Below are 144,179 nucleotides of genomic sequence, written 5' to 3'. Positions count from 1 at the left end.
GAGGGCCTTGGGACAATGAGGGGGAGGGAGTTCTAAGTGGGGGCGCATACGGTCCGGGTTGGGGCCCAGGATTCCGTTTTCCACGACATAGCCGAGGATGACTAGTCTGGATGTGCGGAAAACGCATTTCTCCTTCTTGTACTTGAGATTCAGTTTCTGTGCCGTCTGGAGAAAACGGTGGAGGTTGCCATCGTGGTCCTGCTGGTCATAGCCGCAGATGGTGACATTGTCCAAGTACGGAACCGTGGCCCGCATCCTGTACTGGTCCACCATTTGGTCCATTGCTCGTTGGAACACCGAGACCCCATTGGTGACGCCGAAAGGGACCCGGAGGAAATGGAAGGGGTGGCCATCGGCCTCGAATGCCATGTAGTGGCGGTCCTCCAGGCGGATTGGGAGCTGGTGGTATGCAGACTTCAGATCCACCGTGGAAAAGAGCCGATACTGGGCGATCTGATTTACCATACCTGCAATCCTGGGGAGGGGATACTCTTCGAGGAGCGTAAATCTATTTATAGTCTGACTGTAGTCGACAACCATACGGAATTTTTCCCCGGTCTTAACGACCACCACCTGAGCTCTCCAGGGACTATTGCTGGCCTCTATAACCCCCTCACTGAGTAGCCTTCGGACCTCTGCTCTGACAAATACCCTATCCTACAGGCTATACCGCCTGCTACGAGTGGCTACGGGTTTACCGTCCTTAGTGAGATTGGCAAAGAGAGGAGGGGGGGGGGGGGGACTTCGCAGCGTAGCGAGGCTGCAGATCGTGAGTGGGGGCAGGGGCCCTCCGAAGCTGAGGGTGAGGTTCTTGAGGTTGCGTTGGAAGTCTAGGCCTAATAAGAGTGGCGCGCAGAGTTCGGGAAAAACGTAGCGCCTCGGATTGTGAGTGCCACGGCGTTGCGCCCCTGGATCTGGACCGAGTGGGAGCCTGAAGCGAGCGCGATAGTTTTCTGCGCGGGGAAAACGGGGAGCGAACAGCGTCTTACCAGGTCTGGATTTATGTAGCTCTCTGTGCTCCCGGAGTCGAAGAGGCATGGCGTTTTGTACCCGTTGATATGGACCTCAGCCATCGAGTTTCGTAGATTCTTTGGTCGTGATTGGTCCAGGGTGACCGCGCTGAGTTGCGGGTAGTCGGCGGCTCGATCAGCTGTGCTGGAGTGGCCCCGTGATGACTGCCCTCTGAGTTCATAGTTTAGTTCGAATTCCTCCGCTGAGTTGTCCGAGCGCGGAGATGCCGATCGGGCCCGTGGATCGCACGTGGCGGGCGGCGAGGAGGATGGCGTTGAAGATGGCGGCCGCCATGAGTCGCACGTGGCCGGCCGCGTGGTGGAGTTTTTTCCAAGATGGCGGCCCCCATGGATCGCACGTGGCTGGAGGGGGCGGAGTCGGGGCATAGGCCGCAGCGTTTCGGGCCCCGCGGTGCGGCGAGTGAGGGGAGCGGTTACTGCGAGTCGCTGGGGAGTTGGAAGCTGTGGCCCTTTTAACGAGGCACACTCTTGCGTAATGCCCTTTTTGCCCACAGCTGCTGCAGGTCGCGTTGTGGGCCGGGCAGTGCTACCGCAGGTGCTGATTCTGGCCGCAGAAATGGCAGGCTGGAGCAGCATTGTGGCTGGCTGGGGCAGCATGGTGGCTGGGCGGCCGCGTAGCACAGGCCTGGGGAAGTCGCTGGTCGGGGGCCCATGATTGGGTCGCGGGGTCCGTGGGGAATGAGTTAAGGCTGCGGAAGGAGACCTCCATCGTGGTCGCAGCTTCCACAGTTGTTTCTAAGCCCTGGGCCTTTTCCAGCAGTCGTTGGCGCACATAGTTAGACCTGAGGGCCGCTACAAAACATCGCGTACCGCCAATTCCCTGTGTTCAGCCGCGGTACCCGCTTGGTAATTACAGTCATTGGACAAATTGTTAAGTTCTCTTAGGAATTCGGCGAGTGATTCCGTAGGCCGCTGACGGCGAGTCGTGAACACATGGCGAGCGTAAACTTCATTAATGGGCCTTACATACTTTTTTCGAGAACTTTCGAGAAGTTTAGTTGCGTCGTGATTCTGTGGCTCACCCTCGCGTGCAGTAGACTTAGCTTCTGATCCTCTGTAGGTTCGGCTGTGCTCGCTTCGGCCAGGTAGGCCTTGAAGCACCGGATCCAGTGGGAGAAGATTTCTTTAGCCTCTGCATCCTGCAGGTTGAGTTCCAGGCGTCCAGGCTTGAGGGCCGATTCCATAATCGATCTTTACTGTTCTTAAGTCGATTAAATTGATGGAACCATCAATTCACCAGACACGTGTTTCCGATGTGAATCTTGGCTTTAATCGACTTATTTCAGAGCCAGCCTATTACCTGTCGATGAACTCGTAGTGACCCAGCCTGACTCTGGACACGGGTACTTATATAGCTGCACTAGGGGGAGGAGTTGTGGGTGGAACCAAGGGTGGAGCCCAGTACAAGTTCCTAAGTGCTCCCAGCGCTACTCCCCCTAGTGGTAGGACAGCACTACTGCGTTTACAACAACAGTGTGAATCAACATATATATTAACATATATTACATTCACCACAGTCGGGTAGGAAGAAAAGTCTTCTCACAGTTTAAACTGACAAAATCAAGACCATATTTTTACAAAAAAGTTGGTTGAATGTTCATTTTTGCACCTGGGTGTTTAAATTTGAAACCGGCTTTAGTTTCATCTTACTTCAAAAATAAGGCCATATTTAACATTACATTTTTCAATATGTGTTGGCTCTGGCTTTCATAGAACATAGAACATAGAACACTACAGCGCAGTATGGGCCCTTCGGCCCTCGATGTTGTGCCGACCTGTGAAACCATCTGAAGCCTATCTGACCTACACTATTCCATTTTCATCCATATGTCTATCCAGTGACCACTTAAATGCCCTTAAAGTTGGCGAGTCTACTACTGTTGCAGGCAGGGCGTTCCACACCCCTACTACTCTCTGAGTAAAGAAACTGCCTCTGACATCTGTCCTATATCTATCACCCCTCAATTTAAAGCTATGTCCCCTCGTGTTGGTCATCACCATCCGAGGAAAAAGACTCTCACTGTCCACCCTATCTAACCCTCTGACTATCTTATATGTCTCTATTAAGTCACCTCTCAGCCTTCTCCTCTCTAACGAAAACAACCTCAATTCCCTGAGCCTTTCCTCGTAAGACCTTCCCTCCATACCAGGCAACATCCTAGTAAATCTCCTCTGAACCCTTTCCAAAGCTTCCACATCCTTCCTATAATGTGGTGACCAGAACTGCACGCAGTACTCCAGGTGCGGCCGCACCAGAGTTATGTACAGCTGCAGCATGACCTTGTGGTTCCGAAACTCAATCCCCCTGCTTATAAAGGCTAGCACACCATATGCCTTCTTAACAGCCCTATTAACCTGGGTGGCAACTTTCAGGGATTTATGTACCTGGATGCCGAGATTTCTCTGTTCATCTACACTACCAAGAATCTTGCCATTAGCCCAGTACTCTGCATTCCTGTTACTCCTTCCAAAGTGAACTACCTGACACTTTTCCGCATTAAACTCCATCTGCCACCTCTCAGCCCAGCTCTGCAGCTTATCTATGTCCCTCTGTATCCTATAACATCCTTCAGCACTATCCACAACTCCACCGACCTTCGTGTCATCTGCAAATTTACTAACCCATCCTTCTACACCCTCTTCCAAGTCATTTATAAAAATGACAAACAGCAGTGGCCCCAAAACAGATCCTTGCGGTACACCACTAGTAACTGAACTCCAGGATGAACATTTGCCATCAACCACCACCCTCTGTCTTCTTTCAACTAGCCAATTACTGATCCAAACCGCTAAGTCACCTTCAATTCCATACTTCCTTATTTTCTGCAAAGGTTCCGTGGGGAACCTTATCAAACGCCTTACTGAAATCCATATATACCACATCAACAGCTTTACCCTGATCCACCTGTTTGGTCACCTTCTCAAAAAACTCAATAAGGTTTGTGAGGCATGACCTACCCTTCACAAAACCGTGTTGAGTATCGCTAATCAACTTGTTCTTTTCAAGGTGATTATAAACCCTCTCTCTTATAACCTTTTCCAACATTTTACCCACAACCGAAGAAAGGCTCACAGGTCTATAATTACCAGGGTTGTCTCTACTCCCCTTCTTGAACAAGGGGACAACATTTGCTATCCTCCAGTCTTCCGGCACTATTCCTGTCGACAAAGACGACATAAAGATCAAGGACAAAGGCTCTGCAATCTCCTCCCTGGCTTCCCAGAGAATCCTAGGATAAATCCCATCTGGCCCAGGGGACTTATCTATTTTGACATTTTCCAAAATTGATAACACCTCCTCCTTTTGAACCTCAATTCCATCTAGCCTGGTCGACTGAACCTGAGTATTCTCCTAGACAACATTGTCTTTCTCCAGTGTAAACACTGACGAAAAATATCCATTTAATGCTTCCCCTATCTCCTCTGATTCCACACACAACTTTCCACTACTATCCTTGATTGGCCCTAATCTTACTCTAGTCATTCTTTTGTTCCTGATATACCTATAGAAAGCCTTAGGGTTTTCCTTGATCCTATCCGCCAACGACTTTTCGTGTCCTCTCCTCGCTCTTCTTAACTCTCCCTTTAGGTCCTTCCTGGCTAACTTGTAACTCTCAAGTGCCCTAACTGAGCCTTCATGTCTCATCCTAACATAAGCCTTCTTCCTCTTGACAAGTGCTTCAACTTCCTTAGTAAACCACGGTTCCCTTGCTCGACAACTTCCTCCCTGCCTGACAGGTACATACTTATCAAGGACACGCAGTAGCTGTTCCTTGAAAAAGCTCCACATTTCGATTGTACCCATCCCCTGCAGTTTCCTTCCCCATCCTATACATCCTAAATCTTGCCGAATAGCATCATAATTGCCTTTCCCCCAGCTATAATTCTTGCCTTGCGGTATATACCTATCCCTGCCCATTGCTAAAGTAAACATAACCGAGTTGTGATCACTATCACCAAAGTGCTCACCTACATCTAAATCTAACACCTGGCCGGGTTCATTACCCAGTACCAAATCCAATGTGGCCTCGCCCCTTGTTGGCCTGTCTACATACTGTGTCAGAAAACCCTCCTGCACACACTGCACAAAAACTGACCCATCTATAGTACTCGAACTATAGTATTTCCAGTCAATATTTGGAAAGTTAAAGTCCCCCATAACAACTACCCTGTTACTCTCGCTCCTGTCAAGAATCATCTTTGCAACCCTTTCCTCTACATCTCTGGAACTATTCGGAGGTCTATAGACAACTCCCAACAGGGTGACCTCTCCTCTACTGTTCCTAACCTTGGCCCATACTGCCTCAGTAGACGAGTCCTCAAGCATCCTTTCTACCGCCGTAATACTTTCCTTGATTAATAATGCCACACCCCCCCCCCCCCCCTCTTTTACCATCTTCTCTGTTCTTACAGAAACATCTAAATCCTGGAACCTGCAACAACCATTCCTGTCCCTGCTCTACCCATGTCTCCGAAATCGCCACAACATCGAGATCCCAGATACCAACCCATGCTGCAAGCTCACCCACCTTATTCCGGATGCTCCTGGCGTTGAAGTAGACACACTTCAAACCAGCGTCCTGCTTGCCGGTGCCCTCTTTCGAACTTTTAACCCTATCCCTGACCTCACTACTCTCAACATCCTGTACACTGGGACTACAATTTAGGTTCCCATCCCCCTGCTGAATTAGTTTAAACCCCCCCGAAGAGCACTAGCAAATCTCCCCCCCAGGATATTGGTACCCCTCTGGTTCAGGTGAAGACCATCCTGTTTGTAGAGGTCCCACCTACCCCAGAATGAGCCCCAATTATCCAGGAAACCAAAACCCTCCCTCCTGCACCATCCCTGTAGCCACGTGTTCAACTCCTCTCTCTCCTTATTTCTCACTTCGCTAGCACGTGGCACGGGTAACAACCCAGAGATAACAACTCTGTTTGTTCCAGCTCTCAGCTTCCACCCTAGCTCCCTGAATTTCTGTCTCAAATTCCCATCTCTCTTCCTACCTTTGTCGTTGGTACCTATGTGGACCACGACTTGGGGCTGCTCCCCCTCCCCCTTAAGGATCCCAAAAACACGATCAGAGACATCACGAACCCTGGCACCTGGGAGGCAACACACCAACCGTGAGTCTCTTTCGTTCCCACAGAACATAGTCTGTTCCTCTAACTATGGAGTCCCCAATGACAAGTGCTCTGTTCCTCTTCTCCCTTCCCTTCTGAGCAACAGGGACAGACTCTGTGCCAGAGACCTGTGCCCTATTGCTTACCCCTGGTAAGTCGACCCCCGCAACAGTATCCAAAACGGTATACTTGTTATAGAGGGGAACGACCACAGGGGATCCCTGCACTGCCTGCCGGTTCCCTCTCCCTCCCCTGACGGTAACCCATCTACCTTCTTCTTTTACCTGAGGTGTAACTACCTCCCTATAACTCCTCTCAATAACCTCCTCCGCCTCCCGAATGATCCGAAGTTCATCCAGCTCCAGCTCCAGGTCCCTAACGCGGCTCTCGAGGAGCTGGAGTTGGGTGCACTTCCCGCAGATGTAGTCAGAAGGGACACTAGAGGTGACCCTTTCCTCCCACATTCTGCAGGAGGAACATTCAACTGCCCTAGCCTCCATTCCCACTGAACTAACTTCCCAACTACTGAAAAATAAAAATACAAAACTTGTTAGTTTAGCAATCCAACGGACAGAACTTTTTTTTTTTGGTTAGAGGAGGAGGATGGGTGGGAGACACTACGTAAGTAGTGTTTCGGGTAAAGCTGTCACTCGAGAACAGCCCCTTCACAAACCACCTTCAACTTACGCTGACCGCACTGCACGTATGCAAATCTCCCCGGAACAGCCAATCAGAAGCTCTGCTCTGCTGCCCTCTGCTGGATGTTCTCCTTCCGTCGAACTCCTCGGGTCACTGATGCAGGTGCACCTTCAACTTACGCTGACCTCACTGCACGTATGCAAATCTCCCCGGAACAGCCAATCAGAAGCTCTGCTCTGCTGCCCTCTGCTGGATCTCCTGGCTTTTGGCATCGCTACCACATTCTGTCAAAGGCATGTGGCTTGTTCTAAAAATTCTTTTACAGTAACTGCTTATTTCTCACACACTTTGCCCATTCTATTGGAATTTCATTTTAATTCCTTTAATTTATAAAGACAAGTACAATTCTGTGCAAGAAGTTACAAAATTTGTATGGTTTATGAAAGGGAAATCGTGTTTGACAAATTAATTAGAATTCTCTAAGGATGTAACAATCAGGTTGGATGAAAGAGGAATGAATTGATGCAGTGTGTTTGGATTTCCAAAAAGACATTGGGCGGGATTCTCAAATGTTCGACGCCGAAATCAGCACCACCTTCACGATGCTCCGCCCCCTCCAAATCGGCGTACTCGAGGAGTACACCGCAAGCCATATCGACGGCTTCCGGACGTTATCTGAGGCCCACGCCCCAATGCTCCACCCCCGACCTGGCCGGGTTCCCGAAGGCGTGGGTCTCTCATGCAATTTTTTTCGGGAACTGCAGACTCAGTCCAGCGCTGCCACAGTCGGGGGAGAGCCATTCCACAGCGGGGGGGGGGGGGGGGGGGGGGGGGGACTTTGGCAGGGGCTGGGGGCACTGGTGGGATTGGTGCGAGGATGGCGAGCCTGGCCATGGGGGACATTATTTGGCAGGCTGGGTCCGCCCATGGCCGGCGCCATGTTGCATGGCGCGGCTGGTGCAGGCCGTCGCCATGCGCAGGCGTGGCCACAGACCCGCCAATCCTCTAGCTGTATCCAATGCCTTCTGCTGTTTCTTGATGTCACATGGCGTGAATCAAATTGACTGAAGGCTGGCATCTGTGATTCTGGTGATCTTAGGAGAAGGTTGAGATGGTTGAGATGGATCATCCACTCAGCACATCTGGCTGAAGATGGTTGCAAGTGCTTCAGCCATGTATGTTGCATTGATGTGCTGGGCACCTCCCTCGTTGAGGATAGGGATCTTTGTGGCACCTGCTCCTCTAGTTCAGACTGCAGACTATAGATCTGATCCATTAACTGTTTGATCACTTAGCTCTGTATATGTATGCTGCTTCCACGGTTTGGCATGCAAGCAGTTCTGTGTTGCTTCACCAGGTTGAAGGTATCCTGGTGTTGCCCCTGACATGCCCTCCTGCACTGTACATTGATACATAGTTGATCACCTGGCTTGATGGTAATGTGAGAGTGGGGGAATATGCCAGGCCATGAGATTAGAGATTGTGGCCGAGTACAATTCTGCTGCTGCTGATGGCCGACCTTGCCTTGTGGTTGCTGAGTTTTGAGTTACCAAATCTGTTCAAAATCTATCCCATTTAGCAATGGTGATTGTGCCACACAACAGAATAGATGGTATACTCAATGTGAAGATGGGACTTCACCTTATGTAGTTACATTGTGTACCTTGTGTTGCCCTATTATGTATTTTCTTTTATTTCCTTTTCTTTTCATGTACTTAATGATCTGTTGAGCTGCTCGCAGAAAAATACTTTTCACTGTACCTTGGTACATGTGACAATAAACAAATCCAATTCAATCCATCTCCACAAGGACTGTGCAGTTGCCACTCCTACCATGACCAATACTGTCATGGACAGATGCATCTACAGGAGGTAGATTGGCGAGGACGAGGCCAAGTAAACATTTTTCCTTTTGTTGGGTCTCTCACGCCCTCTGAGGACCCAGTCTAGTAGCTCTGTACATTTGGACTTGGCCAGCTGAGTTAGTAGTGGTGGTATCGAGCCAGGCTTTGTGTTGGACATCGGAGTCCCCTCCAAAATATATTCTATGCCCTTGCCACTCTCAGTGCCTCCTCGAAGTGTTTAACACCACTAGTCATACTACCAGTCTCCTATCCACTCGCACGGGACACCCCCCCCCCCCCCTCCACGTCCTCATTCCCCACACACGCCCCCCCCCCCCCTCCCCCCGGTTCCTTTCTCAGCAAGGGGTGAATGTGGTAGTATGACTAGGGTATTACGGTACCTGGGAGTGTGAGCTGCCATTGGTGCAGAGGGCACTGATTCATCAACTGAGATAACTAGCAGGAGGTTTCCTTGCCCCTGTTTGACCTGATGCCATGATACTTCATGGGTTGAGTTAATTGGGGACAATATACTACCATGGATGGAGGATTGGCTAATTAATGGGAAACAAGGAGTCAGGGTTATAGCAGAGGTTGGAAATTCTGTGGTGAGTAACTCACCTCCTGACTCCCAGGACAATTTCCTCACGACTGTATACTGTGTCACCACCTCTGGTGGGTCTGGTCTCTCCTGTCAGTTGGCAGGACATACCCAGGGATGGTGATGTCTGAGACATTACCTGTAAGTTATGATTCCGTAATTGTGATTATGTAAGGGAGCTGCTTGATGAATACGTGGGACAGCTGTCCCAATTGTGGCACAAGTCCCCAGATGTTATTGAGGTGAACTTTGCATGATGAACTTCACTGGATGTGCTGTAGTTTCTGGTGCCTAAGTTGATACTTGGTGGTCCATCCAATTTCATTCCTTAGACTTTATAGCAGTTCGATACAACTGAGTGGCTTGCTAGGCCATTTCAGAGTGCATTTAAGTCAATCACAATCAGAATCACAGCATAATACAGCACAGAAGAGGCATTTTGGCCCATTGCTTCTATAGCGACACATGAAAAACACCTGACCTGCCTACCCAATCTCATTTGCCAGCACTTGGCACATAGCCTTCAATGTTATAATATGCCAAGTGCTCATCTCGGTACTTATTTCGGGTCTGCACTAACATGTAGACCAGATCAGGTCTGTAGATTTCCTTCTAGAATCATAGAATCCCTTCAGTGCAGAAGGAGGCCATTTGGCCCATCGAGCCTGCACCGGCACTTGGAAAGAGCACCCTACTTAAGCTCACGCCTCCACCCTATCCCCATAGCCCATTAACCCCACCTAACCTTTTGGATACTGAGGGACAATTTATCATGGGTAATCCACCTAACATCTTTGGACTGTGGGAGAAAACCGAAGCACCCAGAGGAAACCCACGCAGATAGGGGGAGAAAGTGCTAACTCCACAAAGGCAGTTACCTGAGGCGGGAATTGAACCTGGGTCTATGGAGCAGTGAGGCAGCTGTGCTAACCACTGTGCCGCCCCAAAAGGAACCAGATGGGCTTTGACGACCATGTTTGCATGGTTGCCATTGGACTAGTATTTAATTCCACTTTTATTAAGTGAATTTAAATTCCACCTGCTGATGTGGTGAGATTTGAACCCATATCTCCAGAGCAGTAGGCGGGACCTCTGCATTACTAGTCCAGTAACATTATCATTACAATACCGGTTCCTCCCAAAGTAAGGATCAAACAAGGGTCTCCCATTTAAATCAGATACAAGGAAGACTTTCTTCACTCAAAGATCTTTGAAATGCACTAGCCCAGAGTGCAGTGGAGGATGCAGGGGTAGTTGAATATATTAACGACTGAGTTGGGACAGATTCGTGATCAACAAAGGAGTCCAATGTTAGGGGGACAGGCAGGGAAGTGGAGTTAAGGCTACAGCCAGATAGATCTGCCATGATCTTATTCAATGGTGGAGCCAGCTTGGTGTAAATTCAGCACAGAGCATACTTTTCCTGTCAATAAACACTCCTTCCTTATAGCATTTGGTCTTTCAAATCTGTTGAAAATTAATTATGTTGACATTTCTTCACAATTTTTTTGTTGAATGTCAGGAATTGACATATTGGCCCCCCTAGCATGTTCCCCCGTGGGGGAGGGGGGGGGGGGGGGGCAGAAAGCCATTGAAATCTCGTTCACAATAATGGGACAAGAGGATGCCGCTGGCGTGAGGAACTGGAAAATTCTGTCCACTGTTTATATTTGAAGATCTTTGTTTTTTCTCTCCACAGAAGGAATGAGTGGTGCTACACAAGCAAAGGCTGATACTAGTCAAAAGAGGAAACACTCGAAAGAAACGTTGAACACAGATTCTTCAGATTTGAGAAAATGAATACTGAGAACACATAGAACTGCATAAAAAACCCTCTGACAATATGGCTCATTCCATTACTGAAGGAATATAAAGAACTATGTAACTGTCAAAATACTGTGTATTGGATGGATTGAAGTTATCTGCATCAATTAACATTGTTGGTTTATTGTTATTGGTATATTGATAGTAACTCATTATTAGAGATGAGGTAGCTGATAATTGGTATCTGGAGAACATTTATGCAAAAACTTAAATTTTATTAAATTTCCATAGGATAACTTTAAATACCTACAGTTTATCCACTCGCTGCCCATTTGATCTCTTGACATATTACAAACAGATTATTGCTATGTGGTTGCAAGAAGTGGGCCAAAGAAGCTTCCAAATGTCATCAATATGGCATTAAAACATCAGCAATATATTGGCTGAATATAATATACTTCACTGTGATTTAGGCCCTTGTGTTGAAAAATATTTGACAATTGGGCCAGATTTTACTTACAATTATGAAAGAATGACTTCAGTTGTTCATTACATTTGCACTTGTCCACAGATTTTCTTTAACAAACATTGACCTGCTGTGGTTTGAAAGCCTTTTTGGTGCCACCCCCTAAGCAAGGGATCTGCACCTATGTGAACAGGGCAAGCAACAGTGCATGTCCATAACCAATTAAATTGAAGAATTGTTACTGAAACGTTAGAGTCTGACCAAAACAGTATAAGTTAGAATAATTCATTAAATACCAAGTCATGATAAAAAACCTCAAAAGAAAAGAACAAAAATCTTATTTATTTGTTGATATCTTCAACAATAATTATAATCTAAAGATGTGAAGCTCCACACTTGCAAATTACTTTTCAATAGTCAGCGTTGGAGAGGTTTTTTGGCAACCACTAAAATTTATTCCGTTAAAAACGCGTTATACCTGAATGGACAAGTCCCCCTAATCTTTTCTAATGCATTTGGTGGATGTCTTGTGTGTAAGTGAAGCAACTTCACACTGCTCCTGTGTTTTAATACTGAGTCTCGCAGCAAGATACTGGCATTTCAAAGCTGGAGAAGCAGAGCAACTCGGGCAGCAACTATCTGATTTCTGTGTTTATCTGTGCCATGTGCAGTCAATGGATGTTGCTGCCTGATTTAGGCTGAAATCCTCACTGCTATTCCTACAGCAATATGTGAAACATTAAAACTCTACTGAGGTATATGTAACATAAAGTAAGTGGAAAGCAATATTTAAAGGCAAGACGATTTAGTTGCACACAAAACATTTGTGTTATGGATGCTAAATAGATGGCACACTCAACTTTGTATAGCTCTATGAAAATCAATAAACTGAATTTTTAATCAAAGGCTTTCCTCTACTATTTTTTAAAAAATAAATTAGAGTACCCAATTCATTTTTTTCCAATTAAGGGGCAATTTAGCGTGACCAATCCACCTACCCTGCACATCTTTTGGGTTTTGGGGGCGAAACCCACGCAAACACGGGGAGAATGTGGAAACTCCACATGGACAGTGACCCAGAGCTGGGATCGAACCTGGGACCTCGGCACCACCATGCTGCCCTTCCTCTACTCTTAGTGACGCAAATGGTGTTTAATATTTCAGTGAAACTAAATGTATTCTATTGCACTATAATAACAATTTGTCTACTCAATGTAAGTCCACTCTTGAACAAAGTAACATGGGATACCAAAGCTGGTCAATGATCATTTATTCTTCACACAAAAATCACATTTCAAATGTTAAAGTGTGGCGGATTGGATTGGATTGTTTATTGTCATGTGCACCGAGGTGACAAGTATTGTTCTGCGAGCAGCTCAGACAGATCATTCTGTACATTCTGTACATGAAAAGAAAATACATAATAGGGCAAACATAAAATACACAATGTAAATACATAGACACAGGCATTGGTGTAGTACTACTCAGTCAAGAAGATGTGGGACGAGATCGTATCAGTCTATAAGAGATTGTTTAGGAGTCAATTAACAGCGGGGAATAAGTTGTTTTTGAATCTGTTCGTGCGTGTTCTCAGACTTTTGTATCTCCTGCCCAATGGAAGAAGTTGAAAGAGTGAATAAGCTGGGTGGGAGGGGTCTTTGATTATGCTGCCCGCTTTCCCAAGGCAGCGGGAGGTGTCGACAGAGTCAGTGGATGGGAGGCGGGTTCGTGTGATGGACTGAGCGGTGTACATGACTCTCTGTAGTTTCTTACAGTTTTAGGCCGAGCAGTTGCAGTACCAGGCTGTGATGCTGCCACATAGGATGCTTTCTATGGTGTATCTGTATATCTCCGCATGTTTCACTACATTAAGGATACTGTCGAAACAAGTGGTTACTGTACAAGGATTGTTAGATGAATGAGTCGGATGTGCAAGACACTTAAACAAGGGGTCTGACTACCTCCTAAGGTCCTCAGCCCATCAATGACATGAAACAAACTATGGATAGAATTTCCACTTTACGTGGAAAACAATAGTACTCTCAATCTCTATTGCTTACAAAGACACACGTGCAGAATCTCATTCCTGGGTGGTCGAACCACTGAAAATATTTGGGTGACTTTCCATGATGACCAACGCACACTTTCTAGCTGCATCAGCAATTTCCTTGAGAGCTGTGGACAGGTAACCCGGGAAGTAGTGAGGAGGATGCCTGGTGTGGAGGTGGGCTGGGTGAAGGCCTGTCTCTGGGTTCTGGCACTGTGTCCAACATTTTAAGAACATGAAACATCCATTCAGCCTCTCCCTCACCCCGCTACACATATCCCAGGCCCATCTTTCCCTGTTCCTGAACCTCTAACCCCCTCATACCCTTCATGTCAACCTATACCTCTGTATCCCATGACCTCTTCATAGCCCCTATGCCTCTAAGTGTCTATTTCAAATTTCACTATATTGAAAAAAAAAGTCCATTCATGAAAATCCATTTACATTCTTTCAATTACATAAAGCCTTATAACAACAAACATTAATTTTGTGTGCACAATCCCTTAATAAAACAACCATTGGAATTCATAATCCCACTTCAAAAAGTCTATAACCTCTGTCAATCAAAATGTGAAATGGCAGGCACCATACTGAGAGAATGAATCAATCATGCAGTATTAACCAATAATGGAAGCCCTCAGATTTCTGTCAACAGAATGAAATAGCAAGCATTTTTATTTAAACACTACAGATATTTTTCTCCAAAGAATTAAAGGGCGGGATTTTAAATTCTTTGCTCACTTGATAGCGCCCTTTGTCAGATGCTTTTGACAATTCCTCTTAACACTTTTGACATGTCGTCTTGACACTTTTAACAGGTCAAGTCCTATCGACATGTCCTATTGACAGTTTTAGACAGGTCTGTTGACAGTACCAATAAGCTTAATGGTTAATAAGTTTGTACACTTTTTAAGCACACCCATGCCTGCTTTGAACAATTCCAAAGGGTGCCTGACTTCCCCAAAAGGGCAGGTTACCTCCCCCAAAATGGAACCTGACTTTCCTCAAAGGTGTTCTAGTACCAGATCGAAAGGGGTATCTTACCTTTCCAAAGAGGTACGGTACCCTGGCTAGCCAAAGACATGCTGTTATGAGCCCAGTTGATGTTAATACTGGACAAGTCAGATCCCAGGGTGTGAAACCTGACTTTTTAGATCCTAACTTTGTTTTAATTTTAGAAACTGTGGAGGGAAGTTACTGACAAATTCACAGGAGTTCCTAATGAATTTCTTAACATAAAGAATGAAACATTTATTGAACAAGGAAAAATTAACTATTTCACACCACTTATAAAGGTTGGAATATTTCAGTATAAACACAATAAAATGATTCAAACTCACTCTGTTCTTTTTTCTCAGCAATACCCTTACGGACACGGAAATCCAGTGACCATTTGCCACGAGCTTAACTTCAAGGCTCCTTGCTTGGGCTTGCCCAGTTGCAAATGATTTTCTTCTAGTGGATTTCTGAGCATTCACGAGTTGCTTTTCCCCCAACCGGTATCTCTCCTTCAGGTACCCAACACTGCATTCTATACTCACTATTAATTCAACCACAGAGCAAACAGGAATTTCCTAAACTCTGTCACCAAGAAGCTTTGCAGGATTTCTTGCTCGAGAGCATAGAAGTCCTGTCTTCACTCCCTGGCGTAGACACTCTGAACTTCTTTTCTGTCTTTCCCTGTGTCTCTGTCACTGGACCTTTGCCACTCGGTGACAGCACAGTTTTTTTTACTTTGTGCTTTTTCCACAAAATCACTTAAATTATTGACCTCTTTTTAACCACACAGTGGAAATATTATTTTAATGTCCTGCATTCAAGTTACTGTTGTAAACTGTAAAAGAGGTTATTCAGCAGCTTTTGTTTATACAATGCAGAGGTCCTGTATGCTTATTGGCATTTAATACATCTGTTTTGGCGGCACGGTAGCACAGTGGTTAGCACTGTTGTTCCACAGCTCCAGGGGCCCGGGTTCGATACCCGGGTTGGATCACTGTCTGTGTGTTGTCTGCACGTTCTCTCCGTGTCTGCGTGGGTTCCCTCCGGGTGCTCCAGTTTCCTCCCACAAATCCTGAAAGACGTGCTTGTAAGGTGAATTAGACATTCTGAATTCTCCCTCAGTGTACCCGAACAGGGGCCGTAGTGTGGCGACTAGGGGATTTTCACAGTAACTTCATTGCAATGTTAATGCAAACCTACTTGTGACACTAATAAAGATTATTGTTAGTACAGAGCGCTTCATGTCTGTGCACACATTAATATCAGCCCTTTGCTGGTCTGAAGGCTTTACTATAAATTCATTGGCTCTTTTTAATCCCCATTGCCTTGGAGACCTACCAATCATGCAAGCGCTATGTAGTATGTGCTGAACATTGTGTTCTAATCTGCTACAGAAATAGAGGTCAATCTTTCATTCACTATTAGTAGGTTAATTTATTACAAATCTGAGTGCTAAAGCAAGTATCAATATCCTAAAATTTCATTTCTTAGTGCAAGAAAACAAATAGTTTCTACTACTATGTTAATGGGTTTCACCTCGGCAATCTTAATGAATAGAAATTTCAGTATAGGTATCCTTAAACTGAAAGGCCAAATCCAGCTACATAAATTACACTAATGTTTCATTATAAAGGGGCTTTTCACAGTAACTTAATTGCAGTGTTAATGTAAGCCTACCTGTGACAATAAAAAGATGACCATAAAGCTATATAATAATAATAATTATCCTGTGCATATAAATGTCATTGAAAGTGCAATTTAACAAACTGAAAAATCATTCATGTACAGTATTAATGATAAAAAGGATAAAACATAAGAACATAAGAAATAGGAGCAGCAGGCAGCCATTTGGCCCTCAAAGTCTGCTTTGCCATTCAACAAGATCATGGCTGACCTTCTACCTCAATTCTACCTTCCTGCATTTTTTCCATAACCCTTAGTATCCAAAAGTCTTGAATGTACCCAACAACTGAGCATCCACAGTTATCCGGGATTCTAAGATTCATAATCCTAGGGTGAGGAAAATTCTCCCATCTCAGACCTAAATGACCAATGCCTTATGGTGATTCTCTGCTTTCAATTCCCCAGTCAGGGAGAACATTTTCTCAGCATCTACCCTGTTAAGCTCATTCATATTATGAAAAGTTTCAAGTAGATCACCTCTCTTTTCTTAAATTCCAGGAAATAAAGGTGTAGCTTACTCAGTATCTCCTCATAGGACAATTCCTTCAGCTCAGGAACCAATCTAATGAGCCTTTGTTACACTCTCTAGTTGGGGCAAGTTTGTCCTGTGATAAGGAGAGCAACGCTTCATAAAACAGGCAGAATTTTTGCCCGTTAAGAATAATGAAGGAGCAAGACCATTTCCAAGTCCCAATCCCACAATTGCCAGCAATATGTCCCCATCAGTATCTTGATAGAATCCATAGAATCCCTACAGTGCAGGAGGAAATCCACGCAGGCACAGAGAGAATGTGCAAACGCCACACAGATAGTCACCCAAGACAGGAATCGCCTGGGAGTCTGCTGTTCAATTAAAGATGATGGGCAGTTTCCTGAGGTTGCAGCTCAAATCAGAAGCCCTAGTGGCAGGGCTGAGGTGGGTGCTGCCATGGCAGGATGGAGACTGCCTGGGCTCGTCCATCTTAATGCGCCCCCCGAGAGGTTTACATTAAAAAAAAACTGTGACCACAGCTTCCATGACCAGCATTCGCAGCTGTAATCTGCTGATTAATACTGCTACAGTGGCTCAATGACCGTTCCGTGTGGATAATTCGAGTCATTCTCAAAGTTATTTGTGTCGGTGTCCTTTTTGGTATCTGATGTTTCATTGAGCGTTTCTTCTTGAGGATTGTGAGAATGATCGAATGTTGCATTGATCTTGGTGCCATCAGTCATTTGTGGTTGATGTGATTCTGCTTTGATTCCTTGGTGCTCCTCTTCTAGAGTCATTTCTGGTTCACTTAAATCATCATTGATTTCTTGGTGCTCCTCTTTTGGAGTCATTTCAGGTTCATTTGAATCATCTTTAGTTTCTTGGTGCTCCTCTTCTGGAGTCAAAATCTTCAAGATTTAATTTTCTTGTGGGTAGTTTAGAGTAGATGAGGTTTTAATTGATGTGGTCTCACTGGACTCAAGAGTAGTTTCACTTTGATTGTTGAGTGCTTCTGTACAGATGAGCTGAGATCTGTCAGTCTCGTTGTAATCTTGCACATCTTGTATGTCGATCGGGATCACATTGTCTACCCACTGAATGTGAGAATAGTGACAATCAGTGTGTTCTTTTTGGTTAAATGAGCTGGGTAGACTTTCATAGTCTTCTTCTGGTGGCTCAAATAAGCTGGCTAGACTTTCATAGTCTTTTTGTTGTTCACATGAGCTTGGAAGACTTTCATAGTCTGCTGCTGGTTGCTCAGATAAGGTGGATAGACCTTCATAGTCTTCTTTGTGCACGGTTGTCGCTCTGGAGTCTTTAATTGCTTCCATTCTGGAGTCTGTCAACGAGCTCTCTGTGGAGGCTCACGTCACGCTCTCTGTGGAGTTTTTCATCGCTCTCTGTGTCGAGTCGTGCGGTGTTCTCTCTTTGGAGTCGATCTGTGCTCTCTCAATGGAGGTGTTCTGTGCTCTCTGTGTGGCGTTGTTTTCTTCTTGGCTGATTGACAGTTTGCTGTCATCCAATGTTTTAATGATCTGCCATTACATCATGGTATTGGATTCATCTACCATAAGTAGATTCGTATTGAGCTTTTCAACCATGTTGCTGATGTTATGATCATTATATCCAAAGAACTCAGCCATGTCTGACTAGTATTCTTCAATGTACAAATCATCTATTTTTGTTTCACATTCGTTATTGTGCTCTTCATGTTCAATGAACAAATCACCTTTGGTTTCATATTTGTTATTGTGCTCTTCATGTTCAATGAACAAATCATCTTTGGTTTCGGATTTGCCATTGTGCTCTTCACTTTGGGTTGTGCAAACTGCTTGTTCCAGGGTGCTGATGAGGTTATTTTCAACTGCTGGTAGAAGCTCAGGCATTGTTCTGTCTTTCAAGGTAAAAAGAATTGTGTTTTGCAGCTTTAAAAAACTTTTTTTCAATTTTCGGACATTTCCCCTTTAAGTGGGCATGATCCGGGTCCTCGAACATCATGATACTCGTGACATCATGCGTAGGACTCGATTGTGCATGCTCAATCTGAGTTTCCTTTCCTGTGCGCTCTTTTCGCAACTGCGTATGCGCGGCTTCTCGTGCATGCGCAGAAGACTTTCGCCGGTTTGTGTCTTTTAGGGTAGTGCACATGTGCGGACTGGCCAGACTGCACATGCAGAAGGTGGCTGCCATTCAGAACTTCCATCATTTTCTGTTTAAACGCTGCCTCTGCCTCGTGGTGAGTAGTCACACCATTTTTACGGATTTTGTTTTCTAGATAATGATTCTGTGTTTGTAGAGACTCAAAATATTGATTTTGATTTTGTTCATAAGCAAGGCATTTTTGTACAGTGATTTCTAGAGTTAGATACTTATTTTGTGAAAGTTCTTCCCTTAAATTTTTATCAGATAGTCCAGAAATCAATTGATCCATTATCATAGTGTCTCTGAAATCAGCATAATTACAACCTTGTGCTATTAACTTGAGATCTATAATAAAATCAGTGGCGGGCTCTCCATTTCTCTGGCATCTATGACAAAAGTTAAATGTTTCCAGCATCTCACCAGACTGACATTTACGGTGTTCATCAAATTTTTTGAGTTTTGCTTCTAATTTGTTGTTGTCTTCACCTTCTAAGTAATTAAAGCAGTTATAGATTTCTCTAGCTTCATGCCCTCCTGGTGAGAGTAGTAGTGCTATTTTCGTTGTGTCAGAGGCCGTGCTCAAATCATTAGCTGCGATACATATTTGGAACATCTGTTCAAACATTTTCAAGTTATAACTTAAATTACCGGTTGTTTCCATCTGCCATGGAGCTCCAATGAGTTCTATCGAATCAGTTAGTCGTCGAGGATCCATATGCTGCGAAGTCTTCCGCAGTCGAATATCCAGTGTCAATTTTCTTCTCTTTTTGTCTAACCTAATCTATTTCCTTTAAAGCCAACACGCCTGGTACCATCTTTTATTACACTCCTGTATTATCTTTTATTACACTTCTCTTGTGTCTTGATATACTACGGATTGTAATATGTGTTATTCAAACCTCGGTTACTGATGAGGTCTTCTAAATCTTGATGAAGAAGACTCAAACTCGTCCAGTAGTAACAAAAGGTTTATTGAGTAACTATAACAATAATTGCATGAGTTCTTTACTTTAACATTGATACTAGTGATAAGGTTAACAAGATCTAACTACAGTAACTATACGTAACTCCACTAACCATCTGAACTAATCTGATACTCCTGTCCTGGTCATAGTACACCCAAAAGAGAGAGAGAGAGACACAATGTGGTTGCTTTTTATACCCCTGTTGGTCTGGCCCTCTAGTGATCATGCGCTGCTACTGATTACACATTAACTCCTTATGTACATGCACATAGAGCGATCACTACAGCAGTCTCCCACTTTCAGGCAACCTCTGGACTTTGGTGTCAGTGGGCGTCCTGTCTGCTGCAGCAGAGACCCCAGCAACACCTACACTGAGCCCACACATAGGCAGTTAATTATTTAATTTGGCTAATTGCCACTGCTGGGTATGTATCCACTGCTGGTGATGACCTCCCTTTGGCAAGAATGCCCAGAGGCGCGAACATGTCAGGCTGCTGACATGATGTCCAGATATGTTAGTTTCCTTTCTGTCTTACCCCAACCTCAAACCTGCCTCCATCAGGCCGGGAAGATTCTTCCCAGTACTCCAGATGTGGCTTCGCCAATACCCTTCATAATTTAGTAATTATTTAGTAATTATTCAATATTTTTTCCCTTTAATCAACTTTTTGGTGTTTTCAAAAGCTTCCAATCCTCAGCCTTACTATTAGTTGTTACTTCTTGCCCCTTCTTTTGATCCAGTACTATCTTTGAATTCTATAATAAGTAATAATTGTTATAATAAACAAATGGATTTTTCTTGCTGAGTTTTTGTTTCTCAATGGAATGTATTTCTGTTGACTATTTGTTTCTTTAATTTTTTTTCTGCTGTTTATTTACTGCTATACCATTAAGTCTATTTTCCCAATCAAATATAGCTAGCTCTCCCTTCATATCTATGTAATTGGCTTTAAATGTAAGATTCTTCTTTGTGATTGGAGTATGTCATTTTCAAAATTGTGTAATTCATTGTATTATGATCACTATTAGCTAGTGAATCCTTTACAACGGCATTGCTAATTAGCCCTGCCTGATTGCACAATGCTACATTGAAAGTAGTTTTATCCCCATTTGGTTCCACAACATATTGCCCAGGAACTCATGAAAGAATTCTATGAAATCATCTTCTTGACCACCTTTGCTAATTTGATTGGTCCAGTCCCTATGAAGATAAAAGTCCACCACAAATATTACATTGCCTTCATTACAAACTCCAATAATTTCTTGCTCAATGATTAATGTGCTTAATAAGATGCTTATAGCACAGTGGTTAGCACTGCTGATTCACAGAACCAGGGTCTGAAGTTCAATTCCCGCTTGGCTCACTGTCTGTGCGGAGTCTGCACGTTCTCCCCATATCTGCGTGGGTTTCCTCCGGGTGCTCCGGTTTCCTCCCACAAGTCCCGAAAGACGTACTGTTAGGTAATTTGGACATTCTGAATTCTCCCTCTTTGCACTCGAACAGGCACCGGAATGTGGCTACTCGGGGCTTTACACAGTAATTTCACTGCAGTGTTAATGTAAGCCTACTTGTGACAATAAAGATTGTTAAACAAAAATTCCCAACTTTTATGCTTTGTTCGTAAGATTAATCAAATTTAAAAAATGAAAGAAACTGCAAATTAAGTTAAATTCTAGTAATGAAACTAAATCTCAGATTGACAATAATTGCTATTACTTAATATACATTTCTACTTGCCCCAATTCCCAATATTTACACTCTACTTGCAACATATTGTTTTTCCGACCTCTTTGTATTAACCACTGTCAATGCATGAAGGCCTGAGTTGTCATTCTGTGCATGAAGGGACCTTTGTTGAAAAATGGCTCGAATGGTCCATTCCAATTCTAATTAGCTCATTTGCACAATAGAAAATGCAGTTTCAGAAGATTGTGAGGTGTATTAGCTGCACAGTACACTGCAAACATGGTTCCTGCAATAAAGTTACGTATTTAACATTTTCCTTACAGACTTTGAAAGCTGTATTTTTTTTAAAAATAATTTTTATTAAGATTTTCAAAAACATATCGAAAACATAAAATAACAGCAAGAAAACCGTAGTAACAACAAAAAAAAGAAAAAACACAATAACCCCCAAATTAAACCCCCTCCCAGTTACAAAAAGAAGAAATAGATAAGCACCCGGCATATTCAATAAACACAAATACACATTTATCCCTTCCCCTGCAACAAACCCCACCCCTCTTCTTCCCCCCCCCCCCCCCCCCCCCCCCCCCGCCCCCTGGGTTGCTGCTACTGCCGGCCCATTTTCCTACCGTTCTGCCAGGAAGTCAAGGAAAGGCTGCCACTGCCTAAAGAACCCCTGTACTGATCCCCTCAGGGCAAATTTCACCTTCTCCAATTTGATGAACACCGCCATATCATTGATCCAGGACTCCACACTTGGGGGCCTCGCATCCTTCCATTGAAGCAAAATCCTCCGCCGGGCTACTAGGGACGCAAAGGCCAGAACACCGGCCTCATTCGCCTCCTGCACTCCCGGCTCCACTGCAACCCCAAAAATTGCGAGTCCCCAGCCTGGCTTGACCCTGGATCCTACCACCCTTGACACCGTCCTTGCTACCCCCTTCCAGAACTCCCCCAGTGCTGGGCATGCCCAAAACATATGGGTGTGGTTCGCTGGGCTCCCCGAGCACCTAGCATACCTGTCTTCGCCCCCGAAAAACCTACTCATCCTCGTCCCAGTCATGTGGGCCCTATGCAGCACCTTGAACTGTATGAGGCTAAGCCTCACACAGGAAGAGTAGGAATTCACTCTTTCCAGGGCATCCGCCCACGTCCCGTCCTCAATCTCCTCAACCAGCTCCTTTTCCCATTTACCCTTCAACTCCCCCACTGAGGCCTCATCCACCTCCTGCATGACGTGGTACACGTCCGATATCCTCCCCCCAACCAACCCACACCCCCAAGAGCACCCTGTCCCGTACCCCACGTGGGGGCAGCAGAGGGAACCCCTCCACCTGCCGACTGGCAAATGCCCTAACCTGCATGTACCTAAACATGTTCCCCGGGGGGAGCCCAAACTTCCCCTCTAACTCACCCAGGCTCGCAAAACTCCTATCCACAAACAGGTCCCTCAACCTCCTAATACCTACCCTATGCCAGCCAAGAAACCCACCATCGATGCTCCCTGGAATAAACCGGTGGTTCCCCCGTATCGGGGACTCCATTGAGCCCCCCTCCTCCCCCCTATGCCACCTGCATTGCCCCCAAATTTTATGGGTAGCCGCCACCACCGGGCTCGTGGTATACCTCATTGGAGGGAGCGGCAACGGCGCCATTACCAGCGCCTCCAGGCTCGTGTCCACACAGGACGCCATCTCCATCCTCTTCCATGCTGCCCCTTCCCCGTCCATTACCCACTTACGCACCATCGCTGCTTTTGCAGCCCAATAGTACCCACAGAGGATGGGCAACGCCATCGCCCCCCCCCCCCCCCCCCCCCCAATCCCTGCCCCGCTCCAAAAACACGCTTCTCACCCTCGGAGTCCCATGCGCCCATACAAATCCCGTAATACTCCTGTTGACCCTCCTAAAGAAGGCCTTCAGGATAAGGATGGGGAGGCACTGGAACAGGAACAAAAACCTCGGGAGCACCGTCATCTTGATGGACTGCACCCTGCCCGCCAGCGACAACATGTCCCATCTTTTAAACTCCTCCTCCATTTGCTCCACCAGCCTAGTGAGGTTCAGTTTGTGAAGGCCCCCCCCAGCTCCTAGCCACCTGGACTCCCAGGTACCGAAAGCGCCTCCCTGCCCTTTTCAGTGGGAGCCTACCAATCCCCTCCTCTTGATCCCCCGGGTGCACGACGAACAGCTCAGGTTGAGCTTGTACCCAGAAAAGCCCCCAAACTCCCTAAGGATCTTCATCACCTCCGGCATTCCCCCCACTGGGTCTGCCACATATAGCAACAAGTCATCTGCATATAATGACACTCGGTGCTCCTCCCCACCCTGCACCAGACCCCTCCAATTCCGCGACTCCCTCAACGCCATGGCCAGGGGCTCAATTGCCAACGCAAAGAGCAAGGGGGACAGGGGACACCCCTGTCTCGTCCCCCGGTACAACCGAAAGTACTCCGATCTCCTCGTATTCGTGGCTACACTCGCCATCGGGGCCTCATATAACAGCCTCACCCAACTGACAAACCCCTTCCCGAACCCAAACCTTTCCAGCACCTCCCACAAGTAGCCCCACTCAACCCTATCAAAGGCCTTCTCCGCGTCTAATGCTACCACTATCTCCGCCTCCCCTTCTACCGCCGGCATCATGATAACATTCAGAAGCCTACTTATATTGGTGTTCAGCTGCCTTCCCTTCACAAACCCCGTCTGGTCCTCATGAATGACCCACGGCACACAGTCCTCTATCCTTGTGGCCAAGATCTTCGCCAACAGCTTGGCATCCACATTTAATAACGAGATCGGCCTATATGATCCACACTGCAAGGGGTCCTTGTCCTGTTTATTTTGCCTCCCCAATCCATCACTCCACCAATCTCCCTGGCCACGTCACGCCTACAAAGCTGATGCGCCAGCATCCTACTCGCCTTCTCCCCATGTTCGTACACCGCTCCCTGTGCCTTCCTCCACTGAGCTTCTGCCTTTCGGTGGTCAGCAAGTCGAATATGGCCTGAAGGTTACGTCGCTCCCTCAACAGTCCCTCCTCCGGAGCCTCCGCGTATCTCCTGTCCACCCTCACCATCTCCCCCACCAACCTCTCCCTCTCTCTTTGCTCTCCTCTCTCTCTATGGGCTCGGATGGAAATCAACTCCCCTCTTACCACCACCTTCAATGCTTCCCAAACCATCCCCACCCGGACCTCCCCATTATCATTGGCCTCTAAGTACCTCTTGATACACCCCGAACCCGCCCGCCCACCTTCTCATCCGCCAGCAGTCCCACCTCCAGGCGCCAGAGCGGGCGCTGGTCCCTCTCCTCCCCCAGCCCAAGGTCTACCCAGTGCGGGGCGTGGTCCAAAATAACTATGGCTGAATACTCGGCATCCTCCACCCTCGAAATCAGCCCCCTGCTCAGGACAAAAATATCGATCCGGGAATAGGCTTTATGCACGTGGGAAAAAAATGAATACTCCCTGGCTCTCGGCCTCGCGAACCTCCACGGATCCACCCCTCCCATCTGGTCCATAAACCCCCTCAACACCTTAGTCGCGGCGGGCCTCCTGCCCGTCCTGGACATGGATCGATCCAATGGGGGATCCAGCACTGTGTTAAAGTCCCCCCCCAGTATCAAGCCCCCCGTCTCTAGATCCGGAATGCGGCCCAACATGCGCCGCATAAAACCCGCATCATCCCAATTTGGGGCATAGACATTCACCAGCACCACCCGCTCCCCTTGCAACTTGCCGCTCACCATCACATACCTCCCTCCACTGACAGCCACCACCTTTGACACCTCAAATGACACCCTTTTTCCCACCAGAATCGCCACCCCCCGATTTTTTGCATCCAGCCCCGAATGAAACACCTGGCCTACCCAGCCCTTCCTCAGTCTAACCTGGTCCGCCACCTTCAGGTGCGTCTCCTGGAGCATAGCCACGTCCGCCTTCAGCCCCTTCAGGTGCGTAAACACCCGGGCCCGTTTGATCGGCCCATTCAGCCCCCTCACATTCCAAGTTATCAGCCGGATCAGAGGGCTCCCTGCCCTCCTCCCTTGCCGACTAGCCATAACCCATCCCCTGCCCGCCCCAGGCCAGCGCCCCTCGCTCGACCCGTTACCCACTGCGGCAAACCCCCACCCCGGCCCCCCCCTGCAGACTCCAGCTCCTTCCTGGCCATTTCAGCAGCAACCCGGTACCCCCACCATCCCCCCCTCCGCCTCCCCCAGGCTAGGACTCCTCCCAGCCGCATTACTCCCTCCGTAGCACTCCTGTGATCCAGCTAACTTCTGCTGACCCCGGCAGCTCCCGCCACACCTCCGACCCCTCCCAACATGGGGCTACTCCTCCTCCCCCAGATCCATCAGCAGACCCTCCTCCTCCCCCTCACGCTCTTGCGCGGTAAAAAAGCCCGCGCTTCTCAGCTCCGACGCCGCCCCCATCCACCCTCAGCGCGGGGAACAGAAGAAAAGCCCGCGCTTTTCCTCTGCCCGACCCCGCCCCCGCAAAAAAAAGACAGCACCCCACCCACCCTAGAAACAACACACAACCAGCTTAAAACAGCATGAAACAGCATAAAATAGAGACCCTTCCCACCAAAGGTTAACACAGTTATTTACAAACCCCCGACCCTCAGTCAGAGTCCAACTTCTCGGCCCGCACAAAGGCCCATGCCTCCTCCGGGGACTCAAAATAAAAGTGCCGGTCCCTGTAGGTGACCCACAGACGTGCCGGCTGTAACATGCCAAACTTCACACTCTTTCTGTGGAGCACCGCCTTCGTCCAGTTGTACCCGGCCCTTCGCTTGGCCACCTCCGCACTCCAGTCCTGGTAGATCCGCACTACCGTGTTCTCCCACTTGCTGCTCCGCTCCTTCTTGGCCCACCTAAGCACCAGCTCTCGGTCAACGAACCGGTGGAACCGCACCAGCACCGCCCGTGGCGGCTCATTCGGTTTGGGCCTCCTGGCCAGTATTCTGTGGGCCCCCTCCAGCTCCAGGGGCCCTTGGAAGGACCCAGCTCCCATCAGCGAGTTCAACAAAACGACCACATAGGCCCCCAGGTCTGACCCTTCCTGCCCCTCCGTGAGGCCCAGGATCCGCAAATTTTTCCGCCTCGACCGGTTCTCCATCTCCTCGAACCGCTCCTGCCACTTCTTGTGGAGCGCCTCGTGCATCTCCACCTTTACCGCGAGGGCCGCGACCTCATCCTCTCTTTCAGAGGCTTGTTGTCGGAGCTCCCGGATCTCCACCCCCTGGGCTGTCTGCGCCGCCAGCAGCTTGTCCGTATTCCCCTTCAGCGAGTCCAGCAGCTCCACTTTGAGCTCCTGAAAACAGCGCTGGAGAGTCTCCTGCTGCACCTGCGCCACTGCCTCCATTCTTCGAGGCCTCCGCCGGCCACCATCTTGACTTTCTTCCCCCACTTTTTCTTCGGCGCTGCCACCGCTATTCTGCTGGCCCCGCTCCTGGTCAAGACCATAGACCACTGGGGATCCGCTGCAGACACCTTCCCACGTCAGGAACCGTCGAGCAAGTACCGCTGGGGGCCCTTAAAAGATGCCAAAAGTCCGTTCCTGGCGGGAGCTGCCGAACGTGCGGCTTAGCTCCGCATAGCCACAACCGGAAGTCTTTGAAAGCTGTATTAAGGGATTGATGCTTTGTACGAAAGCTCATTATTTCGTTACAATGCTAAATCAAGACAGTGTCTTTTATTAAAGCTTCCATGGTACAGGAAAAGCTGAAGTAGGAACGTTCTCCCAGTTTCATGGCCATTGCTTATCCTTCAATCAAAACCATTAAACACAGATTATGCGGTCATTATCGGATTGTTTTTTTTGGAACCTTGCTATACACAAATTGTTTGCTGCATTTCCTACATTAAAAACGTGGTTAGACTTCAAAGCTATTTAATTGGCTGTAAAGTGCTTTGGACATCCCATGGTGGTGTATAAATAGAAATCTATTTTGAGCACAATTCAACCGCTGCGTTGTAACTGATACGGACCTGGGTGCAGCGTGTAAATAGCGGTAAAGGCCAAAATACAGATTTACAGCGGGCGTGAATCAGTTTTCAATTCACTCAGCCCGTTCCCAATAGCAAATTCTGGATCTTGCACAAAAATGGCGACAACATCATGAACCCTTATTTACATTCATTTTAATCTCATTAGAGAGATTCAAGTTGAATGCAGTGACCTCCAGGGAATTATTTGACTCCCCAGCGAGAAATCACGTGGGTGTTGTTTAGTACCCCTTTTTAAAAACCTAAAGCTGGTGCGATGGCTTCCAAGGGGAAGTGACGAGGTGAGTAGCCATTTCCATTTTTCAGCATGCAGCTCACAGGCACAAGAGCTGCCGCCCCAGAGGTCATGGTTGATGACTCTGGTGCGGAGGCCTGAGACCGAGGCGGAGACCTGAGGCCCACGTTGCCACCTGTGCTGTCGTTGAGCTGTGGACTGTTGAAAAGCGGTTTTGATGCCTGGATTTCTCTGATGGTGCACTGCACTACACCCCCTAGAGGGTCTCCCACTTTGTGGTTGTCTGCTGTGCCCTCCACACTAGGCATAACAGCAGGTGAGATCTCGGAGGAGGTACATGTGGTCTTGTCTGAGGAGGACAATGAGGAACTGGAGGATGGAGGATAGGCGGTGACAAGGGTCTGACATGCCTGGAGGACCAGGGAGGCAGTCATCATTTCCAGATTCTCAGTTGGTGACTGCTCTCTCCTCGGCCAACCCCAAGATCTCCAGGTCCCATTTCTCAAAGTGGGCGAGGACTTCGATCTCTGGCATTCTGCGCCCCTCGCCCCCCATCTTGGCAGTTTTCTAGCTTATTATAGGCTTCACCCGAGGTAACAAAGAGAGGGCACTGTAAACCGCACACTAAATGGGTCAGGTGAGCCTATAGCAGGTGGTGTGGCGGACATGAGGGCGTTGTGCTGGTGGGTGCCGGGGTCTCTGCGGTAGGGCACAATATCATATGTGGGGAGGGTGAGAGGTGTCAGCCAGTGATTTGTTTGGGGGGGGGGGGGTGTGGTTTGGCAATTTGAGGGGTGGCAGGCAGAACGTATGCCGAAAGAGTTGGTAGCACGCTGGAGGTTGTTGGTCTTCTCCCGACATTGAATGGCAGTCCTTCTCGTTATGCTGTCCGCACCGACAGCCACTGCCACCCAGGTGGTAATGCTGACCCTGCTGTTGGTCCTCTGCCCCCCTCTGAGGAACAGGGTAGTCCGGCTCTCATTCACAGCGTCGAGAAGCCTTGTGAGGTCAGCATTGCCAAAGCGAGGAACAGGTCCGCTGCCATGCTTGTGTGTTGACTGGGGGTGAGTGGTTAGAGAATGTTAAGAGAATGTTTAAAAGCGGCCTCCTCTTGTTCACGGTGAGAAGCTGAGGTGCCAGTCCGGTGAATGTAACGGCGAGACAGCCAGTAACAGTTAGAATCTCGTGGGGACTCATTTGTGGCACGGAGTGCTGTTGAATACAGGCCATGATCATGCCAACGTGCCATTGAGAAACACCCCACTAAACGGCACCCAAAATTACATTTTTCCCCGTTAAATTGCGCCCTTTGTCTAACATCCTTGCCTCTATTTCAATATTTCATTCGCCTTTTTATAAAACAATGTTAGATTCAAATGACTTTGCGCTTCCAATTCTATTAATATGGACTTTTTTCCCAACGTAAATGAGAAAGTTATACAATTTGTATGAGCAATAAAATGCTGGCCTCCGAGTGATGCCTACACACTATGAAAGGATAAAAATTAGGATTCAAGTAATATTCATTTGCACTTCTCCCCCATTTTAAATGGAAATGAAAAAAAAAAAATCGCTTATTGTCACGAGTAGGCTTCAATGAAGTTACTGTGAAAAGCCCCTAGTTGCCCGGGGAGGCTGGTACGGGAATCGAACCGTGCTGCTGGCCTGCTTGGTCTGCTTTAAAAGCCAGCAATTTAGCCGAGTGAGCTAAACCAGCCCCTAATGCATTTATTCAAAAGAGGAACTACAGGGCAGCATAGTGATGTAGTGGTTAGCACTGCTGCCTCACGGTGCCGAGGTCTCAGGTTCAATCCCGGCTCTGCATCACTGTCCGTGTGGAGTTTGCACATTCTCCCCGTGTTTGCATGGGTTTCGCCCCCACAATGCAAAGATGTGCAGGATAGGTGGATTGGCCACGCGAAATTGCCCCTTAATTGGAAAAAATGAATTAGGTCCTCTAAATTTATTTTAAATAAAAAAGATTAACTACATAAATTGTGCTCACAAATGGTACTTCATATTTAAATGAGTTGATTCTCACTTTCTCCCAAACACATTTACAAAATTATTTTACATGCTAAAGTTTTCTCTTTCCTCTTTTGAGTACTCCAGTAACAATAGGTAAATAAATAACGCTGTATTAGTTTTTAAAAAAAGATTTATTTCATTATCTTAAGTCGTCATTTGCTCAATTCCACTTTATAAGTCATCTTTACACGTAAATGAAGTTTCTAAAATCAGATGGTCTGCAGTAAAAATTCTAATAAGTTCTTTTTAAAGAAAGGAGAGTCATTTATGGGACTGTTAGTTATGCTCTGTGGAGACATTGCTAAGGTCTAACTAAGCAGTATAGAGATGGCGCTTGGAACTCAAGATTAGTTTGAAACAGAGTTTTGAAAAAGCCTCTAATTTGTAATATTTTTGTACATTTTACAAATGACCACATATAAAAAATTGCTTCAGTACTTGTGAATTCTGTATATGTACAATAGCTGCATTTTTTATCGGAGTTATAAAAAGGCATGTGCAACACTTGCTTTCACATATTCAAAGGAGGACATCAATTTAGAATTGTTCCCATTCTTAAGTTTTGGAAAGATACTCAAGTATTTTTGCCAATATTTAACTTTCAGTGATATAAACTGGCAGCATGATTGGAGTAGCTGCGTAAATTGTTGGTAGCGCTTTGCACAAACAGATAACAGCTGCACAAAATGCTTCATTTATAATCCTTCCAAGAGATGGAGACGATGATAACTGTATTTTTTGTCTCTACATCAAATGATGTACAACTCATTGTCATGCGATCTCTTGAGAAAGGATAATAACACTGCTGTAATGTTCCCAACTGAACCTTCAGACTTTGCAGTCAAAAATTACTCCAGAATGTTTACCAAAATGTAGAGGATAGAATTAGCACCTGGTGGGAGAGGGGCAAGCTGAAATTAGCTGGTGGTATAGTATAAATGGCATGCAGTAATGTATATAAGACATATAACACATTGTAAATGCTCCAATAGATTACCTGTATAACTGCAGCAATAGGAAAAAAAATACAATTTGTTTTTCTGACTGAACATAAATATATTGAACACACTTAATACAATTTTAAGTCCCCAATTATTTAGAAGGTGAAAAATCCAGATCAAGGATATAACAAAACCAGTGTGTTGTGCGGAGGGTCTGCTTTTGGTTTTCCATTTCTGAAAATTGGAAGTCTTCACTTCTCATGAACAATAAACTAATCATTCTGTAGTCCTAAATTGTAAATGGAACACCAATCAACCATAACCAATCATGATCATCAACCCATTTGCAGTCATCCTCCAGTGATAGAAATTAATTCTCAAAAGTCCCAGTGGGCCCTTTGCCAGCACAGGTCATGTTTCCCACCTTCTCTCTTCCCCATCGTACTCCACAAGGCATTGACTCAGCAAACAATTTCTCTTCACGCAAATAAGATTAGTGTGATGATACAGTGCTCTTATGTTGAGCTCATTGATGTGAAATCCACAGTGCACAAGCTGGTATTCCATATTCAGGAATTTGTCTCCAGTTCTGGGTGTGTTATTGGAGCTAACCAATGTAACTGAATGAATCACCTGCATTAAAATCCTTTATTGCTATGGCTTAGTAATCCTTTGGAATATTTGTAACTGAGGTACCAGGCTTCAACATTGCTTCATGTCGAGCATATAAATTATGGGATAATGTCCCATGCATCTTAAATGATTCTCTTAAATCATTATCTAAATAACTGAGGACATTGTGGTTAAATTGGGTTTACATTCTTGATTGCAAAGAACTTGAAAATCATTTGAAGATAGAAGGAAAGTTAGATAATTCTTTACTTTTCATAAATTCAGTGTCCATCTAGGCAATAGTCTCAAATTGATCAGTCTCATAATTTCTATTTTCAGTCTGTAATTGGATACGTCAAGCAGTCATATCTGAATGGGTGATTTGCCAGGAGCCACTTAACACACAGTGCTCTGTACCATCCCATAAGCATCGTATAATGTGGATAGAAGTTCTTCTTTTTCTTTATCAGGGAGAAAGCAGGAGCTAGCTGCATTAAGATTCTGTAAGTTAGCACAAAAAATAGTCAAGTTACTTTAATTCAAATATTTTTCTAAAATATATGACATTTCTTGGAGAGCAACTTAAATTTGGATTTCTCCTTTACTTCAGGATAAATTTTGTAATCAAAATTGCTAGGGACTCCTTCTACACTGCAGGGATTCCATGACTCCATCAACAATTTCAAAAACCAGCCAAGTCCTTACAAATGAGCCAAACCTGTGATCGGTAGGAATTGGAATGTCAGGTGTACAGTTTCATCTGGCCCCAGGCATAAACCTTCCAGGCACTGTTTTGAAAAACCCAGTAGTATTGTGCCTTTTGATTCCAGACAGCAATAGCCCTTTCTTCAGGCCAGCACTTGCTTAGTGGCAAATGGAAATTGAAGCAGCAGGTGAAGGAGGGATTGTCACACAACAGAGGTGTGCTGGAAAAGGGTGGGAGTGGTTAAAGGGAACTAAGATTTGGGACTGATGGAGTAGACAGATTGGAAATGGGATGGGGGCTGGGGGAAGGGGAAAGAGAGCTGGAGTTGGGGAGAAAGGGCTTTGTGTGACAATGAGAAACAATCAAATATGAGTCAGCCTGTTTGGGAACCTTCAAGTTGCGTGATAAGAACATAAGAACATAAGAACTAGGAGCATGAGTAGGCCATCTGGCCCCTCGAGCCTGCTCCGCCATTCAATTAGATCATGGCTGATCTTTTGTGGACTCAGCTCCACTTTCCGGCCCGAACGCCATAACCCTTAATCCCTTTATTCTTCAAAAAACTATCTATCTTTACCTTAAAAACATGTAATGAAGGAGCCTCAACTGCTTCACTGGGCAAGGAATTCCATAGATTCACAACCCTTTGGGTGAAGAAGTTCCTCCTAAACTCAGTCCTAAATCTACTTCCCCTTATTTTGAGGCTATGCCCCCTAGTTCTGCTGTCACCCGCCAGTGGAAACAACCTGCCCGCATCTATCCTATCTATTCCCTTCATAATTTTAAATGTTTCTATAAGATCCCCCCTCATCCTTCTAAATTCCAACGAGTACAGTCCCAGTCTACTCAACCTCTCCTCATAATCCAACCCCTTCAGCTCTGGGATTAACCTAGTGAATCTCCTCTGCACACCCTCCAGTGCCAGTACGTCCTTTCTCAAGTAAGGAGACCAAAACTGCACACAATACTCCAGGTGTGGCCGCACTAACACCTTATACAATTGCAGCATAACCTCCCTAGTCTTAAACTTCATCCCTCTAGCAATGAAGGACAAAATTCCATTTGCCTTCTTAATCACCTGTTGCACTTGTAAACCAACCTTCTGTGACTCATGCACTAGCACACCCAAGTCTCTCTGAACAGCGGCATGCTTTAATATTTTATCGTTTAAATAATAATCCCGTTTGCTGTTATTCCTACCAAAATGGATAACCTCACATTTGTCAACATTGTATTCCATCTGCCAGACCCGAGCCCATTCACTTAACCTATCCAAATCCCTCTGCAGACTTCCAGTATCCTCTGCACTTTTCGCTTTACCACTCATCTTAGTGTCATCTGCAAACTTGGACACATTGCCCTTGGTCCCCAACTCCAAATCATCAATGTAAATTGTGAACAATTGTGGGCCCAACACGGATCCCTGAGGGACACCACTAGCTACTGATTGCCAACCAGAGAAACACCCATTTATCCCAACTCTTTGCTTTCTATTAATTAACCAATCCTCTATCCATGCTACTACTTTACCCTTAATGCCATGCATCTTTATCTTATGCAGCAACCTTTTGTGTGGCACCTTGTCAAAGGCTTTCTGGAAATCCAGATATACCACATCCATCGGCTCCCCGTTATCTACTGCACTGGTAATGTCCTCAAAAAATTCCACTAAATTAGTTAGGCATGACTTGCCTTTAACGAACCCATGCTGCGTCTGCCCAATGGGACAATTTCTATCCAAATGCCTCGCAATTTCTTCCTTGATGATAGATTCCAGCATCTTCCCTATTACCGAAGTTAAACTCACTGGCCTATAATTTCCTGCTTTCTGCCTACCTCCTTTTTTAAACAGTGGCGTCACGTTTGCTAATTTCCAATCCACCGGGACCACCCCAGAGTCTAGTGAATTTCGGTAAATTATCACTAGTGCATCTGCAATTTCCATAGCCATCTCTTTTAGCACTCTGGGATGCATTCCATCAGGGCCAGGAGACTTGTCTACCTTTAGCCCCATTAGCTTGCCCATCACTCCCTCCTTAGTGATAACAATCCTCTCAAGGTCCTCACCTGTCATAGCCTCATTTCTATCAGTCGCTGGCATGTTATTTGTGTCTTCCACTGTGAAGACCGACCCAAAAAACCTGTTCAGTTCCTCAGCCATTTCCTCATTTCCCATTATTAAAACTCCCTTCTCATCCTCTAAAGGACCAATATTTACCTTAGCCACTCTTTTTTGTCTTATATATTTGTAAAAACTTTTACTGTCTGTTTTTATATTCTGAGCAAGTTTACTCTCATACTCTATCTTACTCTTCTTTATAGCTTTTTTAGTAGCTTTCTGTTGCCCCCTAAAGATTTCCCAGTCCTCTAATCTCCCAGCACTCTTTGCCACTTTATATGCTTTTTCCTTCAATGATGTGCAGCTTAGAAGGAACACTGCTTAAAGACACTCACGGCTCAAAGTTGCCTGCCCCGACTATGCACCACAAGCTTCAAGATGCACAAAGGTCATGTATGGGCCAGGAGTGACAAAGAGTTGAGCTGTGATGCTGGGGGGGAGCATTCCTATTTTATCCACCATGCTCACAGAAGGGAAGAAATTTCTAAAAAACTTTCCCAATCATTTCTCAGTGGCTTCCACTGGTTCCTCTGTGGGTCACTATTGAGGTTGCTACAGAAGTGGAAAAGCTATTGAAAACATGGCTAGCTTGTGACCCAACCAGCTATTCACACATTTTGCAAAAAGGATGCTGAAATAGGCACAAGTTTGAATCAATTCAATGCTGACATCAGGCAGCTGTCAATTATGGCTGAAAACAAGGAGAATAAAATTAGTGTGTCAGCCATGATGGTGAATGTAAATCAGATAAAGGATCCCAGAAATCAGTATACATTGTGCCCAGTTTATGGGCAAACATGTACCAATTTCCATCTGTTTGCCAAAATAACTTTGGCTGAATTTGGCCCGTACCAAGTGCCAGGATTTTGGATCAGAATCTCAACGTCAATAGAGCTCTACACCTCTAATCTAAATACTACACTGTTAGTAGTGTCCTCTCCATATTGTTTCACAACTATAAAAGGCACAGGGTTAACCCCTGTCTCAGAGGTAAGCATAAAACAACCAATTAATATAATGCTAAGCCTATTACAACAGTAATTATATTTAAAATGGTAATCCTTACTTTCCAGCAAATCCCAACCTGTGTAAACACTGTAAAATTGGCCAAATATGCATTACACATTTTTAAAAAAACATATTTTTGGATTCAGAACTAGAAAATAGGTTACAGGATATTTAAATTTATGGGCTAGAATTTCAATATCAACCTACCACTTTTATGAAATCATCTTCTGTGAAACCCATGTATTTTGATGCAACATAATAATCTTTATTCAGAGTGGATTTGAATATCAATGGATCATCACTATTCAGAGAATAGTTTGCTTCATCTTCTCTAAATCTGTGAATATATAAATGTCAGGAGGATCAAAGACTTAACACTCATGGGCAGCCATGTGTGGCACCTTTGTAATTGTACTGTAAAGACAACACAATTATGTTCCAACACTGTGACTTTGACCTGTAAACATCATCAGTCCTCTTCTAGTTTTTATATAACCACAACCACGTTGAAATGATTAATCATTTGTCACATTTCTTTAATCATAAATAATAAGAGCAGGAACAGGCCACCCACTCATTGGGCCTGTTCCTGCTCCAACTCCACCATTCGATATGTGGCCTCAAACACCACTTTCCTGCCTGTCGCCCATAACTCCCTATAGATCACAATTCTGCCAAACTCAGCCTTGAATATATTCAATGGCCCAGCCTCCAACGGAAGGAGGTGGGGTGGGAACCTGCCTTTAGTGGCACAGTTGTTTGGAGCAGGCTCCCAACCTGGCCTTTCAACCACTGGTTCGGTGTTATCCTGCTCTGATTGTTAGTCGTGAGGTGTTGGGGTTGGCCGAACTGATCGAGTCATTCGCCTGACCGGGGCCGGTTGTTGACTGCCTAGGGGCTAGTGGGATAGCATGGTGGAAGTAATGGCGTCCCGTGCTTTGATTGTTGGAACCCTGGAGAAATTCTGAAGAGTGCTCGTTGATCCAGACTCTGCCTCATCATGATTTTGACCTTCTTCGTGCAACAGTGAAAACATCCTGACTCTGTCTTATCCTTGATTTTGACCTTCTTCGTGCACCAGTGAAGTCTTTATCCTGAAGATTGCCTTGCATTTCTGCATCTCTGTTGTTATCCTGGACTTGACTCCTTGTTGATCATGTTATTGTCTGTTTTGATGTTGTCAATTTTTTCCATTCAGCGAAGTCAGTAATGTGTGTCCGATAGCCTGTACCATTGATTATCCTGATTCAAGAAGTTCATATCATGTCAAGCTGGGATTTGTGTACAGTTTTTATTCTTTATCCTAAATGTATTTGGGTCTTATATTGTCTGATAATCCTTGTGGGGGGGGGTTGCCTTTTGTTGTCCTCACTGCCCCTTGCTCGTTTAGAAGGAAGTGAAGCCGGAGTGGGACGAGGGGCGGAGGGTTGGAGTTGGCAGTTTGTCCTCGCTGTGACTGAGGTAGGTCACCCCTGTTAGATTTAGAGTTTCAGAGGTTTTTTTTTGCCTCTTTTAATTCTGATTCAGAGCATCCGTGCTTCTTTCTTTTTAGACTCGGGCAGACTGCATGTTACCCAAAAGAGGACAGATATATTTGACTTCCTTTGGGTCGGGTCAGTCTTTTCTCCTGATAGGGGTCTTCCTCTCTGGCTATTGGAGCTTTACGGAGGATGAGGGTAGCCCTGAGTATCCATTATGGGCTGATAGTTCCATGATCCAACTGGGTGTCTGCTAGAGGGTCTTCTCCCTTCTGGATGGGTGTGATGTTGGTTCTGGTGCTGGCTTGGCCTGTTGAGGTGGTTGTAGGCCCCTCACTTCTGCTGACTCCCTCACTTTGTTCTTGGTTTTGTCCCAGCTACTTGCGGTAATGTTAAATTGACGGGTCCCGGTGCTATGGCCAAATGAGTGGGCCTTTTTGATTAGTGGTCATGGGGCTGGTTTAGCACACGGGGATAAATCACTGGCTTTTAAAGCAGACCAAGGCAGGCCAGCAGCACGGTTCAATTCCCGTACCAGCCTCCCCGAACAGGCGCCGGAATGTGGCGACTAGGGGCTTTTCACAGTAACTTCATTGAAGCCTACTTGTGACAATAAGCAATTTTCATTTCATTTCATTCATGTGCTTGTTCTACTGCTCGCGCCCCCCCCCCCCCCCCCGCACCCCCGGCCCCTCCTCCCCCCCTGGTGGTTCTTCCTTTAGATCTGGGACCTGGTGGGTGGGTTTGCTAACTTGTGCCTTTGCTTGCTTCCATACTCTTTTCTTAAGAGTCGTGTGGGTTTGAGGTCTGAGCCTGATGTTTCCATGTGGTACCCAATCCTCTCCTTGTAGTCTTGTAGCCGTGTGAGGTTGTCTGCTCAGTCCTGAGCCTGGAAGGGAGTTTGACAGTGTCCTGGGTGTCAGTGTAATTCCCCCTTAGATCTGGATATTTTTTTATTCCTGTGGTTTTTTTTCAAAGCCACAGTTGTGATCTAACTCTGTGTTGCTGACTGTATCTTTTTTTAAAAATAAATTTAAAGCATCCAATTCTTTTTTTTTTCCAATTTAAGGTGGCCAATCCACCCAGCCTGCACATCTTTGGGTTGTGGGGGTGAGACCCTGGCAAACACGGGGAAAATGTTCAAACTTCACACGGACAGTGACCTTGGGCCGGGATCGAACCCGGGTCCTCAATGCTGTGAGGCAGCAGTGCTAACCACTGCGCTACCGTGGCGCCTGCATCCTGACTTGGTGCAGACGGATCTTGTATCCGTGGAGAACATGTTCCCACTCAACCGGTCTGATTTATTCCTATGTTTGCAATGACCTCTGTTATGTGCTGTGCCGATTTTGCCTGCATACCTGTGGCTTTTTTCCCTCTTTCTCTTTGGTTTTGATGTGATAATCATATAAACTTCAAAAACCCCAAAAATCCATTTTGAAAAAATATTGGGAGCAGCAGCAATTTATTGAAGGAGCAACTACTTCTCACGTGCACAGACAGTGCTTTCCTTTTTGGGAAGACTTTAACCAGAAGTCGAGCAAATGACATGTCTTACCTTATGCTTGGATGCTTAGTTAAATCTGGGTCACAGGCTCCAGTGAGATAGCTAGACCAGGGGCACACCTGAAAAAAAACAATGACTTCAACTAAACCCCTTCACAACTTTAGCAGGCAGAAATGGAAGTTCCATTGACAATCATGTAAAATACCATGATCTTTAGAATGGAAACTAATTAATTAATTCTATTAAAATAGTTAGAGTGAAAATCAAATGGTAAATATAATCGCCAGGATCTGCCTACCTCAAAATGTATATTTTGTTTTAACAACCGCTTGTAGAGACAAGGATCTTCAATTGTGTGATACCCATGTCCAATTCGTTCAGCCTTCAAAACATCTACTGCCTAACAATAAACAAATGTCAGATAATCGTTTAAGTTGGTGGAAGCCAGCAGGAGAAACTTATGAACTGCAGTTTTTAGTCAATATTACAAACCGGGAAAAGTGTGTTCTTCCAGCAGCACGTTTTACAAAGAATGTAGACATGTGCCCAATAGACTCGAATGAGCCAATCACATTTTCGTTTTCAGTAATTTTAAATGCCCCACCACAAATTCCAACCTCCATGTTGCCTTCCTTCAGAAAATAATTTCTTTAGATGTAAACTCTATTGTTGCCCTCAAAGCCACGTTTTCTTCAGTTCACAATTAATGTTTTAACCCAAGATGTAATGGGCAAGGCTGGAGCTGGAAGCCGGAGACGCTTTGGCTGATTTTGTGCATAATTTACAAACTTGGCCCATTCAACATTTTTGCTTGTTGCTCATAAAAAACCATCCGTATCCCTCCAAGAAGGATCCACAATTCACTCTGAGCCAGGCACCCAATTTACAGGAAAGGTGATCAACATAGAGAACATAGAACATACAGTGCCATTTGGCCCATCAAGTCTGCACTGACCCACTTCCACCCATCCCTGTAACCCAATAACCCCACCCAACCTTTTTTTTGATCACTAAGGGCAATTTATCATGGCCAATCCACCCAACCTGCACTTCTTTGGACTGTGGGAGGAAACCGGAGCACACAGAGGAAACTCATGCAGACACGGGGAGAACATGCAGACTCTGCACAGTGACCCAACGGGGAATTGAACCTGGGACCCTGGCGCTGTGAAGCCACAGTGCTATTCACTTGTGCTACTGTGCTGACCCTAATCAAATGTTGATCAACTTCTGCGATTGAAAGCTCTATGTAAAGATTGTAAAGCAGCTGAATTTGGTAAGATGTTGCAGCCTCCCAGGGAAGGAAGGCTTTGGTGACCTGTCAAAAGGCGGCAGTGTAGCACAGTGGTTCGATTCCTGGCTTGGGTCCCTGTCTGTGCAGAGTCGGCACGTTCTCCCTGAATCTGCTTGGGTTTCCTCCGGGTGCTATAGTTTCCTCCCACAAGTCCCGAAAGACATGCTTGTTAGGTGAATTGGACATTCTGAACTCTCCCTCAGGTGGACCGAACAGGTGCCAGAGTGTGGCGATTAGGGGCTTTTTACAGGAGCTTCATTGCAGTGTTAATGTAAGCTTACTTGTAACAATAAGTATCATTTAAAAAAATTAATGTTGCAACAGCTTTGGGGGCTGCAGTCACAGGATCTCAGGGAGATGGAACAGAAGCTTTAGAGAGAGAGAAAGCTCTGCACAATGCCCTCTGCAAAATTGGAGCCAAAATCCTCCATGCATCTGCCTATCTGGTGTTGCGATTGCAACAGCATAGCTTGCCAAATAATAAGGAGGGCAAAGTACTGAGAGTCTTGGTCTTTACATTCATCAGCATTCTCCTGTATGCTACCACGTTCTCTGAATTTTCTGTTTTTTGTTCGCAGATATGGTTGCAGAATCACCGCATGGTTCTTCATCCATCGTGCTCTTCATTTTCAAAAGGAATTGATCACCGATTATTTCATCTCCTTTGCTATCTGCTTCCTTTACATTGAAGGCACACTGTGGCCTTTAAAAGGATGTTGATTAATTAGCTATTTGCTTGGTATCATTTCACAGTCATTGCTGCCCTCATCCCAAGTAGCGGATGCCATGCTATTATGTATATTTTTCTTCAAGACAGGCACACTGGGAAATATTTGTACTTAAAGTGGATGAAAATGTTTTTACTGCAAAAGACTGTAACAAGTTACTTTTAGGAAAGTCCAATTCACTTTCCTCTTCCAATTTGTTGTTTTCTTTCTGAGCTTTCGAAGAATTTCTTGCCCTTTGTTCAAGATCAGTTAGTGGCAGGTGTATTCGGTAGCAGTTGTTTATTATTTCTTGATAATCAGAATCCAAATCGGATTCAGAACTCATCTATTAGATTTGGACTCCTCTTTCTCAGAATCACCTTCAGACTTAAGAGTTGGGCAGCACGGTAGCACATGTGGCTTCACAGCACCAGGGTCCCAGGTTCGATTCCCTGCTGGGTCACTGTGCGGAGTCTGCACGTTCGTCCAGTGTCTGCGTGTGTTTCCTCCGGGTGCTCCGGTTTCCTCCCGCAGTCCAAAGACGTGCAGGTTAGGTGGATGGGCCATGCTAAATTGCCCTTAGTGACCAAAAAGGTTAGGAGAGGTTAAGTGGGTCAGTGCAGACTCGATGGGCTGAAAGGCCTCCTTCTGCACTGTATGTTCTCAAGAAATTGTTTTTCTATTAGATTTTATCTTTGACAAAAATCAGCGTGGAATCATTCTCATGGAGGTTATTTCATAAGTATTAGCAGAGTCTGATTCAGTACCATTGTAATTTGATGTGTGTTTAACGCCTTTCATCATTTCTTTCTTTGAGTCATTTATTGCCCAATGAGTTTTCCGAATTTCCACATGTCCCACCATTGGTATCTCATGCCTTATCCGCAGTACTTCCTTCAGAATCTCTGTAATAATGGGTGAAGCTAAAACCTTCACTCCTGTCAAATAATTCCCCAAAAGTCCGCCTGTATCTCCTTAACCACTCAGACCACAATTGGACCTGACACTAATCATACTCCAATTGTACTTATATAATGGAACTAGGATATAATCTCCACTATCCTCTTCACTAATATCTTAGCTTTCATTGAACTGTCTGGAGGGAATACCAAATTTTTCTCCAGTACGAGAACATATTCCCTTAACATAGTTATGGGTTTGGTTACCTCAGTTGAGGAAAACGGGGTAATCTTCCAGACAAAAACCCTGCACATCTCTCATCTACCACATTCATCAGATCGACTCCCACAGCCTTGTTTACCTCAGATCTCCGAAGTTAAGTTAGAGCTACAGTCTGTCCTGTAGTATTTTCCACTTGGTCCTCTTTTCAGAATCCTCTTATGTACTCCAACAGGTCCCATGTGCCTTCCTTGCTGAATGGACAAGTCCCACCTTATTACAATGGTCAGACCTCGGCTTTCGAGTCTCACCTACACCCTCAGCACCTTCCCTTCCTGGTTTGAGGAGATCCCGGAGCATTCCCAATTATCCATTCCTTATCTTGGCTACCTGGCTTCCTTCCACTCTCCCACTTCCTATTCTATTCAAAATTATGGGTGTTATGGAACAAAGGTTTAAATTTTTGGATCAGCTCATAATCGTCAGTCATAATTGCTGCTTGTCCAGCAGTCTTCACCATGCATTATCACAGAGAGTAGGGAATTCTTAAATTCTTCCACGAGAATAATGTCTCTGAGCCTCATAGGTAGTTTCAACTCCCAACAACCTTTTTGAATTCTGCACACATCTGTCCCTCTGTCTTCATAAATTCAGAAACGTTTGCCTATGTACCTCGGGAACCAATTCAACCCGAATAACGTTTTTTACCTCAACATAATTCTTAAACACACTCTCGAGACAGGGAAACATAAACATCCTGTGCCCGCCCCATCAATTTACTTTGCACGGGTAATATCCACTTTTCTTTTGGCCACTCCATTTGGGTTACTACTTTCTCAAATGCCCTAAAAAAAAAGTATTCTACTTCCGTTAGGAGTGCCTGTATAAATTTAAACATATCGTCACTGGGTTCTGTTTTCGGTTTAAGCACTCCTCTAGCTCCTGGCAGCTGCCTTTTATTTTCCAGTGCCTCAAGCTGGAACCCTGAAAAAGGGTCACAATTAATTTTTAATTGTCAATCTAACTAGAGATTTTACCCTTCTATGCACAGAAACATTAAATTAAACCCACTTAAAAATTTTGTCTTATTTCTAATGTTTCCCAATACAAATAGAAAGCCCTTAGAACTAAATTTGGAGTTCACATCAGAAACCCTGGGCGGGATTCTCCGACCCCCTCTGCCGGCGCGGCGCCGTGGCAGTGGTCCCCCCCCCGGCAATTCTCCGGCCGCGTTGGGCCGAGTGGCCGCCCATTTTTTTGCCATTCTCGCTGGTGTAAATTAGAGTAGGTCCTTATCGGCGGGACCTGGCGGCGCAGGCAGCCTCCGGGGGAGGCCCTTAGGCGCTGGTTGGCATGGTGCCAAGCCCCTTCCCCGCCGGCCAGCAGGGCGCAAACATCTCCGGGGTGGGCCTAGCCTCTGAAGGTGCGGAGGATTCGTGCGGATGGGCTGATTTAGCTCACTGGGCTAAATCGCTGGCTTTTAAAGCAGACCAAGCAGGCCAGCAGCACGGTTCGATTCCCGTATCAGCCTCCCCGGACAGGCGCCGGAATGTGGCGACTAGGGGCTTTTCACAGTAACTTCATTGAAGCCTACTCGTGACAATAAGCGATTTTCATTCCGCACCTTTGGGGCAGCCCGACTCCGGAGTGGTTCACGCCCAGAGACAATAGCCAGAATTCTCTGGCCATTCACTGGCAGCAGGCTTCTCTGGTCCCACTGGCAGCACACCCCTGCCCGCCGGTTTCAATGGGAATTCTCATTAATAGTGGCAGCGACAGAGAATCCTGCTGCCAGCGAACGGCAGGCTGCCTCCCGCTGCTGAGAAACATGTGGCTGGGAGGCTACAGAGAATCGGCCAATATAAAATAAAATGTTACAATTCAAAACGGGGTGCAGGAATGGAGGAGTAGGTTCGCAAATCAAATCAATGAAGATGACAGAATAGGATGAGAGAGTGATTAATAAAGCATACAGCATCTTGGCCTTTAGAAATATAGCCATAGGGTAAAAATGCAAGGAGGTATGATAATGCTGTATAAAATAGTGCTTCGTCCTAAAGTGGTTTACTGCATCCAGACCTGACTGCCCCACTTTAGGAAGGATGAGAAGGCATGAGAGAGTTCCTCATCCCTGGAATCAATTACGTAGATACATTGGAGATGCTGGAACGTCTTTCCCTTAAGGAGGGAAGGTTGAGAGAAGATTTTATAAAGGTATTCAAAATCATGAGGGGGCTGGTGCAGTGTCAAAAGTGAAAATTTGTTCCCACGATAGAAGGATCGAGAACTAAAAGGCAAAGATTTAAGGCAAATGATCAAAAGAAGCAATGGCGACATGAGGAAATTGTTTTCCATGCAGCAAATGGCTTCGATGTGGAATGCACTGCCCAGTAGTATGGTTGAGGCAGTTTCAATTATGGTATTCAAAAGGAAATGGGTTATCTGAAGAGGGGAGAACATGCAGGATTTCAGGGAAAAGGTGAGGGAGAGGCAGCGGCTGAATTACTCTTGTAGAAAGCCAGCTGAGATACAACAGGGCAAATGGTCTTGTGTGTTGTAACCATTTTGTGATATCTCAGAGAACAATTAAGACCACGGCTTGATGTGCATCGGGATTCAAAAGTCATCACTGCTGTCAAGATATTAGCAAACAAATCAGATAGAAATAAGGACATAGCCTGGCTCACCTCTTTGACCACTGAAGGAGGTCCAACTTCTCCCGCATGTACTGTTCGATGGATGCCACTATTAAAAGCCTCCTGGCAAAGTAACAAAAAGAAATATTGACATCTGTAAAAACCCAGAACAGAACCAATCCTTCTTTTGATGGAAGTTTGCACTCACTTGCTAAAAGTATCATTGCTGCAGTTCTGAGAACTTGCATTCACATAATACCTCAGACATCCAAAATTGCATGTTCCCCCCCCCCCCCCCCCCCAAGAAGTATGGTCATCATGAAGATGTGAGGAAATAGGAAAAAACAAGTTCTATATCACAAGGCCGCACAATCAGGAAAATGCTCAGATAATCTGTTTTTAGTGGTGCTCGTTGAGGGACAATTATTATTCAGGAAACTTGAGAATTCCTCTGCCCTTCTTCCAATGCACCATTGGCCCGTGAAAGCAAATGTATCATCAATTTAATATTTCATCCGGAAGATGATTCATTCAACACTGTCTTGGTACTGCAATGAAGAGTCAGCCTAATCATGCTATCAAATCTATGGAATTGGACTTCAATCCAGATACTTACACTTCAGAGTGACACCATTGACTCACGTTTAACACCTCATTCGCAACAAGGATTGTTTTGACACCTATCGAGGTCAGTTTCATTCCAACTCAGATTGATGGGATTAAAGTCTGTTTGCTCCACCTTTAGATAATATACCAGTAAAATGAATTTGGGCTATCTTAATTTAGATTGTAGTTTCCCTGCTGTTAATTTAGCATGAAACATGGTGGTTTCCCTGAGATAAGAAGGGTGACAGGATTAATCACAGGATTCTTTCGAGGCTGGAGTTGAAATTAATTGTGATAGCAGAGTAGAAATTTTGTCATGCAGGTAACTAGTCCTATCTATATCAAACTTTAAAACTGCTCAATGCAGACTCGGTGAACTAAAAAAAGAAATCATATACCATGCAACAGTATGCTCGAAGCAGCCATAGGATCCATAAGCTTAAGGTTTTCAATAGTTGCAGACACCATAACCTCATGCAGCTGAGACTCTATTTGCATCTTAAACATGGTTTGTACCATACGTCAATTAAAGCTATATCAGTGAGAATGGAGGAAATTCATGGTCATTGTATTAACAGGAGGTCTTGTGGCGCAGTGGGTAGCTTCTCTGCCACAGAGCCAGAAGCTCTGGGTTCAAGTTCCGCTCCAGGACTTGCTGGCCAAGGAAGGTGCGTTCATAACAGGTCGAGTATCAAATCCTTCAAATGCACGCCAAAGGCAGGTGGTGAGAGCAGGAGGGATTCCTGTGATGGAAAATAAATTGTAGCCTCTACCATTACTGCCCATAGCTCCAGGTTACAACATGCAAGTAAAAGTGTCGGACTTCTTGCAGGGGCCAGTCGACTGGATGACTGTGTGGATCAGATCAGTGCCAGCAGCACAGCTTCCAGCTGGGGTGATTTGGGGTCCTGTCCCCTTGCTTTACCTGCAGAGGTTTTGACGCTGTGGGTTGGAGGTGCTTTTGTGTCAGAGAGCAGGAGAAGTGTTAAAGAGTCTATTTATAGAGACAATGGCTGGATACTTCGAGCCCAGTTGGAGCAAGGGTGGGGCTGGAGAATACAGCAGGCCATTTCAAAGTCTGTTGTCTTTGGCAGGACCGGCTGGAGGGGTTGGAGAATTCTTGACTACTTTGAGTTCCCACAGCCTTTTCTGCTGTGCCAGCTAATTTAGACTAGCTACAAAATCAGTGGTACTTCACACAAGTAAAATAATCACAAGCTCAAAAAAAAAATCTCAATAAAGGAGAAACAAAAAATTGAAGGAAAATACTTGTATGTTCCTGCTGTACAGCATGAATGACGAATTTGCATTATTGTCACGCGCAACATTATTTTTCAGTAAAGTTTTAGGTACACATGGATGTTTTACTTATTTTATGCACATTATTTCAGCTAGTTTGTTTGTCCTTCATACACCATTGACCATGATATCAATGATAATTGATTGAGCCAGGTTTCACGTGCAAAGTGCTGAAAGATGACAAGTCAGTCCTGTTTGAACTGGAAAGGACCTGTTGCATGCTGCAAAAACTGCTTAGGCTGGTAAAACTTAAACTTCCTGTTGGCCAAGGTAACTGTTTCATCATAGGTGGCGGCGGCGGTGCCTTTTCGGATGCGATTGTGCCATGTACTGCGATTCTGCGTGAGGTTCTCCAGTGTCTTAGGGTGATGTGTTCAACGGGACATTCTGGGAGTCACTGAGGGCTATTAGTTAACACCAGAAATCACATCTTGAACAACTCCCCAACTATGAATTCAAAGTGACAGCTGATACTCTCCAGGCTAGACCGCCCGGTAGCCTGTGGTAGAATCCAATGGTGAATCGCTATCAATGGGATAGCTGCAACAAGCAAACAGACAGATGAAAAACAACAAGTCTGCGGGTCCAGTGGTATTCCAAATGTGGTCTTCAAAGCTGGTGGATGTTTGCTCACATCAAGTCTTCCTGCAATAATTCCATGGATTTGGTAGGAAAAATTAATTCCATCCCAAATTCAGGAATTCAATTGAAGCAGATAAATCATCCTGCGGTATTAAGGTATTTTCCTCTTATCAATAGTGGAGAAATTCCTGACACACAGGGTGCAATTCGCCAAAAGTGGTCTCTGGTGGGAAACACGGTGCGATTCCCGTCGGGTGGTTCGGTACAATCCAGATTGCAATCCACCTACACTTAGAAAACGTTTTGGAGGGTGGGGTGAACTGCGCCCCGAATGAGGTGTGCGGGTCCTGAAGACGCCACAGGACCAACTCCTCAGAGATCGGGATGCCTTTTATAAAGGACTCTCGGTCACAGACTGACACTCTGGTCCCACCCCACTCCAATCCCCCTTCGCGCCGGCAAAGACCCACCCCCGCAAATCCGTCTGTACCAGCAGTCCCTCAGGGGAGTGACACCCTGCTATGGGTCACAAAATGCACCCCCATTCTTGCATGCCCTGCGCCATAGCAGTGCCAACCTGGCAGTGGGGGCTACACTGGCCTCCGAGCCCCCCCTCCCCCCTCCATGCCCTGACCACTTTATCTGAGCACAGTAAGAAGTCTTACAACACCAGGTTAAAGTCCAACAGGTTTGTTTCAAACACGAGCTTTCGGAGCACGGCTCCTTCTTCAGGTGAAGAAGGAGCCGTGCTCCGAAAGCTCGTGTTTGAAACAAACCTGTTGGACTTTAACCTGGTGTTGTAAGACTTCTTACTGTGCTCACCCCAGTCCAACGCCGGCATCTCCACATCATCACTTTATCTGAGCCCTCTTCAGCAAGGTGAATACGTTAGATGCTAGGCATATCAGTCAGGGAGGGAACCTCCATGTCAGGAATGTTATCTTGCCAACTAATCTCAAGTAGTCTCAACCAGCACATCATGTGAAAGTGGTGTAGCTTGTGTGCTAACTGGCCACATCTCACAAAATGAAAGAGAACATGTGAAGGACAAACACGCTGTGAACCGTCACTTTTGTTGAGACTAATCCCACTTTGCACTCGATAGTTTTTCATAGCTTGCCAAAACAGCCCTTAGCTATTCAGCTGTTGACATGATCATCAATGATGTAGAGGAGTGCTGCCGAGGTAGGTAAATTTGTAAAATGCTTCAAGCCTTTGATTATTGACTTTAATAATTGGCTTCACATAATGCTTTTGTGGGGCAGTTGATACTTGACTTCAGTCTTTTTGGTACTACGGCAAATCCTAAATGATCACGTACAGATAAGTAGCATTCATGTTCTACTGCATTTCTTGTTCTGAACATGCATTTACAGTGATCAGCAAAGGGAGAACCAAGAACCATAGATTCAGGCACTTGGATTTTTGCTTGCAATCACCTCAAACTGAAGGTATTACTGTCTCCAGTATCTGACATAGATTCCACTTTCGTTAACACAATTTTTCAGAAAGCATGGCAGAGCCATCATGCTGAACAGGGTAGGAGCCAACATACAACCCCTTTTAACTCTACTTATGAATGGGAAGGAATCAAAAGACTTTCCACTATCCAGCAAATGCTGTTCTGGAATTTCGTTACAATAATAAATCAATTTCCAGCACTGCCAAATATTGCCACACTCATCAGACCCTCATGACCAACTGTGTGTAGGCTTCAGTCAGATCCACAAAATGTTGAGTACAAATTGCAGTTATGTTTGTGGCACTTCAGGAGGACGGATGCTCTTGCCTTTGCCTCCCTGATCGCTCGCTGTAGAATCCTGTTTGGCTGGCGGTCAGCTGCACCACCCAAAGCTGCAGACTGGCTGTCCAATCTCTCAGAATGTCTTCAAGTGGAGAAAATCAATTTTGCCATCCGAGGGTCAGACGACAGCTTCCACAGAAAGTGGGAGCCATTCACCCAATTGTTCCGGGACCTGTTTGTGGCCAACGAACAAGCAGGAGAATAGCCAGGTAGCCAAGAATCAGGGGAAAGTAGCCAAAGCTTAAAGGTACATTTCTTAAGCACCCATTTCTTAAAGGTACTCTCACATGTCACACTGGACTAGCAATTCAGAGGCCCAGGCTAATTCTCTGGGGAAAAGAATTCAAATCCCACCCTCGCAGCTGGTGGAATTCAATTAATAAATCTGGAATTGAAAACTAGACTCAGTAATGTGACCGTGAAACTACCATTGATTGTCATGAAAACACACCTAGTTCACTAATGCCCTTTAGGGAAGGAAATCTGCCCTCTTTACTTAGTCTGGCCTACATGTGAATCCAGACCCACAGCAATATAATTGACCCTTAAGTGCCCCGTGAAATTATGGTAAGCAACTCAATTCAAGATGGGAAACAAATACCGGCCTCGTCAGCAATACCCACACCCCATAAGAGAATCAATGGAGGACGACCCAAGGCGTTACACACTTGTGGCCAGTGAAAATCGCAAGAATAGGAAACTGCAGGTCAGCAGCAAACTCGTCGCCCTACCCAGAGCCTCCACTTAGAACAACCTGATGACAAGGATTGTATGCAATTGAATTGCTATGTTGCGCCACAAGTTTCCCCCCACCATGATTACCATCCAGGTGAACGCCTACCTATCAGAGATGGAGTTGGACACGAGGGCCGCAGTTTCGATAATCAGGAGGCAGACTTGAGAGAGAACCAGGACTGAATTTCAACAGTTGAGGTTGTGGGATACTGAGGAAGGATAGCGACCTATCTGGGGGAACTCAGCCATTGCGGGAACAGTGATGACCATGGTAAGCTATGAACAGCAGTTTGTTAGGCATCCATTAATTATAACGAAGGGCTGCGGACCGAGACTGATAGGCCGGGACTGGCCAGGATGGGCACCGGAGGACTTCGCGAAGTATTGCAGAAATGCCCAGAAATTTTCTAAGAAGCCCTGGGATCACCAAGCACAGTACTAGATGAGACTTCCAGGTGAACCAATGATTTACCTGTCCTTTCTATTCAGTACACTGTCTTCATTACACCACACAGAACAAACACAGATTGGGTGATGGTTTTGCAGACACCTCGGTTCAGTGAGCTGGCATGACACGGAACTTCTGGTCACCTGACACATTAACTCTCCATTTCACTCCCACTCTGACCTTGTTGTCCTTATTTTTTCTTTCCAATTAAGGGGCAATTTAGCATGGCCAATTCACCATCTTTAGATTGAGGGGGTGAGACCCACGCAGACACGGGGAGAATGTGCAAACTCCACGCGGGCAGTGACCCAGGGCCGGCACCGAACTTGGGTCCTCAGCGCCGTGAGTGACCTAGTTGTCCTTGGCCTCCAGTAGTATTGAAATGCAGCTCAAGAGAGCTTGAAGGAACAGCACCTAATTTTTCGATTCGACGCTTTTGAACTTCTGGATTAAATATTTAACAGTTGAACATGATCAGAGCATACGTCTGCTCCCATTTTGCAAACAACAGCTTTTGTTAATTGTTTTGAATGTCATTTACACTTCTCTAACCCACATGTTTTTGGTTTACTTTTTTAAATTAATTTTTACAGGAAGTGGGGATCTCTGGCGAGGTCAACATTTGTTGCCCATCCCCAATTGCCCTTAATAATTGCAGTCCTTCTACAGTCCATGTGGTGTAGGTGATATCCCGTCAATTACCACGAGACGAGAATGGTGAAACAATCGAGGCTTTATTGCACAAGATGTTGTGCCTCCTGCAGCTGGAACCAGAATGGGAGCAGCGCAGGAGAGCATACACTTTCATACGCCATAAGACCATAAGACCATAAGACATAGGAGTGGAAGTAAGGCCATTCGGCCCATCGAGTCCACTCCACCATTCAATCATGGTTGATTTCAACTCCATTTACCCGCTCTCTCCCCATAGCCCTTAATTCCTCGAGAAATCAAGAATTTATCAATTTCTGTCTTAAAGACACTCAATGTCCCGGCCTCCACCGCCCTCTGTGGCAATGAATTCCACAGACCTACCACTCTCTGGCTGAAGAAATTTCTCCTCATCTCTGTTCTAAAGTGACTCCCTTTTATTCTAAGGCTGTGCCCCCGCGTCCTAGTCTCCCCTGCTAATGGAAACAACTTCCCTACGTCCATCCTATCCAAGCCATTCATTATCTTGTACGTTTCTATTAGATCTCCCCTCAACCTCCTAAACTCCAATGAATATAATCCCACGATCCTCAGACGTTCATCGTATGTTAGGCCTACCATTCCTGGGATCATCCGTGTGAATCGCCGCTGGACCCGCTCCAGACACCGCCTGCTGGGAGGAGCCAGCAGGCTGGGATTTACTGTGGTACCTGTAATACAGTGGCAGTACCGTAATACATGCAATGTGTTACCAGTGGTGTTTACCACAGTAGGTACACCCATAGTTCCAGGGAGAGAGTTCCAGGGTTTTGATCCTTCGACAGTGAAGGAACGGCGATATATTTCCAAGTCAAGATGGTGAATTACTTGGAGAAGATCTTCCAAGTGGTAGTATTCCCATGTATCTGCTGTCCTTGTCCTATATGGTAGTGGTCGTGGGTTTGGGTTTGGAAGGTGATTCCCAAGGAGCCTTGGTGAGTTTCTGCAGTGCATCTTGTAGATGGTACACAATGCTGCGTTGGTGGTGAAGAGAGTATGTTTGTGGAAGAGGTGCCAATTAAACGGGCTGTTTTTTCCTGGATAGTTTTGAGCTTCTCGAGTGTTGTTGAGGGAAGTGCGCTGTATTCTATCACATTCCTGACTTGTGCCTTGTAGGTGGTGGGCACGTTTTGGGGAGTCAGATGGCAAGTCACATGCTGCAGGTTCCTAACCTCTGACCTGTTCTTGCAGCTGCAGTATTTATATGGCTGATCTGATTCAATTTGTGGTCAATGGTAACGCCCCAAGAATGTTGATAGTGGAGGATCCAGTAATGGTAATGCCATTGAATGTCAAGGGGTGATGGTTTCATTCTCTCTCATTGGAGATGGCCATTGCCTGGCACTTGTGTGGCACAAATGCTACGTGCCTCATGTCAGCCCAAGCACATGGACTGCTTCAGTGTCTCACGAGTCACAAACGTTGTTGAACATCAGCGAAAATATCCACATCTGACCTTATGATGGAAGGAAGATCATTTATGAAGTAGCTGAAGATAGTTGTGCCGAGGACACTATGCTGAGAAACTCCTGTGGTGGTGTCCTGGGACTGAGATGACTGACCTCCAATAATCACAACCATCTTCCATTGTGCAAGGTAGGACTCCAACCAGTGTTGGGTTTCCCCACCGATTTCCATTGATTCCAGTTTTGCTAGGGCTCCTTGCTGCCATATTCGATCGAATGCTACGTTGACATCAAAGACAGTTACTCTCACCTTACCTCTGGGTACAGCTCTTTTGTCCATGTTTAATAATAATAATAATAATCTTTATTGTCCCAAGTAGGCTTACATTAACACCGCAATTAAGTTACTGTGAAAATGGGTGTGCTTAGGACTGGAGCACAAGTCCTCAGTACTATTGCCGGAACATTGTCAGGGCCCATAACCTTGCAGTAACCAGTGCCTTTAGCTGTTTCTTGATATCACGTGGAGTGAATCGAATTGGCTGAAGACTGGCACCTGTCCTGCTGGGGACATCCAGAAGAGACCGAGATGCATCTTTCACTTGACACTTCTGGCTGAAGATTGTGAATGCCTCAGCCTTGTCTTTTGCACAGATATGCCAGACTCCTTCATCATTGAGAATGGGAATATTTGTGGAGCCTCCTCCTCTCGTGAATTGTTTAATGTTTACCACCATTCACAACTGGATGTGGCAGGACTGCAGAGCTTAGATCTGATCCTTTGGTTGTGGGATCACTTAGCTCTGTCTATCACTTGCTGCTTATGTTATTTGGCACTCTAGTCCTGTGCTGTAGCTTACCAGGTTGACACCACATTTTTCGGTGTGTCTGGTGCTGCTCCTGGCATGCTCTCCTGCACTCTTCATTGAACCAGGGTTAATCCCCTGGTTTGATGGTAATGGTATAGTGGGGAATATGCCAGATAATGTGCTTACAGATTGTGGTCGAGTACAATTCTGCTGCGGCTGATGTCCCACAGTGCCGCATGGATACCCAGTCCTGACTTGCAAAATGTGTTCCGAATCTATCCCAGTCAGCACGACGGTAGCGCTGCACAACACGATCGACCGTATCCTCAATGTGAAGACAGAACTTTGTCTCCACAAGGAGGTTGCTCCTATTGATACTGTCATGGACAGATGCACCTGTGGCAGGCAGGTTGGTGAGGATGAGGTCACGTATGTTTTTCCCTCTTGTTGGTTCCCCCATCACCAGCTGCAGTCCCACTCAAGCAGCTATGTACTTTAGGACCTGGCCAGTTCGGTCTGTGGTGGTACAACCAAGACACTCTTGGTGATCGATATTGGAATCCTCCACGCAGAGCACATTTGGTGCCCTTGCCTCCCTTAGTGTTTCCTCCAAGTGGTGTTGAACATGGAGGAGTACTGATTCATCAGCTGAGGGTGGATGGTATGTGGTTATCAGCTGGAGGTTTCCTTGCCCATGTTTGAGCTGAAGCCTTGAGCCTTCATAGGGCCCAGAGTTAAATGTCGAGGACTCCCAGGGCAACTCCCACCCGACTGTATACCACTGTGCTGCCACCTCAGCTGGATCTGTCCTGCTGGTGAGACAGGACATACCCAGAAATGGTGATACTGGTGTCTGGGATGCTATCTGTGAATGACTGTCAGGCTGTTTGACTACTCTTGTGAGACAGCTCTCCCAATTTTGGCTCAAGCCCCCAGATGTTAGCAAGGATGACTCTGCAGGGACGACAGGGCTGGGTTTGCCCTTGTCTTTTCCAGTGCCTAGGTTGCCAGTGACAATACCACTGTTCCATTGCCTCCCCTTACTTCTGCCATTATCATCTTCTTTAGCTTACGCGATCATCCCTATTATCATTTCATCTTTCCTATCCTCAAACCCTGTCACAGGTTGGAAACTGTAACTCAGGGGATGCAGCAAAGATCAGTGCTGAGCCTCAACCAATTGATGGATACAGAACTGGCTAGGTCATAGAAGGCAGAGTAGCAATGGAAGGGTGCTTTTCTGATTGGAGGGCTGCGACTAGTGATGTTCCGCAGGGATCAGTGCTGGAACCTTTGCTGTTTGTAGTATATTTGGAGGAAAATGTAAGTGGTAAGTTTTCAGACACTACAAAGGTTGGTGGAATTGCGGATAGCGATGAGGACCGTCAGAGGATACAGCAGGATTTAGATCGTTTGGAGACTTGGAGATGGCAGATGGAGTTTAATCCGGACAAATGTGAGGTAATGCATTTTGGAAGGTCGAATGCATGTAAGGAATATACAGTGAATGGTAGAACCCTCAAGAGTATCGACAGTCAGAGAGATCTAGGTGTACAGGTCCACAGGTCACTGAAAGAGGCAACACAGGTGGAGAAGGTAGTCAAGAAGGCATACGGCATGCTTGCCTTCATTGGCCAGGGCATTGAGTATAAAAATTGGCAAGTCATGTTGCAGCTGTATAGAACCTTAGTTAGGCCACACTTGGAGTATAGTGTTCAATTCTGGTCGCCATACTACCAGAAGGATGTGGAGGCCTTAGAGAGGGTGCAGAAGAGATTTACCAGGATGTTGCTTGGTATGGAGGGCATTAGCTATGAGGAGAGGTTGAATAAACTCGGTTTGTTCTCACTGGAATGATGGAGGTTGAGGGGCGACCTGATAGAGGTCTACAAAATTATGAGGGGCATAGACAGAGTGGATAGTCAGGCTTTTTCCCAGGGTAGAGGGGTCAATTACTAGGGAGCATAGGTTTAAAGTGCGAGGGGCAAAATTTAGAGGAGATGTACGAGGCAAGTTGTTTTTGCACAGAAGTGCCTGGAACTCGCTGCCGGAAGAGGTGGTGGAAGCAGGGACGATAGTGACGTTTAAGGGGCATCTTGACAAATACATGAATAGGATGGGAATAGAGGGATACGGACCCGGAAGTGCAGAAGACTTTAGTTTAGACGGGCAGCATGGCCGGCACAGGCTTGGAGGGCCGAAGGGCCTGTTCCTGTGCTGTACTTGCCTTTGTTCTCTTTGTGCTTAGTATTCACTATTAATGATGTGAATGAAGGTAACCAAATTTGCTGATCATGGAAAGCTAGGTGGGAAAGCAAGTTGTGAGGGGGACACAAACATTTCTGCAATGGAATATAATGAAATTAAATGGAAATATAGATAGGTTAAGGGGGGTGAGCAAAAACTTGGCAAATGAAGTGTAAAAGTAAGAAAATGTGAGGTTATCCACCTTGACATGAACAATAGATAAGTCAAATAGTATTTCTATAGAGAGACACCGCAGAATGCTGTGGTACAGAGGAGATTGGTGTGCCCTCGTATCAGTATCAGAAAAATAAACCACATAGGCACAGGAAAAAATTCAGAATGCAAATTGCAGGAGCGGATGGGGTACAAAAACAGAGAAGCCAAACTACAATTGCACAAGGCGGGACAACACACACTACTGCATAGAATTTTGGTCTCCTTACGTGAGGAGTTATACTTCCATTTGGGGTAATTCAAAGAAGATTGACTCGGTTGATTCCTGGGGCGAAAAGATTGTCTTATGACAAAAGCTTGAGCCAAAACTCACTGGAGTTATGGTGATATTATTGAAGCACACAAGTTTCTGAGGGGGCTTGACAGGGTTGATGTTGAAATGATGTTTCACCTCATGGGGAACACAGTTAGGGGGAAACAGTTGAATAGCCAGCTTGACCATTGAAGACAGAAACTCTCTTCTCTCAGAAGGTCACGATTCTCCAGAATTCTCTACCACGTAGAGCTGTGGAGGCCGAGACATTGAATATATTCAAGACTGTGATAGCTTCTTGAACTATAGGGACTTTCAGGGTTACCAGGAAAAAACATGAAAAGTGAAGTTGAGGCTACGAGAGGGATTTCCTGGCCTCTCCGTGGTGTGTTTCCTGGCGATGGAGACGGTTTGTCATTGGCCGCTGGCAGGATCTTCTGGTTCCATGTCCACGCCGTTTGGCATAGCTTGCCCTTCCCACCGCTGGGAGTTGCCTTCGGCGGGACAGGACGATCCCGCCAGCGGGAAAGGCCAGAAATTCCCACCTTATGACTGTATTGAATGACAGAGCAGAGTTAAGGGACCGTATGGCCTATTTTTCATACTCCTATATCAAGTGTCCTAATGCAGTGGGAGATCTGGGAATATCCGCTCCCACCTCAACTGCATTGTTGCTCTGGTCCTGTACCTATTACAGCTCTAGGTCTTTTACAACCATTAAGAAATCTCAGCAATACTTATTGGAGGTAGAGAGCTGACATTGTAGCCATCCCTATTTCCAACAGTCTACCATTGCTACTCCAAACTGCAACTGTTGTTGGACATTTAAAAGTGCTTCTGCAAAGTTTCCCACACCACGAACATGCATGATTCATGTCCACGCATGAGCTGGGTGATGAGTAATATTTACGCACTATTCAAATATCCAATAGCAGGACAGACCCAGTAATAGGACATGGCAGACTGAACTTGCATGTTAGACTATTCAATGTGAAGAAGTGATGGCATGCACTAATACTTGCGCGAGCTCCATTTCAGGCATGCCTTTCAACCAACAGTTCAACGCATCTTCTGAAGCTCAGTTGCTAGAGGTCTGGCTAAAGGGGTGGCTAGTTATGGTGTTCTGGTCCAGAGAACTACATGTGGTTTATTTAGTCTCATGAAACCGGGGACAAAAAAAAATCAAGGATCATCAGGGAAAGAGAAGGGCATTGGGACTAAGTGGATTGCTTTTTGAAAGAGCCAACACAGACTTGATGGACTGAATGCTCTCCTTCTGCGCTTTCCATTGTGGATAGCACAAATGCTTCACAGCTCCAGGGTCCCAGGTTCGATTCCGGCTTGGGTCACTGTCTGTGCGGAGTCTGCACATCCGCCCCGTGTGTGCGTGGGTTTCCTCCGGGTGCTCCGGTTTCCTCCCACAGTCCAAAGATGTGCAGGTTAGTTGGATTGGCAATGATAAATTGCCCTTAGTGTCCAAAATTGCCCTTAGTGTTGGGTGGGGTTACTGGGTTATGGGGATAGGGTGGAGGTGTAGACCTTGGGTAGGGTGCTCTTTCCAAGAGCTGGTGCCGACTCGATGGGCCGAATGGCCTCCTTCTGCACTGTAAATTCTATGATAAGACATGATGTGTCCAATGCACTCAGTCCTTGATATTTCAGAATGGACAGAATTGACTCGGTCTTGGCATTTTTTAATGTTGGACATTGCAGGAAGAGACTGCCGAGAATAATCCACTTGGCTGTAGACCAGGGGTGGGCAAACTACGGCCCGCCAAAGGAATTTCTGCGGCCCTCCAAGTCATTAAAAAAAAAAAAAAAAAATTTAAAAAAAAAATTTTTTTTTTTTTTTTTAATAATTTTTTTTTAAGGTTAATGGGGGGCTGTTGGGTTACTTACTAGTATAGGGTGGATAGGTTGACTTGAGTAGGATGATCATTGCTCGGCACAACGTCGAGGGCCAAGGGCCTGTTCTGTGCTGTACTGTTCTATGTTCTATATAAGGCGCCCAGAATCATAACCGGGTGAAGTAATTATTTTACTTAATATACTATGCGGCCCTTTGTGAATTGTGAATTTCTGAATGTGGCCCTTGCACGGAAAAGTTTGCCCACCCCTGCTGTAGACATTTGCAAACAAAGTTCCAGGCGGCACACAAATCAATCCATAGAATTCCCAGTGCAGGAGGCAGCCATTCGGCCCATCGAGTCTGCACCAACCCTCCAAAAGAGCACTTTACCTAGGCTTGCTCCCCGCCCTATCCGCGTAACCCCACCTAACCTGCGACTGAGGGAAGAAACCGGAGGAAACCCACGCAGACACAGGGAGAAACAGCCACTTTAAGTTATGGCACATGCACTGCCGACACACGTAATAAATCACCCCCTCACTCCAACAATATAAATTAGAGGGAACGTTGCTTGCAAATACTTCAAAACTTGTCTCTTTTCTTCACAGTTGCACACTATGTTCTCCCATGTCTAAGAATGGGTGTGTTTATAGGAACAGGAGTAGATCATTTAGCCTCTACTCTGCATCCTAACTCCATACAAGATTCTTCCATATCCGCTAATATCTTTGTTCTACAGAAATACATCAATGCCAGATTTAAAATGACCCAACATCAGCTACTGTTCGTGAAAGGCAGTTCCAAACTGCGATTCCAAACTGCTACCATACATTGTACATGGAAGCACATTCTAAATTCACTGTAAATAGCAAGCTTCGAATTTTGAAACTTGGTCCCCTAGTCCTGGACCTCACAGCCAGTAGGAATAGATATTCTCTATCTACCCTACCCCAGGTCACTTAAATATCTTGAAAATTTTGATTAAATCACCCCTTAATCTTCTAAATTTCATGAAATGCAACCCTATTTTGAGGGTTAATTTACTTGAAGGAAATACAAACGAAGTCCAGGTATCCTTTAGGTAATCTACTCTGCAATCTCTGCAAGTCCAGTATATTTTTCCTCAGGTGTGGGCACCCAGACATGAACTCAGTACTTGAGTTATAGCCTAGCAGTGCTTTTTATAATTGCAACATGTTTCCGAACTCTTTGTATTCTAGTCGTCTCGATATAAAGATCATTATTCTGTTTGGCTTTTTAGGGGCTTTTTTTTGTACCTGTTCATGACATTTCAATGATGCATAAATGTAGATCCCAAAATCTCTTTGGACCTCTGCTGCTTCTATAGCCCAGGCTCCTTTGAACAGCACCTGCCAAACCTGCAACCTCTACCACCTAGAACGATAAAGGCACCAGATACATGGGAACACCGCCACCTTCAACCTCCCCTCCAAGCCACACACGATCCTAACTTGCAAATATATCAGTATTCCTTCACTGTTGCTAGGTCAAAACCATGGAACTTTCTCCCTCACAGCGTTGTGGACGTACCTACACCACATGGATGGCAATGGTTCACCATTACATTAGAATTAGAACAGTACAGCACAGAACAGGCCCTTCGGCCCTCGATGTTGTGCCGAGCAAATTCTCAAAGGCAATTGGGGATGGGCCACAAAAGTCTCGTCTAGACAGCAACATCCACATCCCATGATGATCCCACAATATGATCTACCTTTTCTCGGTCCAAGTTGGATGATTTAACACTTCCCTATTTTGAAATCCATTTGCCACCATTTTCCCAGTCACTTAATCAATGTCTCTTCACAGTTTTATGCCTCCATCTTACTTACATCACCCTTCTTTGTATCATTGGCAACTTGTAGGGTAGCACGGTGGTTAGCACTGCTGCCTCACAGCGCCGAGGTCCCATGTTCGATCCCGGCTCTGGGTCACTGTCTGTGTGGGGGAGTTTGCACATTCTCCCCATGTCTGCGTGGGTTTCCCCCCACAACCGTAAGATGAGCAGGATAGGAGTTTGGTCACACTAAATCGCCCCTTAATTAGAAAAATAATAATTGGATACTCTAAATTTATGAAAAAAAATCATTGACAACTTGTGTATGTGGCTCTCTAAACCATCATCTATGTCATTAATAAATAGCGAACAGCTAAGACCTCACACATTTCTCTAGGATGGCATTATTCATATCTTGCCAATTATTCCTATTCTGTCTCATGGCACTCAGACAATCTAACAAGGTCAATTATTTGCCTGAAGTTCAGGAACTTCAATTTTAGTTATGTTTTTATGAGGGACTTTATCAAGTGCCTTTTGGAATCCATATAAATAACATTGTATCAAATGCCTTTTGGAATCCATATAAATAACATTCCCCAACACAATACTTTAGTCACCTCTTCATAAAAAAATTCAATCAGGGATTATCCATCCTTCACACTGGCATCAGGAAAACAACATACCATTTGGGACTCTCAATCCTGGTAACAAAGGGTGCAATCCATCCCCCCTACACATTACACTTCCTCTGTTCCTCACTTTGAACAGCCTCCAGTAAAGGTGGCACAGTGGCACAGCGACTAGCACTGCTGCCTCATAGCGACAGGGACCCAGGTTCAGTTCTTGCCTTGGGTGACTGTCAGTGTTCAGTTTGCACATTCTCCTCATGTCTGCCTGGGTTTCCGCTGGTCACTCCAGGTACTCTTATTGCTTCCCAGAGTCCAAAGTTGTGCATTTTGGGTAGATTGGCCATGCTAAATTACCCCTTAGTATCCAAAGATGTGCAGGGTAGATGGGTTTGCAGGGATGGGGTTCTCTTTCGGAGAGTCAGTGCAGACTCGATGGCAGAATGGCCTCCTTCTTTACTGTAAGGATTCTATGGATTCCTGCTCCAACATGCTACGGTTAATTTACGGAATCCCTTCCACCTGTTAATTAACCAATTGTCCACAATTCCTTAGTAAATATGGCCAAGCTAGAGATTATTTATGATCTGTTGTATGCATTCATAACTTTATAACAATAGGTAGCTCTATGTTCTATGTAGCTTCACTAGGATGGAGGTTCCTATTAAGATATGCATAGTGCTGCTCCTGGCATGCCATTCTACAATTTCCAAAGAGCCAGTATTAATTTCTAGGGTTGATAGCGATGCAGGAGATGATGGAATCTTAGAAACCTACAACCCGACCCTCCGAAAGAGCACCCTACCTAGGCTCACTCTCCCGCCCTATCCCCACAACTCGGTAAACTAACCTACACATTTTTGGGCACTAAGTGGCAATTTAGCATGGCCAATCTACCTAACCTACACGTCTTTGGACTGTGAGGAAACAGGAGCACCCGGAGGAAACCCACGCAGACACAGGGAGAACTTCACACACAGTCACCCAAGGTTGGAATCGAACCCAGGTCCCCCACGCTGTGAGGCAACAGTGCAAAACAGTGTCATCATACCTGCCGGACCAAGAGGTACCAGATTGTGGTGATATAATTCTGCGGCAGTTGATAGTCCGTAAAATCTTTTTTTTTTTAAATTGAGAGTTCCCAATTATTATTTTCCAATCAAAGGGCAATTTAGCATGGCCAACCCACCTAACCTGCACATCTTTGGATTGTGGGTGTGATACCCATGCAGGACTGGGAGAATGTGCAAACTCCACATGGACAGTGACTCAGGGCCGGGTTTCGAACGCGGGTCCTCAGCGCCTTGGGCAACAATGCTAACCACTGTACAACTATGCTGCCCGTTAGTCCATAAAATCTGATAAATGCTCAAGTCATGCTACAGCATGGTAAGGCCGCACTTGGAATATTGCGCACAATTATGGTTGCCACACTACCAGACAGATGTGGAGGCTTTGGAGAGGGTGCAGGGGAGGTTTACCAAGATGTTGCCTGGTCTGGAGGGTGTTAGCTATGCGGAGAGGCTGAATAGACTTGGACTGTCTTCATTAGAACGATGGAGGTTGAAGGGTGACCTGAGACGTCTGCAAGATTATGAGGTGCATGGATTGAGTGGATGGGCAGGCACTCTTTCCCAGGGTGGAAGGGTCAGTCACCAGGGGGCATAGGTGTAAGATCCGTGGGGCAAAGTTCAGAGGAGACTTGCAAGGCAGGTTTTTGTTTTTTTTTTTTACAGAGAGGGTGAGTGTCTGAAACGTGTTGCCAGGGGAGTTTGTGGAAGCATACATTAACGGCGTTCAAAAGGCATCTCAACAGATACATGGATAGGATGGGTATAGAGGGATATGGCACAAAGAAATGCTGAGGGTATTGGCCAAGGGTAATAGCATGACTAGTATAGGCTTGGAGGGCTGAAGGTCCTGTTCCTGTGCTGTATTGTTCTTTGTATTCTACAAAGCACAGTAAATGAAGAGCATCGTCATTTTGCGTTGAGAACTGTATGGTGATTAAGTTTACAATTCATGTGTCAGGTAGTCCGTGACCATAGGTGAGCAAGACAACAAGTAGGCTACTAATTGTGTTTGTTCTTTCACCTTCACCCATAGACCAATTTTGGCAGTAGAGGACATTGAAGGCTTTATCCAATGTGCTTTTTAGGCTCTTACTTTGGTCGTGCTTCCTCCAGCATGGAGAAGTTCTAATTTATCAGTGAGGGAGGAAGAGATAGCATGGGGTGTTGGGAAGGTGGCACAGCAAAGCCGTTCCATTTTGTGCGTCAGCACCCAGCATTTGATGAGGAGAGCTTTGCAAAGTTAATTGCATTGGCATTTCCCAAGCCTGGTCATGATCATTGATTGGTCATTACCTCTTCAGAAGGCTGGTGTTACGTGTCATAAAATCCAGTGGACATATCATGTAATTAGTGAATTAGTTTGACAATTCAGTTAGATCGTGATTGTCCAGATCTGTTTAATTTCATTTCACAACTTGCTATGTTGATGGAACCTGTAATCTTCTGATTTGTTTGTTTTTTTAAAAATTCATTCACGGAATGCAGGCGTCACTGGCCTTATTGTCCATCTCTAACTGCCTTCCAATTTACAGGGCATTTTTAAGTGTCAATTACATTGCTGTGTGTCTGGAGTGGCAGATTTCCTTCCCGAAAGAAGACGAGTGAACCAGATGGGGTTTTATGATAATCGACAATGGTTTCATGATCACCATGAATTTTAATTCCAGATTTTTATTGAATTCAAATTTCATCATATTCTATGGCAGGATTTGAACCCAGGTCCCCAGATCTTTCCCTGGGTCTCTAGATTACAAGTCCAGTGACGATACCACTATGCTACCACCTTAAAGTACCATAACCATAAAGATTACCACATATTAAAAACTTCACTAGGCCTATGAATAGAATTATTTTAAGCTCTCTCTGCACTGTTTATATGAGTGAATAATTGTAATACCTGCCGCTGATGTGATGACACTGCCATTTGTTGCTTATGGAATCTGTGCGGCTGTTATATTTTAGGGGCCTTTATGGAATTACACTCTTGAGCCTTGGCCCTTTTTCAGAACTAATTGTATAGTATTTTGGAATTGGGGCCCTAAACACTTGTTGTGAGTTTCGCTAAACTGGGACAGGTTTTTAAAAAAAGATTATTTTGGGTTTTCTTCTTCATCCAAGGTCACACTAAGTGCTTGCAAAGGCTCTGTTCCAAAAATAAAGAGCTCTGGCCTTCTACCACCACAAGAAAGTTGGATGTTTGGAATAAACATGTATCCGGTGTATTTATGCTTGAATCAAAGCAACTACCAGGAAATAAACTTTGCAGCATAGTTTGATGACTTGACGGCAACCTGCTCAAGTATGGGTGGGTGTAGTCTGCAGGGAAGGTATACAAAGGAGTTGGTGATTTGTCAAATGCATCCTCAAGGAATTTAATGACCCACTGACCACACAATTGTCAATAAGGTATGCGGAGGATCAGCACAAAATCTCTGCTATAAACCTATGACTCTAAACAAGTCAGACTGGTTTAGCACACTGGGCTAAATAGCTGGCTTTTAAAGCAGACTAAGGCAGGCCAGCTGCACGTTTCAACTCCCGTACCAGCCTCCCCGAACGGGCGCCGGAATGTGGCAACTAGGGGCTTTTCACAATAACTTCATTTGAAGCCTACTTGTGACAATATGCAATTTCAATTCATTCACTTCTATCTATCAAACACTCAGTAAATTAGGTCATCTGTTTTCAAGTTTAAAATTCCAACAATCCTTTTCATGCAATCTTAAATACAAAATTATCTATCTTGGTCATGTATCTGCACTTAATTCTTCTTGTCCAATATTCAATTTCCCCTGCACACAGGAGTGACTGGTCAACAAATGATCCATCATCTTAATCACAGCTGCATTGCTGACTGGAAGTACAGATGACATGTTGTTGATGAACATCATTCATTAGCCTGCTTTCATAAAGTATCATAAATAAATCTGTCACCCATGGCATTGTAATTTGGAGTTTTGAGCACAGTTTAAACCTTTGATGCCAAGATGCAATAGTATTTAACCTGCTCTATCCTTTTAAGGTTGATGCGAAGGTATTACTGTGGAGCATATACCAGGATCAGTTTGAGTTTGATTGCTGAAGAAAGTCACTGTTGATTAGATGCGGCTTGCAAATCCTTGGCTTCTGTCATTGGGGAGATGCCAGATTATGTTGTTCAGAAAAAGCAGCATGTAAAGGCTGGCTTGCTTCCTTTTTTAATATCGGCTTTGGGAGTGTGGAGGTCATACACTTTTTGACATTTATAAACAGATGTACTGTTCGCGTTACTAGATGATTGAGAACACACATAGCCTATATTCACACTTCACTACAACAAATTTAAACTCAAAACGTCTATGTATTGTGTTCTTGTTTCTTCAAAATAATGAGTCATTCATTGAAGGGGTGTTTAAAAAAAGAACATTTGTGCAAGACAGGAACCAAATATTAAAGCTCACGATTATTTAGTGAAATATATTGGCTTACTGTCCAAAGAATGGGGCATTTCGTCATCTGTACAGTTGCTATTTTCTGGGTTTTAAATACAAACCTGAATGAGAGAGAACAGTAGAGGGACCTGAATGAGGGACCAGAATGAGGGAATGAGGGAGAACAATAGAGGGACTTGGATTAATTAACGTTTTCTTTTTTACTTATTTTGATTTCTTTATTCATGACATTTTTGAGGGTTGGTTTGTGATCTGTGATGTACAAAATTATGCTTCTATGCGTCACGACAATATTTCTTCTAACTAATGAGCAAAATTACTTCTTGAGCAGTAAAATATTGGCAGCATTAGATATTCAAAAGGATCTGAAAGCATGATCTTTAAATCATACTTATTATGACCGACACCATTTGAGCAGTCAATCAAATGCACAACACAACAAGTCAGACGGGGAACACAGCCAATGAAGTAATCAAGTCTCCCAAACGCGGGAGGATATTCTGTCCGCAAAACATAACTTAAGCTTAAACTGATGCAGCTCTAATACAAGCATGTACCCAAAGTATGGTTTACAAACCCAAAACTTTCTCAAGGGTTCTCCCAATTGGCCAGCTAGATGTTCAGCAGAAACCTTGTTTATGTGGTGCACCTAGGGTTTCCACTTGTGATCCAGTGACCAGGAGAACGCAAGGATGCTACAGCGAAAGGATCCTCTACAGGAGTGTATACTGAATGCACTCTAATGATGATGTGCAGCAGGGGATGCACAGATGCATTCTGCAACAATCACTACCTCATGTAATCTTCATGTTTCCAGAAGGCAAAAATGGAATCCATCTTATTTTTGAATTTTGCTTCAATCCAGCATTCCCCACTCAGTTAATTCATCATGTTGAGGAGAAACACCTACCTCATAGGCCTTGCGATGGCCCGACTTGTTGCCACAGTTTAAAGACTCATCACCTGCCAAGTCCATGCCAACAACACCTTCATTGTGATATTTCTTACACAGGCGCACAACTTCAGCAGACCATTCTGAAAATATATCAATACTTTATATTTCCATGATTGCATTCTTCAAAGAGGTAGCATCATATCTCAATATTACTTTCAATAACTTACCTCATTGATTTAATTAGCAGCACTCTTCATCTTTCCTTGTATCAACAACTATTTATATTTATGGAGTACTTATAATGTAACAAAATACCCAAGCCGCTTCACAGGAGTATTATAAAACAAAATTTGACTTGGAGCCATAGAGGGATATTGAGGCAGATGACAAAAACCAGCTAAAGGAAAAGATGCAGCCTCTCGAAAAAAAGGAAAGAGTGTTACAGAGATGAATAGATTTGACAGACAGCTAAAGGCATAGCCACCAGCGGCACAGTTATTAAAATCAAGGATTCTGAATAGACTAGAATTAGAAGAGCACAGATATCTCAAGAGAGTTGGAGAAGATAACAGAAGTAGATGGGGTTAGGGTCATGGAGAGATTGGAAAACAAGAATGAGAATTTCTTTACTGGGAGCCAATGCAGGTCAGGAAGCAGAGGGCTGATGAGTGAATGGGACAATGCGAGTTGAGACATGGGCAGAGTTTTGGGTGACCTCAGTCTTCAGAGAATAGAATATGGAGTCTTGACCAGGAGTTCAATGGAACTTTCAAGACATCCTGGAGGATTCCAGTAGCAGATGAGCCAGCTCCGGACTGTGGCAGGCAACATTACAAAGTTGGGAATAGTTGTTCCTGTCTTAAGACTAAACAGAAACGTGTTTAGCTCATATCTGCTACAGAAAAACAGCAACTTCCAGCCATAGTACGCAGTAAGGGATTGGCAAGCTATTGGCAAGAGTGGAACAATTCAGAAGACAATTGATCTGCATTGGCTCCCAGTAAAGAAATTCTCATTCTTGTTTTTTGGTGGAAACTCAGCAAAGTAAAGGAGCTAAAAACAGCAACACAAGTGCAAAAGGGTAATATGAAAAATTAGTAAGGGATATCAAAGTTAACAGCAAAGGTTTTGTAAACATATTATGAATCGTAAGGGGAATATGGGTCCATTAAAGACAAATGCAGGCAGGCTTATAAATGGATAATAGGGCAGCCCGATGGCGCAGTGGGTTAGCCCTGCTTCCTCACGGCGCCGAGGTCCCAGGTTCGATCCCGGCTCTGGGTCACTGTCCGTATGGAGTTTGCACATTCTCCACGTGTTTGTGTGGGTTTTGCCCCCACAACCCAAAGATGTGCAGGGTAGGTGGATTGGCCACGCTAAAGTGCCACTAAATTGGAAAAAAATAATTAGGTACTCTAAATTTAAAAATAACTAAATAAATGGATAATAAAGAAATGACAGACTTGAAAAATAACTGAAGGACGTTATATCCATTTCACATGCAGGAAGAGTGCCTGTCAAGTTACAGTCCTGTTAGATTATCAACTGTTGGCAAGTTCTGTTATCTGTCAGAAACAGATAGAGTGCTTGAACATTTATACAAGTATCAACTAAAGTATAGGTAAGCAGTGGGAATGCTTCGAAGGAGCATTTGGTATGAGACAAAAAGGCAAAGACTCCACTTGTACACTTAAGCAACTGCAACCAACAGATGAGGTAAGACCAGGATCCTTCACTTTCCATTGCTAGACCTCATGCAAAGTATTTTTTACAATATAAAATCAGCTACTTTAGTTAGGCAGGACATGCACATCATAAATCCATGCTGATTTACTGAAATAAAAGACAGAAATTGCTGGATAAATTTACCAGGTCTGGCAGCATCTGTGGAGAGACACCGTGGAGACCTTAAAAAAAATCTGTAATCCCATTAGTCTCTCCATGAATGCTTTTATTACTTCTATTAAATCCAGTATGTTTCTCTCCTTGAATTTTTAAAAGTTACCTCGTACAGTTAGTACTTTGTACTCTTCCTGCATGAGAAATAGATATAAAGTGCTCCAAGTTATTTGTCAAGCCTGTCATTTATTTTAAAGTTAAAAAATTCTGAAGAGGGGTCATAAGGACTCGAAAGATTAACGCTGTTTCTCTCTCCACAAGATGCTGGCCGACCTGTTGAGTTTATCCACCGTTTATTGCTTTTATTTCAGTTAGTCCGCATGGGGTTAAGACATGCAGGTCGTGGAGGACTAATGTAGATGACTTATTTTTGGTTGTAAGAAAAGCTCTGCATGGGATCAAGCAACATTGGAAAAAGTCGGGTATCTGGTGGCTGGCATAATCTGGGAGAATTTTGGGGCCATGGAATATGCACAAAACAAACCCAAGGCCTTCCAGTATTGGGAATGTGGTCTTTTGTTTTGGTAGTACGAGAAGGAATCCAACATCCAGCAGCAATAGGATAACTGGGCAGAAAAATCAGTGCCTCGCTCTTTGCCAGTGGGGCTGTCCCTCTGTTCTCCTCTCAGGGTTCCCTCACTATCTGCTACTGATCTCATCCTCTTAACTCACCACTTGTATCTTGACCATATACCCTGAAACACCAGCATCAAATGCCAACTGAGCTGGTTGGCAGCCAGTTGAAGGAAGGAAAACAAGTGCAGGCCAGGATCCAATAGTAGCAGCAGGTTGATGAGGGAAATTAAAATCACATGGAGCAACAATCCTTTCTTCTACCTCCAGATCCTAACCTTCTAACCCTTTCCCTCAAGCTGAACTTGGAAATGGGCTTTTAAGGACTGACCTAATCTTAGATCAATTCCACTTTCCTGCCTATCCCATTCCCTCTAGACTCCTATATAATTCTGTATAATTCAGTCTTCAATGGCCTGGCCTACACTACTCACCGGGTAGAAAATTCCAAAGGTTAACGATCCTCCAATAAGAGAAATTACTCAATTTCCATCTTAAACGGAAGACCTCTTGTTCTCAAACTCTGCCCCAGTTCTCGATTCCCTCACGAGGGGCAACACCCTCTCAGTATCTGTGCTGTCAAGCCCTTTCAGAAGCTTATATGTTTCATTGAGTTCACTTCTCATTCTTCGAAGCTCCAGCTGGTAGAGGTTCAACCTATTCTACGGTTCTTCAGAGTAATCTCCTTATCCCAGGAATACAATGTAATTCGCAGCAAGGCAAGCCAGCACAAAGCTCAGAAGGTAATCACAAGACAGACTGAGGAGATTCCAGGTGGATTAAGGTCGCTATAACATTGATCGGAGGGAAGCAAATGCAAAACATACTATAGGCATAACAAAGCTAGATGAAAGTTACACTCCAGTCAATCCAGGATAAGCCTAATCAAGGAGTCAATGAGGTAGCATCATTGTGTTTGCAGATCAGCTACTAGGACAGAATCACAGCTCGGTACGATAAGTAGAAAACTGAATAATGACAGAGAAACGTGACAGATAATTGTCAGGTGGTTCAGGCACCAAAGTCTGACAATTGCTGAAAATACTCCAAGTTAGAAATAAAATTATAAATAGTTGGGACAGATGAAAATATATTTATACCAGCAACGATATATTACCTGGCATATGACGCATGCAGCAAAGAATGGATCTCGCCTTGATCTTAAAATCCTTTTCTCCTTCTTCGAAACCCTGGTTGATGAGATGAACTACTTCATCTGGAGTCAGGTCCCCTCTGATTACAAACATTAACACACAAAACAAGTCAGACTCTAGATAACTAGTTGTCACAGCAAATAAGAGATAGGTTAATCAAATGCATTTTGTATACATTTATAGAGTCAAGCTTGGATAAAATGTCAAAACTTTATATTGAGACTAGTTCAGTTCAGAAGTGTTACACTCTACATATTATCATAAAGTACTGAAGATTCAGAAAAAACAACAAGAATCCCTACAGTGCAGAAGGAAGCCATTCTGCCAATCGATTCTGCACCAAACCTCCAAAAGACCCTGCCCAATACCCAGGCAACCAAAGACTCAGGCCCTGAACAAAAAAAGGTTTCCTACTGAATCTACCATATGCCATGACAACATTATTCTGGTTTTCGGTAGGGTGGCAGATTGAGTGTTCTTCAGAGAGGGAGGATGGATACTATTACAAAAACAGGTTCAAAAATTCCTCTCAAACTGCAAGGCTAACCGTGTTCATTGCTATTGAGGTGCAAACACCACATCAGTCTCGGCCGAGAGCAGATGGGCAAAGAAATTAAGAGATTGCTTTTCATATTTGCCCATCCACTTTTAGCTTTTTGAAAAAGGAATCTCACTAATTTGGTACTCTCACTGAGTGATGCAAAGTTCCTGTTCTCGTATGACAGATACAAAGTAAGCTCACAGGAATTACCTGAAAGGTTACTGACTGCCCATGTGGCACTGAAAATTAAACATTAAAATATGATGTCTCATTCCTGTAATGTTTATTGTTGTTGGGAGATCTTTAAAAAAAAAACACTTTCTGTTCTCTCCATCTAATCTTGCTTTCTCTTTCGATGTTTGTTTGGGCATTGACTTAATCATTCTACCTTCCACTGCCTTATTCAGACCTTGTGCTGTTTGTTTCACAATCTGATTGGTTGAGGTTGAGGAGATACCCAATTGCTTGCTCTGTTTACTGAGGTTCAAGGTTCAAGGTAGGGGATTTCCACCTCAAACTTCCAGTAACTCATCCCAAACCCCTTGGAGATTAAACAGGCAACGGTCAAATATGACTGACGATAGGTGCTGTACACTGATCGGTTTCAGGGATTTTTGTGTCATTTAAATATAGAAAAATGTCCCAAGGTACTTCAGAGGTGCTTGTATGAACTAATTGTGTTACGATCCCAGTTGATGTCATAACTGGACAGGATGATCCCAGAATGGAATCCTGGCTCAAAAGACTGGAATTTATACTACTTTTTAAAAATAAAACGTGGAGGAACAGTCACAGGACCATGAATGAGCTTTGACAACGAGGAAAATGTTTTTTATTAAAGATAAAAAAATTGGATTATAATACAACCTTTAGCTTAACAAATACACAGATTTAAAGAATAACATGGATTGCAAAATACATCTCAAACCACAATGAGTCTCATTAACACAAAAAGTCCCTTTCAAGTGCACTGTGCTGAAAAAGACATTCTGCTCTGAACTCAAGTTAGTCTCTGTGGTTTTCTCTTAGAATCCGCCCAGAGTGTTACCACGTAAGAGTTTCCAAACTCCACTCCTAAAAACACACTTTGAAATCTCCTCTCATGACTGCATTCCAAAATCCAGGCCAGGTTTTCCAAATGATACTTTAAAACAAAGCTTCCGCTCCACTTTTAACACAGAATCCAGTCCAAGATTTTACCCCAACCTCGCAAGTTTTCTTTGGCTTGATTGCTATGCAAACTGCTCACAATTACTTTAACTCAATTCCCAGGCTCTATTAAAATATGATGTGGAGATGCCGGCGTTGGACTGGGTGAGCACAGTAAGAAGTCTTACAACACCAGGTTATTAAAGTCCAACAGGTTTGTTTCAAACACCAGCTTTCGGAGCACTGCTCCTTCCTCAGGTGAATGAAGAGGTATGTTCCAGAAACATATATATAGATAAATTCAAAGGTGCCAGACAATGCTTAAAAAGCGAGCATTTGCAGGTAATCAAGTCTTTACAGATCCAGAGATAGGGGTAACCCCAGGTTAAAGAGGTGTGAATTGTCTCAAGCCAGGATGGTTGGTAGGATTTCGGAAGCCCAGACCAGATGCTGGGGGATGAATGTAATGCGACATGAATCCCAGGTCCCGGTTGAGGCCGCAATCATGTGTGCGGAACTTGGCTATAAGTTTCTGTTTGGCGATTCTGCATTGTCGCACGTCCTGAAGGCCGTCTTGGAGAACGCTTACACTCTGATCTCCGGGTAAGCGTTCTCCAAGGCGGCCTTCCTCTGGGGCCAGCACAATGGTTAGCACTGTTGCTTCACAGCTCCAGGGTCCCCGGTTCAATTCCTGGCTTGGGTCACTGTCTGTGTGGAGTCAGCATGTTCTCCCAGTGTCTGCGTGGGTTTCCTCCGGATGTTCCGGTTTCCTCCCACAGTCCAAAGATGTGCAGGTTAGGTGGACTGGCCATGATAAATTGCCCTTCGTGTCCAAAAAGCTGAGATGGGGTTACTAGATTAAGGGGATAGTATTGAGGTGTGGGCTTAAGTAGGGTGCTCTTTCCAAGAGCCAGTGCAGACTCACTTGGCCGAATGGCCTCCTTCTGCACTGTAAATTCTATGATTCTAAGAGAGGCTAAAAACCAGGATGCCCATCAGGCCAAGGAGGGGAAAAGAAGACAGCGCTATTGTCGGGTCTCTACAGGATACACTGGTCTTTTAATGAGCTGTTAGATGACATGTGCCTCTGAAGACTCTGATTACACAGGGAGATATTGCGGCGTCGGTGCCAAGTCTTTGCAGACCTGGTGCCAAGAGGAAGAGGAGAGCACCTGCTCCCAGTAGCCATGAAGGTCACGGCTGCCCTGAATCTTTTTGCCTCAAGCTCCTTACAAGGCTTGAGTGGGGCCCTGTGCAGGGTTTCACAGATAACAGCGCACAGGTGCAACCGGGATGTGACAGATGCCCTGGGCATTAAACTACATCACCTTTCACCTGGACCAGGCTCATCACAATGCCCGGGCAAGTTTCTCGCCATGCTCTAGGTCCTGGGGCAAATTGATAGCACCCATGTCACCCTTGGAGCACCATCTCGACAAGAGGCTGCCCTTCATCAACAGTAATGGGTTCCACTCCCAAAACATTCAGATTGTCTGCGACAACTGGGTGACCATCATGCACCTGTGAAGGCTCTCCTGGGAATGTGCATGACACTTACATCCTGGACACTCTGAAATAACCGGAGCCTTTGAGGGTCACCCGAGGATGAGAGGTTGGCTGGTGGGGGAGAAAGAATTCTCTCTTCCAACCTCTTCCATCAGGCAGAAGATACAAAAGTATGAGAACACACATACGCATTAACGGATTCAAAAACAGCTTCTTCCCCACTACTACCAGATTCCTGAATGGCTCTCTTGTGGTCTGTACTGATCTATCCACACATCTTCTCAACTGTGCAGCACTGCACTCCGTATGCTTCATCCAATATCTATGTCTATGTATTTACATTGTGTATCTATCATCATGTGTCCTTTGTTTTTGTGCATCTGTCATATATCCTGGAAGACAAAGGACACGGGGTCAGCCTTTAAGAATAATACGGGTGTGGGAGATGAGAGACGCACTTGAGACTAGTCATCTGGATGAAGTTGCATTAGACTCTTAATTCTTTGGCCAAGCAGACCTTTCTATCTGCCACTTCTCAATCTGCCCCCCCCCCCCCCCCCCCCTGCGATGTCTATTGCCCTCTCCTCATAGGGAGTCAAGACTCAGGCATCCTCCTGCCCATTTTTTCCTCATTCCTCCTGCTGTGGGCTATCCTCTCCTGCAGGGACATCGTGAAGCAGCCACTGGCGGATATTGGGGATTGGTAGCATGTGACATGTGTGGGCATTGCACCTAGCCAAGGAGGATTTGTGAAAGGGATTGTTGTGGGGAGGGGGGTTCTGAGGAAGATGCTGGGAGGCTGGGTGCTGGGAGCCCTGTGTGGTGGCATTGAGGGGGTTAATGGTGAGATACCAGGGTTTGGGGATGGGAGTGATGCAGGGGCAGGCAGGTGGGTGCTCCCCCTTGCAGCTCAAAGTAGGTTATTCATCTTCTTCCAGCATTGGATGCCAGTCCTCCAGGTGAGGCTGCTGGCACTCAGCCTCTGCCACCTCTTCCCAGGCACAGTTCATGGAGCTGGCTGGTAGTCTTCTGCCAACCCTCTGAATAGGGTGGCGAGCCTCTCCTTCACGGAATCCAACATGCAGTCAAGGTCTGCATCTAGGAATCTTGAGACAGCTCTTCTTGCAGCCATCCTCTTGGCTGGATAATCAGAGCTGCAGGGGGCGTTCACTGGTAACAGCACTCTGATTTTATTCAGGAGAATTGCGACCCAAGAGTTTCTTGTTCCTTTTCCCATGGTATTGCCTCAGCCAGTCAGTCAAATTGCCAAACAATCAGCACTCCTTTCTCACATGATGCAGATTGTTGCGATCATTTGAAATTTAGCATTCTTGGGTCTGATGAGTGCAAGGTGAAAAGCTTCAGCAAGGTGTCTATCTTTTCAGCACCATTCAAGTCCTGTGTGACTGTGTGGCATGTGACTGTATTATTCAATAAACCACCACCACCCTCCTTTCAGGTACCCCAGTACAAGTTGTCACTCGCTGAATTTAAAAAATGCCTCTTCCCATTCACCACCTCTGAAACGAGTCCCCTCTGGTTATTGGCCTGCCAGCCAGTGGAAACCGCTTGCCCCCCCATCTATTATATTATATTATATTAAAAGCCTCCGATTTTGAACACCTCAATTAGACCTCAACTTAATCCCCTCTATTCTACAATGTGAATAACTCCAGCTTTTCTAGTCTCTCCATATAACTGAAGTACCTCATCTCTGGTACCCTTCTCATAAATGTGCTCTGCAAATTCTCCAATGGCGTCCTCAAAAACAGCAAATGTACACTCTTAGCAAAATCAAAACCAAAGATAATTTTCTTAAGCTATTTCAAACTTAAAATTGATCATTGAAGGTAGATGTTCATTTCTGATGTGGTGAAACATTACCACAGAATGTTAGCTTCAGGCTAATTGATGTCTGCAATACCGAATATGACAACACAAAATACTTCTGGTAATGGAGATGCCCATCAAAGCAGCATAGGTTAATCACTGACCCTGTCCAAAAGGTTTGACTCATATCTCCAATCTGCACATAAGTTTCAATTAACACCACTATTCAAGATGGTTTTTTAATATAATTTACATGGCGCTGAACAGCCTATGACACTCAGGACTTGTAACAAATTGTCAGGAGAAAATACACTCATACATGCTGTTGCTTGTAACTTCATTGGATAAACATTAAATCTCTTTTTCAGATAGACACTCTGGCTGTAACAGTCAAATTGTCATGTTATCAATAGTATTTTGGATCACAATGGCCTTGGCCTTTTAAAAAATTAATTTATGGGATGTGGCCCTCGCAGGTTCGGCCAGCATTTATTGCCCATCCCCAATTGCCCTTCAAAAAGTGGTGGTGAGTTGCCTTCTTGAACCACTGCAGTCCCAGAGTTGTAGGTACGCCGATAGTGCTGTTAGAGAGGGAGTTACAGGATTTGTCCCAGCGACAATGAAAGAAAGGCGATATTTTTCCAAGTCAGGGTGGCAAGTGACTGGAGGAGAACCTCCAGGTGGTGGGGTTCCGAGGTATCTGCTGCTCTTGTCCTTCTAGATCGTAGCGGGCGTGGGTGTGGAAGGTGCTGTCTACGGAACCTTTGTGAGTTACTGCACTGCATCTTATAGATCAGGGGTGGGCAAACTTTTCCGTGCAAGGGCCACATTCAGAAATTCACAATTTTAAAGGGCCGCATAGTATATTAAGTAAAATAATTACTTCACCCGGTTATGATTCTGGGCGCCTCATATAGAACATAGAACAGTACAGCACAGAACAGGCCCTTCGGCCCTCGACGTTGTGCCGAGCAATGATCACCCTACTCAAGTCAACGTATCCACCCTATACCAGTAAGTAACCCAACAGCTCCCCCCCATTAACCTTAAAAAAAATAATAAAAATTTTTTTTTTAAAAATTAGAAATTTTTTTTTTTTTAATGACTTGGTGGGCCGCATAAAGACCTTTGGCGGGCCGCATGCAGCCCGCGGGCCGTAGTTTGCCCACCCCTGTTATAGATGGTACACATGGCTGCCACTGCTCGTCGGTGGTAGAGTGTTAAAATTTTTGTGGAAAGGGGAGCGATCAAGCGGGTTGCTTTGTCCTGGATGGTGTCGAGTTTCTTTCGTGTTGTTGGTGCTGCACTCATCCAGGCAAGAGGAGAGCATTTCATTACACTCCTGACTTGTGCTGCTGAACATTGTGCAGTCATATGTGCAGTCATATGTGAACATCTCCCTCCGCAAACATTCCCATTTCTGACCTTATGATGGAAGGGAGATAATTGATGGAGCAGATGATGATGATTGGGCCTGGGACACTACCCTGAAGAACTCTTGCAGTGATGTCCTGGAGCTGAGATAATTGACCTCCAACCACCACAACTATCTTCCTTTGTGCCAGATATGACTCCAATGCGCAGCACGGTGGCGCAGTGGATTAGCCCTGCAGCCTCATGGCGCCGAGGTCCCAGGTTCGATCCTGGCTCTGGGTCAATGTCCGTGTGGAGTTTGCACATTCTCCCCATGTTTGCGTGGGTTTCGCCCCCACAACCCAAAGATGTGCAGGCTAGGTGGATTGGCCACGCTAAATTGCCCCTTAATTGGAAAAAATGAATTGGGTACTCTAAATTTATTTTAAAAAAAAGATACGAGTGGAGAGTTTTCACCCACGATTCCCATTGACTCAGGTTTAACTGGGCTCCTTAATGCCATACTCGGTCAAATGCTGCTTTGATGTTAAGGGCGGTCATTCCCACCTCACCTCTGGCATTCAGCTCTTTTGTCCATGCTTGAACCAGGACTGAATGAGGTCAGGAGCTGAGTGACCCTGGCGGGACTCAAACTGAGCATCTCCGTGAGCTTCACCTGACAGCACTGTTGATGACTCCTTCCATCACTTTGCCGATGATGGACAGCAGACTGATAGGGCGGTATGTGGCTGGGTTGCATTTGTTCTGTTTGTGTACAGGACATACCTGGGAAATTTTCCACATTGTTGGGTGGATGCCAATGTTTTAGCTCTATTGGAACAGCTTGGCTAGGGGTGCAGCAGGGTCTGGAGCATAAGTCCTCAGTACTAATTCCGGAATATTGTCAGGGCCCATAACCGTTGCAGTATCCAGTGCCTTCAGCTGTTTCTTGATATCACGTGGAGTGAATCGTATTGGCTGAAGACGGACATCTATGATGCTGGGTACCTCCGGAGGAGACAGAGTTGAATCATCCACCCGGCACTTCTGGCTGAAGATTGGTGTGACTGCCTCAGCTTGTCCTTTGCACATATGTGTTGGGATCCTCCATCACTGAAGATGGGGATATTTGTGGAGCCTCCTCCTCCAGTGAGTTGTTTAATTGTCTAAAGGATTGCAAGTATCAAAGCACATGGCTAATGGCCACATGATATTTCTCTTGATTCAAAGCAGTCATGTGTCACAAGAACTAATCTTTACAAGATTCCTTATCTGAAACCTTTATGTGCCAAAACCATGGAACTATTATAGCATGGAAAACTTCTCAACTTTTATCACAGATTGACCCAAGAAACTATTTGCCAGTCAGTGTTCTGTCAGTTGTGAGTAAATACTATGAGGCAGAGGTACTAATGAAACACCTACATTGATGTTATCAAACAGGGAGTCAGTGTGAATTTATGGAGAAGTTGCGCGCAGCAACTTTACTGGTTTTCTTTTGAAGAAATAGTGAACAATAAAAGTTCCAGTTTTGAGGCTCCTAAGAGGGAAGAGCAAACTAATTACACACAAAGATGTCTGCCAAAGAAAAATATGTGTAATTTATCATCAACAAATACGAGGAAAATTAAGTAAGTAGAGACAATATCAACAATGTAGCTCGGAGCTGTAGGTCAAGACAGGAGGGAGATCTGGATTACTGGTGCCTCTTGGTTCAGGATTGAGGATGACTGACTTCTACTTTGGTTCAATGGGTTCAGAGATGGCTGATTAGCTCAATGTACGACATGCCGACTCCACCACATTCAGAGCAGGTGGTGTTTTGATAGATGTAACGACTGAAGGTTTGTGCGCTCCCTCCGAAGCCTCAACTTTATTTCTTGCGCACTCCTGAAGCCTCACAATGTGTTTAGTCCCTTTCCTGATGAGCCTTCTCCATTTTGGCTAGTCACCAGCCAGAATCACACCTGTGTCAGCAGAGATATTTGAGCTCTTCAGTGATGCTTTGAGAACATCCCCAACGTGTTTCTTCTGTCCTCCTGGGAGTCTCCTCCCATGACTAAGTTCCAAGTGGAGCAGTTGCTCCAGGAATCTGGTGTCAGGCATATGAATGGCATACCCAGAGGGGCTGGTTTTGCATGATTAGCACCTCTATGCTGGGCAAGTTGACGTGGGAGAGAATGCTGCTGTTGGATCATTTTTCTTGGCACAGGATTTGGAGGATCTTGTGAGAATATCACTAGCGGTACTTCTCCAGTGCTTTGAGGTGCCTGCTGCAAGTTTCCGAGTCTCCAAGTATATAGGAGCTTTGGAGCTCATTGCTACCCAGCAAACCTTGACCTTGAGTCTCATGGTCAAGATTTTGGTCCTCAAATCTGCTTTTCAATCAGCCAAAGGTTGAACTGGCACATTGAAGGCGATTATGAATTTTGTTGTCTATGTCTGCCTGTAATGCATTCAAACCCACAGCACATCCCTTACCTGTTGCTGTACAAAGCTTAGAGCAAAAATCTTAGGAGGGGACAGATTTTGTACAATGTGCTAGTATGTGGATTGCTGGACTACAAAGAAGACTGAGGAAAAGCATATTTGCAGACCAGGTTTGCAGGGAGATACCTAGTTTTAGGTGTCTTAGTGACGAGGAAACATCGAATATCCGAGAGCCATGGATTGTTTACTCCAAAGGAAAGAAAATACAGATGTATTGCTCAAGAATTCAAGACCTTTAAGAGATTAGATAGACTGAACACCAAAGCCATGTTTGAGAATGCCTTCAATCCTAGAATCAGGGGTCCCAGCTCAAGCGCAGAAGAGGGATAATGCAGACTGTTTATATTTAACTACATTATGCAGAATGTAGTGTATGGACAGATTGCCAGAAAAGGATTGTTAGCAAATACTGCGGGGAACAATTCAGGGAGAATGGAGTGGGTCTTTAAACGAGTGGATAAATTAGAGGCATGTATTTTTGAAACCAACCAGCTGGACGACTGAGCCATTCCCAGCAATACATTGTCCCATGTAAACAAACAGTTATATATTCACTTACAATCGTTGCTCAAAGCCTTCCTGGTCATATTTATACCATTGCCTGAACCTCCAAAATAAAGGGATAGCACCATATCAACCGTATAAAAAGATGCCAGTAATCTATGCACAAGACATTCCAGTATTCGAAAATACTTGCTGATATTCAGGGTAGGCACTTTCACAGTGACCTTTCACCTGTACTGGGCAGGGGTTGCTCCTCTTTCTGATCTCATCTTGGTATAGGAGGTCATAGGAATTATAAAAAAATACATTCTCTCAACTTAAGTCAGTAATTTATTACAGTACAAAAGAGCCTTTTGCAGTTGAACCAATAATAATAATTTGAAAATGAAAACTGTTGAGCAGTGTTGTCAAAGTACTGAAATAACATTACTACCAAGACATTTTCAGATAATGTGTTTTGATTACTTACGGGTTTTGGTTCCAAGGAATGGGAATAACATTGGAGTTGGCAAAAAGATGAGGGCTGTATCTTGCTTCGAAATATATAATACCTTCTCTTGCTTTCATTTGCACAAGCTCATAAGCTATTCTTTTCAAAGCTTCTCGGTCTCCACTACATGCAGCAAGAAAAAAAATAAAAATTAATGGTTATTTTCAGACCGAGAGTAGCACATGGAGGCAAGATTGGTGTATCATGGAACAAATAAGTTCATCTGGCACAGCAGCAGATATGGAGCAATAAATGTGATCAAGAACAGCCTTTCCGGGGCTTAGCACAAGAATCTGAAGTATTTTATAAGCACACAAAGCATAAAAAATGTACTGAGAGGAGGAATGACATCCACTAGATATCAAAAAGGACATGGAAGCAGAAGACATAATTGAGGAGCTAAAAGAGTAATGTCCATCTCTCTTTACCTCGGATAAGGATGCTGTCTCAGCCATAGTGACATGTTTGAGATACTGGATGGGCTAGAAATGCACAAAGATGGGGGGTATTAGAAAGGCTAGTTGTAGTTGATAAGTCACTAGAATCAGGTGGGTTTCATCCAGGGATGCAGAGGGAATCATGCATGAAAAATGTAGGGATACTTGCCATAATCTTCCAACCATCCTTAAACATGGAGGTGGTTCCAGAGGACTAGAGAGTTTATAATGTTACACCTTGTTCTGACCTCAGTGGTGGGGAAGCTTTCAGGGAAGTGATAAATCCCTGACTTGATCACAGTGTAGTGCTGTGTGACCATCTAACCACACAATGTGACTATTTCAGTGTCTTCTGCAGCAGAGCCCCTTCCACCAATCATCAGTTGAACTCATTAAACACAAACAGTCGCCACAACTTTCTGAAGCTCAATTAGGGATAGACAACAAATGTTGGTCTGGCCAGTGGTATCCACATCCCAAATGCAACAAACTTATGTAAATTGGGCTTCAGCTTTTGATAGTCTGCCTGTCTGGATGCAATTTGTTCAAAAATCAGCTGAAGAGCCACACTGTCAGGTTTCAAGGATTTCATCTTTGTACAGCAATACGTTCTCACTCCTAAACTGTGCAGGGTAGAAGGATTGTTTAGCTGCAGGGAAACCTGGCTATCTGTATCCCAGGCATACAAGCCCAGATAACCACTGCATCACTTGTCAAAGCACTTCTAGTTACATTTTGGAGCGTATAAAGGTGTTTTTTGAGGTCTTAATGTTAGTCAATGCCTTTTGATTGGCCATAATACAGCCAAATACAAGTACCAAATCTGTATACAGGCAATATGATGATTAACCCGAATGGAGGTTCTATGAGACAAACATACATGTTTGACTCCCCCTCCATTGATATTCCTTTTACTAAATCGTCATAGAGAAAATTATGCCCAGAGAATACTCAGTGCTGCATTGCAAGTGTGTCCACCAGTAGCTTCAACTGTAAAAATAGCTACAGGTAAAATATGTTGTGTAGTTTTTTCAACAACCTGCCATGAAGGGCGTCTTTGTCCTACAAGACTAAAAACCAGAGCATCAGTGAAGTGTTAAGCGATAAAAAATTTATGTGTCTTTGACAGCAGAAGTCCAGTGAAAAAGAACACTCCTACTTTGGAGTACAGGCTATTGGTATTTTCACCATAGAAACTGCAATGGTTCAGAGTGGCAGCTCACCACCAACTTCCCAAGAACAATTAAGGATGGATAACACGTATTGGCCTCGTCAGGAATACCCACATTCTGTGGATAGATAAATAAGAAAAAAGGAATTGCTCAGATCATAAGATCATTGGAGCCTCTATTCATTGACCATAAGATATGGGAGCAGAATTAGGCCATTCGGCACATCGATTCTGCTCCACAATTCGATCAGGGGCTGGTTTCGTTTACTGGGCTAAATCGCTGGCTTTTAAAGCAGACCAAGCAGGCCAGCAGCACAGTTCGATTCCCGTACCAGCCTCCCCGGACAGGCGCCGGAATGTGGCAACTAGGGGCTTTTCACAGTAACTTCATTGAAGCCTATTCGTGACAATAAGCGATTTTCATTTCATTTTTTCATTTCATATGTGCCGCATCCCCATTCTCCTGCCTATTCCCCTTAACCACTGATTCCCTTATTAATTAAGAAATCTCCTTATTAATCAAGAACACCAGATTTGTGCTTGAGGTGCTGTTACCTACAGGACTACAAACCAAAAGCTGGAAGGTAGAATTAGGCAGAATAATTATTTCATGGAACATAAGAAGTAGGAGCAGAAGTAGACAATTTAGCCTCTCAAGTCTGTTCCACTGTTCAATACGATCATGGCTGATCTCATCGTGGCCTCAACTCAACCGTTCTGTCCATTCTCTGTAACCCTTCACCCCATTACTAATTAAATATCGGTCTAACTCCTCCTTAAATTTACTCACTGTCCCAGCATCCACCACACTCAAGGATAACGAATTCCACAGATTCACAACCCGTTGGGTGAAGTCGTTTCTCCTCATTTGTGTTTTGAATTTGCTACCTCTTATCCTGTGACTATGACGTCTCTTCCAGAATGCCCCACAAGAGGAAGCATCCGCTCCACATTTACTTTATCAACTTATTTACCTCAATTTGATCTCCCCTCATTCTTCTAAACTCGGGGCAGCAGGGTAGCATGGTGGTTAGCATAAATGCTTCACAGCTCCAGGGTCCCAGGTTCGATTCCCGGCTGGGTCACTGTCTGTGTGGAGTCTGCACGTCCTCCCCCTGTGTGCGTGGGTTTCCTCCGGGTGCTCCGGTTTCCTCCCACAGTCCAAAGATGTGCGGGTTAGGTGGATTGGCCATGCTAAATTGCCCGTAGTGTCCTAATAAAAGTAAGGTTAAGGGGGGGTTGTTGGGTTACGGGTATAGGGTGGATACGTGGGTTTGAGAAGGGTGATCATTGCTCGGCACAACATTGAGGGCCGAAGGGCCTGTTCTGTGCTGTACTGTTCTATGTTCTACAGAGTATAGGCCTAAACTGCTGACAGGTCAGTCTTTTACACATCTTGCACAGATTATACAGACATGCAAACTGTTACCTGGAACAGGCATCAGGCCTCCATGCAAATGCATTTTAGGCATCCCAAAATATTAGTTTTATAAAAAGCAGTTGGTATTCGTACAATATTATGTGAAAGGTAGCTTCACCCTCTTGGCAATTTGCCCTTGACTCTTTAGAGCTAGGGTTAATTCTGCAATCCTAGGCTCCCACTGGGGAGCCATGTTCACACAAAAGGTGGGCTGGAGAATCACAGGAAAAATGCTGCCATTCTAGCATTGATTGTCTCCCTCACTAGCAGCACAAAAGTGGCAGAAATACCATTAATTGATGTACTTCTCTTCTTTCCATTTCCAACTTTCCTCAAGAACGTACTAGTACAGTCCCACATGCAGCAGCTCACCAATTGGTCATTATTTAACCTGGTCCTTAACAACAATTGCCTTTAGGCTATTCAATCATAATGATTATTAAAACCAAGTCCAATATTGTCCTGACTCAGTGCCCATACACAATACTTTCAAAGCGTTTGCAATATCGGAATCGGAATTAGAAACATTGGCTGATCGTCTCCTATAGTATTTTCTTAGGGTCTTGCCAAGATCAGCGAATATAGTAATAATAATCGCTTAATGTCACAAGTAGGCTTCAATGAAGTTACTGTGAAAAGCCCCTAGTCGCCACATTCCGGCGCCTGTTCGGGGAGAATTGAATTCGTGCTGCTGGCATTGTTCTGCAAGCCGGTGGTCACGTGGCCTAATGGATAAGGCATCTGACTTCGGTGAATCTTAGTAATGATATCAGAAGGTTGCAGGTTCGAGTCCTGCCGCGGTCGGCATTGTTCTGCATTACAAGCCAGCTATTTAGCCCACTGAGCTAAACCAGCCCTTAGACTAGCAAACCCAAGGTAGGAAAGTTTGGACCCCTATTCTGAAATGTAAAGATGGAGGTTATGATCATGCGCCACCAGCAGGGCTTTGCACACAGTAAATAGCTCAGCAGAAATTTGCAGCTAAACAGCCCAAATTAAATTAAACCAAATCAATGTTCCAAAAAATCACAGATACCTGGTTAAATTCCAGCTGAGTAGAAGACACAGGGTCTCCGGAAACTTCAGCCAGAGACTTCACCTCTGAGCTATTGGACAGTTATTAGCATCAAAGAGTATATTTAGCACTGAAAGGTCATATTTTGCAACACAAGTAGAAACAGGAATCACTTGGCAACAGCAATCATGCTTCGATTTAAAGTTAACCATGGTTAGAATAAAATGGAACTAAATTGAAAATCTTCAAACTAAATGCAGAACATGGAAGAGCACATTTTAAATCCCTTATGAGCGTGCAGTAGAATTTGAAGGGAGTGACGAGAAGAATCCTTGTGAAAACATCTTCCTGTCAGGAAGATTGCGCGCAATGCACAAAATGGTTTGACAAACCAGACTGGGAGGCTCCCAGATTTAAACTCTGGTAAGTTAGTTGGGCTAAGCTGGAACTGTGATAGATATTGTACATTTGGGAGAGCTTTAGATTCCTGGATCGCTGGGACTGTTTCTGGAGACCCTGGAGGTCTACATCTGAACTCGAGCAGGACTAACATCCTTGCGGGAGGGTTTGCTTGTGCTGTTAGAAGGAGTTTAAAATAATTCATCACGGGGAGGGGACACAGGACTGTTAGCGGAATATGGACACAGCATAATACAGTAAAGCAATCAAATCAGACGGAGTACAGCTGCATTACGTTTCAAGGGAGTATGGCAAGGCTGGATGGCCTCCACTTTAATGCCAGGAGTATTACAATTAAAATGGACGAGTTAAGGGTGAGGATTGGCACATATAGTAGCCATCACAGAGACATGGTTAAAGGAGGGACAGGATTGGCAGCTCAACATTCCGTGATATAGAATCTTCAGGCAAGACATGGGAGGGGTTAAAAGAGGAGGAGGCATCACATTATTAGTTTTTTTTTTAAATAATTTTTATTGGAATTTTTTGAAAAATATTTATCAACAGAACAATAATAACAGTAACAATAATAAACACCCCCCCCCCCCGGCACCTGTAACAACGCATATAACAAACCCCCCCACCCCCCCCAAACCCAATAAACAACAAAATAAATTAACAATAAGCAAATTAACTTAAACACTATCCCCCTAAGACCCCACCCCCCCCCCCCCGGGTTGCTGCTGTTGACCTAGTTCCTTATAGTTGAGCCAGAAAGTCGAGGAAAGGCTGCCATCTCCTAAAGAACCCTTGTACCGACCCCCTTAGGGCGAATTTGACCCTCTCCAGCTTAATGAATCCCGCCATGTCATTGATCCAGGTCTCCACGCTCGGAGGTCTCGCATCTTTCCACTGCAGCAAGATCCTCCGCCGGGCTACTAGGGACGCAAAGGCCAAAACATCGGCCTCTTTCGCCTCCTGCATTCCCGGCTCCACCCCAACCCCTAAAATCGTGAGTCCCCAGCCTGGCTTGGCCCTGGATCCTACCACCCTCGACACCGTCCTCGCCACCCCCTTCCAGAACTCCTCCAGTGCCGGGCATGCCCAGAACATATGGGCATGGTTCGCTGGACTCCCCGAACACCTGACACACCTGTCTTCACCCCCAAAGAACCTACTCATCCAAGACCCGGATGTGTGGGCCCGGTGCAGCACCTTGAACTGGATGAGGCTAAGCCTCGCACATGAAGAAGAGAAGTTCACCCTCTCCAGGGCGTCCGCCCATGTCCCCTCCCACTTATCCTTCAGCTCCTCTACCGATGCCTCCTCCACCTCCTGCATCACCTGGTAGATGTCAGACACCTTCCCATCCCCGACCCACACCCTCGAAAGCACCCTTACCCCCCGGGGGGCAGCGAAGGGAACCCTCCACCTGCTGCCTAGCAAACGCCTTGACCTGAAGGTACCTGAACATATTCCCCGGGGCGAGCTCAAACTTCTCCTCCAGTTCACCCAGGCTCGCAAACCTCCCGTCAATGAACAGGTCTCCCAACTTCCTAATGCCCGCCTGTGCCACCCCAGGAACCCGCCATCTATGTTCCCTGGGACAAACCGGTGGTTCCCCTGCAGCGGGGCCTCCACCGAGCCCCCCACTTCCCCCGTGTCGCCTCCACTGCCCCCACATTTTGAGGGTAGTAGTGTACCTCGTTGGAGGGAGCGGCAATGGCGCCGTTATCAGTGCCTTCAGGCTCGTGCCTCCACAGGATACCATCTCCATCCGTTTCCATGCTGCCCCCTCCCCATCCATTACCCACTTACGTACCATCGAGACGTTAGCTGCCCAATACTACCCAGAGAGGTTGGGTAGCGCCAGCCCCCCTCTATCCCTGCCCCGCTCCAAAAAGACCCTCCTTACCCTCGGAGTCCCGTGCGCCAAAACAAATCCAAGAATGCTGCTGTTCACCCTCCTAAAAAAGGCCCTCGGAATGAAAATGGGGAGGCACTGAAACAAAAACAAAAACCTCGGGAGCACTGTCATTTTAACAGACTGTACTCTACCCGCCAACGACAACGGCAGCATGTCCCACCTTTTAAATTCCTCCTCCATCTGCTCCACCAACCTAGTAAAATTAAGCTTGTGCAGAGTCCCCCAGCTCCTAGCCACCTGAACCCCCAGGTACCTAAAACTCCTCACTGTCCTCCTTAACGGGAGCCTACCAATTCCCTCCTCCTGATCTCACGGGTGTACAACAAACAGCTCACTCTTGCCCAGGTCCAATTTATAGCCCAAGAAACTCCCAAACTCAGCAAGAATCTCCATCACCTCCGGCATTCCCCCCACCGGGTCTGCTACATACAGCAGCAAGTCGTCTGCATACAGCGACACTCGGTGCTCCTCCCCACCTCACACCAAACCCCTCCACCTCCCCGACTCCCTGAGAGCCATGGCAAGAGGCTCAATTGCCAACGCAAAAAGCAAGGGGGACAGGGGGCACCCCTGCCTCGTCCCACGGTGGAGCCTCAAGTACTCGGACCTCCTCCCATTTGTCGCTACACTCGCCATCGGGGCCTCGTACAGCAACCTCACCCATTTAAGAAACCCCACCCCAAACCCGAACCTCTCCAACACCTCCCACAAGTACCCCCACTCAACCCTGTCAAAGGCCTTCTCCGCATGCAATGCCACCACAATCTCCGCCTCTCCTTCTGCTGCCGGCATCATTATCACATCACATTATTAGTTAAGGAGTCAGTTACTGCAGAAAGGAGAAATTGTGTCTGGGAGGGAGCATCAAAATGAAGCTTTGTGGGTAGAACTTAGGAATAAAAAAAGGGGCAGCCACATTGCTAGGTGTTTATTACAGGCCTCCCAGGTAGTCAGCAAAAAATTGAGGAGCAAATATGTGCGGAGGTGTGTAAAAACAATAATAGGATAATTATATTACGTAATTTAAACTTTCACAACATCAATTGGGATAAAGATGTGGTGATGACGGCGTCGGACTGGGGTGAGCACAGTAAGAAGCCTTACAACACCAGGTTAAAGTCCAACAGGTTTGTTTCAAATCACTAGCTTTCTGAGCACAGCTCCTTCCTCAGGTAAATCAATTGGGATAGGCATAGGAGTTAAGGGCTTAAATGGAGTGGATTTCTTAACATGTATACAGGAGAACCTAGGAGGTCAATATGTAGAGGGTCCAACAAGGGACAGTGCCGTGCTGGACTCACCCAATTCTGAGGAATGAAGCCAGACAGAGATTGATGTGGTAGTGAGGGAGCATTTTAATTATAGCTACCAAAACATGGCACAATTTAAACTTGATCTGTGCTGAGTCCCCTATTATTCGTCATGTATATGAACGACATAGAGGACTATGTGAGGAGTACATCAGTAGGTTTTCATGTGCTTTGTTATTCACATGTGCCAACACAGATTAAGAAATCCCTTCGGCCCTCGAATGCCAGGTATTTATAATGGAATGAAGTAGATGGACTCTGCTAATGTTTTGAACTACCATTAAACAAACTATTAGGAGCAGAATACTGTTTCAGAAACAAAACCCAATTATATATTTGAACATAATTCCCCTTCATTTGAAAATGCCACTATATACTACATTTCCTTTCTCATGTTGGCCTCTCACTGTGCTAATTAAGACACATTTTTGAGTCATAGGACACCAGTCACATCAAAATGACACAACCTTCCTTTTAAAAGCAACATACTGGTGCTGATAGCTCGACAACTGGCACATAATATTAGCTTGGTCAATTGGTAGGGTCTTGCCTCTAGGCCAGATGCAGAGTTGGAGTTCCATTCCAGGAGTCAAGTATTTAAACTCGGTTGTCACAGTGTAGTATTAAAGAAGGGCTGCTTTCGTCCATCAGTTTCCCTGGACCCTATCACGATCCCACACACCGGTTTTCTTTAGTCAGAGCCAACCCTGACCCCGTCACAATGTGATGGCGCGCACAGGGCGGGAATAATGATCTTCCCCGGGTCCTTGCGGAGTACAAGCTCCCATGCTAGGGACGGGGGATCTCTATTTACCTTTGTGTAAAAGGTCCGCCTGTAGGGCACCGCCAGTGAGGAGCCCAATAGGGATCTATATTGTGTTGTAAATAAAACTTTCTTTATTTTGCTCGGTGTGGACTTCCCGTGTCCTTATTAAAGTGGCGATGAAGAGTAAACTGACTCGCTGTTCATGCTGCGACCTACTCGGCTAAACCACCTCCCCGATTTCCTGGACCCAGGTTTGGATTTACTGGCATCGCCATATCTCGGTTTGGATGGTTAGATGCAGTTGGCGCCAGTGTTGAATGCTGGAACCAGTATGCAGAACAAATGCGTTACTTCTTCTGGACTAACAGCTTCATAGAGAATGAACAGCCAGACAGTCAAACCGTTGATGGCACACGTTCGCGGTGATCCAGAGTCTCACATACCAGGTGGCAGCAGATACACAATCGTTCAACATATTCATGGAACTTGCAGCACAACACTTTAACCCGACTCCGTTAGTGATCATGCAATACAGCGGAGATGGACCCTCGGTGTGTCCGGCACCGAGTTCATATCACAGCTACGGAAGTGAGTTTTGAGAGTATGAAACTGCATTATCCGATGTGCACCATGATTATTTGGTCTGCGGTGTAAACAGTACAAAGAGTTTGGAAACGCAGAAAATACCTTTGGCCAAAATCTTCCTGACCTTTCAGCAGGCACTGCAGATTTCCTTGACTCGGAAAAGCATGGAACACAAGAGTCCAAGAGATACAAGGGACGGAGGTGAATGTTTCAGAGGATCAGCCCTCACGTGATATCCCCACGGCACGGACCAAACGCTCGGTTCCCTATGCTTTGATGGAGAAGCTTTTAGAGTTCGGCATCATTAAGCTTGTATGCTTCGCCGAGTGGGCGGCGCCTTTGGTCCTCGTAATGAAGCCAGATAAGACAGTCCGCCGCTGCGGAGACTATATATTGACAGTGAACACGGCTTCGAAGTTGGACCATTATCCTTTACCATGCATCGAAAATCTGTATGCAACTTTGACTGGTGGCTGTACATTTACAGAATTGGACATGAGCAAGGGTTATCCCGAGCTGGAGCTCGATAAATCATCACGGCAGTATGTCACAATCCATACACACAGGGACTGAGTATACCCGGCTTCCGTTCAGAGTATCCTCAGCATGTGCAGTTTTCCAGCGCGTTATGGAGAACATCCTGCGCGGTTTGCCACATGTTGCGATTTACTTACGCAATGTTCTGGTCATAGGGGTCACAGGACCAAGAACATTTGCAAAACCTCGAGGTGGTGTTGAAACGTTTTCGGAACATGGGGTCCACCTGAAGTGAGTGTTTCACATGAAGGAAATAGTGTACCTAGGGTATCAAGTGTTCAGGGAAGACCTGCACCCGGTCGACGAGAAAGTGAGACCCATCAAAACGTCCCTCACCCTGCGAGATGCCACTAAGTTTTTCTCTTTCCTTGGACTAGTAAATTGCTCTGGCCGATTCATTCCAAATCTGGCAACTGTCCTGGCCCCCCCTTACACTTGCTCCTCAAGAAGCACCAGCCATGGGAATGGAGCAAGGCCCATTAAGAAGGTGAAACGATGGTTGTGCTCTTCAGGGGTGTTGACCCCTATTTCAACCCTTCAAAACTACCGTACATTACATGCGATGCTTCGCCACATGGGATTGGGGCAGTCCTGTCTCATCGGATGAGCGATGGCCATGAATGCTTTTGCCTCCCAGAGGCTGGCCATGGCTGGGAGAAAATATTCCCAAATAGAGAAGGAAGGTCTGGCGGTCGTATTTGGCCGCCATTTCTTTATTGTCACGGATCACAGGCCATTGCTTTACGAATGGCACTCGTGAGTTTATGCAAAGTGCCCAAGGTGAAAGCAACATCCATGGAGCTCAAAGTCATAGAAGAGGTGAAGCTTGCCTGGCGCATGCCAATTATCCAGTCATAAAACTGACCATTCTAACTATCCACTGGGAGGGCACTTAATTTGGTGGGGAAACTAATCCCAACCAGTCAGCCTTTTAATAAGCATTCAATAGTTGTAAATAAATGCAATGTGGTTCTCAACATAGATCAGGGGAAATCTTAAACTGCCAAAGTGGAGGAACAAAATTTCAAACTAATTTTAGAATCAAGGAAAATTTATAGTGTCCCTGTCGGTCACGATGTCCGCTGTTGGCAGATGCCCACTGTTGGAGGGAGCAGAAAACTCCACACAAAATCCCAGAGCACCACACAGGACTTTTAAAATAGCCTGGCGCAGTACCCGTGGCTGGCTCCAGACTCTTTCTGAGGAAAGTGGGCCCAACTCCAGGCACCCAACTCGCCAACCCCCAACCCCTTCCCCCTCTCCCCACAACCCACCCTACCGTACCACCATGAAAATCTGCACTACTTTTCCCAAATTAGGTTCGTGGTTTTGGGAGTGAAAATTCAGTCTCGGTGCTTGTGGAACTAGGCTTTTTGCACATTGACTAAATGCATAACTTATGAAAAGAATAACTTGCATTTGGATAGCACCTGTCACTGGTTGTCTCCCCATTGCCCTCTCTCTTTTCAGTCCTCAAGGAAGATTGAGACGATGGCGAACACGAGGGCGACCTGAACGGGATGGGCCACCAGAACATATGCTGGGCTACCCCCTAATAAATGAATGGAGGGACCTCCAAATACAGGAGTTCCAAGTGCTCAAAGATGCAATTAAATTCGAAAGGATGGTGACGGTGAAAGTGGCAGTAGCAGAGACGCAGGTCCCCCTTCAACCAGCGCTGGAAAAGACGGAGCAGTGTCTCGAGACACAGGAGGCGATGATCAGAGAGCTCAAGATTACCAGAACGAATGGATTGCCTCACTGGAGACAGAGATGGCAAGGTTGGTGGCAACGCGAAGGATTCTAAGGGGGAAAATCGAGAACCCGCATTGTGGGCTGCATTGGAGGGTACCAAAGGGCAGAAATCCTTAAGAGTACGTGACACAGATGCCAGATGGAGGGGAAAGCTTCCCCAAGCCCCTAGAAGTGGACAGGACCCACAGGTCACTCGGCCAAAGCCCAAAGCCAGGAAGCAGCAATGGGACATCATTGCGAATCTGCACCTGTAGTAAGACCGGGAAAAGACTCACACGATCCTGTAAATAGGAGAGAAATTCGACAATGTACCAGGACGTTAGGGCAAACTTGGCCAGGTGCCAGGTGGAATTTAACACAGCCAAAGTGGCCCTTTACAAGAACAATGGGCGGTTTGGGATGCTGTACCCCGCCAAACTCTGGGTGACTTTCCAGGGTAGAGAGCATTATTTCACCGCACCGGCAGAAGCAGATGAATCTGTGTACAAGCACGGGCTGGGAAGGCAACAACACCAACAGTGAACCAGACTTTCTAGTCTCAGTGGTCAAAAAATAAAGGAGAGACTATTTGCAGGGGACTGATCTGCCTCATCATTGATCTGATGATGAGACTCAGAAAGGTGGGGGTGAGAGCAGTAGGACGTAGATGGGATGAGGATGAGGCGGGCGGGGGGTGGGGTGTAAGAGAGAGAAAGAGAAACTCAATGGTTCGGGGGAAGGTGTGGATCGATCCCGGGGGGAGGGGTGAGCATCACACTAGTGGGTGAGCCTGTGGCACAACACCCAACAGGGAGAGAGTGCCTGGCAGCTGGGGGGAGAAATCACCAAGTGAAGGGAAAATAATGGGGAGGGGGGGGGGGGGGGAAGAGAAAAAAAAGAGTCTGCAGGGGCATGGGGAAAGGGGGGGTTGCAGAAGGCTAGCTATGACAGATCACACATGGCGACAATGGAAACAAGGACACTGAAAACAGCCGTTTTGAAGGTAAACCCCGAAGTGCAGGGGTGCATGCACATGGCTACACAATGATTGCAGCCATCTTGGTTGGCCCCTCGACAAAGGGAAACCCTGGAGCCCAGGGGCGCAGCCATATGGCGAGTACGATGATCACGGCCATCTTGGACGGCCCCCAAACAATGCGAAACCACGGAGTACAAGGGCGCATCCACAAGGCAAGTTTGGTTGACTCGCCAGAAACCCTCCCCCCCCCCACACACACAACACTCCCCCGTCAGAATAGTCACCTGCACAGGCTTCTCCTCCCCAGTCCACACGGTAGCATGTGTTGCTCCAAGATTTCATCCCGTTATTTACAAAGGTCTTGCAACCAGCCTCTGTTCTCTGCTGTCCTCAGACTCTGCTGTCCAACATCAAGCCACTGACAAGCAAAAGCTATACCTTGGTTTGGAGCAATTTGTACTTTAAAAGCCACAAATGAATTTGCCTTCCCAGACACTTCCACAGGATGTGTGCATCACTCGCTAGACCAGCATTTACTGCCCATTTCTAATTGTCCTCAAGAAGGTGGTATTCTGCCTTCTTGAACTGCCGCAGTCCATGTGGTCCAGGTGCATCCACTGTGCTGTTAGGGAGGGAGTTCTCGGCTTTTGACTCAGTGACAGTGAAGGAACGATGGTATCATTCGAAGTCAGGATGATTTGTAGCTTGTAGGGAAATTGCACATGGTGGTGTTCTCATGCATTTGCAGAATGTTTGGTTGCAGGTTTGGATGGTGCTGTCAATGGAGCCTTGGTGGTTTGCTGCAATCTTGTAGATGGTAAATACTGCTGCCTCTGTGCGACTATAGTGGAGGCTGGTGGATGGGATGCCAACCAAGCAGCTGCTTTGCCTTGCATGGTGTCAAGTTTCTTGGATGTTGTTGGAGCTGGACTCATCAAAGCAAGTGGAGAATGTTCCACCACACTCCTGACTCACACCTGATAAATTGTAGACAGGCCAGGCTTTGGGGAGTCAGGAGCGGGTTACTCGCCACTGAATTCCCAGCCTCTGATCTGCTCTTGTCGCCATTGTATTTCTATGGCTGGTCAAGATCAGTTTCTGGTCAACAGTAGCCCCCAGGATGTTGATAGAGGGAGATTCAGCAAAGATAATGCCATTGAATGACAAGGGGAAATGGTTAGATTTTCTCTTGTTGGATATGATCATTGCTTGGCAATTGTGTGGTGCAAATGTTTTGCTGGTCTTGAAAAACATGGACTGCTTTAGTAATTGAGGAATCATGAGTGGTGCTGAAACATTGTGCAGTCGTCAGCAAACAGCCTCACTTCTGACTTTATGATGGAAGAATGATCATTGATGAAACAGCCGAAGGTGGTTGAGCCAAGGACACTACCCTCAAGCAAGTCAATGTCCTGCAACTGAATTCATTGACCTCCAACAACCACAACAATCTTCCTTGCTGTTGGGTATGACTCAAATTAGGGAAGAAATCCAATCCCACCTCCAGCTTTTATATGGCCCCTGGTCACTCTCCCCTTACTGATGTTCAGCTCTTTTGCGAGTGTTTGGACGAAGGCTATAATGAGGTCAAAACCTGAGTAACACTAGTGGAACCCACACTGAGAATCTGTAAGCAGGTTATTGCTTAATAAGTGCTGTTTGATAGCACTATCGACGACCTCTTCCATAAATTTACCGATGATCAAGAGTAGACAGATGGGCCAATAATTAAGCTGGGTTGCATTTGTCCCTTTTTTTTTTAAAAACACAGGACACACCTGGGCAATTTTCCACATTACTGGGTAGATGCCAACATTGTAACTGTACTAGAACAGCTTAGCCAGCAGTGCAGCTAATTCTGGCACACCAATTCTTCAGTACTATTGCCAGAACGTTGTCAGGACCCACAACCTTTGCAGTGTCCAGTGCCTTCAACCATTTCTTGACCTCAAAAATTGCTGAAGACTGGCTTCTGCGATGCTGGTAACCTTGGGAGAAGCCAGAGATGGATCATTCACTCAGTATTTCTGGCTGAAGATGGTTGCACATGCTTCAGCCTTGTCTTACACAATTCCAGCCTAATGTGCATCTTTTGCTCTATCATCAACAGTAAACTGTTGGTCATCTCTTCTGTGTTCTGGAACTTGCTTTCCGAAGCCTTTTCATAGATTGCCTCTGCAATATTCTGTCACCCTCACCCTTTTCAAACTCAAGTGCAGATTACCTAACCAGGCTAAAGTAGCAGCATGCTTTAACTTTAACACACAGCCTTCGCACACATTTGGATTTTAACCTCCTCCTGAGTAGGTGAGGAGGGCCCCGGCCAGAAAGCATTGTGTCTTTCCTTCAGGCTCCATCACTGGTGCTCTGGTGCAATTTTAACCACAGACCTCGACAGGGAAGCCAACTTGGCTTTCACTCCAGGCCAATCTGGTGGCAGGGGAAATCTGGGCTTGAAAAGACATGTATTTTCTTACTTTTTCTTGAAACAAAGAAATCTTGCTTCGCATGCCCAAGCTTCCAGCCCGCTTCCCAACTGTGTTGCTCTCTTGACTACTAACCACTTAGCGGAGACCAAGGAACAGTTCTTTTCTGACAGCTGGCAGCCTGCTTGTTACCCCACTTCCACCTGCCAGGTTTAAACAGGAGAATTACTGGCTCTAAACAGAAGGTCTGGAGGTTAAAGTATCCCAGGCTCATTGAGAAGAACTGGACTGTTTGCCAGCCTGGAGTTGTAGTTGCCCCGTGCTAAAAGCACTTGTGATATTTCCCGGGATCAAACCCAATATATGCCTTGTAAATTTGGATAGTCAAAAGCAAATCTTGGTTTCAGTAAAAGGACTGAAACAGCAAAACGTCAACTTCACTTACGCAATGGCTGGCATGTAATAGTTAAATATTTCCAGAAACTGAGTGAGGCTACGGGGTTCGTCATATCCAATGTAGCTCATAAGCCCTTCCACAGTGTCTGCTGGTAATCTGATCCCTCGTTTTCTAAAAATAAGAAAAAAAGGCAATTACGATAAGTCCTCCAAGTGATCACAGATAGTTAGTTCCATCATGGTCATAATCATTATGAATGGTATAGATTGATGTGAAGCATGCCATTTGATGCAGACCATGAAGAAAAAAAGTCCAACAAATTACATACAAAAAGCTAATAAAACATACGGGAACAAGCATGGGAGTTTCCAGGGAGTGTCTCCTCGCTGGTGAAATCTCTCAGCGTCAAGAGGTCTGTTTTCTTTGATAGGTGGGTGGGGAGAAATGTGAATAATCTGGTTATAAGAACGTACAGCAACATGGTACACTCACAATTGCATGGGACCATTTTTAGATATGTGATCAATAAAGTTGGAAACCAGTGTGCAAGTTAAAACTACATTCTATAAAAATATGCAAAGGTAAACAATAGCTACTTGAATTTATATAGACTAACTTAGGGTATAACTAGACTAAAATAGACCGAGAGCCAAATAGGCTGTGAGCCAAAGGGCAGCATATATGGGAAGACATGCAAAAGCTTGATCAAAAGAGGAAGGGGGAGGTGGCCAGAATAGTTAAGGAAGCTTTTGCAAGGACAACAGAGTCCACACTGAGTAGGTCGAAACAAAAACGTACTTTATTTTACAATAACTATTATATACAGCTCCAGTAGTTCCCTATTGGGTCTTCTTTCATCAGTGCCTTACTAGCCAACTCTATTCATACAAAGGCAAGTATTGTTAAGGGTCCCCAGCCCCCTCATTGGGGGAGCGTGTATTCAGCAAGATCCACGGGGTCATTAATGAGCCCTACCCCATAGACCCGTGCAAAATCAGCCCTACCCCACGGACCCGTGCAAGTTATAATAAAAGCAAACTCAATGTAGAACCTAAATATAAAGGTTGGGAAGTGTTGATGTCCAATGGGACCTGCATGTTCTTGTCCATGAGCTGGTATGCAGATGCAGCAAGCAATCGGGAAGGTAAACGGCATGTTGGCCTTTTTCCACACGAGGCATAAGGCTTTAAATACAAGCACCCAGGAGGAAAGATGTCTTGCTGCAATTGTGTAGAGCCTTGGTGAGATTGCACCTAGAGTATTGTGTACAATTTTGCTTTTTTCATTCAAGGAAAGATATCAGAGGCATTGCAGAATAATACGAGGGAGTGCCACAGATGTTCACTAAACTAACCGCTGGGATTACAGGACTGTCTTATAAGCAGAAATTGGGGAAACTGGGCCTGCAAACTCCCGAGTTTCAAAGAATAAGAGGTGATCTCATCAAAACATAACATATTGTAACAGGGTGTGGCAGGGTTAATGTAGATAGACTATGTCCCCTGGCTGGTGAGTCTAGAACCAGGGGGCAGTCTCAGAACAAGCGAAAGGCCATTTACAACTGAGTTGAGGAGGAATTTCTTCACTCATAGGTTGGTGAATCTTTGGAATTCTCTCCTCCCAAGGGCTGTGGAAGCTATGCATGTTCAATGATTTGATTTGATAATGTGCCACATCAAATGTTATTTCAGAAAATAAAAGCGCATGGTGTCAGGGAATGTATTGGCATGTTTGGTTAGCTGACAGGAAACAGAGGGCAGCCATCAATGGATATTTTACTGGTTAGCTGTGTACCAGGTGGTGTACTTGGGCCTCAGCCTTTTACAATTTATATGACTTAGGTGAAGGGACCACAGGTTTGATTGCTAAGTTTGCTAATGCTACAAAGATAGGTAAAATGTAAGTTGTGAAAAGAACACAAAACGGCTATAAGGGAAATAGATAAGCAAATGGGCAAAGATGTGGCAAATGGAGCATAATGTGAAATTGTCCATTTTGGCAGGAAGAATAAAACAAAAAGAAAGATTGCAGAAATCCATGGTACAGAGTGATCTGGATGTCCTAGTGAATGAATCACAGAAGGATAGCATTGCAAGTAATTAGGAAATTAGGTAATTAGTAATTAGGGGCAGCACAGTAGCCTTGTGGTTAGCACAATCGTTTCACAGCTCCAGGGTCCCAGGTTCGATTCCGGCTTGGGTCACTGTCTGTGTGGCGTCTGCACGTTGTCCCCGTGTGTGCGTGGGTTTCCTCCGGGTGCTCCGGTTTCCTCCCACAGTCCAAAGATGTGCGGGTTAGGTGGATTGGCCATGATAAATTGCCCTTAGTATCCAAAATTGCCCTTAGTGTTGGGTGGGGTTACTGGGTAATGGGGATAGGGTGGAGGTGTTGACCTTGGATAGGGGGTAGGGTGCTCTTTCCAAGAGCCGGTGCAGACTCGATGGGCCGAATGGCCTCCTTCTGCACTGTAAATTCTATGTAATCTATGTAATTCTATGTAAATGCTATTGTTTATTGCAAGGGAAATCAGATATAAAAGTAAGGAGCTTATATTTCAGTTGTTCAAGACACTGATTAGACCACATCCAGCGTACGGTGTACAGCATCAGTCTCCTTATTTAAGGAAGGATGTAAATACTTTAGAGACAGTTTGGAGAAGGTTTACTGAACTAATGTCAGGTTGTCTTACAAAGAAGGGTTGGAGAGGCAAGGGCTGTGTTGCTGGATTTAGAAAAATAAGAGGTGACTTGACTTAAGAAGACCCTTAGGGGTTCTGACATGTTGGCTGTGGAGAGGATATTTTCTCTTGTGAGAGAATCTAGAACTAAGGGGTCTCTGCCTAAAAAAACAAGGTCACTCATTTAAGACAGAGGTGTGGACATGTTTTCTCTGAGGATATGGGGCGGGATTCTCTGACCCCCCGCCAGGTCGGAGAATCGCCGGGGGGGGGTGAATCCCGCCCCTGCCGTCCACTGAATTCTCCGCCGCCGGAGATTCGCCGGGGGCAGGAATTGCGCCGCGCCGGTCGGTGGCCACTCGCAGCGCGCCCCCCCCCCCCCCGGCGATTCTCCAACCCACGATGGACCGAAGTCCCGCTGTTTCTTTGCCAGTGCCGCCGGCGTATATCAGGCTCCGGGGTCCTGGGGGGGTGCGCGGGGAAATCTGGCCCCAGGGGGTTCCACCACAATGGCCTGGCCCGCGATCGGGGCCCACCGATCCACGGGTGGGCCTGTGCCATGGGGGCACTCTTTTCCTACGTGTCTGCCGTGTCAGCCTCTGCGATGGCCGACGTGTAGGTGAACCCACCCCGGCGCATGCGCGGGGATGATGTCAGCAGCCGCTGATGCTCCCGCGCATGCGCGGACACTCGCCGGCCGGCGGAGTCCCTTCGGCCCAGGTTGGCGCAGCGCCAAAGGCCTTCAACGCCAGCCGGCGGGGCACAAACCACTCCGGCGCCGGCCTAGCCCCTGAAGGTACGGAGGATTCCGCACCTTCGGGGCGGGCCGATGTCGGAGTGGATCATGCCTCTCTGTCCCACCGGGTCCCCCCACCCCGCCGGGTACGGGGGAATCCCGCCCATGGTCTTTCGAACTCCCTTCCTCAAAAGGCAGTGGAAACAGAGTGTTTTGAGTGTTTTCCAGGCAGTGGTGGATAGATTCTTGATAAACAAGGGGGTGAAAGGTCATCAGGAGTAGCCTCTGAAAAAGAGTCATGTGAACTTAACGTTTACTCGGTTTCTCTCTTCAAAGATGCTGCCAGACCTCCTGAGTTTTTCCAGCATTTTCTATTTTTATTTCAGATTTCCAGCATCTGCATTATTTTGCTTTTATCGGTCTATTCAGGAAATCACCAAGACTTGTGAAACTGCACCTTCCAAACACGTGACCGCTGCCATCTAAAAAGGACAAGATCAGCACACGCATGGGAACACCACCTACTGGAAGTTCCCATCCAGGTCTCACAACATTGAGACTTGGGAATATATCACTTTTCCTTCATTGTTGCTAGTGAATGAATCACAAAAGGTTAGCATTGCAAATAATTAGGAAAGCTAATACAAATGCTGGAACTCCCTCCCTAACAGCACTGTGGGTGTGTGTGTTTTTGAAGTGCAACAGTACAACATGTCCAATTTGGCTTGTGGTAACCAGGTGTACGGAGTGCAGACTACCATCAATCCCAGAGATCCTCCAGTCCCCAATAATGACAATGGACAAACAACAGTTACCACAGCAACAAGATCCATGGGAACAAAACTCTCTGGACAAGGAACATCACCTCAATGAACAGCCAATGACAGTGCCCATGCATACCATTTAGGGGCCTGGACAGATTATGCAATGCAGGTGCAGAGACTGAATAGTACAACAAATGGTTGATACGCGAGAATAGTTGGTATATAGTGGGGAACACAGTGACACATAATCATGAAAATGGGAATGTTTGGGTTTTGAAATCCAACAATGCTACATGCCCTATGTGGCTTGCCATCATCACTCCCTCTGTAAGCAGGCATTCTACATCAGTTCAGTAGAGACTTGCACTGCAGTCTTTTAAACTTGAAACTGTGTGTGTACCTTCACCACCACCTTTTCAAGGGCAACCGGGACGAGGCAATAAATACTGGCGTGCCCGTGACATCAACATTCCAGGAATAACATTTTAATAAATTATTCAGGACATTCAAAAATCTTGCTTCAAGTGGCAACCCCTTGCCTGACAAGAATTTTTTTTAAAGAGTTAATTTTCCTGACATTGAACCATCCTGTTCATGAAAACCAGACCAAATCTTCACCCAATATCAATACAAAACCTAATCACTTGGAATTTAACCAATCCAAAAACACTTCACCCATTTAGTGTAACATCATATTTTGTTATATTATTTCCTCCTGCTCCCACTATTTTGTGAGCCACTTTAAAATCTATCCACAGTAACCTATGCCTATCTCATTTGATTCCGTTCATTCGTCCTAGTATTAAACATGTTTACTTTGCAATTGGAGAACATGCTTCCCGAAATTTGACCTCCACACTCCTTGGCTCATATATTCACCCATATGAAATAGGCAGTCAGAGTTGTGAAGATCTGCAATGATGCTAAAAATGCTTTTTAAAAGCCCTCATTGAACTGGTCAGATTAAGTTGCTTTTTTCTCCTTTGTATTTAACTTACCGGCCATTGTTGAGCTACAAACATACATAGTCCTGTCTACATTTCCCCTCTTTATTCTACCTGTAGTTTTCTGAAATCCGCCATACAATTCGCATGCCTTTTATCTGTTCCTAATCCTTCCTTTACAAAAGCATGCTCAGCAAACAATTTCAAAGCAAGAAAAGCTTTTGCTCTGTGGAAACTCTGTTTGATCTTGCTTGCTCTATTCTCTAGAACTGTAACATTGCTGTTAATTAAATTGATTGCCCTTTATGAAACTAAAATTTAGCATGCTTGCTCAAAGTCGACAGGTTTCCCCCTGGTGCCCAAGCCCAGTCCCTTGGTTGCTCCAGCTACACACAGACACGCACACACAAACCTAACTGTTGTCAGGCAGAACACTGCCTCTGGCCAACCCACTGCTGGTCAATTAGCCAATCGTACCAACTTCCTCCAAAAAACGATTGCTAAGATTCACTTGGCACCCAAGAGTCTGGTTTCTCCTCTCCAAAATACAAAACCTAGGAACACACTGTCCTGGCAAGCACTCTTCTGCTTAAAGGCACATCCACAGACAAAAATATTAAAATGAAATAAATGAGAACAAAAGAAATAAACAGGAAGGAATCTTAAAAAAATAGAGATTAAGATTTGCAAACAAGGCCAAGATACTTTGAAATAATGTTATTTAATCTTTGAGCTTCAGTAGCTTTGCATATTACCTTTATGCAGGCACATACATGCCTATTTACATGTGCATGTGAACAATATCAAACAGAAAATCCACCTTCAGGTAGCTGGATATTCTGCATAATAAAAACAGAAAATGCTAGATAAACTCAGCAATCTGGCAGCATTTGTGGAGAGAAACAGAGTTAACTTTTCAAATCTACATGATCCTTCTCCGTGTTCTGCATGATCCTTCTACAGGGCTACCTACAGTTTCTGCGTGGTGCACAATTGAAGCAATTTGAAGAAACAAATAATCATTTATATATCTATCACCTTCAATGAGTTTGCCCTGAAGTGATTTGACCTAATGGAAATGTGTGGTTGCTGCCGCAATGACTATGTGTTCAGTCTTGGGTGCATCATTCTACATATCCTTTCATCCATCCATGATGGCATGCACACGAAGCTGGCACAATCAATAGCATCTCCTGTAGTTCACATCCAATTTTTAACAAGTGATTAAATAAGAAGGATGCGCTAAATGGCCTCCCGCAAAAACGTTTGACTATTTCAGTTGCTTTTTTGAGACATGGTGAATTAGGAAGTGTGTACAAATATTGTCTGTATGAACTTCCAGAAGTCATTTGATGAGGCTCTGTAAAAGAGAAATTGTAAAATAAGAACAAGCAAGATTGCACGGGTCTGTAATTAGTTGAAAGTAGGACACATAGATTGGGGTTAAAGGAAACTTTTTTCTCATTGGCATGTTGTGACTGTGGTACCGCCCAGGGTTCTATGCTGATTACTATGCTGTGCTCCAAGATTGTAAAGTGCACCGTTAAGAGGCACATTAATTGAAGAGATGGGACAAGAAAGTTACAAAATGGCACGGATAGATGGCAAGGATAAATAGACAAGAAAGTCAGAAAAGCAAAAGAAAATGATGTTCCACGTGGAATCAGAGAAAGGCAAATTGGAATATTTCCTTAGCGAGAGACTACAACCCATGGAGAAGCAAAGGAATGCAAGTGAATTGTCTGTGTCGACACAATACTAAAAGCTGGTGCACTGGTTCAATTGATGGAGGGGGGGGGGGGGGGGGGGGGGGGTGGGGGGGGGGGTGGGGGGGGGGGGGGGGGGGGTGGGGGTGGGGGGGGGGGGGGGGGGGGGGGGGGGGGGGGGGGGGGGGGGGGGGGGGGGGGTGGGGGGGGGGTGGGGGGGGGGGGGGGGGGGGGGGAGAGACACAACGTTGGAAACCCTTTCTCAATGAGTTAAACAAGAATCCACCACGTCGAGACTTATTTCATCCCATGTGACAAATATGAACAGGTTGCTTTGATTTTACAATCTGGTGAACAACTTACTTGCCAAAGTATAAAATTGTCTCAGGTTTTATAGCCCCGTCAAGATGAAGGTGAAGTTCCACCTATAACAGAAGACAGAAGATAATTTTGTGAGAAATATGACTCTGATCTAATTAGTCTAAATATGGAATATTTAACTAGTCACAGCTATGCATGTCAAACCATTAATATATTTAAAAAAACAAAGGGTGCAATTCTCCAACCTTGTTGTGCACTCGCTCAAGAGAAACAAGGCCAGTGAATAGCGGGAGAGGCCAAAAACGAGAACCATGTCAGGTGCCAAACAGTTTGCGATGCAATTGGCCGGCTCCCTTGCGAAATCGGGATCTTGCCGTAGCGTGGCGAGAAATCAATAATCACTACCTGAATGCCTGTCGAGATTGGCCATGGGTTCGGAGGTCAGCCCACATTGTGGAAGACTGTGACAGTGGCATGATACTGGTTTTGCTCAAGGATCGCCTGATAGTCTGCCCCCTCACCCCTGCCACCCCCTACTTACCCTCCACTCTCTCCCCTCGCGGCCTCTTGCCCCTCCACCGGTGCCCTTAGTGATCCTCCTCTACCCCCCCTCCCCCGGTGCTCTGTGATCCTCAACGAGCTTCACCTTCCTAGCTCTGCCGCCAAGTCTAGGTGTGTCCCCAGGATGCACCTCTGACATGGAGGGAGCCAGCTGCTTACCTCATCCCGTGGCCTTCGATGCTCTTGGCGGACGTCCTCTGGGGGCTCTAGGGCCGGAGAACTTTTGGCAACACATGCACAGCTGTGCCATCCAGTCACGAGTGCTGACCTTGACACACAGCCTCATCAGAGGGTTGGAACTCAAGGGAGCTGGTGGCACCATCGCCACTCCACGGGACAGTTCCAGTTGGCACCCCGTGCCCCTCCTGCCACTGTGCCCAGAGGCCCTGGGTTCACCATGGGACGGACGGGCAAATGGTTTGAACCTTGGTTGCCCCTGCATCATTTGGTTCTGCCAGCCCTGGTGGCCCATCGATATCTGCACCAGTGTATCAACGCCCTCGTTGGTGCTCCTCAGTAATCGGGACATGCTCTGCAGCGTCACAACAATATCCACCAGTGACTGGGACAAGCTCTGCAGCACCTCAGCCATTCCCATCTCAGAACGGGACATGTCCCGCAGAACCTCATCAAGGTCAGCCTGTAGTAGGTCACATCCCCCAGTGAGTCGGGCATTCTGCCGAGACCCTCAGCCGTAGACATCACCGACTGCATGATGCCTTGTACACCTTCACTCATGGTGCCTGACATCGTGCACCAGCTCTGCACTGCGGTTGCCACCCCAGCAAAGTTAGCCTCAGTGCCACGCATTGCTGGCGGCATCTCCTGCGCCCATCGCCTCTTGGGGTGCTGGAGTGATGCTGACATCTCCCTCGGAATGTCCCGGCCACATCCTATTGTCTCCATCAGCTCAGGGTAACCCACTTCCAGCGGCTCAGCATCAGGCTGGGACCCAGCTGGGTCCTAGGAGTGTGATTGAAGGAGGAGGGGGGAGGGAGTGGGGGGGGGGGGGGGGGGGGGGGGGGAAAGAGAGAGAGAGAGAGAGAGAGAGAGAGAGAGAGAGAGAGAGAGAGAGAGAGAGAGAGAGAGAGAGAGAGAGAGAGAGAGAGAGAGAGAGAGAGAGAGAGAAAAAAAATGGAAGGTGGGGGTGAAGGGAGGATTGGATGCTCACATGTGGGCGGAAAGGTCTCGGGAGGGTGGGCTTTGGTGTCTACTCACCCGTGCTGCCCGGTGTAGGTCATTGACCTCTTTACATCACTGGAGGCCAATCCTCCTGGTCATGCTCCCAGAACGTACAGCCGCTGCCACCTTGTCCCAGACAGTACTGGCTGCCCTGTGGCTCGCCCTCCGGGACCCTCGTAGGGACACGACATCCCTCCAGATCTCCACCGCATCCAGGAGCTCACCGAATCTGGGGCTGATCTTCTCAGCGCCATTGTTGTGGGCTGACTGGGGTTGGCTGAGCAAGAGCTGTTTAAGTGCTGCTTGACCTTGTTAGTGGGAGGCTAATGAGTGCGATCCTGGCGAATAAGCTGCCGGGCTTTGATTTGCAGCGAGAAGTTTGTGAGGCCTCGTTGAGTGGGCCAACTAATGTTGAATAATGTTGCCGGACTGAGCAATTCCCGCTTGTTACCACACTTCGCAATCTTTCACGAGAATTGCGCCCAAAGTGTGCTTCCCTGCTCATTGCATTTGTTAATTTTTAAAAGGCCACATGAAGACTTGCGTGACAGCTTCATAGATCATAAATAAATAACTCATAACAAATTACAAATGTGTAACAAGTGCAAAGATAATATACGTTAATCCTAAAGTGCTAAAAGTTAATTGTTCCTAATGTTCTGCAATTATCTGGATCAGTGAACTGGCTAATAATAATTGTATTCTATTCTTTCTAGTTTACAGGAACATTTATTTTACAATGTACTAGACTACAAGAATTTCCATTAGGTCGGGAGAATGAAGGGAGGCTCGGGCGTGCTGGGATCATAGGTGGTGTAATGCTCAGCAGAAAGTAACAGACAGGAGCCTAATTTACTAATCTGTCATGATTAGATGCCATGAAAGGATATATAGATATAATAATAATCTTTACTAGTGTCACAAGTAGGCTTACGTTAACACGGCAATGAAGGTACTGTGAAAATCCCCTAGTCGCCACATTCCGGCGCCTGTTCGGGTACACAGAGGGACAATTCAGAATGTCCAATTCACCTAACAAACACGTATTTCAGGACTTGTGGGAGGAAACCGGAGCACCCGGAGGAAACCCACACAAACACGAGGCGAACGTGCAGACTCCGCACAGACAGTGACCCAAGCCGGGAATCGAGCCCGGGTCCCTGGCACTGTGAAGCAACGGTGCTAGCCACTGTGCCACCCAGATATTCTTGTGTGTGTCAACCTGGCTTCTTTATAATTTTTTTCGAAATGGACAATAGGCTGAACTGATAGAATAGCCGTCATGATGACATGATGGAAATTCTGGATGTTTCTGAGCTGTTTAAAAATGGACATAGTAGAACCACATCAGCTAACATTCCTTGCACTGTGTAAACAAACCAACAAAGCAAGGTGGACAAGACATCAACACCAACCAGTTATGGACAAAGGCAGAGCTCTCTGCCTGCACCAAACACAGTGGGCTTTAACCAGGGACCTAGTCAGCTGAATAGCTTGACCTAAAACCATCCTATCACATAACTGACCCCAAAGAGTACCTTTACGAAATGGATGATTAAGAAATGTACCTTCTAGAATGGGTATTTATCAGTGATGTCAGAGTATGGGTGGAGCCGGGCGGCGTCAGCTTTTACTTTCGTTTTATGCTGTTTGCTGCAGGGTATGTTTAAGTTTCATTTTCTGTTGGAGCTGAAGCCAGACCAAGCAGGTGTACTGTTGTTCTCTCTACCATCAAAAGACTATCTCTTGATCATTTGGTGAATTCAGAATTATAAATGTTTTCAGTAGTGAATGTAAACCTGATGTGCTTCAGTTAAAAGGTGTTTCTTCTGTCTACTGGATGTTGTTTGGGAAGTTATTGAAATCGTGACCCCTTGTAATTGACACCCCCACTCTTGGAAAAAGCTTGTTGCTATCCACCCTGTCCATACCTCTCATAATTTTGTAGACCTCAATCAGGTTCCCCACTCAACCTCCGTCTTTCCAACTAAAACAATCCTAATCTACTCAACCTTTCTTCATAGCTAGCACCCTCCAGACCAGGCAACACCCTGATGAATCTCCTCTGCACCCTCTCTAAAGCATCCACATCCTTCTGGTAATACGGTGACCAGAACTACACGCAGTATTCCAAATGTGGCCTAACCAAAGTCCTATACAACTGGAACATGACCTGCCGACTCTTGTACTCAATACCCCGTCCGATGAAGGCAAGCATGCTGTATGCCTTCTTGACCACTCTATCAACCTGCGTTGCCACCTTCAGGGTACAATGGACCTGAACTCCCAGATCTCTTTGTACATCAATTTTCCCCAGGACTCTTCTATTGAACATAAAGTCCGCTCTTGAATTGGATCTTCCAAAATGCATCACCTCGCATTTGCCTGGATTGAACTCCATCTGCCATTTCTCTGCCCGACTCTCCAATCTATCTACATTTTGCTGTATTCTCTGAAAGTCCTCCTTGCTATCTGCAACTCCACCAATCTTAGTATCATCTGCAAACTTGCTCATCAGACCACCTATACCTTCGTCCAGATCATTTATGTATATCACAAACAAAAGTGGTCCGAGCACAGATCCCTGTGGAACACCACTAGTCATCTTTCTCCATTTTGAGACACTCCCTTCCACCACTACTCTCTGTCTCCTGTTGCTCAGCCAGTTCTTTATCCTTCTAGCTAGTACACCCTGATCCCCATACGACTTCACTTTTTCCATCAACCTGCCATGGGAAAGTTTATCAAACGCCTTACTGAAGTCCATGTATATGACATCTACAGCCCTTCCCTCATCAATTAACTTTGTCACTTCCTCAAACAATTCTATTAGGTTTGTAAGGCATGACCTTCCCTGCACAAAACCATGCTGCCTATCACTGATAAGTCTATTTTCTTCCAAATGTGAATAGATCCTATCCCTCAGTATCTTCTCCAACAGTTTGAAATGAAATGAAAATCGCTTATTGTCACGAGTAGGCTTCAATGAAGTTACTGTGAAAAGCCCCTAGTCGCCACATTCCGGCGCCTGTCCGGGGAGGCTGGTACGGGAATCGAACCGTGCTGCTGGCCTGCTTGATCTGCTTTAAAAGCCAGCAATTTAGCCGAGTGGGCTAAACCAGCCTACCACTGACGTCAAGCTCACAGGTCTATAATTCCCTGGATTATCCTGCTACCCTTCTTAAACAAAGGGACAACATTAGCAATTCTCCAGTCCTCTGGGACCTCACCCGTGTGCAAGGATACTGCAGCGATATCTGTTAAGGCCCCAGCTATTTAGTCTCTCGTTTCTCTCAGTAACCTGGGATAGATCCCATCCGATCCTGGGGACTTGCCCACCTTAATGCCTTAGAATACCCAAAACCTCCCCCTTCCTTATGCCGACATGACCTAGAGTATTTAAACATCCATCCCTAGCCTCAACATCCGTCATGTCCCTCTCCTTGGTGAATACCAATGCAAAGTACTCATTAAGAATCTCACTCATTTCCTCTGACTCCACGCATAAATTTTGTATTTGAGTGGACCAATCCTTTCTCTAGTCACCCTCTTGCTCCTTATATACGAATAAAAGGCTTTGGAATTTTCCTTAACCCTGTTAGCCAAAGATATTTCATGACTCCTTTTAGCCCTCTTCATTGCGCGTTTGAGATTTGTCCTACTTTCCCGATATTCCTCCAAAGCTTCATCAGTTTTGAGTCGCCTCGAACTTATGTATGCTTCCTTTTTCATCTTAGCTAGTCTCACAATTCCACCCATCACCCATGGTTCCCCAATCTTGCCATTTCTATCTCTCATTTTCACAGGGACATGTCTGTCCTGCACTCTAATCAACCTTTCTTTAAAAGACTCCCACATTTCAAATGTGGATTTACCCTTAAACAGTTGCTCCCAATCCACATTCCCTAGCTCCTGCCGAATTTTGTTATACTCGGCCTTTCACCAATTTAGCGCTCTTCCTTTAGGACCACTCTCGTCTTTGTCCATGAGTATTCTAAAACTTACGGAATTGTGATCGCTATTCCCAAAGTAATCACCAACTGAAACTTCAACCACCTGGCCGGGATCATTCCCCAAGGGTTAGGTACGTTTTGGCGCAGCCATTTGGGCGCGGCCGTTTTGGCGCCAACCGTTTTGGCGCCGGCTGTTTTGGCGCCGGACGTTTTGGCGTCAACATGAGGGAGGTGTGTTCATCAAATTTAGTAGTCGCACAAACTTTGTTACATTTTGTTTAAAAACCAGTGTTCTTACTCATACATGATACAGTAGTCCCCCTTTATAACGCGGGTGTTGGGGTCCAAGACAGCCACCCCCTTCCTTATGCCGACATGACCTAGAGTATTTAAACATCCATCCCTAGCCTCAACATCCGTCATGTCCCTCTCCTTGGTGAATACCAATGCAAAGTAACCGAGCCGCGGATATCCATGATGGGGGTTTTAAATTTATTTAAAAATCTATGCATGCGCTTCCCATTGTGAGTCATGGGGGGGCGGGGGGCGGGGGGAGAGGTCAGACCCTCTCTCCCCCACACCCCCAGGGGCTCTCCCCCACACCCACAGGGGGGTCTCCCCCACACCCGCCCCCCTCACCTCCCCCCCCCCCAACACCCGCCCCCCTCCTCTGCCCCCCCAACACCCGCAGGGCCCCCCTCTCTCCACCAACACCCGCAGGGCCCTCCTCTCTCCCCCAACACCCGCAGGTCCACTCTCGCTCCCCCACACCCCCAGGGGGGTCTCCCCCACACCCGCCCCCCTCCTCTCCCCCCCCAACACCCGCCCCCCTCCTCTCCCCCCCAACACCCGCCCCCCTCAACACCCGCCCCTCCTCTCCCCCCCAACACCCGCCCCCCTCAATACCCGCCCCCTCCTCTCCCCCCCAACACCCGCCCCCCTCCTCTCCCCCCCACACCCGCCCCCCTCCTCTCCCCCCCCAACACCCGCCCCCCTCCTCTCCCCCCCAACACCCGCCCCCTCCTCTCCCCCCCCAACACCCGCCCCCCCTCCTCTCCCCCCCAACACCCGCCCCCCTCCTCTCCCCCCCCAACACCCGCCCCCCTCCTCTCCCCCCCAACACCCGCCCCCCTCCTCTCCCCCCCAACACCCGCCCCCCTCCTCTCCCCCCCCAACACCCGCCCCCCTCCTCTCCCCCCCCAACACCCGCCCCCCCTCCTCTCCCCCCCAACACCCGCCCCCCTCCTCTCCCCCCCAACACCCGCCCCCCTCCTCTCCCCCCAACACCCGCCCCCCCTCCTCTCCCCCCCAACACCCGCCCCCCCTCTTCTCCCCCCCAACACCCGCCCCCCCTCTTCTCCCCCCCAACACCCGCCCCCCCCTCGGCAGTGTCAATTTCAGCGGCCGGCTGATTGTTTCAGTGAGAGCGCAGCTTCCCTCTCCGGATCAAAGTGAGCCGGCCGCTGAAATTGACACTGCCCGCTGCTCTCTCCCTCCAATCCAAGTTTTAAGTTTTAATGTTTCTGATTGGAGGGAGGAAGCAGCCGGCAGTGTCAATTTCAGCAGCCAGCTCACTTTGATCCGGAGAGGGAAGCTGCTCTCTCACTGAAGCAATCAGCCGGCCGCTGAAATTGACACTGCCGGCTGCTCTCTCCCTCCAATCAGTGGGCACTGTCAATTTCAGCGGCCGGCTGATTGCTTCAGTGAGAGCAGCTTCCCTCTCCGGATCAAAGTGAGCCGGCCGCTGAAATTGACACAACTGACAGTTCAAAATAGTAAATTGAATGTTTCAACAACAAATACAATAGTTTTCTGAATACAAGAATTTCTGTCGTCAGCGCCCAAACGGCCGTGCCAAATTGGCTGCGCCCAATTGTCCCATGGCGCCCAAACGGCCGTGCCAAAACGGCCGCGCCCAATTGTCCCATCCCCATTCCCCAATACCAGGTCCAGTATGGCCCCTTCCCGAGTTTGCCTATTTACATACTGCTCTAAAAAACTCTCCTGGATGCTCCTTACAAATTCTGCTCCATCTACACCTCCAACACTACATGAGTCCCATTCAATGTTGGGGAAGTAAAAATCTCCCATCACGACCACCTATTGCTCCTACATTGTTCTCTAATCTGTATACATATTTGTACCTCTACGTCACGCTCGCTTTTGGGAGGCCTGTAGTAAAGTCACAACAATGTTACTGCACCCTTCCTATTTCTTAGCTCTATCCATATTGCCTCAGTGCTCGAATCCTCCATCATGCCCTCCTTAATCACAGCTGTGATATCATCTCTGACTAGTAATGCAACTCCTCCACCCCTTTTACCTCCCTTTCTATCCCTCCTGAAGCATCTGTACCCTGGGATATTCAGTTGCCAGTCTTGCCCTTCCCTCAACCAAGTCTCAGTAATACCAATAACACCATATTCCCAGGTACTAATCCAAGCCCTAAATTCGTCTGCCTTACCTGCTACACTTCTTGCATTAAAACAAATGCACCTCAGACCACTTGTCCCTCTAACTTCCTAATCTGGTTCCCATCCCCCTGCCACATTAGTTTAAAACCTCCCCAACGGTGTTAGCAAAAACACCCCCTAGGACATTGGTTCCAGTCCCAGTCCTGCCCAGGTGTAGACCATCCAATTTGTAATGGTCCCACCGCCCCCAGAACCGGTTCCAATGTCCCACAAATCTGAACCCCTCTCTCCTGCACCATCTCTCAAGCCACGTATTCTACTCTGACTATTCTTGAATTTCTACTCTGACTGTCTCGTGGCACTGGTCGCAATCCTGAGATTGCTACCTTTGAGGTCCTACTTTTTAAATTTATCTCCTAACTCCCTAAATTCTGATTGTAGGACCTCATCCCGTTTTTTACCTATATTGTTGGTGCCTATATGCTCTACGACAACTGGCTGTTCACCCTCCCCCTTCAGTATGTCCTGCAGCCGATCTGAGACACCCTGACCCGTGCACCCGGGAGGCAACATACCATTCGGGTGTCTCGTATTCGACCACAGAAACGTCTGTCTATTCCCCTTACGATTTAATCCCCTATGACTATAGCCCTGCCAGTCGTTTTCCCGCCCTTCTGTGCAGCAGAGCCAGCCACGGTGCATGAAAAAGAGACATGAAATGTTTCAAATATTTTCACTGTAACAAACTAGGCCATGTAAAGTCACAGTGTTGGTGGTTGAAGAAAAGCACTGGGAAGGCTGATGTGGTAAAACAGGATGAGACAGTGGGGTTTGTTGAAGTGGTAAAGGAAAGCCCAAGTGAAGCAAAGGATGTGCAAAAGATTGTATAGCCTGATCAAGAGATGATTGATAAGAAGGTGCCAGATGTCTTTAAAGAATTTACTTGTGTGGGTAAATTTTACTCACGTGTATCAGGAGGAGCAGGTAAAGAAGTCCCAATTTTAAGAGATACGGGAGCTGGTCAATATTTAATGGTAAGAGATGAGGAGTTATGTAGTTTGGGAAGAATGTTGCGAGAAAAGGTGGTAATATGTGGAATTCAGGGTGAGCAGAGTAGTGTTCAATTATATAAGGTCAGGTTGGAAAGTCCAGTGAAGAGTGGTGAAGTGGTAGTAGGAGTAATAGAGAAACTATCTTGTCCAGGACTAGTTTATCTTGGGTAATTATATAGCTGGATCGCAGGTGGGAGTGTTGCCTATTGTGGTTGATAAGCCAGTGGAAAATCAGACAACTGAAGTGTTGAAGGACAAATATCCTGGGATTTTTCCGCATTGCATAGTAACAAGGTTGCAAAGTCACAGGTTAAGACAAGAGGAGAAATCAAAGAGTGAAGATGAAGTTGAAGTGCAATTATCAGAAACAATTTTTGATCCGATGGTTGAAAAATAACAAGAACAGGTGGAGGATGAAGCAGATATTTTTAGTTCAGAAAAACTGGTGGAGTTACAACAGAAAGATATAGAAATAAAATGGATGTATCAGAAAGCATGTATGGAAGAGGAATCTGAATGTATACCAGAGTGTGATTACCGTAAAAGTGATGTCTTGATGAGAAAATGGAGATCTTTACATGAGCAGGCGGATGAAAAGTGGACAGAAGTTCATTAAGTAGTATTGCTGGTAGGATATAGAAAGGAGCTGTTGCGGGTTGCACATGAGGTACCAGTGGGAGGAAAACTCAAGCTAAAATCCAAAATAATTTTTATTGGCCTGGACTACATAAAGATGTAGTTAAATTTTGTGAATCATGTCACACATGTCAAGTGATAGGGAAACTTCAAGCAGTGATAAAAAGCAGCGCCCTTAATACCCATTCCAGCATTTGAGGAACCTTTTACAAAAGTCCTAATTGATTGCGTAGGACCGCTTCCGAAAACGAAAAGTGGGAATCAATATCTTTTGACTATAATGGATGTGTCTACTAGGTTTCCAGAGGCCATTCCAGTACGTAATATTACAGCTAAAAAGATTGTGGAGGAGTTACTTAAATTCTTTACTAGATATGGACTACCCACAGAAATACAATCAGATCAAGGATTAAATTTTACCTCAAGGTTATTCAAAGGATTTGTAGATAGCTAGGAATAAAACAATTTAAATCAACTGCGTACCATCCAGAATCGCAGGGAGCATTAGAAAGGTGGCATCAGACATTAAAGACAATGTTGAGGGCTTATTGTCACGATTATCCAGAGGATTGGGATAAAGGAATTCCATTCGTACTGTTTGCTATTAGGGATGCACCTAATGAGTCAACCTAATTTTTGGTCATGAGGTAAGGGGACCACTTAAATTGATTAAAGAAAAATTGGTGAGTGAGAAATCGGAAGTTACATTATTGGATTATGTGTCAAATTGTAGGGAACGATTAAAAAGAGCAAGTGAATTGGCTAGGCAACATTTAAAATTTGCACAAAATGTGATGAAACGGGTCGCAGACAAGAAACCCAAAGTTCGTTGTTTTGCCATTGGAGATAAAGTTTTAGTATTGTTACCAGTGGTAGGTGAACCTTTAAAAGCTAGGTTTTGTGGACCTTATCAGATTGAAAGGAAATTAAGTGAGGTGAATTATGTGGTAAAAAAACCAGATAGAAGGAAGACTCACCGAGTATGTCATGTGAAAATGCTTAAAAGGTAATTTGAAAGGGAAGGAGAGAAAAAGGAGCGGGTTTTAATGATTCTAACTCAAAGTGACGAACCAAATCCAGATGACTGTGAATTTGAGATACCTCAAATTAAATTGGAAAACGAGGATGTTCATAAAAATTGGGATACATTGTTGAGTTACCTTCCAGAGGAAAATGAACTGACCTGAAAGAGTTATTGATATCACATGGGCAAGTTTGTGGAGATAAATTGGGAAGTACTAAAATGGCTATACATTTTGTAGATGTGGGAAAGGCTGTTCCAATCAAACAACACCCATATAGACTGAACCCTTTAAAATTGGCACAGGCTACCAAAGAGATTGAGAATATGCTTAAAAATGGCATAATTGAAGTGGGTTGCAGCCAATGGAGCTCACCCATAGTGATGGTACCAAAACCAGACGGTACCCAACAGTTGTGTGGACTATAGAAAGGTTAATGCTGTTCCAAGAACGGACTCTTATCTTATCCCACGTTTGGAGGATTGCCTTGAGAAAGTGGGACAATCAGCTTTTATTTCTAAATTGGATTTACTTAAAGGTTACTGGCAGGTACCTTTATCCGAAAGGGCAAAGGAGATTTCAGCTTTTGTGACTCCAGCTGGTATATACCAATTCAAAGTTATGCCATTTGGCATGAAAGACGCACCAGCCACATTTCAACAGTTAACTAACAAAGTTGTTTCAGGATTACCCAATTGTGCGGTATACATCGACGATCTGGTAATTTTCAGCCAGACATGGAAAGAACATTTGAAACATCTGATGGAGTTATTCGATCGACTTCAGGAGGCGGGTTGGGTGATAAACCTAGTCAAAAGTGAATTTGGAAAGGCCCAAGTCACTTTCCTTGGCCATACAATCGGACAGGGTCAAATGGTCCCACGGGATGTGAAAACAAAAGTTATTGGGGAGTTTCTGATACCCTCGACTCGACACGACGGGAAATAATGCGATTTGTTGGTATGAGTGAATATTACCGGAAATTTGTACCACATTTTAGCAGTGTGGTCATTCCACTGATGGACTTGCTCAAGAAGCGTAACAAATTCCAGTGGAGAGCGGAGTGTCAACAGGCATTTGATGGCCTGAAGGCTGTGTTAACCACTGCTCCTCTGTTAGCCATCCTAAATTATACAAAACCATTCAAAGTGGTGGTTGATGCGAGTGATGTGGGTGTAGGTGCGGTGCTTCTACAAGACAACGACGAAGGGCTAGAGCAGCCTATTGGTTATTTTTCAAAGAAATTGAATTCTCACCAGAAAAAGTATTTCACGATTGAGAAGGAGACTTTGGAGTTTGGTGCTGGCTTTGCAACATTTTCACATTCATGTGACCAGCAATCCGTCTGACACCGTTATATTTACGGATCATAATCCGTTGACGTTTTGGAGCGATTCTGGAAAAACAATGCAAGGCTGTTTCGCTGGAGTTTAGTGTTACAGCCATTTTATTTAAAAATAGTACATGTGGCAGGACGGGAAAATGTGATAGCCGATGCTTTGTCACGAATGTGATGAATGGAAGCAATTTCAGTTGGAGGAAAAAGAACAAAAATGGACTATATTATTATATCTGTTTTCAGGTGTTGTTTTTTAAACAAAAAAGTATATTTACTGTGTGCATTTCTTAACGAATGGTGAAAAGGTGAAAAATGAAACCATCTTGAAGTTGATGGTTTATTTTTTTGCGGGGGGGGGGAGGTGTCATGCGAGAGTACCTTTAAGAAATGGGTGTTTAAGAAATGTACCTTCTAGAAATGGATGTTTATCAGTGATGTCAGAGTGTGGGTGGAGCTGGGCTGTCTGTCAGCTTTTTACTTTCTTTTTAGGCTGTTTGGTGCAGGGTGTGTTTTAGTTTTGTTTTCAGTGTTGGAGCTGAAACCAGACCATGCAGGTGTACTATCTTCTCTCTGCCATCAAACGACTATCTTTGATTATTTGGTGAATTCAGAATTAGAAATGTTTTCAGTAGTGAAAGTAAACCTGATGTGCTTCTGTTAAAATGTGTTTCTTCTGTCTTCTGGATGTTGTTTGGGAAGTTATTAAGGATTACTTATTGTTGTATTCTTTGGGGGTTGTATTTGAATTGATGGTTGCTAAGATCTTCACTGTATGTTTCAAAAAGCTTAACTTGAGTTCATAGAATAAACATTGCTTTGCTTTAAAAATTACATTTCCATTTCTGCTGTACCAAACTTGTAGAGTGGGTCGTGTGCTCCCCATACCACAATCTATTAAAAGTTGTGGGTCAGGTGAACTCCATGACACACTTTGGGGTTCTCTAAACCCTGGCCCATAACAATTTGCTGAGGGGTTTATTAATAAGAGGACTGGATCACTCCAAAGCTGAAGGAATGGGGAAAATGGCCTTCAAAGGGGAGGGGTGGGGGGTAATCAAAAATCAAAACTTTTTTCTGTCTCACCGTTGGTGAGGTGAGAAATCAGGGCCGTTTTAAGTTAATCTCACTCCTGTCCGAAACAAGCCCTGGTCATCGTGTGTATCCTATATTACAGCTCGGCCTCATAGCATGTTGCTGGAATTGACCTCCTTTGGAACCTTTCGCTATTGCTGCAGAGATTCTCATCAGCAGACCCTATTGATACCCAGTGGGAAGAACACCTCTCACACCCAAGACACCCCTACACCTATCGATCTCTATGCATCACCAGAAATCCAACAGACATTAGGATGTCGATTTTCACTTGTATCACATATCATGAACAGTTGGCAATAGCCTCAAGATGGAATTGTTTGTCATCCCATTCAATTAACACCAAAAAAAAAGAGGCTGATGACATCTTGAAAGAGGCCCAGTGCTGGCTTTCCAAATCATCGGTTGCTTGGTCCATTTTAATACAAATCCTAGAATTGCATTGCCATTTTTAGATCAGAGATGGGCAGAGGGTGCACTATGTACAGTCTGACCAGTTTTACAGAAGATACGTTTGCAATTTACTTTGTGGAGCATGTGTTGCTCCGAGCCCCACAAAAATAATCTCGCCGGCTGTTACCTTGGGATCACCAGAAACAGCAACCGTAAACTCTCTACCCCCAATCATACTCGTGAGTGTGTCAGGGATGGCTCAACATTAGAAGACCTCAACCCGGAGAGGTGCATTGTGACACCCATGTGTTCCCCACTCCCTCAGCTCACCAGACCTACATAAATAACATCAGCACCTCAACCATTAAGGTGCTGGTGTAGCACAGTGGGCTAAACAGCTGGCTTGTAATGCAGAACAAGGCAGCAGCACGGGTTAGATTCCCATACCGGCCTCCCCGAACTGGCGCGGAATGTGGCGACTAGGAGCTTTTTGCAGTAACTTCATTGAAGCCTACTTGTGACAATAAAAGTGATTATTATTATCATTATGCCCCTCCCCATCAAAATTATGGACAAAGCTTCTCCCTCAAACTTTGGCTCATAACTTCCTTGCAGTGTTAATGTAAGCCTATGTGTGACAATAAAGCTAAGATCTAACTATCATTTTGATTGTTATAAAGTAAATCAGAGGGTGAATTCCAGATGCCTGCACTTTCCCACTGAGGTAGCATAATTGACCCTCAAGGATGTTTCAAAACCTGCAGGAATAAGAATAGCAATATACTTGTGGGGGGTGCAGTGTAAAAACCATTGGGATATTTCTTTTTTTTTAGTGCCTTTTCGTAATTACTCTTTCTTTAAAAGATTATTGGAAAAAGTGTTTTTTTTTTTGAGTACCCTGGCAGTTGGGAGGTCTTGCTACTCCCCCCTCCACCCCCTCAACGTTGGCAAGTGCTTTGACCACTTGAAATGCAGGTTGCAAACTGTTCAGGGAGGGAGCATGACTCCTGTCCCAATTGGAGCAGCTCCCAATCATCAATAGTGCTGGACGCTTACCTGCAACAAGTGAAGCAAACACTGCTCTCCACTCACACTCTCTCTCTCTCTCTCTCTCTGGCTCACGTGTTCGGCAGCTAAAAGCAACAGCTGACCGTAAAATCCCGATCTAAATCCGGCTTAGATAAATTTCACATTATCATTCTGAAGAGGAGCTGAAAAATTGTGCCAAAATAAAGGCGTGGAACAGGATATGACAGGATTAAATAAGATGCAATGACTGAATTCTGTAATTTTTGGTTTGCAATGCCGGTTGCCTAATACCGGATAACCCCAGAGTCAACCATCTCTGGAAAATAAGAGGCATTTGTTTAAGGATCAATTTTTTTGAAGTGAACCTGGGATTAATAGAACAATTCAATTGTAACTGTTGGAAGGGGAATTCTCAGCACGAACGCCCAAGTGTTATCCTCTCTACTGGACAGGCAGGAAGAAATTTATGGTGAGATTTGAAAAAAAGGTTGGTTTCCAATTCAAGAGCAGCATTTGCGATCTAAAAGCATTATTCTCAACCCACCACCACTAACGATATTAACGGTGGCGAACAGAAATCTAAACTGGCAGAATAGCACCCATTGTGAAAGTTTCTGAAACCATGCTGGGACACAATTCCCCCTGTTGCAGTTACATCGAAGTCTTAAATCTTCTATTAACATCTCCCGCTGAAAATCGGACAGGGACTACAAGTTTAGAATAACAGCCAAATTGCTCCTCTGCCATTCAACTCAATACTCATCCCCCGGCTAAAAGACGAGTGAGACAGTAAACCCACAGACTCCCTAATAATCACAAACGTTACCAAACACATTCACACAACCGACCCAAATATTCATTTCAGACATAACAGTCTCGGTAACCATGGTCTTACTTTATGTTAAAGTAACGCGCTTTGCAGCAACAAGGGGAGGGTAATAGGAGATTACAGCATTAATCATGACAAGCAGTCGTCACTGCTTGCTAACGATTCTTACCCTGGCTTTGTTGAATATCTGTTTATTATTTGTTGAGTTGTGTGCCATGTCGGATCACTTTTTTGTTTCACTCCGCCCGCGTCCCAGTGAGTTTGATGGCTTCGCAGAGACGCGCTCTCTCTACTTGGCTGCTCCTCTCTTCTTTCTGGGCGACCAACAGCCCAACTTCCTGTCGCCTCTGTCCATTTACAGACTTCGGTCCCGCCTTGGCTCCGCCCGCCAGCCCAGTGACTATCGGTGACTTCTGCACGCACACGCTGTCCAGGAGGACAGGGGAGTAACACCCGTGTGGCTGGTGAACAAAGCCCGCCCGGACACCAGCTCACTCAGAGACAAAAGTCGAGCTCACTATTGCAATGAAAGGATTCCTCTCACACGTATCCCTGGCTCCCACTGTTGCGTCAGTAAAGAGTCCGACCCGTGTGCAGCCATTTAGTCTCAGAATCGTGGAATACCTACGGTGCAGTTTTTCTGTGAATGCGGAAAACGCAGTGACTTTTAGAAGACTTATTAGAAATATTGTGTGATTTATGTATTGTCTGATGTTCTTGTTTTTAATACCACGCCTATATGCTCTGCGCTGTGTAGCAATACAGATCAATACATTTTAAAAATCATCCTTTCTGTTTCATTGTCAGGTGGCACAGTGGCTAGCACTGCTGCCTCACAGAGTCAGGGTTTGATTCCGAAATTGGGTGACTGTTCCGAATGGAGTTTGTACGTTTCTGCGTGGGTTTCCTCCGGGTGCTCCTGTTTCCCCCCCACAGTCCAAAGATGTGCGGGTTAAGTGGATTGGCTACTCTTTTCAGGTCCAACAACAAAATAGAAGAAAGGAAACAAACTTAGGGACGCAGCAAAAAAGGGCCGCTCCTGCTAGGGGCACTGCCCGAACATGCCCGAAAGGGCAGCACGGTAGCATGGTGGTTAGCATAAATGCTTCACAGCTCCAGGGTCCCAGGTTCGGTTCCCGGCTGGGTCACTGTCTGTGCGGAGTCTGCACGTCCTCCCCGTGTGTGCGTGGGTTTCCTCCGGGTGCTCCGGTTTCCTCCCACAGTCCAAAGATGTGCGGGTTAGGTGGATTGGCCATGCTAAATTGCCCGTAGTGTCCTAAAGTAAGGTTAAGGGGGGGTTGTTGGGTTACGGGTATAGGGTGGATACCTGGGTTTGAGTAGGGTGATCAATGCTCGGCACAACATCGAGGGCCGAAGGGCCTGTTCTGTGCTGTACTGTTCTATGTTCTATGTTCTATAACAAAGATCCACGGAAACTTATAAACATCAAATAAGAGTGTAGTTAAAGAGGTCAGTAAAGCACCCCAACCCCTGTGATGCCCACCAGGCACGGAAGGTCTCGATGGTGCCCGTAGACACTACATGCAAACTTTTTAGGGACACCTGGCAGCGAATGTAGCCGCGGAAGAGGGGCAGACAGTCTGGCCAGACGACCCCCTCGGTCACCACAGACTGGACCTATAAATGCCGTGCTTCGCCAGGCCCAGGAGCAGGTTCATGAGGAGATCCTCCGCCTTCCCTGCCCCTCTCCACACTGGGTGCCCAAAGATCAGGAGTGTTTGGCTGAAATGCAAACAAAACTCCAGCAAAAGATTGGTCACAAAACTAAAAAGGGAGTGCAGCCTAAAACAGAGGCATGGTCCACGGATGCCGCAAGGCCGCAGGAATGGCAGGCTTCTTGGGTGTCTGTGAATCTGTGCAATCAGTGACTGTACGGCACTGCTGCATGCAACACCCTCCACCCCAGGTCCCCAAGATTCAGGGGGTGGACTCCTCCATAGGGGGACCTCCGGTGGGGACCTCCGCCACCAGACGACAACAAGGCATGTCTGGTCAATGGACGAGGTGAAGGATGTGCAGCAGCAGCCGGGCCAGCAGCCACAGCTCGCTCCTCCGCCAGCCATTCAAAATGGTATTGGTGAAGGTACAGATTCCTGAGCAGCGGCTCCCTGACGACAGCCATTACTCCTGATGGGGGGAGGGGGGGAGCTGCGGTGCGAGGTGACCATGTTCCAGACTTTGAGCAGGGACTGGTAAAAGACAGGCAGTGCCTGCGGAGGGTAATGAAGACACTGCAGATCTATCAACAGGAGCTGCTTGTCATAATTCAAGCTGTGCACCTGGCGGAAGAAATGCGTCATAAAAGCAATTTACTGCTGATGCTGGAATCTGAAAGAAAAACTGAAAATGCTGGAACATCTCAGCAGGTCTGGCAGCATCTGAGCTTTGACAAAGGGTCACCTGAAGTCCAAACGTTAGCTGTTTTCTGTCCCTACAGATGCTGGCGGATGCTGAGACTTTACAGCATTTTCTCTTTTGGTTGAAGAAATTATTTGCCAGGGCACAATGTAAATGTATCCTGCAGGGTCTGAAGGTGGAAGCACTAGTGACTGGTTGCCCTACCTAAGCGGGAGACTCAGAACCTCAGTGGTGACCCAGTGCAGTCTCTTGACCCAGAAGAACTTTACAAGCATTCTCTGGAGCTTTGTCACAACGTTGGGGGAAGGGTCAAAGTGACCAGCTGGTACCACAACATAGAAGCTACCAGCTGGTTTATGACAAGAACCCGACCCCTGTAAGACAGCACTTGGAGAAGTCCTGTCCAGCGTCTCAAGCAAGCGGCGACCTTGGTCTCCAACCCCTGCCAGTTAGCCGGCCAGGAGTCTTCAGCCCAGCAGAGATGGACTGCCAAGTAGAAGAGGCTTGTCCTGCACCAGGTGAAAGGCCTGAGCTCTGGGAGGGGGTCCATTTTCCACGGACTGACCAGGTGTCCGGAAAACTTGGCCCGGTTGTTCCTGGCAGAAGACGCGTCAGAGTACACAGCCTGGCACTCTCTCATGTCAGCAGGGTCAGTGAACATGAGGAGTACGTCATCAGCGTAAGCCAAGTGGATCACCCCAATACCCAGCCCGCGCAGAAGCAGTCCCAACAACCTCCTCTGTAGGAAGCGCAGGAAAGGCTCCCCGCAAATAGAATAGCATTGGCCAGAAAAGGGGCAGCCCTGATGCACTCCTCTCCCAAAACAAAGGGGTGCCGTCATGGACTCATTAACCTTAACGAGACACTCTGCGGCAGTACACAGAAGTCGGAACCAGGCAAACAATTGTGTCCCGAACCCGAATGCTTGCAGAGGCCCGAATAAATATTCGTGATCCACCCTGATTGCCTTCTCCTGATCAAGGGACAGGAAGACGCTCGGCATACCAACCCTCTGGGAATGATGGACCTGGTCCCGGACCAGATGGATGTTGTCGTGGATCGTGTGACCCGGGACTGTGTTGGACTGGTCAGGGTGGATTAGGTGGTCCAGCACACTGCCAGGCGCAAACACATCACCGTGGCGAAAATCTTGTAATCCATGCTGAGGAGGGAGACCGGATGACAATTTTTTAAGATGGCAGAGATCCTCCCTCTTTGGCATCAGGGTAATGGTGGCTCTGCGCCATGAGAGGGGCATTTCCCGGTTGCGATACTTTCTTCAGGAGCCCCGCATAGTCACTCCCCAGGACGTCCCAGAACACCCCGAAGAACTCCATGGTCAACCCATCCAGCCCTGGGCAGGCTGTCGAGGGCGCCGGTCAGCTCCCCCAGGCTTATAGGGGTTTCAAGCCTCCCCTCGCCCTCTGGGCTGACCTGTGGCAGGTCCGCCCACAAAACTCTGCAAGCATCCTGGCTGGATAGATCCGGAGAGAATAGGGCACTGTCGAAACTTCGAATTTGGGTCCTGACCTCCTCCGGATCCAAAGCGAGGGAACCATTGTCGGCCAGCAGCATAAGGAGCTGGAGACGGACCCCGCGTCTTTTTACCAGCGAGTAGAAGAAGGGGGAGCAGCAATCCATGTCCCTGAGGATCTGGATCCACAACCTCACATACGCGCCCCAGAACCCAACAAGTTGCAGGTCCCACAGCGTGACCTTCTGTCTGTATACCAGCCGCAGGGCCAGGTCCTCATTGGGCTGACCGAGAGGTGACTCCGGGTCCATCACCTCCTTCTCCAACTCCTTGACCCTAGATTTCCGCCTTTTTGCCGACCCCCTCGCATACCCCTGACAGAAGTTCCACACGTGTGTCTTGCCCACATCCCATCATAGCCTTAAGGAGGGGAAGCCTCCCCGCTTCCTTTTCCAGCTGGTCCAGAAGTGACGAAACAAGCCCAGGAACCGCTCGTCCTACAGCAGCAGGTTGCTAAAATGCAAGTACGCGTACCGCGACTGAGCGCAAGACAGGGTGAGGCCCGCCCACACCAGACGGTGGTCCGAGCACAGTACCTGCTGCACAGGCCGTCCGGACATGGGGCAGGTACGCCTTGAAATGAAAAGGTGGTCTATTCTGGACGCTCTGACCCCAGGCCTCACAAAAGTGAAAGGCTGGAGTCAGGGTGGAGAGTCTGCCAGACTTCCACCAAGTCAAAGAACCCGACCAGGTTCCTTAACATCACCACCCCACGAAAGCTCCACTGGGTACCAAGGTGGTACTTTGTCCCGAAGGTGTAATTATAATCGCCCCCCCCCCCCCCCACCCCCCCCCCCCCCCCCCCCCCCCCGCCCCCCCGTAGAGATGGTGCCAAGATGGGTGGGCACTTGTTCGAAGAATGTTGTCTGCTGCAAGCCAGCCTGGGGAGTGTAGACATTAACAAAGTGGAATACCTCGACCCCCATGTGAACCGTCAGGTGCAGCAACCAGCCTGGCACTGGCTCCTTGACCCCCAAGATCTCCGACTGAAAATGTGGGGCCAACAAGATAGTCACCTCGCCTAAACGTGAGGATATGTGACTCATGTAGACGCCCCCCCCCCCCCCCCCCCCCCCCTCGCCACTCCAGGAGCCATGTGGCTTCATCTCCTGGAGAGGTGTGGATCTCTTGCAGGAAGCACACAGCGTCCTTCCTGTCCCGGAGGACCAAGAAGTTCTGGAACCTGTGGAGCGCGTCCCTGCTGCTGTTAATGTTGAAGCTGGCTATGGTCACCTCCATGTCAGTAGTACAGTGCTACCTTCACCTTTTCAGTGCTCAAGAGGAGCAGAGGAGCGCGTCCCCCTCTGCTCCCTCAGGAGCCCGGCGAGGAAAGATTTCAGCCACGCTGCTCAGTTGCGTCCACATCTCCCGCCTCTTTAACGCAGCCGTGGGAAGATCAAATGAGCAGCGCCATGTCCGACCACCGGTCGAGGGCTAGCTGCACCTGGTATCAGTGGCCGCGGTTTACACAAAGAAAATCCCGGAGTTCCCCTTGGGAATAGGGGTGACTCGGTGTTGGGCAAAGGGAGTCCACCACCATGCTGCAGATGGACCCAAAATCATCATCTGTGCCCCCTACCGAGTAGCCGACCTCCTCCGGGCAGTGGCCGTCTGGGACCGAGTCCTCCGCCACATTGAGTGTGGCTGACAGCGCAGTCCCACCATCCAGCCTTGGATCTGCCTCGATCCCACCCTCCGGATCGTCGACAGACGGGTTCCTCGCAGACTCCTGTACTGGTGTCAGGCCAGTGGAAGGTAGCGGCTCAGACCCACCTCCTCTTGCGACACCGGGTCAGCAAATAGATCTGGGAACAGTTGTGGAAAAAGGTCCGGGATGGAGATGGGAATGACCGGCATCAGAGTCTGGGGCGGAGAGTAGCGGCCCTCCTCGCCACCACCGCCCAATGACCCTGAGGGCAGGGAGCCGCCGCAGCCCTCCGATGTTATAAAAACAAACACCTCTGGGGTGCAAAATTGCACCGGGCGGAACGAGCCCTCGGGGATCCAACTTGCACCCAGCCCCAAGGTGTCCCGCTCGGGGGGGGCTGCGACAGCTCAGGGGTCGAAACGTGATGAACTTTCTCTGATCTCTTCCGGGGGGGTGCGGTGTAATGTCGAAGGGCAGGGGTCGGGGCACCGCCCTCTCCGCACCGGGGAGGGGTCGGGGAAGAGGGTCATTTTTTTCTCTACCCCACCCCCCTCCAAGGTGTGGCGCCACTTGGAGGGGTGGCCTGTGCCAAGGAAACCTCCATCTCCCCCCCCCCCCCCCCCCCCCCCCGGTGGCGTGTGCCAAGGAAACCCTCCGCCCTCAACATTCTGCCCCCAGGTTGGAGGTATTGATGTCTTACGTGCCGGCCTGGGATCACGCGCCCCCCTTGCAGACCCGCACCAAATTGACGCCGGGCCCAGTACCCGATGCTGAGGCGTCAAAGGGCCCGGGTTGAGCTGGAGGGTCCGCGGAGCCAGACCAGACAGGGGCCCAGGGGTCTCTGGGCTGACGGGGTTGGGGGTATCTTGAGCCGATTCTCGTCTTGCCTGCTTTCGGGCCTTACGGCCTGGTGGATGCCCTCCTGCCTCCACGCCGGCAGCCGATTGGCCAGTAGGTGCCGGCTAGGTATCCCCCTGCAGTGTTGGGGTGGTAATGCCAATGGAGGGAGAGGGATTGGCGGTTCCAGCCGCAGCCACCTTGGTGTCTGTGGTGACTTTGGAGGCGGGCCAGCTCTTCCTTACATGCCTCACCTTTTTGCAGGCGTTGTACCACATGCCATCCGTAGACCAAAAAATGCAGAAGGTCTCTCCTAGCTGGGAGACCTCGAATCTCACTTCGAATACATCCCCCCAGGCCAGGCGGATGGAAGCCTGGTGCCGGAAGGAGTAGGTGTGCATGAGAGCGGCGTCCTTCAGGCCAAGAGGCAGCGGCGCCACCTCTGAATGATACTCCCCCAGTAGTTGGAGGTGGGGTGGAGGAGCTCCATAGGGAGGTAGGGCGAGATAGTAGCGAATATGACCCTCTCGGCGGTGGCCTCAAGAGGGTCCATGGCCACGTAGGTCCCGCCCACCGCAAGCCCCTTTTCAAGGGCGAAGTGGACCTCCCTCTCTGCCCTCAGGAGGAACACGAGTGAGAGGTGAGCAGTCAGGAAGTGCGAGGGTCAGGCAGGCAGGCACCAGTGTCGTTTTCAGGGAACGGTGGGAGGAGGTCAGCAACACAGAAAGGTGGGACACCATAGATTGTAGGATGCCTGAGGTGGGAGACTCCTGAGACACCGGTGAAGCTGGAGTTTGTGTGAGGATTTGGGAGTATAGGCAGATTTTCAGCCCGGGAGGGGGCCCAGCAAAAAACCCAGGCCGTGCTCCCACCCTAGGTCGACCTCCCAATGGAATCGGCCTGCTCCCTGAAGAAAGAAGCCGCTAGTGAATGGGGAGGGGCTCAGCAACCACTCGATCTCCCCGTCCCGGAACAAGCACACCGGGTAGGATGAGGAAGATTTGATAGTTGGGAGAACTGGGCAGGGCCGGGCCTTCAGCCTGGAAGGGGCCCAGCAAACGAGCAGTCCAAAGGGCTTTACTCCCACCTTGGTGTGACAGCCGCCTTCTTGTTGTTGTCCTTCTCTCCTTCCTTCTCTCCTCTCTCCTTCCTGCTCTCCTCTCTCCTTCCTTCCCTCACCTCTCCTTCCTCCAAGCAACTCAGCAGCAACCAGCACGTAAAACAGCAGCAAACTGAGCAACAGAGACAGAGAGAACAGCAGCAGCCACTCTCCACCACAGCAACAATCTCACAACTCAAATGCCGGCTTCGAATTGGCCATGCTAAATTGTCCCTTAGTGTCTAAAGATTAATTAGTGTTAAAGGGAATAGGGTGGGATGCGCTTTCAGAGGGCCGGTGCCGACTCGATAGGTCGAATGGCCTCCTTCTGCATTATTATTATTGAAAAAAAACAAGCAAAGCATTCCAAGTGTCAACAATTCCACGTGGAAGAAAAAGGTCCAATATTACGACGTGAACCAGCCTTTTGTAGTTTACACTGATGACCACGCAAAATTATAATAATAATCTTTATTATTGTCACAAGTAGGCTTACATTAACAGTGCAATGAAGTTACTGTGAAAAGCCCCTAGTCGCCACATTCTGACGCCTGTTCGGGTACACTGAGGGAGAATTCAGAACGTCCAAATTACTTAACAGCACGTCTTTTGGGACATATGTGAGGAAACCAGAGCACCTGGAGGAAACCCACGCAGTCACAGGGGGAACGTGCAGACTCCACACAGACAACGACCCAAGCCAGGAATCGAACCTGGGACCCTGGCACTGTTAAGCAACAGTGCTAACTACTGAGCTATCGTGCACCATGTTGACGACCTAAAAATGGAATTGGGCCCCTTTCGCTTAGTGTTCATATTTGGGGTGTCAGACCTCCTGAAGATGCAGACTAGAGAGGGGGCTGATGTTCTAACCTTCGCCTCGCTAATTGCTCGCAGGCGGGTTCTGTTGAAGTGGAGATCAGCTTCTCTACCCAGTGCCTCAGTATGGTTGGGGGATCTCATGGAGATTTTGCACCTCGAGATAGTCAAGTACACTGTGAGGGGGGCTGTTGAGGGGTTCTACAAAAGATGGCAGCCGTTCATTTCATACTTTAAAGAGCTGGTTACCATTAGCAGTTAGGGAGGGGGGGAAGGGTTTTTGGGGCGTGGGTGTTGTTGCTTTTATTTGTTTTACTGTTTTATATTTATCAATATGTTGAATAAAAATATGTATTTTTTAACTTGGAGTGTTATTCTTATTGGGGCTACTTTGGGGTCCTGATGCAGTTTAACTGCATGAAATAGTCTTCCTCATTTGTGGGGCAATGTGCAAAGCCATGGCCCAGGATTCTTGATGGCGATTTTGGTGGCTTCAGCCACCAAGTTCCTGTCACCCCAAGTGCAGTGTTGATGTGGGTCACCTCACATGTGGGAAGATGGCCTGTCGGGCTATGGTGGCCCTTGGCCAGCAGATATGACCACGGCGCTGTTTTGGAGGGGACTAGGTCGTGTAAGTCCTATCCGTAGGGGAATCACACATTAGAATGGGATCAGACAATGCTGTGCATGTTGTAGTCTATGGAATACTGGAGTTCCAGAACCCTTTTTTCGACATTCTCATGAGAAAGCAGCAACTGTAAAGCCCCTTTTAGATCCAAAGCTGGTTCCTCTAATATTGTTTATACCACACACTGACCGATCTCTCAACATCTCAGGGAGGGTTGGACCAAAGTCACAATGCTCGGCTAAACTGTGATGGGAAATTAAAAGCTCCATAATTGATTCCCTATGGGTTCACCTGGCCATATTAAAGTAGTATCTCTGCATGTTTACCGACTACTTGGAGTCATAATGATTCACAAGTTCCACGAGTTCACTAAAGGTTCTCGAGTCCCGGGCCGCCGGGTAGGTAAGGCTCTTGATTACCTTGAATGTCGGGGCTCTGTAGGTCAGGAGTATTACCATTTACCAGTCATCTCCAAGAATACCATTTGCCTGGAAGAAATAGTGCATCGTTTGCTATACTGTTCCCAGTCTTCAATGCTTGCATCAAAGGCTTCTAGCGTTCCGAAAAAGCATCATTAAAAAAATTTCACCAACTTCATTCTTGTGCTGGGTAATTCCGTTGCGGTCAGGACATCCAGGATCGCAGCTGTTGTTTTCCTCATCGCCAGTATAAAAGCTCTGGTGGCCTGCGACGTTAACTCCAAATGAAGTTTAATTTGACAACAAAAGTGGCTTTCAGCACCAAGATCCCAAACGAGACTACCGTTCTCGCCGGTGCCAGTCTGGGCTGGCTATTTTGAGGTGATTTCTATGATCCCCAGCTGACGGGCCTCCGCCCACTAGCGTGGGAGCTCATATTCAACGATTGCACAGGGAGATCAATTGGGGTGTCCCCATGGGTCTCGTGAGGGTTCTCTACAGGAGATTGATTTGTTTGGCCCATTTCATAACTGCCTTCTCAAACATTGGAGAGAATTTCGGTTCTCTTTTGGTGGCAGCTTATAAAACTCTTGGATGATGGAAGGGCTAATTAATTTAGGGGCAAATTATGTTTGACATTGACATCCTTTCATGTGAAAGGGCCTAAACATTTGAAATATTGGGTGCGATTGGTGCAGTCACTGTTCTGATTCATGAGTTTCATTCCGAGTATCTTACTCTTCCACTGGTTCATTGATATTGCTGCTACATACTGCTGAGACCCAAGGTTGCTCTGTTCCTCTGCTGGGCCTCCAGAATCCACATCTGCCAGTTCAAAATCGATTCTCTGTGCTCCGCTGACCTTCTGATTCGACTGGAAAACCTCAGCCAGCACCTTGGCCAACACTCAGCTCTTGAATACCTCTCAACATTCCTCTTCTGCTTGAAAACATTTTCTAATACCCATAACTTTATGAAGCTTTTCGTCACCCACTGTTGTACTTCACGTGACTGCAATGAGGTACATAGGTCTGAAGTAAATAAATGGTAAGGCTGCTTTCTTACATTCTATCTTGGTGTAACAATAACATTATAGCTGCATCCATTGTTTTCCTATTTTTCCCTGGTATCTCGCCGTGGAATATTTTCAACATCGTAAGTGGTTTACAAATGTAACCTGCTACTGTTTTTATTGTTGGAAATATTTTCATTAAAGAAAGTAAATTATATTTAAAATTATTCAGGACTTGAACCTGCTGACATACATTGATGGTGATGTTGAATGCAGAATTGTACTGTGCAAACCACTGGTAAACATTGGTTAACATTAACAAAGCTCAAGTGAGACTGGAGATAAGAAGATTTCTCCCCCCTATGAGTAGTGACAGGGCCTTATGAAGAACAGACTACAGGTGTTTGTCGTCAATGTTGTGTCGGGTAACTCGTCTGGACAATAACTGGATGAATATTGGAGTTGGAATATGGGAATGAGGTAAAGCTGAAATGACCAAAATCTTACTGTGCTGCTGGACTCTGAGAAGAAAGGGCAGATGCTGCATGTCAAAAGCATTCAGAAGAAGTTTGAGCAGTTGATGCATGGGCTGGAGTTTTTGCTAAATACCCAGCAATTAATTGTCTTCTTTCAATTGATTTGGATTTGGGACAATTTCAACATTCCAATCGGTAGGGTGTATGCATTTCCCAAGTTCTTTGAAAAGGCATTTTCTGTCCCAAAATGCCAGGTCTATGAATAATTGTTTAACTTTCTGTACTGCTTTCTTTGTGAATTTGGAAACATTCTTATTTTTTTGTAAATTTAGATTACCCAATTATTTTTTCCAATTAAGGGGCAATTTAGCGTGGCCAATCCACCTATCTGCACATTTTTGGGTTGTGGGGGCGAAACCGACGCAGACACGTGGAGAATGTGCAAACTCCACACGGACAGTGACCCAGAGCCGGGATCGAACCTGGGACCTCAGTGCCGTGAGGCAGCTGTGCTAACCACTAGGCCAGCGTGCTGCCCTAGGAAACATTCATTATGATTTGTTTTCCCCTTTCCCTCAAGAGATTAAATAGAAATTCAGGCATGATCGATTTGATTGGACATTCTTTGTGACTGGCCACATGGCTTCTTCCGACCCTGCTTTCTTGTATTTTTCTACTCTGAAGCAATTTATTCTTATATCACCAAACAGATCAATCGCAGAATGTGAGAAGAGCCTAGAATAGGCTCAGTTTACAATCATAAATGGCTGGGACTTGCTAGCCATTCCCACTGGCGAGATCCTCCAATCCGGCCAATGGCACCCCCCCCATTGTGGTTTCCCCGGCAGAGGGTGCAAACAACAGGAAACCCCATTGAAGGTGGCGGGACTGGAAGATTCTGCCACCAGCCAATGGTAGACCACCTCTGCCACTGCAGAACACCCTGCCGAGTGCAAAAAATCCCACCCACAATCCCTGACTCTCAAGTTGAAATTTGCATCTGGGTGCAGAGTGTGTTTTGATTTGCAAATGGTCGCACTGATTTTATTTTTGCAGAAAATCCGATTTTTTTTTCTCCACGTTCCCGAACTCGCATCATTTACCTTTTGGAATTTTTGCTGGATGGGAATTCCTCGTGTGGAAAACACTCACCTTCCCCTGCTGAAGTTGAGTTTCACATTTGAAATAGGAGACAGTAATCAGATTTCCTCCCATGTCATTTTTGTCTGGTGGTGTGAGGTTTTGGAACCGCATTAAAGGCACGTCAGGTTTGAGAGGTCAGGAAGGAGAACAGAAAGCCTGCTGACGAGTCAGGATCATTCTGTGAGTAAGTTTAAAATGTTTAAATGCCTTAAAATGAGGTGCAGCCATTTAACATAGATGTGTTTTAATACAGTGATTCAGCATCGGGACCTGTCCTGTAAACTTTGACCAGCATCGTGTAGTTGTTCACATGCATTACAGTACTTTTCCAAAGAAAACCATAATGTATTCAAAAAGGTTTTTAAAAATGTCCTCTGTTATCATGTTTTTGTGAGTGTAATTAATTGGACTAAAATCTGCCTGTTTTAAGAAAAACATTATTCCTGAAGATGGAAGGAATGGTCTGCACCTTCTCTCCTTACAGTGATCGCCAGGCACTCTGTTTTTGAAATGGAAATGGCTCTCTGTTCTTCTAATGAAGTTGGAATCTTCTGTTATGACATCTGTTCCATTATGAATGCTTGGCTGGGTTTCATAGCTTCACTTCGGCAGGTGGAGTTTTGGTCCAAGAACTATTGAAACATTTACCAGCCTATAATAACAGAATATATCTTGAATCATAGAAGCATAGAATTTACAGTGCATAGAATTCATCCCATCGTGTCTGCACCAGCCCACTTAAGCCCATGCCTCCACCTATCCCTGAACCCATTAACCCCACCTAACCTTTTTGACACCTTTATAAACAAAAGTAAAGAGTTTCCTTCTCACCCACCAGAAGGGCCAATTTAGCATGGCCAATCCACCTAACCTGCACATCTTTGAACTGTGGGAGGAAAGGAGCACCCAGAGGAAACCCATGCAGACACGGGTAGAAAGTGCAAATTCCACACAGACAGTCACCCGAGGCGGAATTGAACCTGGGGCCCTGGAGCTGTGGAGCAGCAGTGCTAACCACTGTGCCACCATGCCATGTGGTAGGGATTTTTTTTCCCCCTTGGGCTTTTTGGTCCTTATTAATGATGATCGCTTTAAATTCAACATTTTATTTGATTATTCAAGGTTTCTCCAATGATATGAAAATGATTCCTATTGCTATCACGTGGCTTCTGGCAGACTGAGTGAGTGACTATGAAAGATGTATGGGAGATAGAAAATGTAAAACGAGAGTTGTGAGCCACAAAATCAGATTTACTTTCAGAGGTGCAAAGGAATCAGGTGAATTTGGTACATATGAGCAAATTCCAAATGGAAACTGAGAAAGCTTATCTGGAAAAGGAGCGAGCTGTTAGTGAATGACCCTCAGCCCAGAGAGAAATTAAAAGATTGAATAAGAAATGTGCTCAATTACAAACAACCATAAAAGCATCAAATGAGTGAGACCTTTCAACATCAAACCGCCAACTACAGATGTCAGCGGGCTACTTACCCGTACTTGGACAATGTCACCATCTGCGGCCATGATCAGCAGGACCATGACGCAAACCTTGAAAAGTTTCTCCAGACCGTTGGGGCCCTCAACCTGACCTACAACAAAGAAAAACTTGTTTTCCACACAACCCGATGAGCCATCCTCAGCTACATCGTGGAAAACGGGTCCTAGGGCCCGACCGCATGCGCCCCCTCAAGGAGCTCCCCCTACCCCGTAGTCTCAAGGCCCTTAAATGGTGCTTGGGGCTTTTCTCCTATTATGCCCAGTGGGCCTCCAAATACAAAGAACAAAGACATTTTTTTTTGCCAAATCTGCACGGAGTGCAAACCGCACTTCTACCGGCCCACTCATAAAGACCACGATTTTTCCCCTCATGGCTGAGGCCCCATCAGCCTTCAGCCGTATCAAGGCCGACATCATCAAGGCCGCTATGCACGCGGTGGACGAAACCATCCCTTTTCAGGTCAAGAGCGATGCGTCAGAGGTCGCCCTGGCTCTGACCCTCAACCAGGCATGTCAGCCAGTAGCATTCTTTTCCTGAACCCTCAACGCCTCCGAGGTCCGGCACTCTGCAGTCGAGAAGGAGGCGCAAGCTATTGTGGAGACTGTGCGGCACTGGAGGCACTACCTTGCCGGTAGGAGGTTCACCCTCGTCACTGACCAATGGTCGGTCGCCTTCATGTTCGATAATGCGCAGCGGGGCAAGATCAAAAATGACAAGATCTTGAGTTGGAGAATATAGCTCTCCACCTACACGTACGATATTAAGTATCGTCCAGGGGAGCTCAACGAGCCCGCAGATGCCCCGCCCCGCGGCACATGCGCCAACGTGCAGGAGGATCACCTGCGGGCCATCCACAATGACCTCTGTCACCCGGGGGTCACCCGGCTCGCCCATTTTCTTAAGTCCCGCAACCTACCCTACTCCACCGAGGGGGTCAGGGCCATGACCAAGGCTTGCCAAACCTGCACGGAGTGCAAACCGCACTTCTACCGGCCAGGCAAGGCTCGCCTGGTAAAGGCCACTGGGCCTTTTGAGCGACTAAGCGTGGACTTGAAAGTGGTTCTCCTGTCCACCGACCGCAATACCTACTTCCTAACCGTCGTCGCGAGTTCTCCCACTTCCCATTCGCTGTACCCTGCCCCGACATGACCTCGGCCACCGTTATAAAGGCACTGCGCAGCATCTTCACCCTGTTCAGTTTCCCCGCTTATATCCACAGCGACTGGGGTACATCGTTCATGAGCGATGAGCTGCGTCAGTACCTGCTCAGCAAGGGCATCGCCTCGAGCAGAATGACCAGCTAGAACCCGCGGGGAAATGGGCAGGTGGAGAGGGAGAATGCGACAGTTTGGAAGGCCGTCCTTTTGCCCTACTGTCGAGAGGTCTCCCAACAACCCGCTGGCAGGAGGTCCTACCCAACATGCTCCACTCCATCAGGTCGCTCCTCCGCATGGCCACGAACGAGACCCCTTACAATCGCTTGTTTGTCTTCCTCAGGAAGTCCACCTCCGGGGTCTCACTTCCACCTTGGCTGACGACTCCGGGACCTGTCCTTCTCCGGAGGCACATGAGGAGCCATAAGACGGACCCTCTGGTTGAGAGGGTCCAGCTTCGACATGCAAACCCCCAGTATGCCTACGTCGCGCACTCAGACGGACAGCAAGATACGGTTTCCCTGCAGGATCTGGCACCCGCTCGTTCCCCTCCTGACGCTCATCCCCTCACCAATGTTCCCCCTTGCACCCCCACACAGCCTGTCGCAACCAACTGCGCCCCCCCTCCGCGCCTCCTCCTCCTTCCTCCATGCCGCCGATGTCACCGCCATCCCCAGCTACCCTCCCTACTCCCCAACCCCCTACCCCGCTCCGCACAAAAGCTCCGTCCACCGTGCTCCCGGATGTACTCTCATCGAAGACGTTCGTGTCTGCCGCACCACCGCCCGAGCTGAGAAGGTCTCAAGGACGACCAGGCCTCCAAATAGAATGGACATGTAATCCCACTTCACCCCCGACGGACTCTGTGTTTTTCTTAAAGAGGGGGTGAATGTGATGAATGAGTAATGTGCCTTTCAGGTCATGCATGTAATGTCCTTTTAAGACTGGGTTTGGACCCCGGGGGACTCCGCCTCTGGCTCCACCTCCCAGGGGCCGGATATAAGATGATGTCCTGTGGGCGGCGCTCAGTGAGCACTCATCTTTCCGGCTGGCGAAGTTCTCTGTTTATTAAAGCCTTTGTTTTACGAGTACACTCTCTCGTGTCATAATTGAGGGTATATCAGTTCGCAGCCATGGTGCCGAGACAACTGGCCCCATAAATCAGGCATGCAGACCTGGGGAGGCTCCTAGAGACGGTCGGGGCCAGAAGGGATGTCTTGTTCCCCCAAGGGTCTCGGAGGTAAAGCCACAGGGCAGCCAGTGCTGCCTGGGATGAAGTGGCAGCAGCTGTCAGCTTGGGCAGTGTGGCCAGGAGAACCAGTAACCAGTGCCATAGAAGCATGGGAGAGTTGGCAGCGCTCCCCACCCCCCCCCCCCCCCCCCCCCCCCCCACGAGAAGTTGTCCCACAACCATCAGGAGAGAGCCCAGACTGGTGGCGGGTTGCTGGACATCAGAATCCTCACAACCTTTGAGGAACGGGCCCTGGAGGTTACGAGGGTGGCCGATGGCAGAGCGGCCACCAACGCGGATGTCAGCACACGCCGCAGAGATGAGGATCCACCGGGGCCCACCCAAATGGACTATCATACCTGAGTTATTAATACCATACAGATTGACCCATCCTTCCCACTGACCACATGTCCATTCTCTCATAGGATCTCCAGCTGACAATGCCGGCCCATCCGGGGTGGTCCCTCCTGCCAGCCTCCCCTAAGAAAACCTCGGAGAAGAGCTTCGAGGATGCCACCATAGATGCATCACAGCTGTCATCCCCACCCTCCACCAGCACAGAGACACATACCTTGGTAGCAACGTTAGTTGTCAGGCTTCTGGGGCACATTCTGGTGAGCACCATACAGTTAATGATGCACATAGGGTGGAGGCAGTAACACCAAGGCGAGACAGTAGTTAGTCTTCTGGATCCCAGGACCCAGCTGGAACCCAGTCAAATGCAAATCGAGGTTGTGGGGGTGACTGATGACAGAGTGATTACCAATGCGGAGGTTGGCGCGCGGCACAGAGGTGAGGATGCACCGGGATCCACTGAAACAGGTTTACCTAGAGCTGATGCAGACATTAGGGTGTGGCCGTGATATTCAGAGGGAGATCTCAGCGACAATCCAGCAGGTCCTTAGCCAATTGGAGGAGTCCCAGAGGCTACGGGTGCAGCAGATGATGCCAACAATGCATGGCACCGAGGCCAATGCAGGCAGCGTGGCGACCACAGTGGAGGGCCAAGTGCATGGAGTCAGCAGCATGAGTGGAGGTGTCTGAGACGTGGCGCAGTCAGTGACCGCTATGGCTGAGGGTCTTGGTAGACTGTCTGACTCACTGGGGAATATGACCAGAACCAGGCGGACCTTGATGAGGTGCTGCAGGACATGTCCCAGTCTCAGATGGGAATAGCAGCCTCTGTTGACGCTGCTGCTGCCACAGTCTCCAGGGCCTGACCACCAGCCTGCCAGCAGCACCACTGGGGCAAGCTCCGCGGGGTCCAAAATATTATCCATACCATTCAATATCTGTAAGGAATTGGGCGAGGGTGTGAGACTGACAACAGCGATGTCTTTCACCCCAGAATCCTTCAGTCCCCCATCCACTTGCGATGTGTGAGGTGCTCACTTAGCTACAATTGCCAATTCTCTACTAGCAATAGCCTTCAGCCACACGGCCAGAGGCCTCCATGGTCAGTCGGGGTTATGGGTGGTCAGTGGGGCAGACAGGCAGGAACAAAGGTTTCCTGCAGAATGGGTACCTTTCAAGGTAATTGATGATCATCCATTTCCGCAGAACATTAGCCTGGATTATTAGTTGACTGACATTACCACTACCCCACAAAGTCAAATGCTGCCTTGATGTTAAGGGCAATCATTCTCATATCATCTCTTGTATTCTGTATTTAAAGAGCAGTGCTTCACTGATATATATTGTTCAAATAAACATGTAGATATTGTATTACTCATTGTTAAGATATCCATTTTTATATTTTGCTTATTGGTGGCTTTATCCATTATCAGTGCAGTTATGGAAGACATAATGAATATATGACCCAAAAATTCCAATGGTTTAGTAGACCATAAACAAGGTGAACTTGAGTCAGAATATGGGACTTAGACCACTCCACTCTTAAATCCTGCTTGAATTGTGCTGAAAGTGAGGGAGAGCATAAGAGAAATCCACCTTTGTTTTGGAGGCTTCTTTGGAATTACGATTTATTTCTGGGAGGAAGTACAATTTTTCCCATTGAGATTCTCACTGAAACTTATTTATTTTTCAGAGGAGAAAGATAAGGGAAACCTGGCTTATTAGAAAGCACCACAGAAGATCCATAACCACTTAGAGATACTTTGATACCAGCATATATCGCTCCAGAGCATTCTTCAATTAACCTGTGGACCTATGAGTCAGGAAGCCTCTGTATTAGGATGGGCGTAAGTGTTTGGGCGTTTTCACTTGCTTCCTTCCAGAAAACAAGTGCAATGATAACCAATTTATAACTCCAATCATGCAACTGAAGCAATGCTCACTGTGTAAAGGAAATCTATAATTTCCAAATTCAAGCTGATCTGAGGCATTGATAGCATTGGAAATAAATCTATAAGTGCTTAGTTTAACATTGCACCCCATGAGTCAGTGGTGAACATCAGCTTTTAGTCATGAGCACTAATAAACTTGCTTCCAAAGTTCATAAATATAAATCTAGTAAATTGAAATTGAAAATCGCTTATTGTCACGAGTAGGCTTCAATGAAGTTACTGTGAAAAGGCCCTAGTCGCCACGTTCCAGCACCTGTCCGGGGAGGCTGGTACAGGAATCGAACCGTGCTGCTGGCCTGCTTAGTCTGCTTTAAAAGCCAGCGGTTTAGCCTTGTGAGCTAAACCAGCCCCTTAACACCCCTAAAGCCTCTAAGCAGGAACACCTTTCAACAATCATTTTGTTACAAGTGTGAGGTTAATAAAATACTTATTTTTTAGAACTATATACTTTGGTTCATAACATTACCTTAGTTTGGGACTGTATCTTTAAGTGTAGCTTAAATGAAAGGGGTCATGTGTCTCATGCTGGAGCCTATCTGACTGCAAACTTGGGTTTAATTGATGAAGATCAAGTGGGCGACTCAGAAGGTGTGATTTAAAGAAAAAAATTGGAGCCCCATTTTGGGCGGGTTTAGCAGGGTCATTCCCGGCGAATGGGATTCTTTCTTATTTTTTCAGGAGTCGGCGGGGGACACCCCACTTAGGCCCCACTCAGTTGCTTTCCTGTACTGAGGAGCTGTGCTCACCAATGCAGCTAAAGATCAGAAAAATGGTGGCCGGATCTCTCGACCCCAATGAAAATGGCGCCCAGATCTCTTGACCCCTAATGCCACCGAACCAATGCCCCAACTCACTTGTTGGGGGGTCCTCAACCCCCCCCCCCCCCCCCCCCCCCCCCGCCCCCGTACCCCTCCTCATACGGGAAGGGAACCCCCGGGCCCGATCCTCAGCATGGGCAAAATGCCACCCAACACATTGGCACTGTTAGCCTGATACCCTGGCAGTGCCCCTGCCTGGCTTTCAGTGCTACCTGAGCACCCTGGCAGTGCCACCCTGCCCAGATGGCAGCCACTCATGGGCCCTTGATTATGGGAGACACCATCCCCAAGTACTGTCCCGCCTGGTTCCCGTTTGTTGAGACGAGTGCTAAATGGCACCTGACTGGAGTCGCCTCAGCTAGGGTGATAGATCTCGGAGGCTGGTTAGATCTGGCTTGGGCATAGTTAAGTGAGCAGTTAAGCTTAACTATTCAAGTCTGGATCATGCCTACAATGGGCGGGATCCAGATTGCGATGTCTTGTGAGAATTTGTTAGATCTCATGGGGCAGAACCACTGTCGGGAATTCCGTAAGAGGCCTCCCTGGGATTTACCGGCCATGTCCCATCCAAATTCCAGCAGGTTGCAACCGGTAAGTTGCGTCCAAATTGTTTTACTGAAATGGAAGTGAGAAATATTTGTATCTAGTGACAATGGAATCTGTTTCTCGGTCCACAATAAGAAGACCCTAAATCTCCTAAGACCCAGAAATTTGTTATCAATATCAGATTGTTAAACAGCTGTGCTAGAACCTGTCACTTTGTTTCTTAGCTAAAAGGCAGTGGTGATCAGAGATAACTGGTTAACTTTTCTACTTGGATGCAAGACTTATGCTTCCCATTTCCATGGAGTAGGGTTTGGGGAGGATCATCTTGAGATCAGGTTACAGGCTTCCATATAAACCCGGAACTATCACAGAGAGAAGGCAGGTGCAGTTTTTGATCTTGCGTGGTCTGCAGCCAAATGGGAAGTGGAAAGCAAGGAAAGGATAGAACATTGCCAGGCCTGCTCCTTAAGGAGAGACAATGCTGATTCTACCAGCCACCACATGGAATGTGCCTGGGAGCTCATTCTCAGTTTGAAAACCAAGTTCTTGAGGAGTTTAAAACAAGGCCAGAGAATTTGCCAGCTGGAGGTAGACAGGGAATCCATGGGAAAATTCTCACAATGGAAGATAGCATTAGGAAAGGTGGAAGAACACGTTACAACCCTTGGGAACTGCAAATTACTTGGGATTAGTTCTGAGAGAAGTTGATATCTACTTAACAGAGTCATGTAACAAAATTGAGCTTTTCAGTAAATGTAGAAAGGGGCAAATTATGTTCTGTTTCTTAAAGTATGAGTTACCTGCAATAAAACAAAGTTTAGTTAATAGTGTTTTTTTTGTTATCTTCACAGTAAAAGTTTAAAACATGAAAACCTCTTGTGTGTCTTTCTTTCATCTAATAACTGGAGGTTCAAATTTCTCTGTACAGATTATCAGTCTTTACAGAGATCATAAACATTCTTGTTGAGAAAAATATCAAAAGTTCATGTATTGATCGAGACTAAAGGTGACATGTCTTATCATTGCTTGAGAATTAATATCATCAGACCTGTTTTAGAGCATAGAACATAGAAAAATACAGCACAGAACAGGCCCTTTTGTCCTAGATTAAGAACAAATTAATCTACACCCCTTCATTCGACCGTAATCCATGTACCTATCCAATAGCCCCTTGAAGGTCCCTAATGTTTCCGACTCAACTACTTCCACAGGCAGTGCATTCCATGCCCCCACTACTCTCTGGGTAAAGAACCTACCTTTGACATCCCCCCCTATATCTTCCACCATTCACCTTAAATTTATGTCCGCTTGTAATGGTTTGTTCCACCCGGGAAAAAGTCTCTGACTGTCTACTCTATCTATTCCCCTGATCATCTTACAAACCTCTATCAAGTCGCCCCTCATCCTTCTCCGTTCTAATGAGAAAAGGCCTAGCACCCTCAACCTTTCCTCGTAAGACCTACTCTCCATTCCAGGCAACATCCTGGTAAATCTCCTTTGCACCTTTTCCAAAGCTTCCACATCCTTCCTAAAATTAGGTGACCAGAACTGCACACAGTACTCCAAATGTGGCCTTACCAAGGTTTTGTACAGCTGTACCATCATCTCATGGCTCTTGAATTCAATCCCTCTGCTAATGAACGCTAGCACACCATAGGCCTTCTCCACAGCTCTATCCACTTGAGTAGCAACTTTCAAAGATCTATGAACTTAGACCCCAAGATCTCTCTGCTCTTCCACATTGCCAAGAACCCTACCGTTAACCCTGTATTCCGCATTCATATTAGTGCTTCCAAAATGAACAACCTCACACTTTTCAGGGTTAAACTTCATCTGCCACTTCTCAGCCCAGCTCTGCATCCTATCTATGTCTCTTTGCAGCCATAAACAGCACTCCTCACTACCCACAACACCACCAATCTTTGTATTGTCTGCAAATTTACTGACCCACCCTTCAACTCCCTCATCCAAGTCATTAATGAAAATCATGAACAGCAGAGGTCCCAGAACTAATCCCTGCGGTACGCCACTGGTAACTGGGCTCCAGGCTGAATATTTGCCATCCACCACCACTCTCTGGCTTCTATCGGTTAGCCAGTTCATTATCCAACTGGCCAAATTTCCCACTATCCCATGCCTCCTTACTTTCTGCATAAGCCTACCATGGGGACCCTTATCAAATGCCTTACTAAAATCCATGTACACTACATCCACTGCTTTACCTTCATCCATGTGCTTGGTCACCTTCTCAAAGAATTCAATAAGACTTGTGAGGTAAGACCTACCCTTCACAAATCCATGTTGACTATCCGTAATCAAGCAGTGTCTTTCCAGATGCTCAGAAATCCTATCTCTCAGTACCCTTTCCATTACTTTGCCTACCACCGAAATAAGACTAACTGGCCTGTAATTCCCAGTGTTATCCCTATTCCCTTTTTTGAACAGGGGCACGACATTCGCCACTCTCCAATCCCCTGGTACCACCCCTGTTGACAGTGAGGACGAAAAGATCATTGCCAACGGCTCTGCAATTTAATCTCTTGCTTCCCATAGAATCCTTGGATATATCCCGTCAGGCCCCGGGGACATGTCTATCCTCAAGTTTTTCAAAATGCCTGTGGTGAATGTAACTCCATAATTCACACTGTATTGTACATACATGAGACCATGCATTGATAAGCGCAGTTGCATTGCCCGACCACTAGGGGGAGTAGCGCTGGAAATGCTTAGGAGTTTGTACAGGGCTCCACCCTTGGCTCCGCCCATGACTCCTCCCCCTGGACTGCTATATGAATACCAATGCTCAGAGCCAGTCGTTCAGTTCATCGAGAGATCAACGTGGAACAGGCTGGCTCTGTTGTAAGTAGATTAAAACCACTGTTCATATCTTAAAGCATGTGTCTAGTGAATTGATGGTTCCATCAATGCCCAACACATCTTCCTTCCTAACAAGTATCTCCTCGACCTTGCCAGTCTGTTTCACACTGCCGTCTCCAACAATATGGCCCCTCTCATTTGTAAATACTGAAGAAAAGTACTCGTTTAAGACCTCTCCTATCTCTTCAGACTCAATACACAATCTCCCGCTACTGTCCTTGATCGGACCCACCCTCGCACTAGTTATTCTCATATTTCGCACAGGTGTGTAAAAGTCCTTGGGGTTTTCCTTGATCCTACCCGCCAAAGATTTTTTATGCCCTCGCTTAGCTCTCCTAATCCCTTTCTTCAGTTCCCTCCTGGCTATCTTGTATCCCTCCAGTGCCCTGTCTGAACCTTGTTTCCTCAGCCTTACATAAGTATCCTTCTTCCACTCAACAAGACATTCAACCTCTCTTGTCAACCATGGTTTCCTCGCTCGACCATCTCTTCCCTGCCGTACAGGGACAAACATTACACGGACACGTAGTATCTGTTCCTTGAACAAGTTCCACATTTCAATTGTGTCTTTCCCTGACAGCCTATGTTCCCAACTTATGCACTTCAGTTCTTGTCTGACAGCATCGTATTTACCCTTCCGCCAATTGTAAACCTTGCCCTGTTGCACGCACCTATCCCTCTCCATTACTAAAGTGAAAGTCATAGAATTGTGGTCACTATCTCCAAAATGCTCCCCCACTAACAAATCTATCACTTGCCCTGGTTCATTACCAAGTACCAAATCCAAAAGCACCCAAATTCAGCACTCAGTTTTATCATTAGATTTGTGTTGCGAACCACAAGGTGTAATCCTGGCTATCCAAGACCTTTAGCATTGCTTCTGTTTAATGCCGAAACAGTTAAACTAATTCTGACAAAATCATGTTAATTAGACTTTGGTTTTGAGATAAAAAATCACCTTTGGCTACTGGGGTAATGCACAGAAATACTGGATTAAAGGCAGTGTACAATAAAAATGTGTACATGTATCAGCTGTGACTCAGTGAATAGTGTAATGGTCTTGTCAGATGGCCTCATTTATATTGTAGCTAAAGCTATAAACAATTTATTAACATTAAGTGTGGGTAAATATATACAAGCAACAGATGAATAATAGTATGAACATGCACAAGCCAGCTCTCTCCCAGCTCCCTATTCAGTCTGAGATACCTGACTTTGACATTCACTTATATACTAAAAAGACTCCTAGTGGTCAGTCGTTAGATTACAACATCACCACGATATCACTACATCCTTTGAAGGAATAAATTAATACATTATTATCGGTATATTTAGGTGTGATATCAATACCCTGTGAGTATTACACTATTAAGCTTTTTCTTTATTTTTTTTAAAAACAGGTTTAACAAATATATACATGCAACAGCCCATCCTCTGTCTGTACATTGTAGGAACGAGGTGCTACTTCTTCAAGTACAATGGCTTTTCTCGACTAATTGCCTGAATTTTCTGTTCTCACATGTCATGACTACACAGAGGTTGTAAAGTTCTGGACACTATCATAGAACTGCTTTTGTTTTGAATTAACGTTTTTCATTTCCTACTGTACCACTGCATGCTCCTACTTTTCCAAGTATGATGTGGAGATGCCGGCGTTGGACTGGGGTGAGCACAGTAAGAAGTCTTACATACAACACCAGGTTAAAGTCCAACAGGTTTGTTTCAAACACGAGCTTTCGGAGCACTGCTCCTTCCTCAGGTGAATGGAGAGGTATGTTCCAGAAACATTTATATAGACAAAGTCAGAGATGCCGGACAATGTTTGAAATGCGAGCATTTGCGGGTAATCAAATCATTACAGATCCAGAGAGAGGGATAATCCCAGGTTAAAGATGTGTGAATTGTCTCAAGGCAGGACAGTGGGTAGGATTTTGCCAGTCCAGGACACATGGTGGGGGATGAATGTAATGCGACATGAATCCAAGATCCCGGTTGAGGCCGCACTCATGCGTGCGGAACTTAGCTATAAGTTTTTGCTCAGCAATTCTGCGTTGTCGCGTGTCCTGAAGACCGCCTTGGAGAACGCTTACCCGGAGATCAGAGGCTGAATGCCCTTGACCGCCGAAGTGTTCCCCGACTGGATGAGTTGCAGAATTGCGTCTGGAGATTGGCAGTTGTCAGTGTTGAGGACTGAGGCTGTTGCAGCAATGCCATCGTCATGGGGGATGCTGGCGTAGAGTGCCGAGGCATCCATTGTGATGAGGAATGTTCCTGGTTCAACTGGTCCATGGGTGCTGAGTTTCTGTAGGAAGTCCGTCGTGTCGTGACAGAAGCTGGGTGTACCTTGTACGATGGGTTTCAAGATGCCCTCGATGTGGCCAGAGAGGTTCTCACACAGGGTCCCATTGCCTGAAATGATAGGACGGCCTGGTGTGTTGGCCTTGTGTATTTTCGGGAGGCAGTAGAGATCTCCAACGCGGCGAATATGTGGGATGAGAGCACGTAGGGTGTTCTGAAGGTTTGGATCCAAGGTCTTGATCAGTCTGTTGAGTTGGCGGATGTGTTCCTTGGTTGGATCTGCGGGTAACTGTCTGTAGTGTTCCTGGTTGTTGAGTTGTCGGTATACTTCTTTGCAGTAATCCGTTCTGTTCAGTATGACGGTGGCCCCTCCTTTGTCTGCTGGTTTGATGACAATGTTGCGGTTGGTCTTGAGAGCGCGGATGGCGTTGCGTTGTGCTCGGGGAACGTTCAGGGCTGCCTTGTGAATGCGACTGATGAATCTGGCATTGACACGACTTCTGACGGCTTGAGCATACATGTCGAGTCTAGGGCAGCGGCCTTCCGGAGGGGTCCAATTCGACTCTTTCCTTTTCGGTTGCTGCACCACAGATCTCGCGGTCGGCTGTTCCGCTTCATTGGTCGTCTCCTTGGGTTCACTGTCGCCCTCTTGGGGTCTGTGGAAGAATTCCAGGAGCCTCATTCGCCTGATGATTTCCTCTGTGTCTGCCTCAAGACTGATGGGGTCCATTTTGGTGGTGGTGCAGAAATTGAGCCCTCTGCTGAGGACTTCGATTTCGTCTGGTTGAAGGGTGTAGTCCGACAAGTTGACAATAGATTTCCCTGTATTGTTTTCTACTGTGGTACTGGGGAGGCTTGGTTGTTGCTGGTGGCGAGTTTCTCAAGCTTCCTGTTCTTGGTGTGCATATAGGTGGCATAGTATCGTTGTCTTGTCTGTTTGGCGGTGTTATGCAGCTGGTCTGCTGTGTCCTGAGCGCAAGTTGAAAATATGGCCTCTATCTTGGTTTCCAGGTTGCGTCGACTGCTGTAGAGCTGGTGTACGAGGTGTTTGAGGAGTGTGACAGAGGTGCGGTGGCAAAGTCTTTCAGCGTAGTCTGTGTTGTAGGTCAACTTGAGTGGGTTTGTGATCTGTAGCCCTCTCGGGATCTTGTCTGCTTTTTTGCATCTTTGTAGAAACTTAATGTCAGTGTCTATATGCGCGATCTTCCAGGAGATCCTTTCCACTTTGAGCCAGCAGTTTGTGGTGTCAGTGGTAGCCATGATGTGGAGATGCCGGCGTTGGACTGGGGTCACCTCAGCACTTCGCTTTACCGCAAGCCCACAGATAACCTCACGATACTCCACTTCTCCAGCTTTCACCCGAAACACATTAAAGAAGCCATCCCCTATGGACAAACCCTCCGTATACACAGGATCTGCTCAGACGAGGAGGAGCGTAACAGACACCTACAGATGCTGAAAGATGCCCTCGTACGAACGGGATATGGCGCTCGACTCATCGATCGACAGTTCCAACGCGCCACAGCAAAAAACCTCACCGACCTCCTCAGAAGACAAACATGGGACACAACTGACAGAGTACCCTTCGTCGTCCAGTACTTTCCTGGGGCGGAGAAACTACGACATCTTCTTCGTAGCCTTCAACACATCATCAATGAAGATGAACATCTTGCCAAGGTCAACCCCACACCCCCACTACTGGCCTTCAAACAACCACGCAACCTCAAACAAACCATTGTTTGCAGCAAATTACCCAGCCTTCAGAACAGCGACCACGACACCATACAACCCTGCCAGGGAAATCTCTGCAAGACATGCCAGATCATCGACATGGATACCACCATTCCACGTGGAAACACCATCCACCAGGTACACGGCACATACTCGTGCGAGTCGACCAATGTAGTCTACCTCATACGCTGCAGGAAAGGATGTCCCGAAGCGTGGTACATTGGCGAGACCATGCAGACACTGCGACAACGAATGAACGGGCATCGTGCGACAACATCAGGCAGGAATGTTCCCTTCCAGTCGGGGAACACTTCAGCAGTCAAGGGCATTCAGCCTCTGATCTCCGGGTAAGCGTTCTCCAAAGCGGTCTTCAGGACACGCGACAACGCAGAATTGCCGAGCAAGAATTTATAGCTAAGTTCCGCACGCATGAGTGCGGCCTCAACCGGGATCTTGGATTCATGTCGCATTACATTCACACCCCACCGTGTGGCCTGGACTGGCAAAATCCTACCCACTGTCCTGCCTTGAGACAATTCACACATCTTTAACCTGGGATTATCCCTCTCTCTGGATCTGTAATGATTTGATTCCCCGCAAATGCTCGCATTTCAAACATTGTCCGGCATCTCTGACTTTGTCTATATAAATGTTTCTGGACCATACCTCTCCATTCACCTGAGGAAGGAGCAGTGCTCCGAAAGCTCATGTTTGAAACAAACCTGTTGGACTTTAACCTGGTGTAAGACTTTTTACTGTTTTCCAAGTATGGAACTGTTGTCCGCAACCTTCTGCTGATGAGTAACTCTGCTGGAGATCTACCATGTGATAATGTTGACGCTTTGTAATGTGAATTCGCGAAATATGGATCAGATTGGCTGTCCATTACTTTCTGTAATGATTGCTTTACAATATGTACATTTTTACGTTAGGATTTTTGGGATCCATACCTACACAAGCATCACCGTTTTTTAGTTTCACACATACCATGGAATTTACCATTGGTAGGTTCTTTTATCTTCTTGATAACTTGTGGTTTTGTATCTGATATGGGTGACAGGGTAGACATGGGATTGACATGCAGATGTACATCTTTCAGCAATTTCACTACTGTACTAATGGTTTGTGCCGGTGCTTTAGATAATGCATCTTCTTTAAATTGTATCTTGTTGACGAATGGTAGTGCACTAAAATCAGTGAAAACATCGCTGAATTTGCTTATAATGTTCTCAGAATCGTTGGAGTGTTGATCCAATCCGTTGTGGGTGCTATATACCAACTGCACTGGACCTAATTCTTCACAGGACTGATCATCTAATAATGAATCCAAGCCATCGGAAACAGTGCAGAATGGGACAGAATAAACTGTGATCATTACCACCATGCTCTGGTCACAAGCACCATAACATTTAATGTTTGAACCATTATAATCTCTCAGAGATATTTTGTGATTTCTTCTGATTGACCGAATCTTTACATTTTTAAAATCAGTCATGCTGATTAAGTTGGCTTTGATGCCACGTCTAACTTCAATTGGACCACTGAACTGTTCACTTCAACTGGTAGCAACCAGTTGTCCTCATCAACCGCATTTATTTTAAATGAATCATCAGTTTGGATTTTTTTTTTAGTGCTGGAGAATTGTTTGATGTCTCCAAGAACTATTGTTCTCTTATTACTCCAATAAACAATGATGTTTCATCACTGGAGACTGGAGGCGGGATTCTCTGACCCTCCCCCCCCTTCCCCCCGCCCCCCGCCGGCTCCCGTATTCTCCGGCGCTGGTTTTCGGGCAGGAATCATGCCATGCTGGTCAAGCACCATTGGCAGCAACC

The 144,179-nt window shown here is 46.3% G+C and overlaps 1 protein-coding gene and 1 non-coding gene across 2 annotated transcripts; one reads left to right on the top strand and one right to left on the bottom strand.

Annotated features, from left to right (window-relative positions):
• Positions 1–29,848: 29,848 nt before the first annotated feature.
• Positions 29,849–116,387, bottom strand: ada (adenosine deaminase). Its single transcript, XM_038803209.1, has 11 exons — positions 116,063–116,387; positions 100,434–100,495; positions 93,292–93,414; positions 78,120–78,263; positions 68,241–68,356; positions 64,667–64,791; positions 43,915–43,986; positions 38,406–38,507; positions 38,159–38,226; positions 35,330–35,459; positions 29,849–31,790 (listed from the first exon to the last, which is right to left on the bottom strand). Exons 1-11 carry the CDS (start codon positions 116,108–116,110, stop codon positions 31,686–31,688), a joined length of 1,095 nt encoding a protein of 364 aa, XP_038659137.1. The 5' UTR covers positions 116,111–116,387; the 3' UTR covers positions 29,849–31,685.
• Positions 81,883–81,972, top strand: trnar-ucg. The gene is given in 2 exon segments: positions 81,883–81,919; positions 81,937–81,972. It is a non-coding gene; the product is annotated as a tRNA-Arg (tRNA).
• Positions 116,388–144,179: the final 27,792 nt, after the last annotated feature.

The sequence above is a fragment of the Scyliorhinus canicula genome, chromosome 7 (assembly GCF_902713615.1).
Source record: "Scyliorhinus canicula chromosome 7, sScyCan1.1, whole genome shotgun sequence".
NCBI lineage: Eukaryota > Metazoa > Chordata > Chondrichthyes > Carcharhiniformes > Scyliorhinidae > Scyliorhinus > Scyliorhinus canicula.
This window is presented reverse-complemented; position numbering and strand designations above follow the sequence as displayed.

Coding starts and splice junctions, on each gene's coding strand:
- ada (XM_038803209.1), bottom strand. CDS start 116,110: ATGGCACACAACTCAACAAATAATAAACAGATATTCAACAAAGCCAGG. Junction 64,792..68,240: donor CTGCATGCGTCATATGCCAG/GTAATATATCGT, acceptor ATATATTTTCAG/AATGGTCTGCTGAAGTTGTG. Junction 38,227..38,405: donor AACAAAATATACATTTTGAG/GTAGGCAGATCC, acceptor GTTTTTTTTCAG/GTGTGCCCCTGGTCTAGCTA.